Source organism: Simochromis diagramma, unplaced genomic scaffold, assembly GCF_900408965.1.
Source record: "Simochromis diagramma unplaced genomic scaffold, fSimDia1.1 OVJJ01000516.1, whole genome shotgun sequence".
In the NCBI taxonomy this organism is placed as follows: Eukaryota; Metazoa; Chordata; class Actinopteri; order Cichliformes; family Cichlidae; genus Simochromis; species Simochromis diagramma.
Genome location: NW_024386938.1, coordinates 2,246,266 through 2,390,444, shown reverse-complemented (window position 1 = coordinate 2,390,444; position 144,179 = coordinate 2,246,266). Strand labels below are relative to the sequence as shown.

The 144,179-nt window shown below is 41.6% G+C and overlaps 6 protein-coding genes and 1 long non-coding RNA gene across 14 annotated transcripts in view; 3 read left to right on the top strand and 4 right to left on the bottom strand.

Moving 5' to 3' along the window:
• Window positions 1-9,463: 9,463 nt before the first annotated feature.
• Window positions 9,464-20,440, bottom strand: LOC120736893 (homeobox protein Dlx3b-like). The gene is made up of 3 exons (XM_040037256.1): window positions 18,359-20,440; window positions 15,794-15,978; window positions 9,464-13,687 (listed from the first exon to the last, which is right to left on the bottom strand). Exons 1-3 carry the CDS (start codon window positions 18,708-18,710, stop codon window positions 13,241-13,243), a joined length of 984 nt encoding a protein of 327 aa, XP_039893190.1. The 5' UTR covers window positions 18,711-20,440; the 3' UTR covers window positions 9,464-13,240.
• Window positions 20,441-20,548: 108 nt separating this feature from the next.
• Window positions 20,549-32,143, bottom strand: LOC120736892 (26S proteasome non-ATPase regulatory subunit 11A). The gene is made up of 13 exons (XM_040037255.1): window positions 32,010-32,143; window positions 31,193-31,294; window positions 28,934-29,130; window positions 28,294-28,351; window positions 27,892-28,086; window positions 27,658-27,802; window positions 27,481-27,541; window positions 26,487-26,549; window positions 26,216-26,341; window positions 26,059-26,094; window positions 25,888-25,939; window positions 23,747-23,890; window positions 20,549-21,802 (listed from the first exon to the last, which is right to left on the bottom strand). The coding sequence occupies exons 1-12, from the start codon at window positions 32,098-32,100 to the stop codon at window positions 23,748-23,750; spliced, it is 1,269 nt and encodes a 422-aa protein (XP_039893189.1). The 5' UTR covers window positions 32,101-32,143; the 3' UTR covers window positions 20,549-21,802; window position 23,747.
• Window positions 32,144-33,253: 1,110 nt separating this feature from the next.
• rpain (RPA interacting protein) lies at window positions 33,254-35,984 on the bottom strand. 2 transcript variants are annotated; one of them, XM_040037258.1, is made up of 7 exons: window positions 35,797-35,984; window positions 35,506-35,697; window positions 35,191-35,263; window positions 35,000-35,111; window positions 34,671-34,734; window positions 33,502-33,642; window positions 33,254-33,389 (listed from the first exon to the last, which is right to left on the bottom strand). In XM_040037258.1, the coding sequence occupies exons 1-7, from the start codon at window positions 35,866-35,868 to the stop codon at window positions 33,360-33,362; spliced, it is 684 nt and encodes a 227-aa protein (XP_039893192.1). In that variant the 5' UTR covers window positions 35,869-35,984; the 3' UTR covers window positions 33,254-33,359. The 2 variants fall into 2 exon arrangements, with proteins under 2 accessions (XP_039893192.1, XP_039893193.1); XM_040037259.1 differs by having other exon boundaries at window positions 33,502-33,639.
• Window positions 35,985-44,039: 8,055 nt separating this feature from the next.
• On the top strand, window positions 44,040-53,916 carry LOC120736920 (cyclin-dependent kinase 5 activator 1-like). Its single transcript, XM_040037302.1, has 3 exons — window positions 44,040-44,586; window positions 46,980-47,619; window positions 47,708-53,916. The coding sequence occupies exons 2-3, from the start codon at window positions 47,104-47,106 to the stop codon at window positions 48,197-48,199; spliced, it is 1,008 nt and encodes a 335-aa protein (XP_039893236.1). The 5' UTR covers window positions 44,040-44,586; window positions 46,980-47,103; the 3' UTR covers window positions 48,200-53,916.
• Window positions 53,917-59,352: 5,436 nt separating this feature from the next.
• Window positions 59,353-134,379, top strand: LOC120736867 (vesicle-fusing ATPase). 2 transcript variants are annotated; one of them, XM_040037215.1, is made up of 21 exons: window positions 59,355-59,480; window positions 90,067-90,084; window positions 101,164-101,249; window positions 105,204-105,303; window positions 105,391-105,430; window positions 106,449-106,615; window positions 106,722-106,832; window positions 111,585-111,660; window positions 111,916-112,071; window positions 112,660-112,859; window positions 112,943-113,108; window positions 113,368-113,442; window positions 120,963-121,150; window positions 122,112-122,207; window positions 122,327-122,483; window positions 122,590-122,723; window positions 122,861-123,007; window positions 125,181-125,315; window positions 125,676-125,789; window positions 127,249-127,304; window positions 133,197-134,379. In XM_040037215.1, the coding sequence occupies exons 1-21, from the start codon at window positions 59,469-59,471 to the stop codon at window positions 133,216-133,218; spliced, it is 2,256 nt and encodes a 751-aa protein (XP_039893149.1). In that variant the 5' UTR covers window positions 59,355-59,468; the 3' UTR covers window positions 133,219-134,379. The 2 variants fall into 2 exon arrangements, with proteins under 2 accessions (XP_039893150.1, XP_039893149.1); XM_040037216.1 differs by lacking the exon at window positions 90,067-90,084 and having other exon boundaries at window positions 59,353-59,480.
• Window positions 108,096-110,162, bottom strand: LOC120736880. The gene is made up of 3 exons (XR_005696629.1): window positions 110,118-110,162; window positions 108,703-108,760; window positions 108,096-108,200 (listed from the first exon to the last, which is right to left on the bottom strand). It is a non-coding gene; the product is annotated as an uncharacterized LOC120736880 (long non-coding RNA).
• Window positions 134,380-138,602: 4,223 nt separating the features above from the next.
• LOC120736871 (thyroid hormone receptor alpha) overlaps window positions 138,603-144,179 on the top strand; it is a 120,813-nt gene continuing 115,236 nt past the window's right edge. Inside the window, exon 1 of one of the 6 annotated variants that reach the window (XM_040037225.1) lies at window positions 138,603-139,108. The gene's annotated coding sequence lies outside the window, so the exon portion shown is untranslated. Of the gene's footprint in view, window positions 139,109-140,016; window positions 140,135-140,406; window positions 141,000-144,179 lie in introns of those variants that run through there. The other 5 variants (XM_040037227.1, XM_040037228.1, XM_040037223.1 and 2 more) reach the window with 5 other exon arrangements.

Below are 144,179 nucleotides of genomic sequence, written 5' to 3'. Positions count from 1 at the left end.
GATACCTGATTGTTTGCTGGATGCCTTTCCTTGACTTTTTAAGAAAAGTGCAATCATTAAGAGCTCTGAGCATAGCCATGCTTGTCTCATTGCTGGAACTGCAACAATGGACAGTTAGCGTAATACTTCATAGTCATGTTGCTGTTTGTAGTAAAGATCTTTACCATTTGTGGCCAAATAGATGTCCCTGAACTTTGTGTCATTTCTACAAACACTCATTTAATATTTTGGAAGTCACTGGAGGGAGACCTATTCAGCCATTTAGATATGCGGATATGATGGTTGTTGATTAAGAAAACACTTTTGAGGGGATGATGATGAATTTAAGGACTAAGATTGATCTTTATATACACTCTTTGAATTATTTTAATTAAAATGCCCCTTAGTTTCACTTTGGTAATTCTAGTCTATTCCCTGCACTGCATGTGAAGCCTTGCTTCCACATACCTGCAAATATCACTTGGGTCCAGTGAGATGCTGCTGTTTTCCTAACTCTTCAATACCACTAACAACTGCTGTCTGCTCATGACATGTAGGTACAGATCCTGTGTGCTGACTTTGCCTTTTATTCTCCGAGCCTCCAGGCTTAGCCTGCCAGCTGCTGTTGATAAAACACGGATCCCGAAACACAGGAGCATTTCTGATATTTCCTAAAGTCCTTTTCTTATTCCCTTAATAACAGACAAAACTTTGAGGATTATGTTTAAAAAGCATGTTCACATTGTTTTTGAATACAGTCAGTACACAAGAGGATTCGAACCTTCTGTAAAATGACTGAGCACTTTTGTTGATACACTTTCAGCTACAATGTGGTATGTCACATTTATAAGGAAAGGAGGGCTGAGGACGGTAATCTTACACAGGTCCAGACCAACATAAACTCAATACACTCTTCAGGGAGAAAAAAGGGAGGAGGAACACCTAAAGACATTCTTTGTTTCCTCCTTGCTCATTTAGAAAACTGAAAAATACCCACAATAAATACATGCAAACTGGCATTAAACTGAATAAGCAGGGAGAAGTTCATAGTTTGATCCAGGAGTTGAAGTTGTATCACGATCGATTTCATACATATTTCAGGATGTCAGTGAGGCAGTTTGAGCTCTTGTTTGAGCACCTGAGGAGGCAGAGAAATCATTGCAGAGATCCGATTGACCCAAAGCAGCATCTGGCTGTGTGTCTGTCTATCTTATTATTTCCATTTCATTGTATATTCAGTACTGGAGGATGTGTTGAGCTACAAATGCACTTGTTGCCAAATGCGGTTGTCTGACTGGTCAAATCAGTTCATTTGGAACCTCAAAAAATAAACAATTGAACTTGGTTAAAAAAAAAATAATGCTGCAAATTTATCCAGTGAACTGAACTACGTGGTTGTGAACTGAAACAGTAAGAACAAATGAGTCTGAAAAAGAATTTTAGAGCGTCTGGTGTGTAAAGACATTTATACAGAAGGGGATTCGGGGCACTGGAAAAAGAAAAACAGCTTTTTCTTTTATCTTGGAATTCTTGATTTTAAAAAAACAGCATTAATTTTTTTCTAATCCTCTTCTGTACCTTTACACTCTGTTTAGAAGCCGAGCAGAAAGTATGTTTTGGGGGGGAAACGAGAGGAGCCTCTGATATTTTTGATTTTATTTAGAATAATTATTTTCTGTCCCCTGATTGCCAAGACCTGGGAGGACAATTTTTAAAGATGAAAAAAGATACATACTCTGTATACTCTGAGTTATGGTTAAGCTCAGGTTAAATTGAGCTAGAATGATTTGCAATTCTGGCATGAGTAATTAAATCTAATAGGCAGATTACTACATAATATACTTAAGTGAGTTCATTTTTCCATGTATATTGTGGACTTTGATGCAACCTAACTATACAAATATAGAATGCAAATACTTGTAAAGCACAACCTTACAGTGAGTGAACAGAAAACAATCAGTACTGCAAGAACCAATTAAATTCTCAGTATGCTTGTCCTCTCACAAGCTTAAATGTTGGAACTTAAGATATCTACTAATGGATATATATGACTCACCTAGCTAATGACTAGCACCAGCCATTTGTGTGGCTACAAAATATTGTAACCGAGTGAACCATAAATAAGCAGATGGGCCAACAGCAAGTTAGATAAACTGCTACTTCCTAGCTGGATGCTAAAGGCCTAACAAGGCAGTTACATATCTAGCAACTTACTAAGTTATCTGGACTTGTTATCAAGTCTTTTTATCATCAACTTTTTTTTATATTTAAGAAATTTCCCATCCAAATATTCATATACATTCACAACATGGTATTCCACAGTACATTATGTTATAAGAAGACATCAGGCATGTGCAGGATGAATAGGAAATAAAGGGGGGAAATTTTCCTTCTTGCGTGAGGACTAAAAAGTAAAAACTATAAAACTAAAGCCTTCACAACTTGCTACTGGGCAGATGACAGCATGTGACCCCTTAGAGAGTAGAAAGCAAATAAAGAGGGGGATTCATGAATGAGACATATTGAGGGAGCGAGATGAGAAAAAAACACATTAATTAAAACAAGTAATAAGCAGCAGGGGTCACTTTTTATTTGCTTGTTAAAGTTGACCCATGCAGTGCAGAAACACATGCATGCTTAGATTTTAAGTGCAACGGAGATACTGCAGAACCTTGGTTGTTTTTGCCCAAGTGTATGAGAATGTGGCTTCGTGTGTGTGTGTGCACATCTCAAGGTTTCTGTAATGCGCTAATGCATAAGCCTGACACTGATGCACAATGATATCGACCGATACCAGACGATCGCGTCATCCAGGGGTTTCAATCATCTCCTACATTTCCTGTATCAATAATGTAGTGTCAACTGTTCTTTGCCAGACAACCACTAAAAAATTCCTTTCATATACACAAGGATTACATTTCTAAACATAAAATTATTGAAATAATGACCACAAATTCTACTAAATTAAGGTCTGATGGTAACCATTAGTGTTATATACTTTACTTACTATACTGCTCAGGATGTGGCAAAATGTACAGATAAAATAATACAATTACAGACACTAAAATCAGTTACATAAGGACAATGTATTTACAGTGCAGGATACACAATGAAGACAGGTTGGAAGGGGTTAGATGGGAAATTTAATTGTTTAATGTGCTGTGACCTTAAACGGTGACATAACAAAAACAAAAAAATGACGGGAAATGAATAAAGAGAAGACACAGCTCTCGACTTCATTTGTCTGTGCTCACTTTGAGTTACAGTCATTGCTACCAAGTCTACATTTTACTTTCCGCGTCCACTAGAGTCAACTTGGGTCTGAGTGACATTACTTTCATCATTACATGTAACATGAACTAAATAGATCTTTTTAACTTATATATTTTAGCTGACACATTAACTGACTTTTCAAACTGATGAAATTAAGTTCTAAGCACTATAAACCTTTCAATGGCTAATTGGAATGCAAATACTACAGAATAGCTACAACAATATGCTCAGACAAAAGCAACACTAGCTTAGACAGTGACAGGAACTCCCAAGCACAATCCGATTGTTCAGTCTGACGTCACTAGCCGTGTCTGGGTCTAAACTCCGCTGCAGGTCCATATCAAACGATCACTATGGCATTACTGAGAGTTGAAACACTGTCTAAAGTCTTTCATCTTTAATAAAATGATCAGCGTTCTGCTCTACCAGGTGTAACAATTGAGTTTAACATCCAGGCATCCATGAAAACGGAATTTATGACATTTAACGGAGTTAGAAGTTAGCAGGGAGTTAGCTCGCTAGCTTCTATCTAAATACAATATAGCATGTCCTGACTGCGGGGTTTTGGAAACAAATTAAAACGTACAGCTCTGTTATCACTTCCAGCATAAATGAAGACAGAAAACTAAACAGCAGTGACGTTTGTAGGGTTACTGAAGTTGGGCTAGCTGGTATATAATGATGTGCTACGTGACCGCTAGCGACACAGCTATGTTAGCATAATATAAACAAGCTAACTTTTTTTCCACTCGATAAAAGTTAACATGAGTGTTCTCGGTGGTCAGGAACAAATGTAATCGCATGGCAGCATGCTGTAAAAGGACCAAACTTCAGCCAGGAGAACAACTGAGATAATCCATCCACAATACGAGGTTAGTCATTCATATACTGCTGCATGGGCTGGGCTGTAGTTACATCCTAAGGTTTTAAAAACTGAGCTTAAATAAATGATTAGCGGTAATAAAAGCCGAGGGAGGTCAACAGGGATCACTGACTGTTTTAGGAGCTTTTTGAGATCAAATAGAAGAAAATACAAAACATTAAACATGTTAACAACACAAAAGCCATATTAAACGCAGACTACTTTAGGCCCGGAAGTAGGATTCGTCACGTCATCACTGAACAACCGGATAGAGTCAATAATCCGCCTCTTTCTATCACATTGAACAGCCGTGAAGTAACAGTTACGAGTAAAATGTTAAGTGCATAGGAGTTTGTTTATGATAATTACCTTTCCACCGTTTGGAGCAATTACCAATAGGTCAATGCACAATCCACCAATGTAAAACCCTGCACTGGCCATTTCTACTGTTTGCATTCTAAGTGCATATTCATTACAGAAACATAGTAAAAAAAAAAAAAAAGTGAAAATAATAATGCAATTTATGAGATATATCAACAGATATGCAATACTTGGAACTAAGAATCCCTTTTTTTCTGATTTCACTGGTGAAGTACATATCTTTGAATTTATATTAAAATTGTCCCAAAAATAACATAGCACAAAAACTAAGGTAATTCTGTTTGGTTGATATTTTCTTTGTTGTAACAATACTTCTTAGCAATAATTTTTATACTATTGGAATGCCTTTTTATTTCCCCTTAAATGGTGCCACATTTATACAAAAAAAAATGCATTAGTGGGTTGAGTAGCAGAGTTGAGCATGTGGGATAGCGCCAATGAACAACTTGGACCAAACAGCTTATTCTGACTCTTGTTTTGAACTTGTGTCTGCTCAAAGCACACCATAGGGAGTAGGAGACATGCCACGGGTTGACTTCAAGCTGCACAAGTTCCACAAAACCAATAACAACATTCTTTAGAGTGAGCCCTAGTACCATCACCAAATTGAAGGCCAAGTTTCATATAATCGAATGTCAAAGACAAGCTGCAAAGTTAAGATCCCCAGGAGATGACACCACAAGAAGACTGTTTCCTCTCGCTGTCAGTATTCAGGGACTGTAGGCAGTGTTCTACAAGGTTTACAGGACTATACGGCCTTTATCCAGACAATCTGGAACAGGATGCACACAGCAAATCCCTGGCCTGTCATGACTGCCCTTTACCATTAGGCCGAACATGCGCACTACAACCTAAACATGTGGAAGAACTTTATGTTCAGTGATGAGGTCAGATTCAGCCTAAGGCAGTTCTCAGCGCAGAAGATGTGGAGATTGCAGCACCAATAGGGTAACGGCTTTTGGTGGAGGCTACATGATGGTGTGGCAGAGCATCTCCCTCATTAGAAAGACAGGCTTGTCATTATTGTGGGCAATCTCAATGCACAGACATATTAAGATGAGATTCTGCAACCAGTGGCATATTAACACAGTTCGCAACCAAACTCTGATCTCCAAGATAATAATGCTTGCTCCCATAGATCAGAACTTATCGGAGACTACCTCGACAATTTGGACGTGGAGAGGATGGAATTTCCTGCCTACGGTCCCAACCTCAACTCCACTGAACAGTTGCGGGATCAGCTCAGGTTTGCTGTTCGTGCCAGAGTGACTAACACAACCACTTTCCTCATGGTGGTCGCCAGCTTGGTCGCACATTGTTGTCGGATAACGTCCCATATTTTAAAATGTGACCAAGCAGGTGACCAGCATGATGAGGAGGTATCAGGCTGTTGTTTATGATTCTTCCATATCCTGAAGCCCCTGTTTGTTAAATTAATAAATTGTTAAATTGCCAGTATGTCTTGTTTCTTCAGACTTAAATCATCTAATCCAGTAAGCAAAAAACAAACAAGTCAGTAGCAGAATAACCTGTCTGGTACCGAAAGAAAAGATTTGACAAGTTTTTCATGGGCGCAACCCACATAATCAACTCTGCTGCTCAACCCACAAATGCATTTTCGTTACAAATGTGGCAGCAAGTAAGTGTTAAAACAGGCTTTCCAACGGTATAAGCTTTACTGCCAAGAAGCAGTGTTACAACAACACCAAATACAAATATGTTTTTGTTTGAGTGAAATACACTGGAATAAGGCTCGCTTGGATAAAGGTATGGGCAAACTGTCATACAGTGTACACATTTTATTTCAGTCTAAATGCATTTTTTGGATACAAAATAACCAGTATTAGTTTTGGTCATGAAAAATAGGAAACCAAATTGGTTTCCTGTTTTTATAGAACTGTTTTATCCACTTTTTTCCTCCAAATACATTGGCCCATATCAAAATTCCAAAACTTATAGTTATCTGGGCACATGAGCAAGTCAGCCTATCCTATTTCAAGGAATTTCACCCAAGTCCATCAGAAAGCTAGCACAAAGAGGCAACCACACACTCTCACAGTCGCATTCAATTAATACTCATTAACAACACTAACAAACATGTCTTTGCAATGTGGGAGGAAAAACCTGTTGGAAGCCAAACTGGCACGGAGAACATGTATACTCAGGCTGGCTAGCAGATTCAAACCGAGGACTTTCTTGCTGTTGCTGCTGTTCTGTTTGTTTGTATTATTGTAGAGTCTTAACCTTACAATATAAAGTGCCTCGAGGCAACTGTTGTTGTGATTTGCTCCTTGCAAAATCGTGAGCCATTAACCACAAGCAGTTAGTTACTATAGAAATACGCAGATACATGTAGCTTTGATTATTAGGCATTATCTTTAGCACCCATTTGTTTACATTATGTTATTACTGAGAGACATAAATTGCACTTATAGTATGTTCCTTCCTGTTTGTCCTTGCTTATAGGGGATGGTGTGATAGTTCTGTCTATAATATTACTGGATTTGTGCTTATAATATAAAGTACCAACAGATGACTGTTTTGTAAACTGGTGCCATATAAATGAAATTGAATTGGCTTAAACAAATTGATGGGCTCAAATGGTAAATGGCCTGTATTTGTATAGCGCTTTTACTAGTCCCCCCTAGGGACCCCAAAGCGCTTTACACACCCAGTCATCCACCCATTCACACACTGGTGGAGGCAGCTACAGTTGTAGCCACAGCTGCCCTGGGGCAGACTGACAGAAGCGAGGCTGCCATATCGCGCCATCGGCCCTTCTGGCCAACACCAGTAGGCGGTAAGTGAAGTGTCTTGTCCAAGGACACAACGACCGAGACTCCGGGGCTCGAACCGGCAACCTTCCTGTTGGCGAACTCCCAACTCTTGAGCCACGATCGCCCCCCCAAATGGGTCAACTGACTCTTCAGCAAGTGCATTCTTCAGAAAAGAACATCCCTCTGTTATTATTTGGTTTGTCGTGTATTTTATTTTTGTTGTAACATAAAAGGCAATATCTCAAAATGGACACAGATGGAATAAAGATGGTGGCTTTAGTATCAGATTTCAAAATCACATATTTTTCCAAGGTCAGCACACACATTACACCTCGAGGCAGGGAAAGGAAAGTAATGTCAGCTTCCAGTCTGTCAAGAAGCTGTCATAAACCTTTCTTCTGCTGCGGATTTTTTCAACTTGGCTTGCATCAGGTTATGCCGTCACCTCTTCTCACCTCATCTCACCCTTTCAGCCCTCCTGCAAATGTTAAAGAATTTTTTTAACTGCCACCTCGGCTAACCCTCCAAACACACTGCGCAACTTTTTCACATTAATATAATAAGATGTTCATTTTCTCCAAGTGAGTGAACATGCTTGTAAAACTCATTCATGACAAAAAAGAGTCATAACTTGGCATGGTTGTCTTTGGTTGCATGAATATAAGCTGAAGATTATTTGTTAAAACTGTAATCTGTCAGGCAAAAACCCACAATGGAGTACCAGTCACAGGTCGCTACAAGTCTCTGTTTGCCCTTACTGTCTGTCTCCCTGTGATGTTCAGGTACATTCCTACCTGACACCTGGAAGCCGAGGGCTCAGCACAGGAAGGTAAGCACCTCAGCAAACATGGAAGGTGTTTTAGTGGATCTATGGTTTAGGGTCCACACCCTGCACACTTATGGATTCAGGGGAACGTGTCAAGCAAATGTAGACATCTAAGTATAGTTCTCACATTTTCCTCTGCCTTAGCAAGGTATGAGATTTCTTAGATAAAATCTTGAAAACAAACGTTATTGGCCAAAGGAATGCCTGATCCAAGTTTTTGAGCTTTCAGTGTTTACATGAAGATGTGATAAAATGCATGAAAATTTGAACGGTTCACATTAGAGAACAAACAGCAAGTACAGAAGGGCAGATTAGTGGTTTTTGAGCATTGAGAATAACCAGAAACTGCTGACACGAGCCTGTGACTTAGTATCCAGGATTAGCATCCACATAGCAATGACATACAACATACTAGTTGGGATGTGTTAAACATGGCATAATTATGGAAGAGCGTTTCTGCCACACATGAAAAAAAAGTATCCATAACTCGAAATTTCGAGTTAGCGCTTCCAATCAGTGAATGAGATCATTTCCTTGTTACCCGGAAGCTGAAGCCCTCAGCTACAAATGCTACAGCTAAGTTACCAGTATCACAGCCAGTCATGAATGCACAGATTGCTGAGTTTTTTCAGTGTGGCTTCACAAATGATGAAATCCTTGTGTTATTAGCTGAATCACATGGCGTTACTATCAGCCACGTACTCTCGAAAGCGTCACTTTGTTGCAGTCTGGTTTTGAGTGTGCATTCCTCTGCGCCATATCCTTCCGGGTAACAAGAAAATGACGTCATTTACGTAGATTACAGATTGGCAGAGCTAACTCGAAATTTCGAGTTATGTTTTTTTTTTTGTGGCAGAAACGGGCTTCCATACTTAAAAGCACACACACACAAAACTGTAAGTCCACAGATATATTCAGTGTGTTACTTCAGTCAGCACTTTTTGTATTTGGTTAGGTTGGCCTGTATGCAGATGAATGCACTTGGTGCTAGTGATAAATCAGAGTCAGAATACTTTATTAATCCATCCATTTGCTTCCGCTTATCCTTTTCAGGGTCGCGGGGGGCGCTGGAGCCTATCCCAGCTGTCATAGGGCGAGAGGCGGGGTACGCCCTGGACAGGTCGCCAGTCTTGCTTTAATACTTTATTAATCCCAGAGGAAATTATGTAGTCACAGTTGCTCCTAATGTATATGTTGAGGCTTTATGTATACTGAGCTGTTTTAGACTATAGGAATAGTTCTAACATTTTCCTCCATGTGACTTTAGAAGTAGTAAAATCTAAGCATTCGGTAACCAGGAAGGAGCGCAGAAATATGAAGATGCCAATGCTGAGCACAACAGAATGCAAGACAGGCATCATAAAATCTAGAAATGCATTTTAATTAATGGTGTTGAACAATGGAGGAAGATTATTTTATTTCGTGGGAGGTTACATTGCTCTGCATAACTTTCCTTGCCATTTCTTTTAATGTCATGGTATTTCAGACAAGGACACAATGTCATGTTTTCACTCTTCCTAGTAACATTGTTTGAAAGCATGCAAGTCTGTGTTCTTCTTCCTTGTCACACCCTCTTTTTGTTAGCTAACCCATGGGTTTGGTTGGTTAAGTGTAGCTTGTTTGTCACAGACACACACACACACACACACTAACACTGCCACACAAACATTTCTCCTCCCCTTTTCAAGTGTGTGCCACATGAAAGCGGCGTACACCCGTCTCTCTCAGTGTCAGCGGTGTGTTATTAGCATCCAGAGACTCCAGAGTGTCTGCTGCGCTGTCACCTCCCACAGCCTCCTTTACACGCACCCTGCCTGTTTGTGTGTGTAAAATATATAGATGGGCGCAACCTGGATCTGCTGTCTGACTCACTCCGAGAGGCACACCAAGAGCGCACCGTCAGCACTACGCCTTTGTGTGTTTGGTGTATTCACGCGTAAACACGGGTAGAAATGAAAACACCAGCAGCAGATTGAAATACACAAAATAGTACATTTTATTTTCGCTTTGCTTTTTCAACTTTACAGGAAAAAAAGCTCCAAAGGCACAAACTGTTGTGCTACTTCATATCTACACTTGACACTATAAATAAAAAACCTGAGCACAGCACACTTGTTGAAAGATTATAAACAACTTGTTTTTAAAAATATTTTAGCACCAACTTGCTAGGAAGTGAAAGGCCAGGGCATTTTGTTTTGCTTTGTTTTTTAAAATAAAAAAAGTATTACTGAGCTAGCGAAAACACCAAAAGGCTTTAAAAGTGTGAGGAAATAACTAAAGTGATATAATCAGGGTTATCTCGGTTTAAGATTTAAAGAAAGGCCGGGCTATGATGTTTAAAAGATGTGGGAATTTATACTACAATGTGGTGAATTACGGCACTTGTAGGTTGTATTTTAAGCATTAGCATTTTTACAGCTTGGCTCAGGCTCAGCTGCCCTTTAACTTTTTGTAGCTGCGCACCAAACCTCTGTTGGAGGCATTTATTATTAAAAAAAGATTAACTGAATAATATGTCTGTCTTTGGATATGCAACGCATATTCTGTGACCGGGAGTGGAGGATTCCAGCAGAGGAGTCAAACTCCGCTCAAGTATGTGTGTTCACTGTGTAGCAACAGTTAGCAGCTAGTTAGCTTAGCCTATCTTAACTTAGATTAGTTCTACTTATATGCTCTTATAAACTTTTTAAAACCCTACACTGCAATTTACGCCATAATCTGATGTGTGCTTCCTTATAAATACAACTATGTTTCGGATCAGCACCACCTGCACTGACACTTTAGACCAGTATTGCCGATTCCTCCTCTGCGCTTCCAGCTACTTTCTCTTCTGTCTTAATTTTTTAAATTGACTGAAATAAAATTGATAAACTTGAGGAGAGAAACTCTACTTCCAAATAATGTGTTGGCAGTGGTATTGCAGAGCAACAAAGGCTCACTACACACAGTTATAAATGCATAAGCTAGATCACAGACTTTCTATAGAATAAATGCAAAGATCTAAATAAAGCTTAAGGCCCCAGAGCCAAAGAGACTGGTTACTGACCCCCCTGGTAACCACCCTCCACCAACTGGCAGATGGTTGCTGGCACACCTAAGGTGAAATTAATCGCAAAGAAGTATATGGTGCCGCAAAAGTCTCCTTGTAATTGCATTGATTGCTAGCAGATTAGCATGTTCGCCCATAGTTTGTTTGGACGACTTCTCAGCAAACACTCACTAACTACTAGTTTAACAGTAAGGAAAACTGAAAAGGGGTGACGCAAACCACCAAAGTGGTGAACATTTGCCTTCATAGTAAAAACTGTACCTTTTTAAATGTGATGGCTGCAGCACTGACATAACCTTTACTGTGAAGGCAAATATTCTCCATGTGTAGTTTGTATCACCCTTTTTTAAGGTTTGGTAAATGGTAAATGGACTGATTCTTATATAGCGCTTTTCTGCTCTCCCGGAGTACTCAAAGCGCTCTACTTGTCAATTAGTTGACTTGGAAAGTAGTTATCAAGTAAAGAGTATATGCATAAATAGCAAAATAAAATTGACATAGCTTCCAGGTCAGAAAAATAAAGCCAGTGCAGATGTACCTTATTCCTATCTAGGCCACTAGATGGTGATAGCTGTTGTTGCAAAAACGTTTTCTAACTTAGCCTCTGTAAACAATTTCCTGCTGAGTTCATTGTCTTAGTCACTTAGTTTGGGTCATACTGAGTTAGAGCTATTTTGGAAAAAAACAAAATCACGTTTCATCATACCATGTTTCAAAACTGAGAATTTAGCCCTGGTATTTTCCCCTCGCTTGCCCCTTCTTCTCACATTCAGTTTCTTGCCACCAAGACGGCAACGGAAGAAACGTTCACCTCATCTTTTATCCCATGTATGATTTGCAAACAAGTCCACGTCTCCTATGCAAACTACAGGCAGCTGTGGCACTCTGCTTTTGATTGGAGCAATTACAAAGTGTTTTTTGATGCAGCACCCCCTTTGTGACCAATTTCACCCGTTGGCTGCAAGCAACCTCCAGGACTCATTCGCCAACCAGATGGGGATTATATATTTTTCACAACCAATATGGCAGACTGCATCATGACATGCACTGAAATTATGGGGTGGAATTAAATATGAGCCACTTTTTAAAAGAGCATCTTTAAGTGTTTTTAAAACATATTTCAGCTAGTTTAGCTTTGTTTCTAACTAACTATATTGGCTAGAAGCAGCTATTCTGGCTTTTAGCCACTAGCCCCCAGAGGTGAGTTTAATACACTGCTCATACTCATGTTCAGATGCTGACTTTGTAGCTACAACCAGCAGCTGGTTAACCTGCCTAACCCTTGGTGTAAATACTGGAACAAGAAGTGCGGCTCTATCTGAAGGGGGGGGGGGGATCACTTTTAGTCTAAGCCAAACCTCTAAACTGAGAGCACAAGCTTTGCTCTTCACTTCCACACAAACCAAAACCACCTGTTTGCTTGTGTTGCTAAGTCCACTTTGTTGTTCCACAGAGGAAAACAAGTTTCATTCCAGCAAATGTGAAATTACATGCTCGTAATTTTTCTCCTCTGTTTCGCTGTTGTGTTGATATGTTATGCGTGTTTTGGTCATCAAGCTGTCATATTCTTATTCTATATCAATTCCAAGCCCTGCGCTGAAATAGTGTGGCAGGCTTTCTTTTGATGGGCGACTTTCAGTAGTATTACCAGTTTTAGTGGAATAAGTCTGTCTAACTCCCCCTTACAGAAAGACGAAACGTGTGAGGGAAATACTGAGCATTTCTATATTTTTCTGCATAAATATATTCAGAATTCAAATATTTATAAACAAAACATGAACTGTTATCAGTGATATCGAATATAAATGTCAGTCTCTGCACTAAAAACCCATTTGAATCACCCCGGTCTCCCACAGTGTTATGAGTTCACCTTGTGAGCGGTGGAGGGTAAATGAGGCCGACACTTGTTTTCAATCCACATTTGCAGCCTGTGTGACAACATGTGTTTCGGGTTTTTGCAGTTATGACTCGGATTTGATGATCACTGTCAGGTGTTTCTGCACATAGCACAGCTCAGAATCATCCAAAAAAAAAAAAAAAAAGCCCCAGGTGAAGCCCAGGACTCCAGTCAAAATGTTGTCCATTTTTCTACATCAGTAGACGGCTCCCATACTCTGTGTGGCCGACGGAGCAGTTGGTGGTGCGTGGTGCACTTGGCCTGACTGTGAGAGACCTAAGTGTGCACCCTGCTGTTGGTACCAGTTCTGGTGTGTGTACTCCCCCATATAGGCAGGTGAAGAATCCACCGGAGGCTGATAGGGAACCTGCCCCCTACTGGTAGGATCCAGCATTGCACTATTTTTGACGCTACCGTTGCTGACGTTTGGGTTGTTGCCGCTCCCGCTGCTGTGGTTGCTGCTGTTATTGTTACCATTGCTACTGTTGTTGTTTTCCCACACAGCTGGGGATGGAGGAGAGTTGCAGGCCATGGAGTCGCTGGCGTCTGGACTGTGTTCAAGAGGAATATCACCGAGCGGAAACTCTCCGTTCTTGTAGAGCTTCTTAAACTTGGAGCGACGGTTCTGGAACCAGATTTTGACCTGAGGGGAAGAAGATAAAATGTTGAAGCAACTTAAATATTAGGATTTGATTTTTGGCCACTTGTGTGTGACATATTGTAACTATATAGTTTGAGCATAGTTTGTAACTATAAAGTCTGAAATAGTAAAATATCCTTATTTGGCTTCTTGTTTGGAATTTCACTAGGATTGATACCATAAAGGTGTCGCCTTGGTTTGGATTTTTTCCATCTTAGAATTTCGTATATTTTTGCCTTCACATGCAAAATCATCTATTTTATGCTTTTTTAAAAAAGCATTAAAATAACTACGACAGAAACAGAGCTATTGAAGTTTGCCTCAATAGCCGTTTTTGTGTTTGCTGTAGCGGGGAGGTTCAACTTTTGAAGGTGAAACTTTTATTTCCGATCGACTAGCAGTGAGTGTTTGCAGACAAGTCGGCATCTTCCACAAGAACTACAGGCGACTGTGGCAATCTGCTCATGACCAAGGCAATCACAAGGTGGTTTTAAGTGCATGCACCTTGTGACAGTTGTGGAATACACATTGTTCCTCCATGACCGGTTTCCACGTGACTACTGGAAAACTCATGTGAGAAATTTCTATTCATATTTTTCAAAACCAGCTGCCTATATTACGCATAATTGACTGGTAAGATTAGTCAGAGATATGGGTGCATTATAGTGTTAATCTAAGCCACAAGCAGAATGGGGAGAGTTTGAAGATAAACTTATTCTTCCTTCAACTTTCTATGCTAACTCTATAGCTAAAGCCAGCACCTAGTTAGCTTACCGTCAGTTTTTAATGTACCTATTTTCTTCCTTCTTTTTAGCACTGTTTTGCTAATCAAGTAGAATTTCTCTGCATAAATGTGAGTTTTCTCAGGCTTTCTAGCCAAAACATGCAGTAAAAAGCTTAAATAATCTAATTTCAGGCAATTTGTCTTAATTGTATGAATTACAGACAAGTTTAGCAGCTAGCTAGTAAACGCTATGTAGCATTTAGCTGCCGAGGAGGCAAAAACTGAGTTATATCCATTATGTGGCCAAGACAAAGTATTCCAAGTCTATTATAATGTTTGTTATATTTCATTAGCCAGTATTTTAAAGAAATACAGATTTATATAATTTTTTTGAAAACTCACTGGCTTACTTAAATGTCTGTATCATTGCCTTAATCTCATCTCAAAGTCATTTCTAAAACGCACCTATTCAACAGCTGTTACCAAATAAACCTTGATGCAGCTAATTTTTAAACAATAAATAAGGTTTAAAAAAAGAATGAGGCATATGATTCTTGTTTTATGTGGACTTTAAAGAGATTATTAACCCTATTATTCTTTTATTTGTCAGTGAATGCTTCAAATCATATTTCATGCTTTTTCAAGCTGAAGGGAACTGTGCTCATGTCTGTGTTTGCTTAAAGCTTGGGAATGTTACCCGAGCATGACGCAGTGCAATGATTTACAACAGCTGTGATAAAACAACTCACACCTCAAGTTTTGTCTTTTATCACTCAAGCACAGATAATACGTCTGCTAGTAAATCATCAGGGCACGGAGATTACGACAGCAAAAACCAGACTGACACACTGCAACAACTCGCAGCGCTGCCTACAGTCGAGGTCAGACGTTCAGTGTAGTGTATTTGTGTTCTCTATTTTCATCTGGGGGGTTTTAAAGCGTGATTTTTCATACATTTCACATTTTATTTCGGAGTGATTCCAGTTCAGTTTTTTGTAAATTTTATATATTGTAGCATCTTTATCTTCAAGTTTTGAGGCCTCTGAAACTTTAGAGTACACCTCAAACACCTCAGCTTTCTGCGCTGTGAATCTTTGCATTCAGCTGACATAGCTGCTAAAAAGCCAGCGTCACTATCCATTCAGCTGCTTTCATTTCTCACGTCTCTGATAGTTCCACTGCTTTAGGGCCTTTTCAGTTTAGACCCTGGCTTACATATAAAATGACCTTAGGAAGCCAAATTTGAATGTGAAATACTATCAGCGCATCCATTTCACAGGACACTTCACATCCTTTCCGTGCTTCCACTTCGGCCGGTACTTCCGATGCTTTTAAATTCTGCAAGTCATGACTGAACTGCAAAGTTATCACCCATAAAGTCTCACCTGCGTCTGTGTGAGGCCCAGCTGTGCAGCCAGCTCGGCCCGCTCTGGCAGGGCCAGATACTGGGCTGTCTGGAATCTCCTCTGCAGAACTGCCAGCTGGTAGCTGGAGTAGATGGTCCGGGGCTTGCGTACCTTCTTGGGCTTCCCGTTGACCAGCCTAACTTCCACATCTGGTTCTTCTTTCACTGCAGTGGCGGCGAGGGAAAACAAAAAAGAAGTAAAAATACTGCAATATTTTAACTGACGTATTACCCTTTCACACCTACGTTTCTCATACAATGAACTAAACTTGCATTGTTTTACTACAGGGCAGTTGGTGCAGAGAAGTTTTAGCACAAAAATAGCCAGAGCCACTGCAAACCCCGAAATTTCAAAGAAATTCCGCCAGCACTCTGAGCTTATAATTTTGGTCTGAGTGTCTCCCACAGCTGGGGAGGGAGACAGAGATTTATAGGTGCTTTTCATGTAGCCTGGAGGCCTGACTGTATACAACGCCGCTCATTTGTCCTGTTGTTATTCTTGTATCCTTTTTTGGGGGTCTTTCTTTAAATATACAACCCCTCGTTGTTTGTATTGGAAGAACACATTGGGCGGCTCTGGTCCAGGACATAGTGTGAGTTATTTAGTAATAAGAAAGTCAGCGAATTGATCTTCAGCTCCTCCGGTCTGCAGTGTTCGACGAGTGAGTAGTAATAATCAATGCTAAATGAATCCCCATTGCATCATCAGTGTGTGTGATTTGTACAGGTGCATTGAATAAAGCAGCTTTTTAACAATAGTAAAGTACTGCATGCATGCCTGAATCTGAAAGGCAACTATTTACAAAGCAGTCTATATTGACAGTTTTTTCACAAGCTATTTTAATTATAATAGGCTTAAAAACATCATTTTGAAATTGCTTTTCACGTGTAAGAGTTCCAAAAGAGACTCATTACATTCCACTCCAGTGTTTTTCTTGCAGGCATTGTAGCCAAAGTGGGAGTTATTCTATACTAAACTTTTATATTCTATATTAAACCCACACACTGTGGTTGTTTAAAAAGTCATGTGCTAGACTCCGTACTTTTGAAAGAGAATTTAAAGGATTTATAAAGGAGAATAAAATGTATTTAAAGAACCAGTTTATACTTTAAAAAAAGGTCTACATTTCTGGGCTGTGTTCAAATTCATTAATCGTTTGGTTACGGATGATAGGGTTTACATATTTGCACCTTTGTTTATTTATTTATTTTTCTGGGCGTGGCGACAGGCTTTGCGTGATAAGGAACCATGCACGTTGAATGATTCAAAGGCCAAGGCTGACTGACAAGTCGTGACACCTGATGTACGTGGCTGTGGGCCAAAGTCCCCCGGGGCCGTTTCCAGGAGTGAACTCCCAACTGGAATGCCAAAAACAGTACACCAGTCTGTCAAGCTTGTTTTTTCCCTGTAGTTTGCGCCGGCACACCTTCCAAGCTCTAAAAAGGAGCCCAAAGAGAAATCTTTTTTGTTTGTTTGTTTTGCACTCAAAGGGAAGTTACAGAGAACTCGCTTTATGGTTGTTGTTGAAAATGTTGACGTTGCTGTGCTGTAATACCGACACGGGATCAGCACGTTGAGCCCACCGTGAACCGGTTGCGTGTTAACAAATGAGTCGTTCGCTGCTGATACCGGTGAGGTTGAAAAGTCACTGATTAGAGCAGGAACGTGGCTCCCATCCAAAGGCCTTCGGCCTGCTCGTCATTTCCCTATCAAAATACGATCTGAATCAGGTTCAAAGCAGTGATGATAAACAGGAGCGTTTTGCACCGAGGCTCTGCTCGCAGTGACTGAAGCTCACCGGTGATGATCCCCGTTTCTTCGAGGAATATATACCCATCACGTCATCCTGCTTCATAGAAACTACACTGATGCCTTAATTGTTTATGATATCCCAGACAAGCTTCTCATTGATATGTTTATTGACGTTAAAGCTTAGATTTTTATAGACTTGTCTTTCCTTTTTTAAAGCGTTTGGGACTTTTAAAACAAGGTAACACAAACTGTAGCACTCCATCAGCTGCATATGAACATGGTTGTTTTGTTTTGTTTTTTTTACTTTGTAGAAAAACTTACTTTTAGAGTTGAAGAACAGCTACTCTTCATAATATCTTTGTGAGTCTTCTTTCTTTCTTTACACAGACACGTTACAAGGTTATTTCTCAACAAAGTGATAGCCAGCGCCTCTCCCCGGAGCCCAGCACCATTGTGTGTGGGATTTTGCTCCTGCCTAATCATTTTCTCGTGATGAACAATAGAAAGTTATTTGAGAATCCGTTGAATGCTTCCACATATCTATGAAATGTGATGTGTGGAGAGTTGGACGCAGTGGAAAAATGAAAAACAAAAATAACTTCCTTTTTTTTCTCGTGCGTAAAACTCATGCGCAATTATTGGGTTCATGTGGCTAGACATGAGCTCTTGCCATACATCAGCCTCAGGTGGTCAGTGTGGCTTTGACAAAGATGGAGAGCAGCTTACGCAACAGTGCTTATCACATTTATGCTCATATTTTTAAAAAAAACTTTCCGTTACGGGTGAACTTACCGCTGTCCTGCAGACTTGGCTGAACCTCCCTGTTGAATGCTCCGTGCTCCCTGTATGCTGCATGGGGGTAAGAGTACTCTGCCTTCCCAACGGGGTAGGCACCGCCGGGACCCATTCCGTTCAGGCTGTAGTGGTGGTATGCGTACGGGTTCATGTGCTGAGCGGAGTACGGCTGCTGTGCCGGGTAGAAATCCTGCGAGCCGTGGAGCGCGCTCTGGCCGCTATAGAAGCCCATATCTGTGGAGGAGGACTCCGGCATGGTCGGGGAATCCTTGGAAGCCGAGATGGAACCACCGGCCACGGGGATAGAGGGCTTCTTCTCCTCGAAGACAGGTGAGGACTGCCCGTTCATTTTCAGGCGTTTATCTCCCTGTTGTCGTCTCAGATCGGGTTTGCTCTGAGCTCCGAAGCAGCACTGTTTAGAAACTCCTCACACAGTCTGAAGCTTGCGTTCCCAAACTCCCTTGACGCAGCAGCCAGGCTGTCCACCGTGGCGGCGCCCAACCCAACTAGAGCCCCTAATTACAGGGCGCGCCGAACTGAGCCAAGCCGAGCAGGACAGAGAGGAGTGGATGTCTCCTTCTCATTGGCTCGCCTGCTCGTTCCCTGCCTCTGCCCTGAGGCCAAGACAGCGCTGTCGCCTGTCTGGCTCCCTTCTTTTCCCCACATAAACCTCCAGTAAGCCTCTCCTAGGGCCTTCACCAGAGCGCGTAAACAGCTGGCAGGACTTACTCAAAAGTCCTTATTTTATCTACCTCGAAATATATTCAAGTTAACATAGAGAACCGTGAGCAGAGCAGATAAAATATGTAGCTACTAACCAAACTATGCGTAATGGTGTTGCGATAAGGAGTGTTAACGCATTAACGTAATAGTGCTGCCTCCCATTTAAATGCAAATAGAGCCAGGTGCTGTTTAAGAACACGTTGGGAGTTATTTACAGTTAATCAAGGCTTGTCGTTTTCTTCTTTTACATGTGTCAATGTGGGGCCCCGGGCTTCTGCTCTGCCTGGGATGGGGGGAGAGAAACGGCCAGCAACAAACCTACTATAAGTTTTGAGTGTATGTGACATTCCCGAGAGACAATACAGGAGGATAATGGGTAAAGCTTCCTTGCAGTACCTCAGTTTGAAGTGAAACAGTACAAAGTGCTATAGTTTGCAGTAACAGAGGGAGCTTGTTAAAAACTGAATGCTAATTTGGCTTTTTGCATACACAAATTACCATCTCCCTCACAGGCTCTTTGATCGAATAACACTGAATCTCACCACCAGGCGTCGCTGTTGAGGCTACAGGGGTTTTTAATGAAAACGCTTTCATTAACCAGTCGGACAACCGGCCTGATGTAATAGAACTGTTCTTACCTCTAACCAATAATCGCAGGATTTGTTCACAAGTTTAACACTTTTAACTGAGAAGCTCCCTCTTTTAGGAACACATGTAAACCACATACTTGTTTCTTTTTAGCTAACTATGTTAGCAAGTTAGTCTTTACTTTTAGCTAACTATCGCCTTTAGAATGCATGTTTGCCAACCTGAAACTGTTACTGTATCTATTCGTATGTTTCTTGGTTAATCATTCTTTGCTTTAAAGACAACATCTTAACCATTTACTGGTTTTCCTTAGTAACAGAAATATACTTGAGCTTGCATCAAGTTTTCTCTAACTGCTCATAAACACATTCAACCTGAATTGTAGCTACTGTAGCCATTTCCATATTCGTTGCTATTAATGTATCAGCTACCTTTAGCTAATTATACATTTCTTTATTGGAATACATTTAAACACTGCTTTAGCGAAAAGTATTTTGTTGCAAGAAACGTCATTTTTACCCAGTTATTCATCATTATTCTTCAGCCACGTACTCGTTTTAGAAATATTTTATCCATTTCATTTCAGTTTGGTAGCTAATTATTAGTCTTAGTAAAAGCAATTTTTGTAACCACTGCCTTTGATTGTATAGCCTTCTTCACATGCTAGCTTTTACATGGCTCACCCAGAAGATACTCAGCAGACTCCCCTTATAATTAACTGAACAACTGTGTTCTTATCAATATCATTGGTTGACAGTTAGTTTACTACAGGCAAGTAAACAAGTTAAATGTCATTTTCAACATACTACCAAAGTTGCTGGAACAATAAAGAGTGAATGGGTGACTATTCCCAGTGTTGTAAAAGCACACCGCTTGCAGGTTTGACTTTTTTATTAGCATTTTTCTTTCTCTATGTCATATATGGTAAACCTTTGAGTCCTTGCAAAATTAAGTTCCCAGAAATGTACAGCTTTATTTTCTTCAGCAAAGCCTGCCCTTTTCTGCACAACCGACTCATCATATCTCAGAACACAGAGTTCACCATCAAGTCACATCTTAAGCCTCAAAAGCTCTTCATGTGACTGACCGAGCTCTCAGTGGCAAGGTATACTCTGTTCTTATGGATTATAAAAAAAGGGGAACAGTGTGAATACATCATCAGGCCTGGGATGAACAGAGGCGCTTGGCAATGTTATATACAAACAGGAGGTGGGAGTGCAGAGGGGAGGAAAGAGGAGGGGGTATTGGAGACCCCAGCATGGTGTGATGACTGTTCTCCCCTTTTCCTGTGGCATGGTCCCGAGTGGACAGAAGAGCAATTCCCTGTATGGTCCACAAATCCCAGAATGCCTTGTGAGTGAGCGAGTGAGCACACTTAGGGTGAAAACGTTAAAGGGAGAGGGTGGCAAGGAAAGAAGGGCTGTTTGATGTCCTGTGGACAACACGGGGTCCATTTTTCACAACAACAGATAAAATTCAAATGTTCGGTTTCAGGGCCGGCTGGAAAATTAAACAGAGCAGGTAGAATTCAGATCTACCAACCAACCAACCCACCTTCACCCTTTTTTACACTCTGAGAACAGATCAAACATTTTTGTGTGTGTGTGTGTGTGTGTCTGTCTGTTTATAATACATTTATGTATAAGTGCTGTATATGTATTCTTTACTGGTATTTTACAAGATTCCCTGATGGCCAGCGCAGAGAGAAACAGGAACCAAAATAAAAACTAAACAAAAAGGAAAAGGAAAAGAGGCTCATCCAATTTTACATACAGTAAAAATCAGTGGTGGGAGAAAAGAAGAAAGGCGCAGTGCCTGGATTTGTCCATAGGGAGGAGCACTTTGTGTCTGATCAACCCCAATTAGATTGGAAGGAAGAGACAGTGACAGGAGGGGCGGGAGAGCAGAGGGCTGAGGGAGGACCAGGAGGAGCGGGCAGTCCACCCTGTCAGTTTGCTGTTCTGTTGGGTCATCTTCAGTGGGGCAGCTGGTTGTTTTGCTTGCTGGGTTGTTGAGTGTTTTGTGATCTCCTCATCCTTCTCCCCTCGTCCCTCCCGGGTTGAAGTGAAGCAATCGACAAAGGTCAGACTGGCCCACGTCACTCCAGACAGGAGGACAGATGGTGTCACTCTGAGGAGAACCATAAAGACAAACAAGACAGAAAAAATGATCAACAGACACCAGGATGAGGTTAGTTTATGTTTGCCTTACAGGCAGCAGGACACACCACACTCGGGACCAGGCTAGCTGCTTCTGATTTACAGAGCAGACAGAAACCGCTCTTCTTTTTTCTGTGCTACGTTTGTTTGAACATTGGATTGGGCACGTCGGGTGATGGAGGGATCAGACAGCTACCTACAAGGATTGAGGACGTACACACGCTTTTTAACCTGTCACCTACATACTATTGTGCCAATGATAAAGTCATTTATAAAACCTCTGGACCTGTTACAGCAGGGGTTGTGCTCAACCTGTCACACACATGTGACCCAGTACACAAAAACTCAGCTAAAGATACAGAACCAGAATCCTGGCTGCACAAACACACACAAAAAAACACAACCAAGAACAAGCAGACCTTCAAATATTTTGTAATCTTAACTTCATTGTGTGCAAAAGATCTCTCAAAAATATGTCTGAAAAATATAATTTGAACAGCTTCTGATGAATAAACTGCAAATAAACAAAGCACGTTTGTAACCCAGGTCCTTGTTCAGCAAACCTGTACGCCATGAGGAGGAAACCCTGGCTCAGCGCAGCCACACCACCGTGTTCCTTCTTCATATATCTCCCTCCAGGAATTTGCTGACATTTGTTATTCTTTATGAGTGCTAGGATCATTATTCTTCATACTGAGACAGTGATTTTTATTCTCTCTGTGATAAATTAAAAAACTGCAGTGAAAAAGTAGCCGGTAATACACACGAGGAATCAACACAACAATAGTTGTAGTCTGCATCGCTGTGTGTTTTCACAATGAGGCAAAACTTTATTTATATAGCACCAAATCACAACAACAGTAGTCTCAAGGTGCTTGAGGTATAGATTTTCTGCTGAAGCATAAATCTGCAGTTAGTGACACTGGTGACTTTTGCTTTTTCAGCAGTTTTTAATGACAAGTTTAAAAATTTACAATCGTTCTATAAGTGTGTATTCACGTGTTTGTATTATTACTAAACTACAATAACTCAAAGAATGGACTATTTTGACATCGTCGTGTACAAAGTGTTTTGAAAGGCATAAATGAAACCTGTTTTTTTTGTTCATTTTAAAGTTTTTGTAATTTTAGGAAACATAAAAAAAGAAAATCATCAAAAAATATTTGACTTTAGCCGTGTTTTCTCCTGCTGCGTCGCATATCAGTCAATACAAGGGGAAAAACCCACAAAACATTAATTAATTATTCAATCAATTTTCATCAGCTACCAGAATAATTAATGAAATCATTAAATCCTGGAGAACTATTCACTCAAACGATTCCCAATCTTACCTGTCAAAACACATTTTAAAACCTTTAAATCTCATCTCGTCGTCCATCAGTCCAAAACTCCAAAACTCCAAAGAGGCTCAGTTTACAGCGATGAGATGGAGGTGAAGCAGTAAACACTCACACTAAACCGCTAACTACAGGACGTTCAACTCGCTGTGAGTCAATAATGATCATGCTGAAGGCAAACACCACACCCAGACTCACAGTTGGCAGGTGAACACGAGTTATGTGACAGAAAGAGACGGCAGTGGCATCTAACTGAACCCCTGGTTCTGATCTTTAATTCAGTAACAAACAGGCTGACGGAGGTTTTCTATACCTTACAGTAAACAGGTCAGAGTCACCACAAATAAGCTCTGAGGTTTCATTTTTACAGGATTGGTCTTGGCCTCCTGTAAGATCTGCAGAGCCAGACACACATTTTACTGATTCATGGATTCAAAATATTTAGAAATTAAAATAAAATTCATACCTTGGAGAGTAACTCACTTTATTGTGTAGTTACTTCATCACTGCTCAAGACTGCTGGAATGAAGTAAAAGCATCTTTCTACAGTGCATGTGAATGATCTCAATCAGACTCACCTTATGTAAGCTTCTTGGCTTTGTTGTAGAGAGAGTCCACCACTTTGCTCATGTTCTGAATGGTCTCTAGTGCCGCCTCGTACGTCTTATCCACCACCGGCTCATCAAACACAATCAGGACGCCTTCCCCTTGGTCCAAAATACCTGTGGAGTAGGAAGGAGTGAAAGCAGGAAAGAGCCACAAAACATCATTATTTAAAGAGGAAAACACTCGTACACAGTGATGTACAGAAGACCTGCATCAGGACTGGGACTGTGAGTGAACGTTATAAACCATACTGCACAATTAAATTCTATTTTTAAAAAAGACCTTTGATCAGGGACAATTAATGTTTGAACATAAATAGACAGCCGTCAGCTGATCGGAATATTTGCGGGCTTCTTGTTAAACTTTCGTAAAACTCCTTTAGTTGTTATATATTTTTCAAACATATGCAAAAATGTGGAGGTCAACAGTTATTGAGCTACTCTACCTGTAGCTTAAAATATTGTCCCAAGGACTTTGCTTAAGCAAAGAAAACTTAGTGTATCAGATATCCACTTTATATACCTCGCTCAAGAATCAAAGAACACTTGTAGCATCAAGTCAGTTAAACTTGTGGGACATTGATGTGAAGTAGCAGAGTTTCAGCTGATTAACAGCAACAATGAGACAACGTTCAAAACAGGAGTGGTTTTACAGCTTTACATTTTATCCTTTCTCATCTTTCACTAGTTTTGCATTTGGCTAAGGTGACCGTCACCACTGGTAGCATGAGGCGATACCTGAACCCTGCACAGGTAGTCCAACTACTCTAGGACTAGTTCTTATATGGCGCTTTTCTACTCTTCTGAACACTCAAAGCGCTTTACACAACTTGTGCATTCACCCATTTACACCCATTCGCACAAGCACATTGTTCTAAGTGCTTTCTAAGTAGCATTCACACACATTCACACTCCGATGAGTGCATCGGAGAGCAATTTGGGGTTACTATCTTGCCCAAGGATATTTGGCATGCAGACTAGGGGAAGCCAGGAATCGAACCACCAACCTTCCGATCAGTAGATGACTTGCTCTACCGCCTGAGCTACAGCCACCCCCACACAATAGGATGTGTGTCATTGTCAGAAGGTTTGCTGTGTCTCCCAGGACAGTCTCAAGAACATGAGACTGTGGAGGCTGCAGGACACAGACAGTTACTCTGGGAGAGCTGGACAGGGACGTAGAAGATCCTCAACACATCAGCAGGATCAATATCTGCTCCTTTGTGCAAGCAGGAACAGGATGAGCACTGCCAGAGCTTCAACATGAACTCCAGCAGCCACAGGTGTGAATTTGTGTGACCAAACAATCAGAAACAGACTTTGTCAGGGTGACCTGAGGGCCCGATATCCTCTAGTTTTCCCTGTGCTCACTGCCCGACACCCTGGACTCGACTTGCATTTGCTGTAGAACAGCAGAATTGGAAGGTCTGACAACAGCAATCTGTACAGGTGAGAGCAGGTTTACCCTGAACACCTGTGACAGGCGTTAAAGGGTCTGGAGTAGCCGTGGAGACGTCTGTAACATCGTTCAGCATGACCAGTTTGGTGGGTCCGTGATGGTCTGGGGAGGCATATCCATGGAGGGGCACACAGAGTTCTACAGACACCCCGACTGCTGTTAGGCAATAGGATAGAATCCTTGGACCCAGTGTAAGACCCTACTCCCATGCTGGTCCTGGGTTATTTTTGGTGCACGACAATGCCCAGCCTTATATGGTGAGAGGATGCAGGAGGTTCCTGACAGATAAAGGAATTGATACCACTGACTGGCCTCCATCCTGGCCTGACTTAAATCCAACAGAACACCTCTGGGACATTATGTTCTGGTTACATCTCAGACTGTCCAGGAGCTCAGTGATGCCCTGGTCCAGATCTGGGAGGAGATTCTGCTGGACACCATCCATCATCTACAGTACCATTCTGAGCTGCTATTGTGGCAAAATGGACAAGCCCACTCCATCATTTATTACTTGTGTCTTTGAATTCAGCCCTGTGTCGGTTGATCGTTTTTATTTCCATCAAACCATGTGGCATCCTTTCATTCCTAACACATTACACCATCCATATCATGTACACAACCCAAGTATTCATTGACAAACAACGCTCACACCTACCATGAAACTTCGAATCCAAGATCATTTGTGATAATTTCCTCTCCACGTCTCCCTGCAAGACAGACACAGCATGAGTGCAGCGATCACAATATAAACCTTTTGTAAATACTTAAAGCAGGCAACTGGTGCATAATGAAAATGAAATACTAACCAGCAAGAGCAAAACCTTACCTTAGAGAGTTTGATGAGGGAGGAAATGTGTGCTATCTGTCAGAGAAGAGAATACGAGTGCTTATAAACACTAAGCAGTAATCAGCGCACTACACAGGTAGCTGTTATTCTATATGAGCCATGTTCATATCTGTCAGAAGTGACTGGAGAGGATTACCTGGACCCTGGAGAATGGCTCGATGACCCTGATGAGGTTCTGCTCCAGCAGGTTATCATACAGCTTGGTCAGGTGGGTGCTGATGATGGGATCATCCCGCAGCTCTGCTTTGTACTCTGTTAGTGCCTGGGGAGGGGAAGTTGAGGGCATTTTTCATCACAAATGACAGGAGGGGGTTCAAATATTATTACAACTGAAAATGTAACCCACACAAACAAGTCTACTAACCACAATGTCAAGAAAAAAGTCATCAAACTCTACATACACTCACCTTTTCAAAGTCTGCCAGCGACCGGTTCTTGCTGGCTTGTGCCACACATTTCAGCGAGTCTGTCTGTGGGAGAGAAAGAGAGGGATGGATAACAGTAGAGCCAACATGACCGAACAGCTTTTACTGACAGATACTGGACACAAAACAACCAAGTGTTCACAAATATACAGTAAATCCTGCAGAAAGCCGTCCATTTGGGGTAAAATGGTTACTGTTGCCACGGCTGCCCATTCTCACACAGCATATTATGCAGCTCATGGTGCAAAGTGAAGATCACGTCTCTGTAACTCTACTGGAGGGATGGAACATCATGCTTCCAAAACACATTCCCTCATTTGCTGTTGTGCTAACGCATCGGTCCAAAACCTCCAACAAGTGTTCAGCTGGGGTGAGATTAAGCAGCAACATGTGGATGCTACAAATACCAGGCTTATTTACAGCCTGGTTTTTAAAGAGGCTCAAAGTTAGGGGTGCTCCCACTCTGACCTACAGGTGAGCTCACTGTAGCAGACAGCTGTCTGCTTGGCTTCACCTCCACTAAAAGGAGTCACTGAACTGGACCTCTCCAGCATTTTGTTGTGTTGAGGCCTTTTGGAGCATTTTTAATACTATGATCCATTCTAAATAATTTGGCGTGCTGTGTGGAAGAGCCTGTTCAAAGAGTCTGTGCTTCAGTTTTGGTGAGTGCCTTTCTAGTATTCTACACAGTCTTTACTTGGCACTAATGAGTAGGTATGTGTTTGTGCTACAACCACAAACACGGTTAACTGGGTCACTTCTGGCTCCAAAAGAAAGGAATTCATAAGCAGACTTAAGCAATGAAAGCCCATCACTTAGTCCATCTTTATCTGGATTACAGGACCATGCACAGAGCAATCCAAAGCTCCACATCGTTTTTGAAGTCTGGCTAGGATAGAAATAATAGTTCCAGGCAAAGTCTATTGTATTTTTAAAGTTTTTAAGTAAAATAAAAAGTTGAAACAAAGAGTGATACCTGTCTGCCGGCATACCGCAGAGCTAGCTTGCCACTAATGAGGGCCTGGACATCTTCTGGCCTGAGGCAGAGAAGCAGATATGTCAGACACAGCATGGCGACTCCTTTGGAAACAGAGTTTTGTATTTCCAGTAGCTGTATTAACCTCTAAAGGCCCCAGTGATGTAGAGCACTTACGCATTGAGCATGATTTTGCAGAGCAGCATGTATTTGAGGGCTGTGATGGCTCGGGGGCTGTCGATGGAGTCGTAGCCCTCGAAGGCCTCGTAGAAGTAGGAGTAAGCCGTCTTCCAGTCTTTCTCCTCCGCTGCATGAATGATCCCTGGAAACACGTGAGCACACACAAATGTCAAGCTGGCAACGCTGCACAGACGCGCATTTTGATTTGTTTCTTGCTTTTACGAAGGGTACCTGACTGCATGTCTAAAGCTGCTTGTAGTTTGGGCGGGCAGTAGATGGCGTTGGCGGTTGTCCTAGCAGACGTGAGGGCTGCGCGGGCCTTGGGCAGGTTACTGAGGGCGTGGTATGTCTTACTCTCCAGCAGCTGAACCTCCACTAGCAGGGCCTTATCATCCATCTTCTTGAGCTCCTGCAGCAACTGGGAGCCTGGAGAAAGAAGACATGCAGTAGAGTCAGATCTCAGCGTGAGATTCTTCTTTAGACAGGCGGAAAACCTGGAGTCCTTAAATAAGGACTAAAGCTATTTTAAAAAATAGTTTTATAGAACACTAATATGTTTTCTGCAAGTTGTACACACAAGGTTTGTCTTGTCAGGCAAATTAAAAACTGAAATGTGAGTAGATTTTCACCCACCAAGCTGCAGAGCCTCCTGGTAGCACTTTGTGTCGAAGTACAGTGAGATGAGTCGAGCCTGAGGAGAGAGGAGAGGTTATTTCTCCCCCTGAATGTAAACCTGACAAACTGTTAATTTCTGCTGATAAGAACATCCTGGGATATGTAAAGGGTGATGAGCTGGGTTCCTTTGCTGCTCACAATCCAGATTATTGAGATTTAGTTTGTAGCTCTGCTACTCCAGAAGGTATTTTATGTACCTGTGTTTTATTGTATTTTATTGTACAGCACTTTGGTCAGCCTTGGTTGTTTTTAAATTTTTTATAAATAAATAAACTTTATAAATAAACTTGACTTGACTATATGTTATTATTAGGTTCACATGGGTAAAAAAATAAAGTGCTGTACAAATTAAGTTATTATTATTACTCTCTGGGTGTCTTCCAATCCTGATCCTGGTCTTCTTCCTGTTAAAAGGGAGTTTTTCCTTCTCACTTTTTCTTTCCCACAAGAAAAGACTAGACTCCAATAAAAAAGGGAACTAAACACATCCGCCTGTTCACAGAGCGTTACTGCTCGCCCAAATAAACGTGAAAGGTAAAGACCCGGTCACTGAACAAAGTGATCAGTGCAGTTGAGGCATAACAGCAGCACATCTCACCTCTAGCGCCTGTCTGAGGAAGGTCCTCTTCTCAGCCTTGGCCCACTCTATGCATTCAAGGCAGAGCTCTACCTCCTGACCCGTGGCAGCCTCCATGTCCAGGAACAGGTCCAGCAGGGAGCGGACCAGCCGGGCTGCCTTGGCCTTGGAGATGGAGTTGAGGAAGGGCCGGACATATTTTAGCAGCCCCCCGAGCTCTGAGAAGAGGATAAACAGAAAAAAATTATTTATCTAGGGCAAATAAAAACAAACTGCAATTTCAGAAAAAGGCAACTTCAAACTGTTTTCTCAGTAATGGAGGAAAAAGCTAAGTCTGTTACTTTTAGATTTCAATAAAGCCACATGTCTTATGATTCATCTGTAAGTCATGAACCTCAATGTTTTCTGTCTTTGGACTCAACCGACAACTTAAAAGAATGGCCTGTGTCATTCACTGCTGCCAATAAAAACACAAACTCGATCCTTTAAAGTCCTCAGCAGTTGTCAGCAGTCGGGTCTTTCAGGTCTTTCAACATCGGACACCTACACCCAGGCGACCCAGCAAAGGTTGATCAGACCCCAGCCTGTATCCCAGCAGCAGCCACCCATGGATCAGTCCTCTTTATCCACAGCCACCTTGTGGCCTTCTCTGTGGCTTCACATACAGACCAGAAGGCGCTCTTCCTAGCCACTCCTGTTAGGCCCAGTTGGTTTAGGACTTTGCAGAGTGAGCACCCTGCAAAGCCTCTGCAGCCCACCTCTACTGGCTCACTTCTCTACTAGCTCCTGGCACGTTTCCTTTCATTTGCCTCTTCCATATGTTCTTCCCTGGATCAGTCATGGCAGATTTCATGGCAAAAATCAGTCACCTTATGTTGACCTCATTGTGAAAATGTCATGGAGTTAATGACAGATGTGAAGGAGATTTTAGGTTCTCCTTAAAGGCTTTAGGCAAAGAAAGCCTCACAGAATCGACCTGATCTTACAAAAGGGACAGTGAATTTTGATGTTGTGGGTCTGAAGTGTTCAAACTACTTTGTCCCAATGTCGAACTACAAAAAGCACAGTTTCAATGCCCATATTATCATAGTCAGTGTTTTATTCTGGTTACACAAACAAGGAAACTCAAACATACCACTTCATTAGCAGTCAAATCAAACAGCTGTATTAAGAAATGCTGCTCACGTAATCTCTTTTCTGCTACCATTAGCCACATGAACTTTTTTCTTATAAAGGCTTTCATTATCTCAGCAGTCAGTTAATTAATGATCACCCTAAAACATGGCAAAAATTTCACTTTTATCGTTTCAAATGAAGTTTCTTTCAGTTGCTGCGTCAGCAGCAGGTGGATCTACATCCTTGACGTGATTTTCTTCCCACTTCCTGACACAACCCTCGCAGGTATTTATAACTCCTCCTGGTCTCGAACCCAGGACCTGTCATGTGTTAGATGAATGTAAACATTTACACTACAGAGCCCACCACCATCATATTTAATACAATACCAAACAATTTCATAGCAAGCTGATTTCACTAAGGTTCAGAATTCAGCTGTGGGTGTTCAAGACACAGGCCTGTCAGTATACTAGGAAGTGACAGAACTCATTGACACGATCGTCTTCGTCACTTATATATTATACTTCTGCATCAGATCTACATCACAGCTTACATTAAAATTCGAACCCAATTGTTTCCCGCAGAAGCCTAAATCAAGCTTCAGTAGTGTTGCCTATTTGCTTCCCTGAACAGCGAGTTTTATTAAACCTAGCTGTGAACTGTGTGACGCCATTATGTCCAGAGATCTGGCATCTGCACATGTCAGCCTGGAAGCCTGTAAACATGTTGGTCATTCCAGTCCTGCTCACACTGAGAGGGCAAAAATATAATTTTTCATCCAGTCTCTTTGCCTTTCAGTGGTCCAGTGAATCCATAACTAAAGGGGGTAATGAAGGAAGCAATGAAACACCTTTCCTAACTTCTGGTTCACTTCATTCACTCACTTATGAACCTTTCTTAGCAAACCTGATGATTCAACCAAACCCCTAGACCAGAACAAACTCCTAGGACACACAACAATCGTACTTGATCTAGCAGGGACCATAGCCCTAACATTTCATGTGACTCAGGTTTTTCAGGAGTTTGCTCAAAGTTTTCATCAAGACGCCCAAACAAGAGTTGGTTAAAGTTGGTTTCCTATTGGTCTAGCTGCTCAACATTCACAACGTATGTAAACAAATCATAAACAGCGTGTTAAAAATCAGGACACTGCGTTGTGTTTACCTGCGGCCTGTCCCGTCTTCGCCAGCAGCCCCCCCAGCTCCAGGATGCTCTGTTCTTTGACACGCACCGCCTCCTCATCGCTGTCCTGGATGTCCCGCTTCACTACAACACACATAATGATGATGTCATCTGATCCGTGTTAACGTGAATCACCGCGATATACAAACAGTGAAAATGCAGATGTCCCATTACCACTTCCGTCTCTTAACGCTACAAGATATAGCTATCATGAGCGGAATGAGGTGGATGGCGAGCAGCCAAGAGGCTCCAGAAGCTGCGAAATACCGGAGCTGTCACAGTGAAACAATAAACGGCATTGGCGACTAAACCGCTAAGCCTTTACAAACGACAGAAAGAATCACAACCCCGCACTGACATGCGTTATGATTAAGACGGTGATATTAGGCAACAAACTCATTTTCACTTAAGTTTCTTTGTCGGCCTGTCATCTGACCAGACAAGGGATAGCTGCTAACAACGCTGGCTGCTAGCTAACATTAACTAGCCAGCTGTCACCCAAGTCACTGTCAAATGAATGAGCGGGGTAGCTAACATTAGCTTGTCTAATAAGCTAGCCGGTATATTGCTAGCCGGCTAGCCCGCTGCTGCTGACTCACTGTGCAAAGCAGTCGGCAAAAAGACACGGGCAGCACTGAGCTAGCTAGCTAGCTCGCGTTAGCTTAGCCGCTACCTAGCGAGCAAAGAGCAAGCCTGGCTAACTGAGCTGCTCCAGGACTGATGGAGCAAAGTAAAAGGCTCTGTGTCTACTCGTGAAATAACTTTCTCTCTAGCGCCACGTTTTGCGGAATATATTTACCTATTGAATGTAAGATATCAATAGAGGCATTCCGGTCTGTTCCAAGAAGAGACTGTGCTCTCTGAAACTCAGCCACTGCCGCGGCTGCCATCTTTCCTCTGCCTGCCTCCGCTCCACTTTGCTGGTGGTTTTCCGGTCAGGTCGTTCACAGGGTTGGAACAATGTCTCCCTCTACAGGTCGCGCCCAGTACTACGCTGGGAAACGGCGCTTGCAAAAGTTTCACGGCATATTAAGCTCTAACAGCAATGCACAGCATTAACTGTCTCATTTGTTAATTATGTTTTAACAATTTTTAACATACATGTTTCCTCCAGTCATTAATTCCCCCAGTCATTAATGCAGAGCGTTAATGACTGGGGCTGCAGAGCCTCAACGAGGCCATTTCTGTGACAAGTTTTTTTAAAAATGCTGAGGAATGGGTTTTTACGCAGCAAGGGAAAGAATGTATATTAAAGATGGACACATATTCCAGTTCTCAAACCAATGTGAAGGGGCTTTAAACCCCTTTCTCTTATGCAAAAAACACATCACGTGTTACAGTAGAGTAGTGTCCTCAATAAACACTTTGCTGATGGGCTCAATTTTCAGTTTTAACTCATACTGAACACAGCATGGTTTATATGTTCTAAATGATGGTACTGTGCAGTGCAATCATTTACACAAAAAACTACACCACTCAGGTTTTACAAAGGGACTTTGCAAACCAGGGAGTTAGCAGAATGTAGCTACATCCTTTACATACAGTAAAGGTGCAAATATTAACTTTTTCCCCATAAAGACAACATTTAACCGCTTCCACTTTACCCTTAACGGTGAGTTTTGCCATCTGAGTATATCAATAAAGACGTGATTTGACCATTAGAATAGTTTCTGGGTTTTTCCAATGGTAGCCGTATATGCAGAGACCAGTTTGACTAACTTCTGATTTAAAACCAGTCATTTTGTTCTACAAGCATGAAAGAAAAAAAATATTTAAAACTCAAGCACGGTTATTATTTAGAAAACCAACACTGTTTCTGTTTTGCTCCTAGTTTTTGGTGAAGTTTAGCAGTGACAGCTTTGCCATTTCTGATATGTTGTGTAAACTCAGACAAGCGTAATATTGTTAAACTGTCTAAATTGTATATATTGTGTATATTTTTTGTTTTATTCTTGATTTTATTTTCATCATGACTGAGATAAAGTGAGAAAATCAGAGCTCGACTCTACCGAGCTAAAAAAGTAAAGAAAAGAAACATCATCATCCGTTTAATATACAAAATTGCCTTTATTTAATAAAATATACAAAGAGCACAAAAAACTCAAAATCAAATCTCACGAGTGGAGTCACTCATGACAGCCGTCTGCGTTCACAGGACGATGGATAGGTAGTCACAAACCTAAAGTGAGAGTAAACGAGAACATCTGGATGTTTTAGACCGACAGCACCTCAAACTCTGAGACGTTAATGACACTTGACGTGCGAGCTGTGTGGATGAACGGGCACCATACCTTGCAGCTTATCATGAGGTTGGGAGAGCCTTCTATGTTAGGAGCTACAGAGAACACCGGGTTGTGGAGACAGTCTTCCATGTGCTCCGACACCCTGGACTCCAGAAGATGCTGCAGGACATCAGGAGTGATGCTCTGCTTCTAAGGACAATGCAGACATTTCATCATGTTTCCACTTTCTCTCCTCTTCCTTTACCTTCACAGGCTTTCAGCATATTTTAGCCACATACACTATTTTTATTTTATTCAAATCAAGACAGTCCGTACAGTCATTCTAATAAGAAAGTTTTCAAATAAAACATCTGGTCCTCAGCAGGTTTGCCAAGTCTCTAAAAAGAACACAGCAGCTCAGCTTAGGTCTGGGAGGCTGCATATGAAGGAACTACAAGGAAAACCAAAAGAACAAATTCCTTTTAATACTACAAGTGGAGATGTTTGGCCATAACAGCTGTGAAGCACAGTGGAGGAGGGGTCATGATTTGGGCGCCTTGCAGTAACAGAGTCACACATCTGTATCCCGAAGAGTCAAATGTGAGGACATCAGTCCAACAGCTACAGCTGGGCTGAAACTGGATCATGCAACAGGGCAAGGATCCAAGAACAGCAACAACAACAGAAGGGCTCAGAAGAAGAAAAAATACTGAAATGTTGTGGTAGAAACTTGAGAGCAAAATTCTGGTGGTAATACAGGAAATGATGGCTTCAGGTTATTGCAGCTAAAGGTGCTTTTGCAAGGTTCTGTAGTTGTATTTAGATCATTTTAAAAGCTTAGTTTTTATAATGGCCTGTTCTTTTTCATGCAACCATAATTGTTGTGGTTAGGATGAACAGGCTAGGGAATACACTGTGAAGGAATCTCCTCACTAAGGCAATCGAGCTGACACAGCTCTGTGTGCCCGTACACACAGAGAGGAGCAGGTTGTCACTTTTGGGGCATTTTAGCCTAAATCTAAACTCGGGACAGACGGCTGCTGGGATAGGGGAAGAACACACAGGCCTACGAAACTGTGTCAAATTATTAAGGAGGAGAACAAAGACTGAATTTACGATGCAAACTGACAGAAATAAGGCATTCACAATAACAGAGTGCCAACCAGCTATGATTTCTAAAGTTAGTGAAGCCTTCATAATGAGTTTTTTTTTAATAGATTAGAGTTCAGCAGACAAACCTTAGTGTTGATATAAACTCCACAGGGGCAGGAGATAAAGAAGCTGTTGATGTTCAAGTTGTTCCTGTAAGATTAAGAAGCAAGCTCAGGTTGACTGACAGGATGGCATGCCAAAAATTCTGAATTTCATGTCAGTGTTTCATGACGCACTCGGTGTGAAATGGCCTTCAGATTCTATTTGTGACAAAGAAGAAAGTGTGCGTGCGACCGCTCTGACAGAAAACATTTTAAGGCAAGTCGACCGCTTTAAATCCCAGTTAGAAATCGCGAAATGAGAAACAACCAATTGTTGCTGTCACGCGTTTAAAGCGATTGATTTCCAAACTCACGTGTGACATATGGGGCAAATAATACGCATCTCATCCATTCCTTCCACGACAGATGATATGTACTGCTGCTCAAACAGCTGGTTCTTCTCGTACTCTTCAATAATGGACATCTCTGCAGCACAGAGAAACACAGAGGCTCAGAATCAACAGGATCACACAGGCTGGATCTCCACTGAAAATACCTGTGTTACCTTCAGACATGAGCTCCTGTTGGATTTCCTCAAGCACCGCCAGTTCATCGTACTCCCTCATAACACCCAACATCTGTAAGGAAAAGTGTCAGACCAGTTCTCGTTCAGATTACACCAACTAAGCTCTCATCTGCTCTCAGTGATTGTAATCAAGCCTTTACATGCAGCACAGTGTGAACGCCAAAGCAGTTTTCACATTATAAAGATTTTTATCTAAATTAACAGCTAAAAATGACCAAATAATGAGAGACAAACGAAATCCAAACACAGAAGAAATTCCTAATAAGAAATGAGGATATGCTGGGAGAGACAGACCTCTGCCATGCCCGCAGGTCCCCACAGTGAGGGCAGTCTCTGGTCCTCGGACTGCAGCGCGCTCCACTCCTCCTCCATCACCTCCTGGACGATGATGGAGGCCCCGGAGCTGCTACACTGCTGGCTCTCCCCCATTTGCCGGTATTTCTCCAGCAGCCTGGCCCGACTGTTTTTTAGCCTGTCTACACAGCGCTTAAAAGCACAAGAAAATAACGCACTGCAGCGTTAGAGTCATAGCCTGAAAAAGTTAGCAACATGCTAGCTAACTAGCTCTCCGACACCTTGCAATACCTTGCGATATGTTTCTTTCCATGGCGGAGTCGTTCCTTTATAAAGTGAGCGGTGCCTGTGCAGAGCGTCCATCAACCGTCTGTGGAGGCTGTCCGTTTACAATTGCTCTTTGAAACAACCGGCTAAAGTTGGAGAAGACTTCAAAATCAAAACATTCCGGCTTTACGCCCCGCCACCCGGAAGTTGACGTGTACTGGCCCGGATTGCATGACGGGTTATGTCGTTTTTGACTGAAAAATACTAAAACAATAGATAAATAAATAATAAAATAAATAAAATAAAATAAAAGTCCTGTCAGCTTTAAAGAATTGAAATAATATGGGTAATGAATAACTGGATTCCCCACATTACTCATATCAGAGGCAAAATATCGAAGTCTCTGGCAATTCTCTATAAGGTCAAGGATCTCATAAATCAAACATCATTATATACTCTCTATTGTTCTATTATACTGCCGTACATGACATACTGTGTGGAAGTGTGGGGAAACACGTATAAGACACACACTTATCCAATATACATTCTGCAAAAAAGAGCAATAAGGATAATAAATAAAGCTACTTCAAGGGAACCATCAAATCCACTTTTTATCAAATTAAATATTCTCAAATTTAAAGATTTGGTTGACCTCAGAACTGCGCAAACAATGTATAAAGCAGCAAATAAATCTTTGCCCCACAACATTCAGAAATTGTTCCAAATAAGACCAAATACTCATGACCTGAGAGGAATCCTTATGTTCAGCAAGCCAGTAGTAAGGACAAATGTAAAATATCAGAGCATTACAGTCAGAGGAGTTAGTGTGTGGAACACCTGTACAGATGAAATCAAGACAAGTGCATCAATACAAAAATTCACACGATTGTTCAAAAATAATAAATTGCATGAATATAGGAAATCTTCCTCTCAGTGACTGAGTTGTCTCGTTGTGTCCTCATTTTTTTTGTTTTATATAGATCAAGGCCTGAGTAACCCAACCTTAAGTGTTCATTAAGGTGTTTATCACATAGATATAAAACAAGCTCAGAGATTAAGCGGGTGGTATAGACAGGGTGATTAGTTTATGTAAAAATGTAGTTTGTTGTTGTTCTGGTTTACGTGCTGAAAATGGTTTTTATTTGTGTATGTTCAATGTGTTAGACTTGTACATAGTTGACCATATATGATCAAATAATGTTGAATCCTGGATATGGATTTGTAAGCAATGAAATTTGAAATAAGTGGGTAGGAACAAGAAAAGTGTAAACTTCATCCTACTCCTTTTCGAGCATACGCATTCTGTAGACAAAGATATATACATGAAAACTTGATGATTTTTAAGTTTTGTTTTTTGTTTTTTTCTGTTGTTATTTCAATTATATTTGCATGTTCGAAATAAATTATATCTATATCTATATCTATTATATCTATAGATTAGACACGAGTGTATTAAAATTTATGAAAGTCAAACTCATTTTACTTCATGGACCACACAAATCCCACTTTAATCTTCTGTCAGCATAAAGAGGTTTAATTGCATATTTAAGCCCTGAGATACATTAAAATAATAAGAAGTATAATTTCTACAGAGCATCTCAATGTTTCTACATGATAAAGAAACTGTACGGAAATAAACGTGTCAAATTTTAGAAAAACTTCTGGAAGGTGTAGCTCAGTGACTCGCCTCTAAAATTGAAAGTTGGGAGGGGGTGGGGGGGTTAAGTCACTGTGAAAAAGTGAAAAAACAGGAACTTTCCTCTTTCGTGTATTTTTTTTTAATCTATTTCCTGATTACTTTGGTGTAACATTAGTAAAATAAATAAACAAATAAAGCTGTAAAACTTAAACAGTTAAAAGTCCAAAAATGTAATTTTTCCTCCTTCATGTTTTCCAATGCAGCAGGGCCAGAATGGAGCTTTTGCCGGGCCAATTATGGCACCCAGGGCTTATGTTTGACACCCTTGCTTTAAAGATTTCTAAACTGTGTCCAAACCACCATTTATGGAATAGATGTTATGAGAGAAAACACTAAAAAACGAATATAAAGAAATGTTTTTACTGTAGTAAGAAACTGACGATATTTCAGAGGTTTTATTGGAGGGGTGCTTTGACCCTTTAAGATACTATACCACAAACAAAATTAATAAATTACACCTGAAATAATAAATAATAATAACAATAATAAGTTAAATATAATATTTCTAATTCAACAAAGCAAAACAATCAAATGTTAAAATTTTTAAAAGCTTTCCTGATCTGTTATACAGTAATGCATATACTATTATATATTGTACATATATTTATTAGTCTCAGATGTAGCCATTCTTATATTTTACTTGTTTTACGTTTTGCACAACTCTGTTGCTTGTGAAGCTCGCACACAAGAATTTCACTCACATGTACTGTACCAGTGTACCTGCACATGTGATGTGACAATAAAAGTGATTTGATTTATTCAGCTGTTGACACACAGTCTTGTGTCATCCTCAGTCTCCTACACTCATTTAAATCCTAAAATTACTTCTGCTCATTGCCAGGTTAACTACGGGGCCACAGGAAAGGAAAAAAAGATGTCGCTGGGCCAACTGGGAACCAACCAGGATGCAGAAATGTATCTGGCAACAGTTTGGTAATTTAAAAAAAGTTTTGTTCACTGAACAAACTGTAATTAAAGACAATTGTAAGTTGTAACCTTACACTACTTCTACAGTGGAATAAGCTGAGGGTTATACCACAAGACACAGGACAAAGGACCAGGGAGAGTTGACACGATGGTGCAAGAGGTGAGCCTGAATACTGCTTTGTTTCGGCATCCTGAATGCATCATGCCACAAAGCATAAGCTCAACAGCAACGCACTGATTGCTGATCAATACTGTATCCCCACTGTGCTTCATTGTACCTTTAAGAATATTGAAAATCATTAAGCTTCTGGTCCATAAATCTGAATATTGATTTATTTGTCATATATTCATACAGTCACCCATCAGCTGTGCTTTACTGTGTATCTTTCGGCGAGACGGCGAGACGCCGAAAGAGAGGAAAGCGAGCCGGCGCACTCGTGCGTTTGAGGAGACGCGGACTGCGAACGGCTCTTCCTGGGATCTTCCTTTCCAATGTACGCTCACTCGGGAATAAGGTCGACGAACTTGCCCTGATGAGAAGCATGAACAGAGACCTTGCCTCCTCCTGTGTCTTATGTTTTACGGAGACGTGGCTCTGTGAGGACATCCCGGACAGCGCGCTCAAGCTGGAGGGCTTCCATCTGCTGCGCGCGGACCGGCAGGCCTCTCTCTCTGGTAAGACCAAAGGTGGAAGTGTCTGCATCTACATTAATAGTGGCTGGTGCACAGATGTGACAGTGATTGCTCAGCACTGCTCTTCCTCTCTGGAATACCTTTTTATTCACTGCAAACCATTTTATTCTCCGCGGGAGTTTGCTTCATTCATCCTGGCCGCTGTTTACATCCCGCCAGACGCGGATGCGCAGGCAGCTCAGGGCGCACTCGCGGAGCAGATTCTCCACATGGAGCGGACATTCCCGGACTCTCTCATCATTGCTCTTGGGGACTTTAACAAAGCCAATCTGAGCCATGAGCTTCCCAAATACAAGCAGTATATTAAATGCCCGACCAGAGAGGAGAGGACATTAGACCACTGTTACAGCACGATCAGCGGGGCCTATCGTGCGGTGCCCCGCGCTTCACTCGGACTTTCTGACCACGCCATGATCCACCTAATCCCCGTGTACAGACAGAGGCTGAAGCTCTCCAAACCTGTCGTGAGGACAAAAAAACTGTGGAGCAACGAGGCTGTGGAGGAGCTTCGCACGTGTTTGGAGTCTACAGACTGGGACACAATGAAGGCTGCTTCTAACAGCTTGGACGAGTTCACGGACACTGTCACCTCCTATATCCACTTCTGTGAGGACAGCATTGTGCCATCACACACCAGGGTGAGTTATAACAATGACAAACCCTGGTTTACTCCTAAACTCAAAAAGCTGTGGCTGGAAAAGAGAAAGGCGTTCAGAAGCGGAGACAGGGACTGCTACAGAGAGGCCAAGTACAGGTTCACTAAAGAAGTGGACGTTGCTAAACATCAGCACTCTGAGAAGATGCAGCAGCAGATCTCAGACAATGACTCGGCCTCTGTGTGGAAAGGTTTTAGGAATATCACCAACTACAAGCCTAAAACCCCCCCACTCCACTGACGACTTGCTCTTGGCCAACACCCTCAACGACTTCTACTGCCGTTTTGACGAGCCATCAGGCAGCCTTCACACCTCCAACGGCCCCAACAATAGAGACACTTTAGACACTCATTCCCCCACCTCTCCCCCCTCCATAGAGCCATCACCACCTTCAAACCGTTCACCTACAACACCCCCCTCCTCACCCCACACAAAAGAGGATTTCACACCACCTCCTCCCACCACAACTCTTCATATTCATGAAGAAGGTGTGAGGAAGCAGTTTAAGAACCTGAATGCTCGGAAAGCTCCCGGCCCAGACGGCGTGTCTCCTGCCACCCTCAGACACTGTGCAAACGAGCTGGCCCCAGTGTTTTCTGGCATTTTCAACTCCTCACTGCAGGCATGTCATGTGCCTGCCTGCTTCAAGTCCTCTACCATAATCCCTGTCCCCAAGAAACCTAGGATCACTGGACTAAATGACTACAGACCCGTGGCTCTGACATCTGTGGTCATGAAGTCATTTGAGCGCCTAGTTCTCTCCCATCTCAAGACCCTCACAGCCCCCCTCCTGGACCCCCTGCAGTTTGCATATAGAGCCAACAGGTCTGTAGACGACGCCATCAACATGGCCCTACACTTCATCCTTCAGCATCTGGACTCCCCAGGAACCTACGCCAGGATCCTGTTTGTGGACTTCAGCTCTGCCTTCAACACCATCCTTCCAGACCATCTCCGAGGCAAGCTTTCCCAGATGAATGTGCCTGATCCCATCTGCCGGTGGATCACTGACTTCCTGACGGACAGGAAGCAGCATGTGAGGCTGGGAAAGAATGTCTCGGACTCCCGGACCATCAGCTCCGGCTCCCCTCAGGGCTGTGTTCTTTCTCCTCTGCGCTTCTCCCTGTACACCAACTGCTGCACCTCCACCCACCAGTCTGTCAAGCTAATCAAGTTTGCAGATGACACCACCGTTATTGGGCTCATCTCGGACGGGGATGAGTCTGCCTACAGGAGGGAGGTTGAACGTCTGGTGTCCTGGTGCAGCCACAACAACCTGGTGCTGAATGCCCAGAAGACAGTGGAGATTATTGTGGACTTCAGGAAGCACACAGCCCCACTCCCCCCCATCATCCTGACTGACACCCCCATCACCTCTGTGGACTCATTCCGCTTCCTGGGTACCACCATCACCCAGGACCTGAAGTGGGAGCCCACCATCACCTCCGTCATCAAGAAAGCCCAGCAGAGGATGTACTTCCTGAGGCAGCTGAAGAAATTCAACCTGCCAACACGGACGATGATGCAGTTCTACACTGCTATCATCGAGTCCATCCTCACCTCCTCCATCACCGTGTGGTACGCTGGAGCCACTATCAGGGACAAACAGAGACTGCAGCGTGTTGTGCGCTCTGCTGAGAAGGTGATTGGCTGCAGACTCCCATCCCTGCAGGACCTGTACACCTCCAGGACATTGCGGCGTGCAGCTCGGATCTCAGCTGACCCTTCTCACCCTGGACACAGTCTGTTTGACCTGCTCCCCTCAGGCAGGAGGCTCCGGTCCATTCGCACCAGAACCTCTCGCCATAAGAACAGTTTCTTCCCCTCTGCTGTCGGACACATGAACAATAACCACATGACTGTCCCCACCACTAACACATGACCCTACGCTGTGTCACTGCATCATTCCATGTTTGGCACTGATCACCACCTGCACTCATGTATATATCTTTCTACGTAGCACTTTTAATTCTTATTCTTATTTTTATATCTTTATGACACTATGTTTGCACTGAAGCACCGCAGCAATTTCCTAATGTTGTAAACCTGCTCAACATTTGGCAATAAACCCCTTTCTGATTCTGATTCTGATTCTGATTCTGATCTTATTCTTTGCAGGATTTAGATAAAGCTTCCTCTTTAAGAAGCTTTACAAAAGTCCTTCCTCGTGTCCCACTCAGTGGCCTCTGTTGCCCGTGGGTAGAGCTGTATTTGGGAAGAGAGCCATTCAGATAAATCCATTTTCCAGCTCACTGCCTTTTTACGGAGTCTGGATCATGGATGAAAAAGTGTTACTGCTGTTGGAAAACAGCTGTACACGCTGATTTTACACTGACTTTCATCTGGAGAGAGACTGCGGGAAGCATCGGGTTTTGGTGTCTGCTGCAGAGTGTCAGGGAAGTGGCTGCAAAACGGTTTGTGATTTTCCTCCTGATCAGTGCTGGTCGTCATTTTTAAATAACGTCATAACTAAGTACATTTTGGAAATATCTGGGTAGTGATTGGCTGAACTGACAAACTGATTATTGTCTCATTATCTTCTTTCAGAGTTACACTAGTTTTCCTTTTTTTTAAAGCATTTTGCTGTTCACTGACTTCATCAAAATAATGCCTTCTTCTTTGATTAATTGTGCTGACAGACCCTTAAACCTAATTTCACTGAAGTCACTGTTTATTTTCATAATAGTTTCCAATTTTAGATATCGTTTAATGTTACTTAAGTGTTAAATGACATTTTAGGTGAACACTCTCCTTAGCCAAAAAAGAGCAGCGGCGTCAGATCTGTATGTGTAAGTGCAATGTGTGTGTGTGTGGATGGGAAGGGGGGGTATTTCCGGTAATCACTGCTTTGATGAGCAGGAGGGTTGTGATGAAGGCCATAGCTCTAAGGAAGCAATTGTTTTTCAGTCTGTGCGTGTGGGCATTGATTGTTCTGAGCCGTCTGCCAGATTGCTGTGATTCAATCAAGGGGTGGCCAATGTAACACAGTTGGAAAGAGCACGCTCTTCATGGTTTTTATTGCAAAAAATAAGTAAATAAATGTACCAGCAATATCTGTGTGAACCGAGCCAGCTTCAGCTTTCTAACCAGGTTCTGATTGTGAGACGTCATCCCTGCTGTTGTAGTGATGTCAACCAGCTTACGGATAAAAAGGTTCAGAAAGCAGGAATGTAGGAGTCGTGGTTTCAGGATCAGAGTGGAAGTTTCAGCTCTGAGGAAATCATGATCCCAGTAAACAAGGACAAAACACCTAAGGAGTCCTGAGGTCCCTTCCCAGGCGCAGGATGAGGTGGGGGAAGATCTCATCTCTTTATTGGGGTTTCACCCTTAATCCCGGTGATGATAAAGATCCACGCCTTTTTTCCCACCTTGGCTCATGTGATGACTCACATGATTAATAGGGTTAGTGACCCTCGGAACTATGGGAACAATCCCTACTAGGAGTTAAATACCTGGGACTCTCCACCATTTGGTTTTAGAACTGAAGAAACCTCTTGGATGAAGTCCATTTGACTTCCTTTTTTCAACCACTCAAAGAAGCCCTTGACCTGGACAGCCACAACCTGCGCGGACACACTGGGAACATGTATGTAGCTTTCTGTCTCTTTAAGGATGTTAAATAGAAAATATAGTCCCAGGGCGCTACATTTATGTAGATTGTGTATGTAAGGAGAAAATAATTTTTTAACATAGCCCTATTTCTGAGAGAGGAGCTGGTTAAGACTGAGTCAGCTGACTAAATGGTAAACAGACTTGTTCTTATTTAGGACTTTTCTACTCAGCTTGCGCACTTTATACAACCCCTTTCACTCATTTATACAACACAAGTTCTTTCTGTCCAACCTTCACACACATTCATATTTCAGTGAACACATCAGAGAGCAACTAGTACATCCCTCAGTATTAGCCCTGTGATGGAAGGGAAGGTGTGTGTGTGTGTGTGTGTGTGTGTGTGTGTGTGTGTGTGTGTTGGGGGGGGGGGCTTTCTTTGTACCTGTAAGAGGTGGATTCGCCTGTGAATCTGCTATTTTTGTTAGCAAACACGGTGTTAACGGGGCCTCACTCGCTGTGATGAAGTGATTCACAAAAATCACTGCGCTGATCCTCAGCAGCCACCCTCCACCACCTCCACCACCACAGCACAGCAGCAGCAGCTTCGACACGTTTGGCCGGCTGCTTCAGCACCTCGGAGAGCGATAGGCTGAACGACTTCAGCGGCGGCAGCAGCATCCAGGCAGCAGCCAATGAGAGAGCGCCGTTTCTCTCCCACATCCAACCCGAATAAGTGCTGATGCCCGCATCTCTCTCTCTCTCCCTGTCTCGCTCTCTCTTTGCTTTGCTGCTTTACTGAGGGAATAAGCTGCCGTCTATTTTTGGACTTTATCGTGGCCATGTTTTTCTGCCCCCCTCTCTCTCTGTCGCCGCTTTTTTGTGTTAATGTAGGTTTTTAGACCAGCGGGCCGGCGTGCTGTTTGATTCATGTCTGGGCGAGTTGTGAGCATCAAACAGCCTCCACCGTGTAGTTTATTGGGCTTCTCAATGGAAGACATCTCTCCACTCGCTGCGAGCGAAGGAGTGCGGCACATATTCGCTTTGCGTGTGTATTCCCGCAGAGGAGCGAGAGACTCTTTCTGAATGAGGCTCTGAAGGGAAGGGGCGCGGGCAGCAGACCTGTCGGTGTTCGAGCGAGACCCGTTTGGCTGGACGAGCTCGTGCCGGCGGTTGTGGATTCCGTGGGCAGAAAGCCTTTTCACATTTTGATCTTACCCAGCAGCGAGGGTACGGGGGGGGTCAAGGTGGGATACATGGATTTCACAAGAAGAGAAGATTAATTAGAAGGTAGGAAACATGTTTTTCCCTGTAACACCATTCTTGTGAGGTGATGAAATATTAAAGACGCTCAAATAATCCTCAGATAAACGCAGGATCAGTCAGTACACAGCCACCTGCTCAAAAAGAGAGAAAAAAGCATTTTCCCCCTAATGTTCAGGGCTGCCTCTCGGTGTGTGCTTCTGATGCTGCCTGGTGTTGGTGGTGTTCGGGGGTGGGGGGGTGTTCAAGGCTTCCATTTTGAAGCTAAGATGGATGCTTGCGCACATTTCTTTTCCCTGCCTCCGTGGCCTTATCTCGGTTCTTATATAATGCTGGTGAACACTGGTAGGCCCATGCTGGGGCTACCAGTGCCGTCTATATGCAGCTTTATGTGGGGAGGTGCGCCATTTATACATGACTGCTGTGATGGAATGCCAGCTATTTGTGTGGCTGCACGATTTATTATGAAGTTTCTGCACAGACACCTAATGCAGTTGGCTGACTCTTTCTCTCGTTGGTATATTGCTGTAACCATAAGCTCTGGGGTGCTTTTCTTCACTTAATGAACATACAGTACCAACAGCTCAATGTGGACCTTGGAAGCAGAGATTTGCGCAGTAAAAAAAAAAAACCCCAAAAAAACCCACTCCCACCACCTAACCTAAAATCATCTTATTCACGTGTTCTGAAAGGGGAAGCTGGTCTTGTGACCTGCTTTCATCTGCATTTGCAGGCTCTTCCTCCAGGCAGGAGCTTCTTCAGTTGTCATTGTTACAAGTGGACAGCAGATTCACTGTGTAAATATCTATCTGGCCGGTTACAGGTTGTTTCTCATGGTCTAGCAGATAAGAATCCAGGTTTTTCACCAATGATCACCAATGATATATGGGTGGGTGAGGCAGCTAGCAGTGTTGCATCACAACAAAATTTTCCTGTAGCTTGAAAACCATGTTTGTCCACTGGGTTTTCTCCAGGAGCTTGGATTTCTTCCTCCATCAAAAGAAAACAAAAAGTGTCTGAATGCTGTTTGCAAAAGAGATACTGAAATGTCATGAATTTGACTTCCTAGTTAAAAGAAAATTTAGCCAAGCTGAGGGCCTTGGAGGAATAACTAGCAAGAAGACCTTGAGAACTGTTGTTTGGGCCATTTTCATCTGACTTGCTTTTGATTTCACAAAGTAGGAACCAGAGTGTCCTTTCTGGTTTCGAAAACTAACCTCACTTTCTAAAATCATATTCAAGGTCTTTGTTACTTGGAAACCCAAGAGGAACAAATAGAAAGTATATCTTGATAGGTTTTCCCAAACATTTTCCCATGTTTTCCTATTTTCCCTCACTAAAACAAATAGAATATTTTCTGATCTTAAAGATATCAAAATATCTTTGGACTCTCAACCAAATTTGTCACTTTTTATGGTTAAAAGAAGGTAAGGGGTCATTTCTAGACTAGTGTGAAGACCTCGAGCACCAAAGTGTGTGAGGTCCTTTTTGGACTTAAATATTTTTACCTCACACTTAGTTCAAAGTCTGTTTGCTTATATTTTCCAAAGCCTTTCAACCACATTTCATGGTTGACTGGAGCAGACAGTAGTCAAACTCAATGGGACCTTAATGGTTACTCTCTTTACTTTTTTTTTTCAAAAGGAGAAGTAAAAACTCTCCTTAGTCCTGTGTGAGAAAACTGTGAAAAGTCTTATCTGAAAGTCCAGCAGCCATTTGGGGTGTTTCATCTGGATACCTTGTCATGGCTGTAGTCTTCAGTTCATTCTGCTCTTGGAAAACTAGTTTGTGTATAACCCAACCCATTTAACTCAGGGTCCACTTACAGATGTTTTGGGGAGATTTTAACAATATTTCTTGGTTTTCCTTATTCTCTCCTCACCAAAACAAGCCAAAGCTCAGACGTGAGGATTGCAGCATTTGAAATAGTAAAAAGAAAACTTAACTCATACTACGATTACTACGAGCCTTTCTTTCATCCCAGGATCTTTTTCAGAGACTGTAGCTCATTTTTCATGTTTGACAAGGCTGACAGCAGCAACCTCATGAAATTATCTAACTGGATGGTTGAATTCATAGTGAGGAAAGTCTCTTAGCAGAGGAAGGCGATAGACTGAACGCTTTAGGGGAAAGTTCACCATCCCAACGATAAATATTCTCTTTTGAGTCAGTGTCATATGTCACTTCTGGTCTTGCAAACAGGTAAAAAATATTCATCATTCATGTTCAATATTCATCAGCTAGTGGAGTGTTAAGTTGTCATGGTTGTGCAAAACTTTAGCGTCTAGGTCTATTCTTTGCTTTGATAAACCACTCCACATCTACATCTCATTCTCTACTGAGAGAAGACTGATGAAACTTCATCAGTTGAAATGAAATCAAACTAATATTGCTGCTCTTTGTCTGTTGTTTGTTCACAGGTTCAAACTCCTCCAGAAGTGAGACGCTGACCCTTTCCAAGCTTTTTGTCTAGACTAGTCAAAGAGCTTTCCCCCACTACTTTCCACTGTACCCTGTTTCTGCTGCTAACTCTAACCAGACATCATGGGTACAGTGTTATCGCTGTCTCCTAGCTACCGCAAGGCAGCCTTGTTTGAGGATGGGCCGGCCACGGTGGGCCACTACACCGCCGTCCAGAACAGCAAGAATGCCAAGGATGCCGCTGCTGCAGCAGCAAAGTCCCTAAAACGTCCCTCAATCATCAGTGTGCTCCCATGGAAACGTATAGTGGCTGTATCAGCGAAGAGGAAGGGGTCCAAGAAATTACAGTCAGACAGCGGGGATGGGGGGAAAGGAAGCTCTCCGGATGGTCATGCAGCCGCCACCACCAACTCAGCCTCCAATAGCCTGAAGCTCAAGAAGTCTCAGTCCTGTGCTAACCTCTCATCCTATTCATCCAGCCAGGACCCAGCAGCCACCACTACCACTACCTCCTCCCACCTGCCCGCCTCCAAAACCTTGGCTAACGTAGCTACTGTCGTTGCCAAAAAGAATTCCCTCACAGGTTCTGGGATCCAGCCTTCCACTGCAGCTGGAACGCCAAAACGTGTCATTGTTCAGGTAACCTTCACTCTATAGCAAAAGAAAAACTAAAAACTCACGCATGCATAATTTGACCAAGTCTTCTCTCCTTCCCTCCTAAACACAGGCATCCACGAGTGAACTTATGCGCAGCCTGGGCGAGTTCCTGTGCCGTCGGTGTTACAGATTAAAGCGTCTATCCCCGACAGATCCAGTGCTTTGGCTGCGCAGTGTGGACCGCTCCCTCCTTCTTCAGGGCTGGCAGGATCAGGGCTTCATTACTCCAGCCAACGTGGTCTTCCTCTACATGCTGTGCCGCGACGTGGTCTCAGCTGAGGTGGCCTCAGAGCGCGAGCTGCAGGCCTCACTGCTTACCTGCCTCTACCTGTCCTACTCCTACATGGGCAACGAGATCTCCTACCCACTGAAGCCCTTCCTGGTGGAAGCAGAGAAAGAAGCCTTCTGGGACCGCTGCCTGGACATCATCAACCGCATGAGTGGCAAGATGCTCCAGATCAACACCGACCCACACTTCTTTACCCAGGTGTTTGCTGATCTGAAAAATGAGAGCAAGAAAGAGGAAGAGAAGACCAAGCTCCTCATAGGCCTTGACCGATAAGAGGGCGCTGGGAGTGGGGGGGGTGGGGTGGAAGGATAGACAGTGAATAGGTTAAGGACAGGAAGACTAATGTAATCCAGTGTAATGTTACCTTTGAGCTGTAATGTTGTCTGGCGTCTCTACTGGTGATGATTAACCAACTTTTCAAATGTAGAAGATAGAGCTCGTTGTATGAAACAGTGTTGATGATAAATTTACCCGAAGGCTGCAGTTAAACAACAAAGCAGATAAAATCAGGGTTGCTGAGGTGTTTCTCAAACCACCAGTCATGTTGACTGGATCTGATTAGATTCCCAAGATTAACAGGCTACTTGTTGGCATTCAGCATCCAGGTCCCTGAGCTCAGGGGTAACAAGTTTTAAAGCTGAGATACAATTGTTGAGATTCCCAGCAACAATATATCTGACAATGAAGAAAAGGAAAGTCATATTTCATCAAAAGCATGGCTAGCAGAGATCATGATGTGACATGATAGAGAGAGCAAGAGATCCATTGTATTTACCTTTTACCTTGGGTGTAAAGAAATTTGTCAGTCTGGCCTTTATGTTAAGAAATAAAGTCCCAACTAAGTTTTACTGTGAAAGTTAATAGAAACATAAATGGGTTTAGAGACGCCAGACAACACAGATTTAGTTACTGAGGCTGGATATATAAATATATATATATATATACTGTATATGTATACAGTATATATTTAGCATTGAGGCATTTTTATCTATAGACAATTGAACCATTGCATGAGGTCACTTCATATGTCCTTGCACATGACCACTTGCTTATTGCCAACTCCACTTTACCTTATTCCTAAAGTCCTTCCCAAGCTTTATTGCACTCATCAAAAGTGGTTCTGCAAGGTCCATTCGCATAACATAAAGAGTATTAACTTGCATAGCGTGGATGAGATCAAGTCAACAAGATTGTTTAATTGGCACTCCTATTTATTGTACTGAAGTGGATTCATGCATCCGCATATTATATAAAGTACTGTAGTTTTAAAGGAACATTTGGGTTTATCCAGTCAAATATTCTGGGAATTAGGAGACCATTTGTCTATTTTTAAGAGTATGACATGCTAAACCTTTTGGCACAGATGAATAATTATTAAACAAGCCCTTGTGTAAGCTGTTTACAAATACGTGGGAAAATGCAATACTGACCCCTCCAGGGCACATTTTACACAGGGAATGAGCTCATTTATTTCTCTTACCCTGCACTTTCTCCTGCAGTCCATATTGGTGCTGACAACAGAAAGAAAGAAAGAAAGAAAGAAAGAAAGAAAGAAAGAAAGAAAGAAAGAAAGAATACTTTTAAACGACTACACTGGTATTGGGTGCATCACACTGTATGAATGACTGGTGGTGATGGGTCATGGAGGATATGTTCTTATAGCAGATCATGTGATCGCTTTCTCAGCCAATGACTACACACATTAGTAATCAAAAGTAAATGTGAGTATGCTCCAGCTGTGGAAGTGCAGAGCCAGACACAACAATTGTAGATGTGACTTTTCTTCCACAACAACTCTTTGATGTTGCCGTCACCACTTGGTACCAGAGACCTCGGCTGCTGTTTGAAGTCCCAACACCCACCCCTCTTTCCTCTGCTCATGGCTCTCCACAGCAACATGGACAAAATAAATCAACACAGATTCTCTCTCTCTCATTTCGATCGCTCCGGTCTGGTCTGAACCGGTCGTGTCCTGTCTGGTGCAGTTCAGTCCAGTTGTCCCATATTTAGAGACTCTCTGGTCCACTGACCTGATGGCTTACTTATTCACGGAGTTGTTTGACATGCATGTGTGCTTCTATAGGTTTCCTAGCATGCTGCTTTGTGTTGGGCACGCCATGCCTCATGTTACGAAAGAGACTGAGCAGTTGCTATGCTGAACTGCTGAAAGCTAGACTGAGCGATGTGACATCCAGGCGCAAGGACGATCCAATGAGGACAATATGTGAAAGGTTAGAAGTGGACATGCCATTACTATAAATCCATCAGTCAAGGCAAGGTCAAACACTTGCCCTTAAAACAGATTTTTGGTATTCATGTACACAGAGGACTAAAAGAGCCCACCGAGATTAGCCTCTATGTCTCTTTGGTCACTTATTTGGTATGTCCAAAGAGAAATCTGAGAACTAATGAACTGTAAAAGCAAAATGTTTTACATTTTGGATCAAACGTAAATGCGATCTTAGTAAGAATTGATTTAGAAGGTAATTTCATCTCGTTTCTGCAACTATACCTATTGAGCATGTTGCTAAAATGCATCTCATCCCTAATCCTACCCCTATGTGGCTCTACAGCAACCTATTGTACATTAACCATCTGAGATCTAAGCCCCAAACCCTAAGTTTTGTAGACAAGAAAAACAGGGTTTTTTTGGACAAATGTAAACACATTTTGATGTGTCGGTTAGAACCAATATGTTCTTTGTCCCCTTATTGCTAGTCCTTAGAAAAAATGAACAAATATTACATATTCTGATAGTATAGGGTGATTACTTAGGCCTCAGAGGGTAAAGAGTACAATAGTTCTGACTTTTGGTAAGCAGCCACGTTTTCAGGCTGAAAACTTATAAAAGGCAGAATAAAATCTCCCGACTTCCTGTCTAAAAATGCGTGATCAAACAATTTCCATAATGTGCTTAAATCTGGTGCTTTTTTCTTCCTAAATCACCTAAAGTCCACCTTTAAAGACCCCACATCTTCAGATTGTATGGGTCTTTCTTGTTAGAAGTTTCAAGCCCAAAACTGAATTTTATGAAGAAGCTCAAAGGAATTATGATTCGGTTTTGGAAAGCTCCTCCAGAATCACAAGAGAGATTATAGAAGAGTTTTCAGTCTGTGTCACCAATAAATTTATGGAAAACTTTGATGGTCCATTACAGGACCATTGTAAGGGTAGTCCTTCAAAACATTATGATGGATAAATGGATATACTGATCCTATACATGTCCCCCTGAGGTGAGAGTGTTATCCTTGATGATGTCATATCTCTAAGTCTAACAATGGCCAATAAGATGTTTTCAGTTTTTGAAAACCTGCGCCCTGTCGGCAGGGCGGAGATCTTGTGCCATATCATTCTAAGACTCATTATTTCATACAAAAAGAAAAAGAAAACAAAAAAACATGAGCCAAGAAAGACTATAAAGTTGTCATGAGTAAGCTTTTCATAATGTTGCTGCATTGTACATCCGACATGTAGTCCAGAAAAAAAAAAGACTTTCTTTACATGGTAAGGAATACATGCCAAAATGGAAAGCTTGTAAATTCAATATACAGAGAAGTTGTGTGTGTCACTTTGCAAAATGTATGCCAAAATTGGAGTCATCCAACACTGGAGCGTTCAACATTCAGTTTAATTTGTGTATAATAATATTTGGCCTTCCCTTGTAATATGAAAAAAACAAAACAAACACAGAAATGAAGACTTTGCTTTTAAAAATGAGGAAATGGATTTTTAATCAAACAGAATGTCATGCCTCTTTCCAGACTCGTGTCTTCACAAAGCAGGAGATGTTTCATGTTCAGATGATTACCAACTGGGCTGCAGCGCTTTCATGCTCTGAAGAAAAACATGTAGCCTTGTTCCAGAGTCAGACCTCATGAGACAAATATGCACTCTAAGAATGAATCCATGGCAAACATGCTTGTTTACATGTCCTTCCTCCTAGCTGTTTCTGATGGGTTGAATAGTAGACAAGTAGCATATTCCTCAAAGGCATTCACAAGATGACTGTTGAATAATCCTGTTTGTAATTTGTTGTACTTGACGATCCAGAAGGATCTCTCTCTGCAGGCAAAAGGATAAAAGAAAGGTCAAATGGTTACAAATCATCAACTCCATAACTAGATGTATGTGAACTGTAATAAGTTAATGTTATACAAGAATTTGCAATTTTTATTCATGTCAGTACTTTCAGTATCTAACAGATTTAATAGAAGAATGACACAGTTTTCCAATTAAAGGGTAAAGGTTTGCTTAGCCCCACAACACAGGCCAGGCCTTTAGTTGTCTAATCTTACAGTGATAAGGGCAGCAGGTGTGGTGGCAAATCTTAGATTGTAATTGATCCAAAAATAAATAATTAATTCATTACTTAAAAGAATTCCATAAAACAAATTTCTCATTTCTAGCTAACAAAGGTTACTGGCTTAAAGAACAACAAAGGCTAACTAACTTGATGACTATTTGACATAAACATTAGCTAAAATATTCTCTAAATTATTTTTTATTATCTATAGCTGAGTCATGTCAAAATTACTTGCTGGAATGAATTCTGTCTGTAAAATGCACAGGTGAACTGTGAATGCTAACAATAGCATTTGCCTTGTTTGTGTCACTATAATAAACCAGTAGCTGAAGCGAGCTATTGCTTTAGTGGCTAGTATTTTTTTAAAAGAAACCCTATCGCTGACACTTAATGGATAAAGTGTGCACATATGGTTGCTAATAAACAGCTAAATTGAAACTGGGAAAGCAAGACAACAGGTTTCCTAATGAGATGTAATTGTCCAACACCCATTGCCCTGTTAAATGGGGATTAGATGTCACTGTGGTTGCCAGTGTTTGTTCATCACTGGTAGTCTCTTACAAAACAACCTTTAACCAAAGTATGTTCAGCAAAACACACCAAAAGTAAGGGTGAAGTAGATGAACATTTATCAAGAGTTTTAAGAACAGACACACTCAAGCGGATACAAAAAGTTATTGATTTATTAGAGAGATATGAAAAGGCTTTTAATGAAGCAACTGGTTGCTACAAACAACTTCATGCTTGAAGACAAAGGCTACAGCTAACAAGCATAAAGTTAGCTTCTTCACCAAATAAAAACATTGGTCTTATCAACTTAGTCTGTTCAGTTCATACCTTATAGGGAATAATGTCAATAGGACTCTTATTTTTTCTCCTTTTAATGCTAGGACAGTAAGATGTCTGTTAAATGTGACGTTATCTTGGGTGATGCTAGCTAGGGTTGCTACAGTAAATGTTAGTGGATCTAATGGACAACACTGCTAACACTAGCTTAAACTCTGATAGCATCAAAGTCACAGATAGTGTATATACAACTAAGTGGATGTGCTAGTGATAAAAGGGGCACTGCATTATTTAAAAAATTAGCTGCTTGGCCTTTTAGGTAACAACTGTTGGTTAAGCTAATGATTGTATCTTATGTTAGCGATGAGAAACACACCTTAACTCATTTGTCATGGAATGGCACCGATAAGGAACCACCTTAAACTCTGGAAATACGTCTTTCCACATTGTGAACAAACCCAAAGCTTGAAAGACCTTTTGTGCTGCGTTACAGTTGCTAAGCTGTGATTGAACAATCATTAAACAAGCCGTGATTTTTCACAAGCGGTCAGCGCTACTCGTTCTCTGATACACCGAATATTCTATTTTCTGTATTCAGTACCCTTGTAGTGTCAGATTTTGACACTGGTGTTAGGAGTGATGATTCTTAATGTGTAAAATTACCAAAATATTTATGACCACTTTCCACCTGCTCCAGGCCTGTCAGCTGTGCAGGGACAACAAAGAAAGAGAAAACCGAAGGTAAAGGAAAGCTGTCCTCTAAATGAACCTTTTTCTTGCAATGGAGAAGGAAAGTATGAGTTGATAACACCCCCTCCGATTCATGCTCTCATTGATTAACTCATAACCATGTGCCATATTTTATCTTGCGAGACATACAAGACAAAAAAACAACAAAAAACAAAAGAAAAAAAAACTATTGTGTGACATATGCTTCTAATGATGAAGTTGGTTTTCCTTCCTTTTCATTTGTGAATCATATTGTGTAAACAAGAATCTTTGGTGAACAAAGTCAAGGCTACTAGTGTCACTAGAGTGCTGATGCTGCAATCTGTTACTATGTGGATGTATGAATATGTATGTGAGAAATAAGAATACTTTGATCAACTGTTACAGGTACTTTATATAAAAACCTTTACAAGCATGGTGTTCTGTATTTTGTTCAGGTGTTATGACTGACATTGAGACAGTTCTTACTCGGACCACAGAAAGGCAGCAGAGAGTCTCTGAAGCTGCGCATTTGAAGCAGCTGAAGAGGAGCTGGGAAGAAGAGCATCATAATAATTTTGAAAAAATGCAATTACTGCTCACTAGCTCCCTAACCTGACACTTGAGAGTCATTAAGAGCAGGTTTAATTTTTATTGGTGATAAAATTTTTAATACCAAATCCCTCAATTCATTGATTATTCTGCTCTATACATCTGACATAAAGAGAAACGTACTGATAATGCTAAACACTTAAATACTTGAACTTTAATCATAGTTTCTGATGAGTTTATATTCAATTGAAAAACTGATCATACTAACCTCTGTAGTCTGATAAAAAGCAAGAAACAAAACAAAACAAAAAAACAACGGCTGCTAGGCTTCTGAGCATATACAGGGAGTGCAGAATTATTAGGCAAATGAGTATTTTGTCCACATCATCCTCTTCATGCATGTTGTCTTACTCCAAGCTGTATAGGCTCGAAAGCCTACTACCAATTAAGCATATTAGGTGATGTGCATCTCTGTAATGAGAAGGGGTGTGGTCTAATGACATCAACACCCTATATCAGGTGTGCATAATTATTAGGCAACGTCCTTTCCTTTGGCAAAATGGGTCAAAAGAAGGACTTGACAGGCTCAGAAAAGTCAAAAATAGTGAGATATCTTGCAGAGGGATGCAGCAGTCTCAAAATTGCAAAGCTTCTGAAGCGTGATCATCGAACAATCAAGCGTTTCATTCAAAATAGTCAACAGGGTCGCAAGAAGTGTGTGGAAAAACCAAGGCGCAAAATAACTGCCCATGAACTGAGAAAAGTCAAGCGTGCAGCTGCCAAGATGCCACTTGCCACCAGTTTGGCCATATTTCAGAGCTGCAACATCACTGGAGTGCCCAAAAGCACAAGGTGTGCAATACTCAGAGACATGGCCAAGGTAAGAAAGGCTGAAAGACGACCACCACTGAACAAGACACACAAGCTGAAACGTCAAGACTGGGCCAAGAAATATCTCAAGACTGGTTTTTCTAAGGTTTTATGGACTGATGAAATGAGAGTGAGTCTTGATGGGCCAGATGGATGGGCCCGTGGCTGGATTGGTAAAGGGCAGAGAGCTCCAGTCCGACTCAGACGCCAGCAAGGTGGAGGTGGAGTACTGGTTTGGGCTGGTATCATCAAAGATGAGCTTGTGGGGCCTTTTCGGGTTGAGGATGGAGTCAAGCTCAACTCCCAGTCCTACTGCCAGTTTCTGGAAGACACCTTCTTCAAGAAGTGGTACAGGAAGAAGTCTGCATCCTTCAAGAAAAACATGATTTTCATGCAGGACAATGCTCCATCACACGCGTCCAAGTACTCCACAGCGTGGCTGGCAAGAAAGGGTATAAAAGAAGAAAAACTAATGACATGGCCTCCTTGTTCACCTGATCTGGACCCCATTGAGAACCTGTGGTCCATCATCAAATGTGAGATTTACAAGGAGGGAAAACAGTACACCTCTCTGAACAGTGTCTGGGAGGCTGTGGTTGCTGCTGCACGCAATGTTGATGGTGAACAGATCAAAACACTGACAGAATCCATGGATGGCAGGCTTTTGAGTGTCCTTGCAAAGAAAGGTGGCTATATTGGTCGCTGATTTGTTTTTGTTTTTGAATGTCAGAAATGTATATTTGTGAATGTGGAGATGTTATATTGGTTTCACTGGTAAAAATAAATAATTGAAATGGGTATATATTTGTTTTTTGTTAAGTTGCCTAATAATTATGCACAGTAATAGTCACCTGCACACACAGATATCCCCCTAAAATAGCTCAAACTAAAAACAAACTAAAAACTACTTCCAAGAACATTCAGCTTTGATATTAATGAGTTTTTTGGGTTCATTGAGAACATGGTTGTTGTTCAATAATAAAATTATTCCTCAAAAATACAACTTGCCTAATAATTCTGCACTCCCTGTAGTACATACAGTCCTTCTACAGACCTAGTTTTACACTAAACTGAAGGGACAAAAGACCCAAGGTATTACCAGAGACTTGTCTAAGAAAGAGACACAGCACAGCATCCTGATTTCAATCCTGATTTGACACCAGGGACCGTTTGCAACTTTTATTAAAGAGGCTATGAAATTCACAGAAAGAGACCTTTAGGTCTGGTGAGTATAGCAAGTCTATAGATTATTTACAAGAGCCTAAATGGAAATATAGTTTGTTTCTTTAAGGTGGTGATGGTGGGGTAGCATGCAGGCCAAGATAATCAACAGGAAGTGAGAAGAAGGGCGGTGGAGAATGGTCAGGTAGGCGAGATGCAGGTAGGTGCTGGTCGTGAGTGCAGGTGAACTGTTATTCGTGAGAGTTTACTTTTCCTCTGTGCTTACAGGAACCAGAGAGGATAACCATCCAACCATCTTTGAAGAAGAACATTTCACACCACCAGGATGGAGGCCCAAACTGGTCCTTAGATCCTGCATGATGAGAAAATGACTAAGAAACAGACGAAAAGAGAAGGACGGGGCAGACTTACAGAACAGACCTCATATGACACAATATGACTGTACGTGAGTCAGCTGATGTAACCTCTGACCTGCTTCCTTTGAATGCTTGGAAAACAAAGGAACCCAATCAGTTGCTTTTCCCAGTGTAGTTGCCCCACTCTGGCAGGAATAACTTTGTGATTCCATTTTTTTAACAATAAATCACCATAACTAAATAAAGTGTGGAGTTGTCTGAATCTGAATCAAACACTAGTGAATATAGACGAGTCTAATTCTGTACATTTAAACTGAACTTAACTGAACTCTGTCAGCTAACCTTCTACCTCAACAGCTGAAGAAGTTACGCATGTTTGATCAAAGTTAGAGTCAAACTCAAAATTTTGGAAACTTCAAGATTGAAATGAAGTAATTAAAGTGCAGTAACAATCTTCTACTTCTTCCCTTAAAGCAGACCTTCCCAAAGTGTGGGGGCCGCCCCCTAGGTGGGGCGCAGAGCCATTGCAGGGGGGGCGCGGTATGAAAAGGGAAGAAAAACAAAACAAAACAAACAAACGCTTGGACACTGCTAGCACAGGGCGCCCACACTAACGCAAAGCAGGAGATGAAGCATCGCTGAATATGTTTCCAAACCAACTTCATTCTAAGCCAAAGACTAGAAAATATGGTGAAGCATGTCTTCCCTTTGGCTTCACCTGCACAGGTGCGGAGGTAGGTCTCCCTGCAGGATTGGTTTTCCCCTCGTCGGGAGCAGCGCTGGGCTCTCCAGATCACGGACAAACAGTATCCCACATTCTTGATTTTTAGTTCACAAACACTTCTTGTAATGACTAACTACTCCTGACATTTTGGAGATGTTAGCTCTTTATACAGTAAAGCTACAGTGGGATACAAATAATATCAGGCTGATCCTGCCACGATTTGTTCCCTTGGTTCAAATCACCAGACAAACAGTATCCCACAGCTGTTTATGTTTTTAAACCCATTTTGTATTCCTCGTCCACACGTAAACACTAAAAAGGAGTTTTAAAAAATCTCAGTTTTCGGTGATTCGAAACGCCGTTTACATGTGGACAAAACAGCTGCGTTTTAAAAAAATACCCGTGTAGGTGCGGATGCAGCGTAAAAGAGTTAGTAGTTAATTTTCTTACTACCTGTAATTTATTGCAAATTACTTGTATTTGCTTAATTGTTTACTAAATGTTTGAGGTGTTAAATAAACCGCAATGGAGCAAAATATGGGCGTGTGTGGTTGGAGGATGTGTTTGTGCTTGTGTGTGTGTGTGTGTGTGTGTGTGTGTGTGTGTGTGTGTGTGTGTGTGTGTGTGTGTGTGCGTGCGTGCGCGGAGGGGGGGGAAGGGGGTCCAACATTTTTCTTGTAAAACAAAGGGGGGCTTAGCAAAAAAAGTTTGATGCATCAACAACATGTCTCTAAAAGCTGGGAAGGGTCATGTTTACCACTGTGCAGCATCACTTCTTTCAACAACAGCTCATCCACTTCTGGGAACTGAGGAGAGAAGCTGCTGGAGAGGAATGTTGTGCCGTTCTTGTCTGATGGAGGATTCTGGCTGCTCAGCAGTCCTGGCTCTGCTTTCTGTTTTATGACACTTCAAATATTTTGAGTTGGTGAAAAGTCTGCATTGCAGGCAGGCTGTTCCATGCTGCTATAATAGATGCAGTGTGTGGTTTAGCATTGTCTTACTGAAATATTCAAGGCCTTCACTTAAAGAGGCGTCACTGGATGGGAGCAGATGTTGCTATGAAATCTGTAAATAGACCTTTGAGCATCAATGGTCCCTTCCCAGGTGGTTTCTTTGCTTTCTGTCATAAAGATTTGGGGTTTTTGAGATCTGCAAATCATTGTATTCTGTTTTTATTTACATTTTACACAACTTCCCAACTTTTGATAAAATAGAATAGAATAGAATAGAATAGAATAGAATAGAATAGAAGTATGCTTTTAAGTTTTAAGTTTCAATGTGCTGTTGCTAGTTAGCTAAGAGATCTTGCAGGCATAATATTAGAGTAAAAATAATCATTTAAAAACACCCCTACATTAATGTCCAGTTTATGTTGGAGTGTTATCTGTTGTGTCAATATGATTGTTTAATGTAAACACAGAAGTTAGCCGATCATCGTTGCCTGAGACTTTCTTCAGCTTCCTGCTTCTTCCTGCTCTAACTTTGTGCGCTTTAGCAAGTCTCAGCTGCTGTCGGGACCTTTAAGCGATCAAACAAACATACAGCCTGGACGGAGCGCTGCTGTCCGTGGTGCTGAATTAGTTCAGCCGTGGGGTGGTGCAGTTCAGCAGCGTGTGGGGCAGAGCGCTGTCCGTGGTGCTGACATGCAGAAATCTGAGGCTCTGGCTTCATTTACCAAAAAATAAAAAGCCGATAAATGGAGGCAGGATGACACTTACTGCACTGAAAGTCACTTTAGAATTTAGAGAGTTCACATTATTGTTATTAGAAAAAGGGGGGGAAAAACTGTCTAATATCTGTGCACGTGCCAAATATGCAAACGCTATCCACCGGGATGCCACCCTTAACAATGTAGACCCACTTTTGCCTCGTGGAATTGCTCAAAGATCCAGACGAGTAGGGTGACGTCTCCCTCCGCTTCCGCTCGAATCAGCCAATCAGAGCCGAGTGCGCCGCAGCTTATAAGCCCATCTGCTGTCGATCCTTTCGCCCTGACCGTCCCTGCTGTCCTGTGTGCCGCTGACTCAAACTGCGAGCCCCTGATCTACCGCAACCGTGAAGATGGCGACCCGGGTAAGCTCCGTGCGCTGCGTTTATTCCTGTAACAAATCGCTCTCAGTCCGGCTCGTGGCTGGTAATGAAAGAAGCGCACCCGCAGAGCAAAATGTCGGACGAGCCGTATGTGCGGACTGTCAGGGGTCTCGGTACACGGAGCACCTGAATGTCACCGCGACTGCGGACTCTGGTGTTTATTTCACACCGTGTGATAACGCGTAGCTTGTGCAGCAATTTGCTACAGGACGGTGTGTTCGCCACCAGCCCCCCCCCCCCGTTACAGCTGCTTCGGTGCTTAATCCTGGGCTCTGCTTGTCCTTGACGCGATTGCGTGAAAAGCGACCACTGAGAGGCTTCGTGGATACGTGGAAGGGTGCACGGTGTTGTGTGGGACGCGCAGAATGGTGGTTTGGTGACAAGGCTGAAAACAGCCTTACGTGCTCCAGTGTGTGTGTGTGTGTGTGTGTGTGTGTGTGTGTGTGTGTGTGTGTGTGTGTGTGTTTGGCGTTAGGGAGCGCTGGATGGGTGTGAAGCAGCAGAGCAGCGCGGCTGACTGGTGGGCTGTAACCTACCTACATATGCACATGTGGTTTGCGTGCAACCTGTCGAAGCAGAGGGAGGATGATGTCAGGTAACCGGCCTCAGCTTCCCCTAGTGGCCCGGTGTCATTCTCACACAGCCCCAGTTATACAGGTCACACCTGGCAATAACACCAGGAGTGGTACTGCAGTAGGAATTATTGGGTTAAACCCTGATATCCCCAAACTGCTGCCTTTATTATGCAACGCAGTAAATAGCAACCTGGTCACTAGGGTGGCATATACTGAGAAAAGCTAGCACCAACACCTCTGTGTCTGTGTTGTAATTTATTAGCCCTTTGTCCTCAGCCAACAAAGAAATCTTTGTAAACAAACAATACTGTTTGCAGGGCTTCTGAACTTTTAGCCAACACAAAAGATAAATATCGACAGTTGACAGATATTCTCGTTTTTGCGGATGTATATATATATATCATTATTCCAGGCCTCTTTTACCTCCATGACTCCATGTATGACTTTGGAGAAACATATTGACACCTGATATCACTATGATACTACGTCCAGCAGCTGCTCAGCTCAGCTTAGCATAAAACAGGCAAACAGTGGACATGGTTAGTCTGGCAATCAAGTCAGACTAAGCTCTTCTCTAAAGCTTACCAGATAACGTTTTATCACATTTGTTTTCACTGTGTAAAAAGAAAGTGCCAAGACTACACTGTTATAATGGTGAATGTAGGGGTGGGCAATAGATCGAATGTACTCGATGTGTTCGTTTGTCCACGTACAATGGTTAAAATGGCTTTATCGTAACCATCGAGTATAAATTGCGATGGCAATATTAAGCTGTCTGCATGTAATTAACTTTGGGGGATTTTTTTCTCCCACATGCTGCAAATGCATCATTAATTTCCCCCCTCCCAATCGGAAAGTTTTCTACCTGCCCTGAGCAGGCGCCGCACAGTTTCAATTACAAAAAATAATTCAAGTTAATTTCTGTGAAATTAAGATCAGCAGTGTCATAAATAACCCAAACATTGAAATTCATTTAACTGAGTTTCACTCCTTATTCTCAGTGTTCCACAGCTTATTTGCATTGAGTCTGTCCCACCAGCTCTCGAGGGTTAAGATAAATTTCACATCTGGCATCATGTAAGTCAGTTTGTCTCAGAGTGACAGAATTTTATCACTAGATACATGCGTGTCTGTCATTTTTTTGTAACTGCGAAGACTTTTTCACAAGATACTACACTACAATGCTAACTTACACATGTTCACTTCAGGCAAACTTTAAGTGGACTTGAAAAGCCAGTAATGACTATTTGTCCGCACTCTCTTACGCTGCTACGTGTCCATGACCGAGCACAAACCCTACCCTACAGGAAACACTGAACTGAGGAGCAGCATCGCATCCCAGTATAGAGGTTTTCCATGCAACATTATGTGGACTTTACACAAGAGCTTTCCACCATATAGGATGTGATACAACTACTAGTTACAAGGGGAAATGTGTATCTGATTGGAGAGTGGTTCCTGACGGTCACCAGTTGTCGCTGGAGTGTCTGTACCAAAAACCTCCTTATGATTTATATATGATAGCTACCGCTTGACTATTATTGTTTGCAGACAAACAGATGTCTTCCATTCATATGGAAGGTTGCTGGGGCAGCTTTACTTTGGATGGAAGACATGTATTTGTCTGCAAACACTAATAGGCAATCACAGATTCCCAGCGTGTTCCAGTGACTGAACCAGTCTGCTAGCAACCCAAAGCAGTTGCAGAGAGGTGTTTGCCTCACCGACAGTGGTTGCCAGATGGTTGTGGATCAGTCTGTAGGCCTGCATGACTCTGGGACTTTGTGCACTCACCCTACATTGTCACCATGATTGTCACTTATCCAAAATGGCGGGCAAGTTAACGACACAGTTAGCAGTCACATGATTCCTCAGTGAGATAAATAAGCAACTTCTGTAGACACAGATGATAAAATATGGAACTTGAAATTAATATAAGAAGTCCCCTTTATTAGTTATTGCCTGGAGATTCTTAATGTCTCAGTTTCTGCTGTTTTAACATGAAATCTTAGGTAAACAGTGGTGTTACCAACTGCATTAATGAAGGTCCAGCTTTATTTAGGTGCAGAACTTTAATTAGTATGGTTAACACCTATGTTTAATGTCAAATGGATGTTATGAAATAGGTCTTTAGCCTGGCACAAAGTTCTTCTTAAAAGGACAATTCTCATTTTTCCAACTCCGCATCCAGGCTTTGTGCTGAGCTAAGCACATCAGCTGTTGGCTACATACTACACAAATATGAGAAAGGTTTAAACCTTCTCATGTCACCATTGGCCAGAAGGCAAATGGATCAAACCAACAAGTCACTTACAAAGTCTACGACACAATGGCTTTCTGAAAAAAGCCCATCCTACCACGTCACCATGTAAATGGTGCAGTGCAGCTTCATTTCCAGTGCAGAGCTTGTATTAATTTGAGTTGAAGACAGACTCATCAGCACAAAAGTGCAGGTGGTCTGCCGAGTCATGATGCAAGGTGCTCTGATTGAGGGTGTGCCTTGTGCTGGTACATTTACTGTATTTTAACATAACCTCTTGATCACCTCTCTGCATGCTAAAGCTGGAGAGTAGCACAAGCACACACCATTAGCTTAGTGCTGTTATCCAACGAGCCTCAAGCTGCGTGTGCCCGGATTTCATGTGTCAGTGGAAAACATGACTGCTACATCACACTTAAAGTGGAAGCACCTCCTCCGTCAGTGGGACTGTTTTCTGATACTCCAGCAGTCGTTTTACTCTATCAACATGTCTTTACAGTCCAACTGCTGCCTGATTTATGAGGTTCAGCATTCAAGGGAGCTCAGTCAACACTGCATGGAAATGACCACAGGTTTTATTTTTATCATGATTTAGATGAGGAATCTGCCTGCGTGTTATTAATGTGCTTTTGTCATTATATTGCTGTATATAACAACAATTCATAGTACTATATTTTAACAAATTAACATGAGCTAGACCCACGCATCATTTAACAATAATTGTGTGGCCAAAGCTTCCTGTATGCACAGAGACAAAAAGAGCATAAAAGAACAAAAAGACATGGACGATCATCACAAAGAGGCTCATACAAACTATTCAAGCCTACACGACTATGGAGACACAAAATGAGCACAAAGGATCAATAAAACTGCACAAAGACTCAAAACCAACGCAAACTAATACAAATGAAGCTGACAAGCCATGAAGACCATAAAGATTCAAGATGGAAATTTTTCTAAAACATTTTTAGAGGGAGCAGAAATCAAAGCTTCTTAAGATTTTTTTAACATTTAGAGAAACCTTTCCCTGTCAAACAGCTTCTTTGGAGTTTACTCTGACAACAGAGGCTAGTTTAATTTCCATGTTCTTAGCTGTTTTTATGAAGCAATGCTTTTTAAAAAAAAATCTGTTAAGGGAACAAGCAGCTTCTTATTTCACATTAGCTAGCAAGCTAATTGTGCTAACCTCAGTTCCCCAAGTAAACTGACAAAACAAGATTGCATCTGTCTGAGTTTTTGATGTTTCCAGTTAATTTATTTTTAAAAGAAGTGCATAAAGTAAAAGAGTTACATCCTTAAAATTACGGTAAAAGATTGAAACTAGCTCTCTGTCACCAGGAAAAATGTCTTCCTTTCTCGAGCCATGAAGAATTAGCTTACATTTCAGTGTAAAAAAAATAAAATTAAATCTTAAGACCTTCACAGACCTGACACATAAAATTTGTATAAATATTTTGTGCATTAGATTTTTTTCTGCCGACTCACCTGTTCTTTATCAGCCATTTACACTGAACGCATAACTTTAAAGGACCAATTTGCAGTATTTATTTTGTCAGCTCAATAAACAGATCTGACCAATCAGACCACTGCATTTGGCAACAAGTGCACTCTGAGTTGAAAATGGTCACCAGTACTGAATATGCAATAATCTAAGATACTATTGTACCTCACACATACACACAGCTAGATGCTGATAAAGCTTCAACTCCTGGAAACCTTGAAATTCTCCCTGCTGCTGTCTTCTCCTGAGAATTGTTTGAACCCAGAATATTTTCTTTCTTTCTTTTCTTGTTTAGAAGCATCATCATCTTTTTACAGTGCATGTTTTTATTCACAAACATCTAATGCTTCCAGTGTATATATACGCTGGGCCTCAAATTCACATCAGAAAATTTTAAACTTTTCACAATTTTTTGACTTTAGTTTTACAAGATAAAAGGAAATCAATGATCGTGCTCTAATACTGAAAACATTCTGCTGTCTATATTACATTCTAATCATTACTGTGCATTCATTATCTTCTACCTCTTTGTTGTAGCACTGAGCAGTGTCTTTGCATTAGAGCATGTTCCACAAATGAATACAAAGCTTATCATGTTTCCCTTTACCAGACTTAGTAATGTATCACATTTCCCCAAGTCTGCGTGCAGTGTGTGTGTGTGTGTGTGTGTGTGTGTGTGTGTGTGTGTGTGTGTGTGTGTGTGTGTGTGTGTGTGTGTGTGTGTGTTTGTGAGATAGCATGTCCTCCCCCTTGGTCACCCAGCTTGTCAGAAGTGTCCACAGGCATGATTTTTGATGTCCCCAGCTGGCACTCACTCGTATACCCTTCATTCTGAAGTGCCCAGCACAGTTTGTACTGTTTCAGGGCATAAAGTCATCTGTCAGAGGAAATCAGGACAAAGCAAACAGTTCCCCAAACTGAAACGGTCCTGGCATCAACAACGGTCTCAACAAGAGAATCCTGTTCTAAAGCGTATTACCACACAAGCTAGCAAGCATGAAATTATCAAAGAAACTTGCTAGGTCTGCTAAGAGCCTTAACATTTATTTCACTGGTGACCAAGATACAAATAAATACTTCAATATAAGTATATGCAAACTTGAGATATGGATATGATTAGTCAAGAAAAACAAGAACGCTTATGTCCTCTAATATCTCACATGTTTACTATGGTAACCATACACCGGGACCATAATATAGGAAGATCGCACAGTCAACACTGTTATCACTGTTGTCACTGCAACACATCAGCTCATATGTTTTCTTGGTTCAGCTTTTCTCTGATTCTTTGCTGGTAAGGGTAGAAAAATGCTGCCTGTAGCATTTTGGAGTTTCCTGATGGATTGCTGTTCAGGAGTCCATGAATGCCACATCTCCTGTTTATCATCAGCCAGAAACCATTAAAGATTTTGGCTGCGAAACATTCAGAAAGTCTATGAAAGCAGTTTACAGTGTGCACAGTCATCCAGCAAAATGTACACGTTAAGCCCAGAAGGTGGCAAGCTCGTGTGGCTTGTCAGCAAGCAATTTTTATTCAAGTGCATCCAGCTTAGAAGGCAGTAGAGAAAAATCTTTAATGGACCAGATGTCGGCACGAGTTAGCATATTTGTAAAAGCCCAGCATTCATCTCCTGTTTCTGACACTGTGTTGGCTTTGCTCTAGAGGCGGGAATGACAAAAAAAGATACAACTGTGGGTTTCCTGCTGTGATGCTGACCTCTGGCTGGGCTGTTTCTTGCTTTAAGCAGGTTATGGTCATGCACTGATACAGTGTTTACACAGCTGCTAGCCTGACAATACAGATCAGGTGTGTAAAGACTAAAAGAAAGTGTGGCTCAATACCTTTGCCCATATCATACAGGTTTAGTTTATGCATCCACACCAGACCTCCAAAATCACAAAAACCCCACATTATGTTTTCACTTACTGAGTTTGCCCACTTTTTTTTAAACTCTCCATAAAATACAGCTTGTAAACAGAGTCTGTAACAGGTTACAGGAATGAATGAACAGCTGTTCATTGGACATTTCCTCTGGGTTCACTACCGGCAATACCAGTCAGCAGCAGGACCCAGAGTTGTGCATTACACTAATAATAAATAACCACAGTCAAAGTGCTTATAATAAACCTTACATCACCTTTAAGAACAAGATGTGTCGACCCTGGGTAGTATGGTGAGGCAGTAAGTGACTATTGATCTGAGGTTAAATGCTAAACTGAAATCAGAATTCATGCGGGAATATTCTGCCTTTGCCTCGTAATAGCTTTCGTGCCACTTTGCAGCGAGTCAGGTTATGGTTGGAGGGAAGTAAAAGGTTTAGTAAGACACTTGGGTTCCCTTTGCCGATTGAACTAATGACCTTTGGCTCACTATTCAGTCTCACCAGCCATCTGGTCCTCATAAAGCCTTCTGGATTAGAGAGCACGAGCTCAAGACTTAAATCCAAAGTTACTGTAAATGCACCATACTGCTTGATTTACTGTATAAACCGTTTTGGTCTAGCATGTCCCATTTTTGATTTTTAGCTTTTATGTTCCAAGGATTGGACAACTAGGATGACTGGACAGAAATGTCAGTGAGATTCAGAATTTAAGAAATAAGTTCAGTCTTATGAAAAGTGACACCACATCCAAGCGCGGTGTGTTTGTTGGTAAACTGATGCTTGACAAGGAGTTCAGTAAATCAGCACGGGGAATGCATTGGTGCGAGATGTCCAGAATTTTCTTGGCAATCACAGAGCAGAGAATTATGCTGAGCTTGTGGATAAAATCCTGAAACCATATCAGCTAATGAGGGCCAGAATGTCGCTGACGACGCACTTTTTACTTTCTCATCTCGACTTTTTTTAAACTAAATGTAGGCGATTATGAGCATGGGCCAAGAGTTCACCAAGACATAAAAGTGATGGAAAACCGTTATCAGGGAAATTTTAATCCAAACATGATATGTGACTATTGTCAGTTTTACAATACAGTAGCTTAGGTTTTTGATAGTGTTTGCGTGTGCGTCATTCTGTCTATAAACACAATAGCTCGAAAAGTTTTCAATTAATTCTGATAAAACTTTGGAGGTGCGCAGAGTGGAGTCATGCTAACAGCTGATTAAAATTTGGCTTATATCCACCGTGGACTTCAATGTCAACATATTTATTGATTTACTGGTCAAAAACTGACAAAAGGCTTAGACCTTTGACCTCAAGGTCAGCAGATTGATCTGAAGGTCAAAGTGATAATATTGAGATATTTAAACTATGTTTCTTCCCACCATCATTTGAATTGACAACATATAGGCATATAGGGAATGATATATGGGGACTTTGGACCTCTGGCCTCATCTTCAAGGTCAAATAAGGTCAAACTTTCAAAAAATGTCTTTAAAACCTTATAAAACGAGCTGTTATCCATCACTTACCCTTTGTGCAATCAAACGAAATATCTGTCATGCTACTCTTATCTGATTTTCACTGCATCATAAACAATATAGGAATATGAATGTAAACAACATACAGGACTATTACTGTTACAAAATACAATCCTGCTCAGAGAGTGAGCTGCCTTGCACTCTCAGAGTGCTTCGTGATTTGAGCTAGTGTGTGTTAGAATCGTCTGACTGTGTTTTGCTTTTCTTACAGCTGATCCTGAATCAGCCCTGACCTGGACATGTAATGTTCATGCTATGGAAGCTATTTGTCAGGGTGATACTGTAACACTTAGGTTGCACGTATCATCAGGCAGCGCGGCAGTGCAGTGGTTAAAAGAGCACGGATCTTGGGGCCTCTCTGTGTGGAGCTGGCGTGTTCTGTCTGTGCCTGCGTGGGTTTCCTCCAGTGCTTTGGTTTTCTCATCTTTGTTAGCTTAATAGTTGCTTCTAAATTAGCCGTAGGTGTGGATGGGGGTGTATTGTGCCTCTGTTTGCTGGGATATGCTGCAGTTGGAATGGTTAAGAAATTGGACGGATGATTTGTAGCACCAAACTCAATTTAACCCTTCACACATGATTTTGCGTATGTAATTGAAAATCTAGCTGTTGCTGCCAGTGCTGATTCTTGCTTTCCAGCCTGCGCTGAGTAGGTGCTCTCAAGGACTGATTTGATTGTGTCAGAATCAATAGCTGAATTGATTCCAGTCAATGAAGGGAAGAAAGAAACGCACACCTACTAGTGCAGCTGAACAAGTGAGTGGGCTACAGAAGATGACAGCTCATCTATTATGTGCATCTCCTTCCCAGTGGTCTTCTCAACCTAATCAGCTGTTTGTTTCCTTCATAATTTCCCCCACTCATCTTCTGCTTTGAAGACATTTCCCAACAGTCTGTTATTCGTTCCTCTGCTCCCAACTTCTTTTTAAGCACCTACACCCAAGCAGCAGACATCATTAAGGTGGGATCCTCAAAGACTTCCTCTGTCACATTCTGCATAAAATGTCTTCCTCTGGGATTTTTTTAGGTTACTGATCAAACAGTTATGCTTTACAACCTTTGGCCCACTTTAAAGAAAACAGATGCAGCACCCAGTTGATCTCCTTTCTTCTAGTTACAGGGAGCAATGCAAAAGACGCTGCTGTGCAATATCACCGCATCACCTTACAGTAAATGCACTAGTTGCAATTTGAACCTTAAAGTACTAAAATTATAGATTTACCACATTAAAAATGCAGCTCAATATTTTATTCTATTCTATTTTATTTTATTTTTATGCCTGAATCTTCCTCTGTGTCGAGGATAGGAGAAAAGTGTTCTGCTATCCTTCACAGAGATGGGTTTTTGCTGGAGGGGTTGTGTTACTCTGTCTTTTACATAAAATAGGTGCTGAGTTGGTCTGAAGTCTTACTTTTCAACTTGTGTTGTTCTGTAGTAGTTCTTGTATCATTTTGACAGTTTACACTGGAAGGATGTTTTTATTTCAGGATGGTAGAGACTGGGAGTCTTAACATCCGATGTGCCAGCTATCAATAACCTCTATGTCCGGTACTTTTTTACTGTGTGGAGTCCTGGTCAAATTTACACCGGGATTGCTCAGCCAGTCATTTTAAGTGCAAGCCATGCAAGTTCTTCTTCTCATTATAAGCGAGTGTTACATGTAGCCAGCTGTCTCGGTGCCTGCATTTTCCCCCTTTGAAACAAACTCTATTTGCGTATAACTCGCCTGTTTGGCCTTATTACACGCCTTCACTCAGTCCAACAAATACTCTTGCTGCCTCTGATTCAGACCCAGTGGTCTTTTAAAGTAGGCCAGGTTTCTCTCAGAGCAGATGTTTGGCATTAAAAGGACCTTCTTCAGCTTGTTTGCCACAATGTTACAATTTGATGACTTCTTCAGACAGTTATTGGACTTGCTCCTTTAGCTTGTTTGGCAAAAATGTGTCAGGAGGTAGAGCAGGTTATCTTTTAATTGGAATGTTGGTGGTTTGATCTTTGGCTGCTCCAGTCTGCTGCAGCCCAAATTGCTCCCGATGCAGTCATTAGAAGTGCTTTGAGTGCTCAAGTATTTTGGAAAAGCGCAATATAAGAACAAGTCAATTTACCATGTATTGCTTTTTGTGCAGTTGTACACTGAAGTAACAATGCATGGTCCAAACAAAATCACAAGGCACACCCAAACTTTCCTTATGATACATCATTTGGGAGGCACTGTGATAAACAAAGCCAAACAGACAACAAACATATTTTGATCTCATCTCTTAGAGGATTGTGCTCTCTGTAGTCACCAGTTCTTATCTCCTTGGTGGCGCTGTCACTTGGTGTTCGCTTGCTCTGCGGTAGAGTGTCACTTCCTCTTCCTGCTCAAACACAGTGGTGTTTCTGAGTAGCTTATCTGCTTAGCAATTTAATTAAAAACTTTTAAATACATTCTTTTTTCATAGTATAATCTTCACATGCTTCATCCGAAGCACACTTTCTGTGTACTCACTACCTAATTTATACCCAAAGTATTCACTCACTGTCTCTGTACTGTTTCGCTAGCTTAGCTTAGCTCGTAGCCGACTCGTTAGCACCATGGCTACTTCACCTGTCCCTCCTGCACTTTCTTGCTCATTGTGTCAGATGTTTAGTTACTCCTCGGCCTCCTTTAGCAGTAGTGATACTTGTAACAAATGTAGCATATTTGCAGCGCTGGAGGCCAGGATTACTGAATTGGAGACTCGGTTTCGCACCCTTCATTCACCCGTAGCTAGCCAGGCCCCTGTAGCTGGTGCAGCCGAAGATAGCGTGGGCCCCGCTAGCTGTTCCCTGGCAGACCCCAAGCAGCTGGGGAAAGAGAGCGGCTGGGTGACGGTGAGGAGGAAGCATAGTCCTAAACAGAAGCCCCAGGTACACCACCAACCCGTTCATGTGTCTAACCGTTTTTCCCCACTTGGCGACACACCCGCCGGGGGTCAAACTCTGGTAATTGGTGATTCTGTTCTCAGACATGTGAAGCTAGAGACCACAGTCAATTGTCTTCCAGGGGCCAGAGCAGGCGACATTGAGGGAAATGTAAAACTGCTGGCTAAGAGTAAACGTAAATTCAGTAAAATCATTATTCATGTCGGCAGTAATGACACCCGGTTACGCCAATCAGAGGTCACTAAAGTCAATATTGAATCGGTGTGCAACTTTGCCAAAACAATGTGGGACTCTGGGGAGGGGACCAGAGAAAACTACAATCAGACCAGGAGTGACATGTTTAGCCGCATGTTCTCCTTAAATTGCTGGCTGTCTGAGTGGTGTCCCAGAAACGATGTGGGCTTCATAGATAATTGGCAAACCTTCTGGAGGAAACCTGGTCTTGTTAGGAGAGACGGCATCCATCCCACTTTGGATGGAGCAGCTCTCATTTCTAGAAATATGGACAAATTTATTAAACCCCCCAAAATATGACTATCCAGAGTTGGGACCAGGAAGCAGAGTTGCAGTCTTACACGCCTCTCTGCAGCTTCTCTCCTCCTGCTACCCCCCCAAAAACCCATCTCCATAGAGACTGTGTCAGCTCCAAAACAGACAAAAAACAAACTAAAAACCAGCAACAAACAACTTAAACATAAACGATCACAAAGAAAGAACAATACAGTATCCACATCTGAACCAAAGAGTAAAACAGTGAAATGTGGATTATTAAATATTAGGTCTCTCTCCTCCAAGTCTCTGTTAGTACATGACTTAATAATTGATCAACAAATCGATTTACTCTGCCTTACAGAAACCTGGTTGCAGCAGGATGATTATGTTAGTTTAAATGAATCAACACCCCCGAGTCATTCTAACTACCAGAAATCTCGAAGCACAGGCCGAGGGGGCGGTGTGGCAGCAATTTTTCACACCAGCCTATTAATTAATGAAAGACCAAGACAGACTTTTAATTCATTTGAAAGCCTGATGCTTAGCCTCGTCCACCCCAGCTGTGAAACTCAGAAACCAGTCTTACTTGTTATCATCTATCGTCCACCTGGGCCTTACACAGAGTTTCTGTCTGATTTCTCAGACTTTTTATCTGATTTAGTTCTGAGCTCAGATAAAATAATTATTGTGGGTGATTTTAACATCCATGTAGATGCTAAAAATGACAGCCTCAACATGGCATTTAATCTGTTATTAGACTCAATTGGCTTCTCTCAAAATGTAAAAGAACCCACCCACCACTTTAATCACACTCTAGATCTTGTTTTAACATATGGCATAGAAACTGAACATTTAACAGTGTTTCCTGAAAACCCTCTCCTGTCTGATCATTTCCTGATAACATTTACATTTACAATAATTGATTACACAGCGGTGGAGAGTAGACTTTATCACAGTAGATGTCTTTCTGAAAGTGCTGTAACTAAGTTTAAGAATATAATCCACCCACTGTTATCATCTTCAATGCCCTGTACCAACATAGAGCAGAGCAGCTATCTGAACGCTACCCCAACAGAGGTCGATTATCTTGTTAATAATTTCACCTCCTCACTACGTACGACTCTGGATACTGTAGCTCCAGTGAAAACTAAGGTTTCTAATCAGAAGTACCTGACTCCGTGGTATAATTCTCAAACACGTACCCTAAAGCAGATGACTCGTAATCTGGAGAGGAAATGGCGTGTCACAAATTTAGAGGATCATCATTTAGCCTGGAGAAATAGTTTGCTGCTTTATAAGAAAGCCCTCCGCAAAGCCAGAACATCTTACTATTCATCACTGATTGAAGAAAATAAAAACAACCCCAGGTTTCTCTTCAGCACTGTAGCCAGGCTGACAAAAAGTCAGAGCTCTGTTGAGCCAACCATCCCTTTAATGTTAACTAGTAATGACTTCATGAACTTCTTCACAAATAACATTTTAATCATTAGAGAAAAAATTAACAATAATCATCTCACAGATGTAATATTATCTACAGCTACTCTTAGTACCATTGATGTTAAGTTAGACTCTTTTTCTCCAATTGATCTTTCTGAGTTAACTTCAATAATTACTTCCTCCAAACCATCAACGTGTCTTTTAGACCCCATTCCTACAAAACTGCTCAAAGAAGTCCTGTCATTAATTAATGCTTCGATCTTAAATATGATCAACCTATCTCTAATAATCAGCTTTGTACCACAGGCCTTCAAGCTGGCTGTAGTTAAACCTTTACTCAAAAAGCATCTCTAGACCCAGCAGTCTTAGCTAATTATAGGCCAATCTCCAACCTTCCTTTCATCAGACTAGTTGTCAAACAGCTAACTGATCATGTGCAGAGGAATGGCTTATTTGAAGAGTTTCAGTCAGGTTTCAGAGCTCAGCACAGCACAGAAACAGCTTTAGTGAAGGTTACAAATGATCTTCTTATGGCCTCTGACAGTGGACTCATCTCTGTGCTTGTCCTGCTAGACCTCAGTGCAGCGTTCGATACTGTCGACCATAATATCCTATTAGAGCGATTAGAACATGCTGTAGGTATTACAGGTACTGAGCTGCAGTGGTTTGTATCATATCTATCTAATAGACTCCAGTTTGTACATGTAAATGGAGAGTCCTCTTCACACACTGAGGTTAATTATGGAGTTCCACAGGGTTCAGTGCTAGGACCAATTCTGTTTACATTATACATGCTTCCCTTAGGCAGCATCATTAGAAGACATAGCATACATTTACACTGCTATGCAGATGACACCCAGCTCTATCTGTCCATGAAGCCAGATAACACACACCAATTAGTTAAACTGCAGGAATGTCTTAAAGACATAAAGACCTGGATGGCCGCTAACTTTCTGCTTCTTAATTCAGATCAAACTGAGGTTATTGTACTCGGCCCTGAAAATCTTAGAAATATGGTATCTAACCAGATTCTTACTTTGGATGGCATTACCTTGGCCTCCAGTAACGCGGTGAGGAACCTTGGAGTCATTTTTGACCAGATCATGTCCTTCAACGCACATATTAAACAAATATGTAAGACTGCTTTCTTCCATTTGCGCAACATCTCTAAAATTAGAAATATCCTGTCTCAGAGTGACGCTGAAAAACTAGTTCATGCATTTATTACTTCCAGGCTGGACGACTGTAATTCATTATTATCAGGATGTCCTAAAAACTCCCTGAAAAGCCTTCAGCTAATCCAAAATGCTGCAGCAAGAGTCCTGACAGGGACTAGAAAGAGAGAGCAGATTTCTCCTGTTTTGGCTTCCCTTCATTGGCTTCCTGTTAAATCCAGAATTCAAAATCCTGCTCCTCACATACAAGGTCTTAAATAATCAGGCCCCATCTTATCTTAATGACCTTGTAGTACCATATCACCCTATTAGAGCACTTCGCTCTCGCTCTGCAGGCCTACTTGTTGTTCCTAGAGTATTTAAAAGTAGAATGGGAGGGAGAGCCTTCAGTTTTCAGGCCCCTCTTCTGTGGAACCAGCTTCCAGTTTGGATTCAGGAGACAGACACTATCTCTACTTTCAAGATTAGGCTTCAAACTTTCCTTTTTGCTAAAGCATATAGTTAGGGCTGGACCAGGTGACCCTGAATCCTCCCTTAGTTATGCTGCAATAGACGTAGGCTGCCAGGGATTCCCATGATGCATTGAGTTTTTCCTTTCCAGTCACCTTTCTCACTCACTATGTGTTAATAGACCTCTCTGCATTGAATCATATCTGTCATTAACCTCTGTCTCTGTCACAGCATGTCTTTATCCTGTCTTCCTTCTCTCACCTCAACCAATCACAGCAGATGGCCCCGCCCCTCCCTGAGCCTGGTTCTGCCGAAGGTTTCTTCCTGTTAAAAGGGAGTTTTTCCTTCCCACTGTCGCCAAAGTGCTTGCTCATAGGGGGTCATATGATTGTTGGGTTTTTCTCTATATCTATGAAGCGCCTTGAGGCGACTTTTGTTGTGATTTGGTGCTATATGAATAAGATTGAATTGAATTGAATTATCACATTCTTAACAAATTTTAATCTTGACATTTTGTACCAAACAGCAAATGAGGACATCCATCTGGGATGCCATCCATATCCAGATGATCCCGCTGCCAAGGAACTCGCCTTTCAGAGTCTGCAGCGTTAATCTGGGATGGGAACTGCATTTCTGATTGGTAGAACTATGACTGATTTTGCACAGCTTGGTTATTCCTGGGTCTTTCACCATTTTACACCTTGTCAAGTCTTGCAATAAGATTATTCATCCCTGGCCATTCCTCTTGTGGAGCCATGTCATGGAGATTGAGTTAAATGAGCAAATTATGTTGATGGAAGTGGCAATCAATAGGAATGAAAGATACCTTTTCAAAATTAAACTCTCCTTCTGAATGTAATGGCATCGAAAGTAAATTGAGAAACACGGTAAACCTTTCTACAATTGATAAGAAAGCAGCATTTTAATAAGGCCACATTTTTCCCAACCGGATTGCTATAATGATCTATTTTTATTAATGATCACAACTGAATTTCTATATCTAGTCATGATGATAGCATTTCATGCTAATTCAAACAGAAACTCATATTAATGTGGTTTCAGTGAGATTTAGGCCAGACAGTAATGCTTGTTGGGGAACAGCTCGCCTATAACAGTTATGTTTACAGCAGCTTACAGTCTCATTTACAGCACTTACCAAAACACTGCCAGAGATTTAAAACATTTTATGTTACATCATCATATTTACAGTCATAGTAAAACGACGCTACACCTTAATTAAAGTCTAAGATTTTATGTCTCAGGACATAATAATAATCGGGTCATTAGGAGGTTTTAATATTAGGTAAATACAAGCTCAGATGAAGCCTGTAATATTATATATTACACTATGTCATTATTTATTTAACAGTGTGTGTAAAAACTAAGTAAACCTTTACTGTTCTATAGGAATTAGGTTCTGGTTCTGCCAGAGATCTCATCCTGTTTTCCTTCCCACTGTTGCCAAGTGTTTGTTCAAAGGGGGTCATCTGATTATTGGGGTTTTCTCTGTATTATTATTACTATCTTAAGTACCTTGAGGCAACTGTTGTTGTGATTTGGCGCAATATAAATAAAAATTAAATTCAACTGAATTTTTGGCCATAATGTACAGTAGCATGAATTCAAACACCTCATCATAACTGTCAAGCACGATGGAGGGGTGATGATTTGGGCTTGTTTTGCAGTCACAAGACTCCAAAGTATTCTAGAGTCAAATGTGAGCCCATCTGTCTGACATCTAAAGCTTAGCTAAAATTGGGTCATGCAGCTGGACAAGCACAGCAGCAAATGGACAATTGAATTTCTATCAGTGTTTGACTTAGTTTATATTAAATATTAAATTATGAGACTGAGTAATTAGTCATCTGCTGTTTTTCATCTGATGTATCTAAATCATTTTAAGACCAAATTATTTTTATTATGTCCTGATACATACAGTGGGGCAAAAAAGTATTTAGTCAGCCACCGATTGTGCAAGTTCCCCCACCTAAAATGATGACAGAGGTCAGTAATTTGCACCAGAGGTACACTTCAACTGTGAGAGACAGAATGTGAAAATAAAATCCATGAATCCACATGGTAGGATTTGTAGAGAATTTATTCGTAAATTGGGGTGGAAAATAAGTATTTGGTCAATAACAAAAATACAACTCAATACTTTGTAACATAACCTTTGTTGGCAATAACAGAGGTCAAACGTTTACTATAGGTCTTTACCAGGTTTGCACACACAGTAGCTGGTATTTTGGCCCATTCCTCCATGCAGATCTTCTCGAGAGCAGTGATGTTTTGGGGCTGTCGCCGAGCAACACGGACTTTCAACTCCCGCCACAGATTTTCTATGGGGTTGAGGTCTGGAGACTGGCTAGGCCACTCCAGGACTTTCAAATGCTTCTTACGGAGCCACTCCTTTGTTGCCCGGGCGGTGTGTTTTGGATCATTGTCATGTTGGAAGACCCAGCCTCGTTTCATCTTCAAAGTTCTCACTGATGGAAGGAGGTTTTGGCTCAAAATCTCACGATACATGGCCCCATTCATTCTGTCCTTAACACGGATCAGTCGTCCTGTCCCCTTGGCAGAAAAACAGCCCCATAGCATGATGTTTCCACCCCCATGCTTCACAGTAGGTATGGTGTTCTTGGGATGCAACTCAGTATTCTTCTTCCTCCAAACACGACGAGTTGAGTTTATACCAAAAAGTTCTACTTTGGTTTCATCTGACCACATGACATTCTCCCAATCCTCTGCTGTATCATCCATGTGCTCTCTGGCAAACTTCAGACGGGCCTGGACATGCACTGGCTTCAGCAGCGGAACACGTCTGGCACTGCGGGATTTGATTCCCTGCCGTTGTAGTGTGTTACTGATGGTGACCTTTGTTACTTTGGTCCCAGCTCTCTGCAGGTCATTCACCAGGTCCCCCCGTGTGGTTCTGGGATCTTTGCTCACCGTTCTCATGATCATTTTGACCCCACGGGATGAGATCTTGCGTGGAGCCCCAGATCGTGGGAGATTATCAGTGGTCTTGTATGTCTTCCATTTTCTGATGATTGCTCCCACAGTTGATTTTTTCACACCAAGCTGCTTGCCTATTGTAGATTCACTCTTCCCAGTCTGGTGCAGGTCTACAATACTTTTCCTGGTGTCCTTCGAAAGCTCTTTGGTCTTGGCCATGGCGGAGTTTGGAGTCTTTTTTTTTTTTAATTTTTTTAATACTTTTATTTGTCAATTTCTTCAAATGTACTTGCCATACAAAGGAATTGAAATTACGTTTCACACTGTCCCAAAAAAATGCGTAGGCATTGACAACAATAAGGTGCAGATGCACAACAAAAACAAAAACAGCCCTAACAATAAGATAATAAATAGTAATATAATAATATAAATAGTGCTAAAAGAATACTAAAAATATATATATAGCAGCAGGTGTGTGCAATTGCAATGCAAGTCAGGAATGTTTTCAGTTCTTGGTTCAGAGAGTGTTTCCTTGTTGGAGAGTGTGGGGGGGTAGAGTCCAATCTGTCTACTATACTTCTGCCAATCTGGTGATTCTGCTGGCTGGGAGCCGGGAGGGAAGAGAGTTCAGCAGTCTCACAGCCTGGTGGATGAAGCTGTTGGTGAGCCTGGTAGTGCGGGAGCGGAGACTTCTGTATCTCTTTCCAGAGGGCAGGAGGCTGAACAGACAGTGCGCGGGGTGGGTTGCATCGTTGACAATTGTGATGGCTTTGCGGGTGAGGCGAGTGGTGTAAATGTCTTGCAGGGAGGGGAGTGGTACACCAACTATCCTCTCAGCTGTTCTCACAATGCGTTGTAGAGCTTTTCTGTTATAGTCAGTGCAGCTACCGCCCCACACAGTGATGCAGCTGGAGAGGATACTTTCAATAGTTCCTCTGTAGAATGTAGTCAGGATGGGTGGTGGAGCACTTGCCCGCTTGAGTTTGCGCAGGAAGTAGAGGCGCTGTTGTGCTTTCTTGGCCAGTGATGCTGTGTTGGTGGTCCAAGAGAGGTCCTCACTGATGTGCACCCCCAGGAACTTGGTGCTGCTCACCCTCTCCACCGCAGCGCCGTCGATGGTCAATGGGGGGTGACAGGTGTGGCCTCTCTGGAAGTTGACAATAATCTCCTTGGTCTTACTGACATTTAGCAGGAGGTTGTTGTCTCTGCACCACGTGGTCAGGAGCTCAACCTCTTTCCTGTAGTGGGTCTCATCGCCCTTGGTGATGAGCCCCACCAGCGTTGTGTCGTCCGCAAACTTCACAAGGTGGTTGGAGCTGTAGGTTGGTGTGCAGTCATGTGTCAACAGGGTGAAGAGCAGAGGACTGAGCACACAGCCTTGTGGAGCCCCCGTGCTCAGGGTGATGCTGTTTGAGACCTTGTTGCCTACACGCACCGCTTGAGGCCTCTGGCTGAGGAAATCCAGCAGCCAGTTGCAGAGGGAGGTGCTGAGGCCCAGTCTGTCCAGTTTACAGATGAGTTGTTGTGGTATTATGGTGTTGAATGCTGAGCTAAAGTCTATGAACAGCATTCTCACATATGAGTCTTTCTTGTCCAGATGAGTTAGGGCTGGGTGGAGGGCAGAGCAGATTGCATCCTCTGTGGATCGTTTCGCTCTGTATGCGAACTGGTGTGGGTCCAGGGTGGGAGGTAGGGTGGATTTGATGTGTGACATGACTAGTCGTTCAAAGCACTTCATAATAATGGGTGTCAGTGCCACGGGGCGGTAGTCATTGAAACAGGCTGGGGATGGTTTCTTTGGCACAGGTATGATGGTGGCAGTCTTGAAGCATGATGGGACAATGGCTTGCCTCAGGGAGGTGTTATAGATGTCTGTGAAGACATTCTTCAGCTCCTCTGCGCAGTCTTTCAGCACACTACCAGGGATGTTATCTGGACCCGCTGCTTTCCGGGCGTTGATGGTGATGAGTGTCCTCTTCACGCTGGCAGCAGACAGGCACAGAGGCTGGTCATGTGAAGGTGGTGGTGTTTTCTGTGGGCGTGTGTTGTTCTGTGCTTCAAATCGTGCAAAGAAGCTGTTCAGGTTGTTGAGCAGAGTGGTGTCGCTCTCACAGCTACGCGCTACAGGCTTGTAGTCTGTAATAGCCTGGATGCCTTGCCATAGGCTTCTTGCATCCTTGCTATCATTGAAGTGGGAGGTTATCTTGTGTGTGTAGTCCTGTTTCGCTTTCCTGATGCCACGGGACAGGTTGGCTCTCGCTGTTCTCAGGCCTATTTCATCCCCAGCTCTGAAGGCCTTGTCTCTGGCCTTCAGCAGCCTGTGGACATCTCCTGTTAGCCATGGCTTCCGGTTGGCTCGAGTTGTGATACTTTTCACCTGTGTTACATCATCAATGCATTTGGTGATGTATGAGCTCACCGTGTCTGTGTACTCCTCGATGTCTATGATGTTATTGTAAGTGGCTGCTTCCTTGAATATGTCCCAATCAGTTGACCCAAAGCAGTCTTGAAGAGCAGAGGTGGCCTCCTGTGGCCACACTCTTACCTCTTTCATAACAGGTTTGATGACCTTCACTCTCTGTCTGTATGCTGGCATTAGCATAACAGTGAGGTGATCAGAGGTGCCGATGTGGGGGAGGGGGATGGCTTTGTATGCTCCTTTTTCCTGTGTGTAGACCAAGTCCAATATGTTGTCTCCCCTTGTTGGAAAATGTACATGCTGATGAAACTTTGGGAGAACAGTTTTAAGATCAGCATGATTAAAGTCTCCTGCGAGGATGATGAAACCATCTGGGTGTGCTGTTTGTTGCTCACTGATGGCCTGATGCAGTTCGTTCAGCGCCGCATTTCTATCGCTGTTGTTGCTAGATGGAGGTATATAGGTAGCGACCAACAAGATCGAACTTACCTCCCTGGGCAAATAGAAAGGGCGACACTTCACGATCATGAACTCCGCCAGTGATGTAAACACAGACCCCGCCACCTCGGGTCTTACCTCCGTCTTACCTCCGTCTACGAGAGCCCTGTCGGCTCTGTAGCATGCTAGCTGCTCCAGTTGTATGGCCGAGTCCGGAATGTTGTCATTAAGCCATGTCTCGGTGAAAACTAGCACACAACAGTCACTTACTTTGCGATTCGCTGATCTCAGAAGTCGTATGTTGTCCATTTTATTGTCCAGAGATCGTACGTTGGCCAAGAGGATCGATGGTATGGCTGGGCGAGTTGGCTTAGCCTCAAGCCTGACTCGGACACCTCCGCGCTTGCCCCGCTTCCTTGTCCTAGCGCACCGCTTTCGACGCCTCCTTGCCCGGGGAGGGTTAGCAGGCGAGTCCGGTGAGTTGCTAGGCCAGCTAGCAGGCTGTCGCAGAAGTCCTATCTCCCTTAGCATCTCAACGTCGTTAGTGTTCAAAACTTGGCAAATCTTGCTTCTCCGAATGTGTAAGAGAGCCTGATGACTGTACACATATTCCGACGTGGACTGGCGAGAAACACTTGCAGAAAGACACTTACTTGACGAACAAAACATCGCATTTTCGGGAGAGCGTGAGGTCGCTGCGTCTACACGCGCCGCCATTATCGCGTGGTGAGTCTGACTGTTTGAGGCTGTGGACAGGTGTCTTTTATACAGATGATGAGTTCAAACAGGTGCCATTCATACAGGTAACGAGTGGGGGACAGAAAAGCGTCTTACAGAAGACGTTACAGGTCTGTGAGAGCCAGAGATTTTCCTTGTTTGAGGTGACCAAATACTTATTTTCCACCCTGATTTACGAATAAATTCTTTACAAATCCTACCATGTGAATTCATGGATTTTTTTTTCACATTCTGTCTCTCACAGTTGAAGTGTACCTCTGGTGCAAATTACTGACCTCTGTCATCATTTTAAGTGGGGGAACTTGCACAATCGGTGGCTGACTAAATACTTTTTTGCCCCACTGTATGTAAAGCCGAAGAACTGATAGATGTATTTTCCTTCTAGCATTACTAAATATGCCAAGGTGTTGTCCAGATGTTTCTCACTACTACCTGATGTTGCCATTCTTCCTTGCTATTGCCGTACCTTCTAGATCATCAATTTTAAAAACATTAATTTAATATATAGCCCTCGTTTGTTCAAGTTAACCTTGAGTGTAATCTATTACACTGTTGATGTAAAGAGGAAAAGATGGTCTTCTGTTTTTTATAAACCTAATTTTTAACATTCATTTCTGTTAGCACTTTTATTTTGGTCCACGTAGATATTCATTATTGGAATATTTTTCATTTTATCTACATATTAATTAACGAAATTATAAAATTACTTAATGTCAGTCCTTCAGTGTGACAGCCACTTATGTGTATGTCTTCTCTATGCACACTGTGTGTGCATCAAATACTTGTACGTTTGTGTTTAGAGTGGGAGTGTCTAAGTGCGTGTCTTTGTGTGAGTCAGACAGAGTAATGGTTAATCCCTGGATGTGTGAAGGGCCTTCCTCTGTGAGCCCTGAGCTGCAGCTATATTTAGATAGCTGCTTTCTGCTGTTGGGCAGCCAACACAGCAACACACAGATACTCACATTAAAGCACACAGCTGATAAATGGATGCACAACAGTGCAAACAGTGAGAAACACATACATACACTAATAATAATAATAATGGATTGCATTTATATAGCGCTTTTCTAGTCACCCAAATCGCTTTACAATTCCACTATTCATTCACTCTCACATTCACACACTGGTGAAGGCAAGCCACAGTTGTAGCCACAGCTGTCCTGGGGCATACACACCTGGAAATGCGCAGGTGGACAAGTATACCCAGGATGAACTGAAAAAAATAATTGCACTGCAGTAACTGCTGGAATATTTAACTCTTATTATCCATTCTGTGCTCATGCCTTTGTTCTGTTATTCCTTGAAATGTGAGTAGCCATTGTAAAGGTGTGTCCAGACTGAAACTAGTTACCATCATCAGGCATCAAAGGGTAACACTCTCATTTGTCTTATCTGTATATAATAATTTTTAGCACATTCTTTAAACACACTAATGACCCAGACATAAACTGCAGCATTACTAAGGGTTCATTATTATCTGTAATTATCAATATAATTGTTTACCAAAGTGTGATTAAAAATCAATTTAGTCCACGTAGGATGAGTCCAAACCTGTGATGGAATTTACTGAACTTTAGAAACAATGAGTTGTGAGTGTATCTGTAACTGTGTTGAGTTTGTGATGCACCAGTTTGAGGACTGGTTCAGGTGGACCCAGCTCTTTGTACTATAATAAGAGGGATAGGCCCTACACCCCAAACAACCCCAAGTTTGTTACACAGTAAGGAAACGTTTTACAAGGTATAATTTGCTATAACAGTGTATCAAAACTATATCTCTTATAGGTTTTATAAGAGATATAGTTTTAAATTGCTGAAGGAGAGACGTAAATGCTTGAACGGGCAACAACAAATACCATGTTTGAGTATAAGGCTGTACACAAGTCCACTTTTCACCATAACACCCCAGGTCACAGGTTGATGAACAGTCTAGCAATCATCAGACCTGTAGCTGTATGTCTTGGGCACTTGGGTGAAAAGAGGATCAGAGCTGTCAGCTGATCAGCACCTGGTTGTGAGTTGGGTCAGGTAACAAGGCAGGATGCTGAACAGACTTGGTGTATCCAAACATGTGGTTAGGGTGAGTTGGGAGCATCTGGACAAGCCCTGGTCTGCAAGAGTTTCATATTCCACCATCAGCAGAGCTTCAAAGTAGCTTAAGGGTGGCTGGAAACATTGAGTCCAAGTGGACTGTGTTCCAAACCAAGGTGCTGTGGCTGCAAGGTGGTTGGTGCCTGTTGTAGTGCTAATACCTGAAACAGATGGTGGATGCCAGAGATGAAGAGAACTATAAAGCTAAAGGAGCCCTATCAAACTTGGCTGGCTTGTGGGACTCTTGTAGACAGGCCAAGTGAAAGGCAGCCCTAGCACTAGCTAAAGCAGGACTGTGAGCAGGACTTCTGGTTGGCCTTGAGGCAATTCTGGGATATCGTCAGGCGACTCAGAAAGGGGATAAAGCTTTGATGATCTCCTCAATTCCACTAACACATCTTGTGTAGTGGAAGCTGAGTCTAGGGAGAAATGCTTAGACTCACCCATCACTGTGGGTGAGGTCACTGGAATGGTCAAAAACCTCTATGCTGACGGGTCTCTGGGGAGGGAAGGGATTCACTGTTCCCTCACCGGGAAACAGTGCTCTGGATGTTGTAGGGCTGTCTTCAATGACACACCTCTGCAGCACTGTGTGGAATTCGGGAACATTGCCTCTGCACTGGCAGACCGTGTGATTTGGTCCCCATTTTCAAGAATGTTCCAGTTTCAGAGAAATCACACTCCTCGGTCTCTCCAGGAAGCTCTATGCCAGTATAGTCTGTCCACTAGTGGAATCTTGGATCCAGGAAGAGCAAAGCAGTTTCCGTCCTAGTTGTGGGACACTGGACTAATCCTCTCAAGGTTATGAGAAAGTGCATGGGAGTTTACCCAACTACTCTTCATGTGTTTTGTGGACTTGGAAAAGGCAACTGTCCGTGTCCCTCGGAGTATCCTATGGGAGACATGGTGACTGGCCTATACTGGCAATAAAGTCCCTGTAACACTGTAGGGAGATTGGTTTGCATTGCTGGTAGTAAAGTGAGAGCTACACTCCATAGGACTGCCATTTGTCACCAATTCTGTTTATAACTTTTATGGGTACAATTTCTTGGCCCAGTCAAGTAGGAGAACATTTCTGCTTCGGTGGCCTTAGGTTCATGTTCTTCGTACATGTGGACATGTAGTTCTTCTTGCTTCACCAGCTAGTGACCTCCAGCATGCACTAGGGCAATTTAGCAGACGTGTTTTCGAGTCTAAGGTTGTTATCCTCAACCAGAAAAATGTTGAGCCTCACTCTGGGTCAGGAATGAGTTACGGCTCCAAGTGAAGAAGTTTAAGGATGTCAGTAAATTCAGATAAAATTGAGGTTATTGTACCCAGCTCTTATAACCTTAAAAGCATGGTGTCTAATGGCACATACTTGCACATACTTGCACAACACAGTTTTTGTGGCACTTCAACCGGTCGTTTTTGCACCACAGCTGGGTTGAAGACATGAGTGTGTCCGTTTTTAACACCATTTTAATGACAGAGGGAGATGCTAGAAAACCTGAGAGTTTGTGGAAAAAACATTTTTTGACTTCCTTTCCTCCTATATCAGAGTTTATGTGGCAATATTGTGTTAGGAGAACTGCAACGACTTCCTGCACCATAATGATGGGTATGTGGGACAAGTTTTGTTTTATTATTACATTTTTAACATATTCGACTATAACCAGTGTATTGTATTGCTGACAAACCTACGTAAAACCTGAAGCATCTTTTATAAATCGATTACACCAAATGGGAGCAACCTTAAGACTGAGTTCAAGTATAAGAGAACATTTTTATAAATGTATGCAGGAGTGTGGAAGTGAGGACATCTGTCTCTGCCTCTGTCTCTGTTTACTTCAAACAGAGATGATTTTTCAGCATGTTAGTGAGAGCAAAAAGATTAATCAGCACTCTGCAGAGGATGAGTAATTGGTTACTGACTCAACATAGCCCCTAACCTAAACATGGCAGCTACACATGATAGCCATGTAGTCCAATAGTCCTTTGCTGCTAAGATGTATTTTTATTTTACATAACAGTTAAGTTTTATAGCTTTTTAAAACTTTATAACTCTAACCACATACTATGCATAAAGAATATCTAATAATGTTGTGTTTCAAGTTTCTATTGAACTTGCATCTTAAAGTGTCCCCAGACACACCTGTAACAATTTAAATCTGACAGCTAATGAACAATTAAAGCACTGACTGCTACAGCCTTCTTGGGTTAATACCATCTTTAAAGAATTACTTACTTATTTAAATGGGAAAGTGAGCAAGGTTTAAAATGCTTGCAGGACTGATGGAATTAACTGTGGGGCTTCACTGATATTTCTTTCACTTGGATGGAAAGAAATATCCATCTGATTCCCTTACAGGGAAGCAAATATAACAAACTTTTTTTTTTCTGAAGTACTGTTTACTGAACCGACAGGTTTATAGGGATACGCTTAAATGATTAAGACTGAAGATTAAAGATCATAACTAGGGCTAGGTTCTTGTAATGGAAGAACACAGCGTGTATTCCCTCTGGATGCTTCGACATCTCCCACATTACAAAGACAAATTAGACTAGCTGGTAATTCTAAATTGGCCATAAGAGAGAATGGAAGCCTTGCAATAGACTAGCTACCTGTTTTGCACCCTGCCTCTTGCCTTCTGATAGCTGGGATAGACAGTATATATCGTATTATTTGATCATAGAGAACAGACATACATAAATACACTAACTTCTCTAATTAATCAATCTGGATTAAACTTACTATGTAAATTGCTTAGGGTACCAGAATTATCAACATCTGTTCAGCTTTTGGAAATTATTTTTAGATATAATGATATATGTCTCAGACGCATGTGCTATTTGATAAGTACAGAAAAACCCTAAGTGGGAAAGTGTATAGCTTAGCCAAGCTCAACAGGGAACAGCAGATGAGAAACTATCTAATGAGTCACTATCTTGGGCACTGCAGATGCAGCTTCATTACCCATCGACTGCCAGAGAAGACATCTGACTGGATGAATAATTTAATGGGATGCTGGGATTAGAAGAATATTTAGAATGAAAGTGAGATGCAGGGAGTGACCGCATAGTAATTCAGCCACTCCCTGCTTCCACGGCACATTGCCAAAAGAGAAGAACGCTTTCTGAATAAAAAAATCAAGGAACCTGGAGGCAGCCAATTGGCTAGTTGTCTCATGGGAGAGACACAGGCAGATTATTAATTCAAACAAGACAATATGGCTTTATTAAAAACGTGGAGGAAAATCTGGGTTATTAAATAATTAGTCACCAAAGAATTTTTGTCACAGTTGTGATGTATGCTGGAGTTAATGCAGAGTTATTAGATGAGGGAAGTGCAGTGAAATCAAAGTCATTTGTGTCACGGCTGGGGCAGCAGTCGTGTTGTAGATGAATGAGGACCCAAAATGCAAGCAAGCGACTGATGAAGAGTGTGACGTTTATTTACAAGTGGCAGTGGCAGAAAACAGACAACGAAGCATGAGAAATACTAACGGAAAAACTAAATAACAAACCTGAGAACATGCGAAAAGGGCTGCGGGGCACAGAGACACAGAGACGGGAACGAAGCACCATGGAACGCAGAGAAACGCAGAGATACACAGATGAACTCAGACGAGCCGACAACGAACACGGACCGACACCCACTAAATATACAGACACAAGGTAATCGGGTAATCACACACACAGGAGGGGAGAACAGCTGATGACTGGAGGACACAAGCTGAACACAATGACAACAGACACAGACCTTCAGAATAGAACAGGAAATCCAGAACACGAGCCTTCAAAGTAAAGCAGGAAACACACAGACTGATTTACAACACAACACGGGGACATGAACAGAGCACCGAGGACAGACACAGGTAGGACTGATAAAACACTAAACGTCAGGTTCAACCCTAAACTAATACAAAATCAGAATAAACACAAGGCACAACAATGAACTTCAATGAATCACAAAACGCTGGGTCAAAATGACCCAGGACCATGACAATTTGACACTGAATACTTTGGATTACTTAATATATTATCATGCTGTTTACAACTACATGAATGTACTATTGCTGTGTGATTTATTACTATTACTGAAGGTTACCTGCCATACCAACACCAACTAGATTTTTAAATCTTAATATAAATGAGTAACAGTAGGTGGACATTAGGTAAGGCTGCACTTTTTGCAGCGATCTCGTATAGAAAACTATTCCACGCTTATATAAAACAGGTCCGCGGCTCCGAACCGTAGTAAAGGGACCTCTGGCTGATACGTCGGGTTCCGTGTCGGGCTCATAGCTGAAAAGTAGCTTTACTTTGTTGTCTGGGTCAACTTTGCTAGCGAGAGACAGAGAGAGGCGTTGAAAGGCTGCTGCAACGGAACTTATTGTTTCAGAGGAAAACACGAACACAGTGTACAGTCGAGCCTTAATAGCTTACTTACAACTGGGCTCGTCAGGCACTCTGTTTGGCTGCAGTGGTTATTATTATATTTATATGCTTCATGCTTCCGTTTCTGCTCGGTGACAACTCGTACTTTTCGACTGTCCTTTTTCTCCCTTCCTCACACTCACAAACACATAACGTGTATGGCAGTCCATTCTCCCTGCAGCACGGACTACACCGCTCATGAGGCTACATTCTTTAGGGCTATGCCTGTAACTCTCTGCCCATTGCCTTCATATTAAATCATTTTTTGAATAATAATTAAAAAAATATTTCTCCACGTCATTATGCGGGCCACAAGTAGAGGTGACATGGGCTGCGAGACTGAGGCCCAGGCATTAGAACCTCTTAATGCCTGTTTGTTTGGGTTTCCACCGGGGTGGAATTACCACACATAGAGAAGGTATAGCCTAACATAAGAAACAGGAAAGGATCACCGTGTAATCTATTTATTTTAACAAAGTAACTGTATTCTGAATATCACCCTTTTTAATGGTAACTGTAACAGAATACAGTTACTCATATTTTGTATTTTAAATACGTAACACCGGTACATGTATTCCGATACTCCCCGACACTGTAAGTAGCTGAGGTTGAAGTATCACAACAGAGTACTGTGTTAAAGTGTAAAGAAGGGAAGAAACGGGGAGGACAATCATACTGTCAGCAGAACTGCTCACTATCTCTTCTTTTTCACCTGAAAATGTTATGTTCTTGAACTGTGCCAGCGAACCTGCTCATATCAGAAGTCTTCACACTTGATTCTAAGCAGTTGGGGGGATATAAGGGACCTGAGCCAGATCTATGCAATTGAAATTAATATTAATATGAAATTGGAGGGTTTTTGTCCCCAATTATTCGATATGACACAGTCTCAGTGAGTGAAAATAGGATTCTTGAATTCATTTATCTTTCTCCCATGCTAGCGTCTTTGAAGAGACAGTTTAGGTCTTCCTGGCATTTAATATCTATATATATGGTTTCAGGTCGAAATATTGGAAGGTCTCTAGTCTTGTACTAGTACAAACAAGAGATTCCAAGGACAGATTTTACCAAGCTGTTTGATAAGCTTGATTCTAACTGATGGGTCGATTGCACCAACCATACCTACCAACTTAGCCTTGGCTATGGCTGGTAGTGTTCAGGTGAGCCCACGAGTGACTTTGCCTGTTGCCTTGAGGCAAGTCATTGTGTTCTGCCAATTCTTGGTTTGAGCTTTCCATGATCAAAGGAAAATGAAAGGCAATTTAACAGACCGCTACGGTCAGCACAAAAACATTATTTTTCAAGCAGTATAACTGAATAACAATCAACAAGAAGCAGTCATGTAGAAAATACTATATCTTTTTATTTGATTTGGGATCCTTCGCTCATAGAATTATGTGAGCAAAACTGGAAAGAACGGCAGAGTACATCAGCTGCAAAGGCTTGTACCCCCACGCTAAGCATGCCTACCATAAATATGAAGTCATGCCAGCTCAGACTTTGCCCTGATCCAGCAGATACCAGGAACAACATCAGAGATCTCTGTCCAGAAGAGTGCAGTCCTAGGAACAGCTAAGATACTGTGCAGGACCCTCAAACTCCCAGGCCTCTGGTAGAGAACCCAAGCTTGAAGGCTAGACCGCCTTCAGAGGCGAGAGGGGAATTGTACTATAAAAAAAATTATATATAAGTAAAATATACCTGTTATATACTTGACGAGTGACGAATCATGCTTCTCTGTCTGACAATTTGATGGACAAGTCTGGATTTGGTAGTTGCCAGGAGAACGGTTCTTGTTTGATTGAACTGTTCCAAGTGTAAAGTTTGGTTGGGGGGGGGATTATGGTGTGGGTGGTTACGGTTGTTTTTCAGGAGTTGGGTTTGTCCCTTAGTTCCAGTCAAAGGAACTCTTAATGCTTCAGCATACCAAGACATTTTGGACAATTACATGCTCCCAGCTTTGTGGACCACTTTCGGGACTTTGCACAAAGCAAGGTCCATACAAACATGGATTAGTAGAACTTGACTGACCTGCGCAGAAATGTGACTTCAACCTGATAGAACATCTTTGGGATAAATTAGCTTGGAGACTTTGAGTCAAAGATTCACATGAACACACTCCTGAACCTTGTGGTAAACCTTCCCATAAGAGTTGAGTCGCTGTTTCTGATCTTTTAATGATGATAAATCAATCAGATGCAAGGTCCAAAATTCAGCATACTTACTGAGACCAAAGTCAGTCTGTCCGTCTCTGTCTCACAGTGAGAGTTAGAGACTGACAACACAATGAAGCCTTTGTAAGGCTTTTGATAGATAGATAGATGGATAGATGGAGCTGGCATGAAATCAAATGATCTTGTGTATCCTGTGTGCTCTCGCAAGGTTGCTTCCTTTAAAGTTATTCACATGTTTTTTGTGCAGGTTGTATCTCTTTGCTGTTCCTACTGTGTTAAAAGAGCTGTCATAGGAGGGTCAGAGCACTGAGGCAAACACAGGTTTACTGATGACACAGAGCAAAATTGAAGGCAAATGATGCTTGTTAAAGACCTGTTAATCTGTTTTCTTGTGGCTTTGGTACCCTCCCTGTGATATATGTTGTCTGTTTGAGCATGCTGGCTAATGCTAACTGATGCTAACAATGCTAGCAGCCATAACAGAACAAAGCAATTGCTTTGGAGCAATTCTAATCAAATTTTCAGATGTTACATTTTCCAAAATTTTGCCTCGTGATTGACTTGTTTATTGACAAAATTGGATGTGAAGTTGTTGTCATTTCACACACTGCAGTGAAAGTTTTCATTACCAGTATGATTACCTTAATGCCATGTCACAATCCATCCATTATAAATGAATATTCACAAATCAGGGGAAAAAATGGCTGACTTCTTTCTCTGTCCATCATCTCTCACCACAGTGTTGCAGCTGGCACTTTGTCTCCAGTGTGTGGAAGACATATTGTCCTGTGACATGCATAACATTTTGTGCATGAGCCCACCAGACTTGGGGTTTATTTATTGGGAAAAAGTTCCAAGGAACATTACAAACATTTGTAATTTAGTCTAAGCAAACCCCAACTCTGGCTTGTATGCACTTCTAACCCCTCACCACCCCAGGTAATCTGTATATGTACATGCATGAGTCATTCCATACATGTGAATGCAGTTTAAGTGCACCTGTCTGCAGCCACCACAGCTTCGCACCTTAGCTCCAGCAGCTTGCTGCTCTGAATCCCCCTCCTTCTCAAATGCTGTCTTCTGTCCTTCTTCTCTGCTTGCCTCCACTGGCGCCCACAAGGTCGTAATATTTTTCAAGGTATGTATGGGTGTATAACTCTCAAAGAGAGCTGCCATCTTCTTTTATGTGGGATATATCTGCTATTTTCTGCTCACTCTCTGACCGAAGAGTCGGTTCTATAGCTTGCTTGCATCACTGCTGTCAGCCTCCCGCTGCTGCCTGGATATCTGGCTCGAACCTCAAGAGATATGAGGCAACCACCGGCAACCACCGAGTCTTTGGCAGCAAACTCAAGCTGGTGTCACATGTTGATTGGATGGAAATGCTAGCTCCTGAGCATCCATTAATCAACTCCCCTGTGAAACTGCAAGTCTCCAGAACAAAATGGATGTGTTCCATTAGGAACTTACCATTTTGATTCAGCAGGCAGATAGTTTGCAGAAATATATAATACTGTGAGGTGGATCCAAGCTTTACAGCATCTTAGCTAACTTTGCTGACACCAAAAATCCTAAAGTGAACAGTTGGCATTCCTTAACATTTATGAAGAGGTTTTTGGCTTTAGCTATGATTAATGTATCATTTCATCAGAAGATTTTAATGACTATGATCCTAGGCTTAGCATATTGTTGAGCTCAGTAGTTACATATGAACAAGTTCTTCTTACTGTTCCAACTCATAGGTGAAGTTGGAGTCTGTCCATCCGTGGAATGACTGGGTAGCTACCAGTACTACAGGTGATATGGACAGGCCAGGTTGGTTAGAAATGAATGAGTGAGAGGTATGACTTCTACTAAATCAGTTGCTGATTGTGTTGTTCTGTCAGAAGGATGAAAATAAAATATAAACACTGACTTTGGGCCAAAGTACAAAAGCTAGAAAATGTACTTGAAATGCACTGTAGCTGTCAAAAGAGCTAAAAGACAAAGGGTTGTGCTAGAGATGGACATCAAAAGGGGTTCTTTTCAAGGTATTGTGTTTTGTAAAGCTTTATACATCACAATAATTGCTATGCGTTAACCATAATAATAATACATGAACATGGATTATAGCTTGAAAACGCTTTAGACTGGGTGAGTCATCAGAATATGGTAGCTATATATACTCAGGACATCTGTCAGTTTTCTGGGTAGGCCTGAATGTTGTAAAACTGAGAACACTTACAAAGGGAAGCAGGGAAGCACCAGGAGTGGCAGTTTTCTTTTTCCTCTCGAAATTTTGTCTTAAACACATTTTTCTGCTGCGATGTTCATGATACAGAATGTGAACAGAGAGAATAAGGAACCTGCTATCATTAGCTGGTCGTAATTTCCTGGATAACTCCTAATGACTTTGGTGATCCCTGCAGACATTCATGTTCTCCAAAGCAAGAAATAAATTTGCGAATGTGCATCCATGGTCAGTGTTGGGGAGGTTACTTTTAAAATGTATTCCATTACAGAATACAGAATACATGCCCCAAAATGTATTCTGTAACGTATTCTGTTACGTTACTCAATGACAGTAACGTATTCTGAATACTTTGGATTACTTAACATATTATCATGCTTTTTACAACAACGTGAATGTACTATTGCTGTGTGATTTATTACTATTACTGAAGGTCCGCGACTCCGAACTGTAGTAAAGGGACCTCTGACTAATACGGCGGGGTCCCTGTCGGCTCGTAGCCGAAAAATAGCTTTACTTTGTTGTGTGGGTCAACTTTTCTTGCGAGAGACAGAGAGAGGCGTTGAAAGACTGCTCCAACGGAACTTATTGTTTTCGGAGGAAAACACGAACACGGTGTACAGTCGAGTCTTAATAGCTTACTTACAACTGGGCTCGTCAGGCACTCTTCTTGGCTGAAGTGGTTATTATTATATTTACATGCTTCCAGCTCCCGTTTTTGCTGGATGACAACTCGTACCTTTCCACTCCCCTTTTTCTCCCTCCTCGCGCTCACAGACCCATAACGTGTATGGCAGTCCATTCTCCCTGCAACACGGACTACACTGCCCATGATGCTACATTCTTTAGAGCTATGCTTGTAGCATTCTGCCTGTTAGCTTAGCACAACAACAACAACAACGAAAAGGCGCTCTCTCACCCAGGAAACACACAGTCGCAGAGAGAGAGCGAGAGCGTCGCCCTGTAACCATGGCAACCGTAAAGCTGCCGCCTGGATCAACAGAACGTAGCTGTCAAACAAAACCCAAACAGTCCTGACCCGCGACAAAATGAAACAGGAAAGTACCGCAGTGTAATCCATTTATTTCAACAAAGTAACTGTATTCTGAATACCACCTTTTTAAACGGTAACTGTAACGGAATACAGTTACTCATATTTTGTATTTTAAATACGTAACGGCGGTACATGTATTCCGTTACTCCCCAACACTGTCCACGGTCTTCATCAGAGTGATTTAGTGGATTGTGAAAAACAGCCTGCAGTGCAAAATCCAAATGAGGATGGCCTGATATGCCCTGCTTATTATCTGAGTTGTTTTTTCACAGTTGATTCATTTTTACTCATAAATACCCTGGTGAAGTACTGCAGTGACAGCTTAGTACTACCCCTAATGCACCTTAATCATTTGGCCATCAGGTTAAAAATAAAATGGCGAGAATGCATATGCAGACAGACTCTTACACAATGAGGAAATGTGATACATGGACTCATAAATTAACTTTCAGACAATGTTAATGTAATCACAACAGGCTAGCAGTTGCTCTCTCTCTCTCAATGGAAAGTTTTGGACTGTTGCAATGATTTGTATGTCAGCACATTCAGCCACCATGCAGATTTTGCACTAGGAAACTGGCAGGTTAAAGACTGGATAATGTCCAAATATGTGAGGCAGCTGGATATGTGCATGCTCAATTTCTGAATATAAAGATGATCTTTATCTAGTATTATTTGGGCAAAAGACTTGGAAACCCCTGAAGATATGACACCTAAAGCAAGTGGCCAACACATCCCACATTTACCTCCACTTTATATGTTGAAGTATGCATAAGACAACCCACTCACCTCTTCTAATCATAGTGAATTTTATCACAAATGTTTGACAGACAGCCTTTAAAAATTAATTAGATCAGAGGCATGGCCTTTGGTTATAAGTAGTCTGCTTAATATTCACTGTGTATAAGATGTTTTCTAGGTTAGCCTAGATGAGATGCAGCTGGCAAGCTTGTACAGTATTTGTGTTCCAAGTGTTTTTTCTTTTTACGGCATCACACGCATCAATTTCTTTGCCACTGCTAAAAGCATCAGTGTTACCGCAAAGTGTCTGTCATCAATTGTACTCTGCTCCAGAAAGTTAATTCATTTTCATTCCTTCTGACTAGAAAATGGCTTTCTCTGATCCCCCATGGTTAGATGTTGGTCTGTGATGATTTGCAAATGAACTCTAATGCATCATGCTTCCTCTGTGCACATTTGGACTAGTGAGGATAGTCTAGGCTTACTTGTACTTGAAAGAGCAGCTTTTGAAATCTAAGAAAATTTAAGAAATTACAAACAGTATACTATATCATCAAATATATGGCATGTAAAGTGTGCCTGCATTTGAACAAGTTAGGACATCTGAGTTATTGTAGAAATAAATAATAACTGTAAAAAAATGAAATACTCCTTTTTCTTCCCCACCAAAGGTTTTCACTCAGCTACGAGTTTCTCCTCGACACGTTCTCACTCCCAAAGCGTAACATTTTACGCTAGGTGACAAATCGTCAGTATATTACACTTCCGGGCACCCAACGCATATATTACGAGATCGCAAAAATGAGGAAACATGAGAGCCATTTGGAATGAATCTACACATGTACGTTTGTTTTACTCTCTAATGTCATTAAAGTGCTGGTTAAGGTTATGGTTAGGGCTGGAATACAGGGCTGGGACGTGTATTACCGCGGAGCGTCATTCTATGGATTTCATCCATAACCCGGTGCATACCATAAGAAGGCGGAAGGTCACCTTTTGCGTTCCTCAGGAACGGCTCGGGACTTGACAAATGGTCTCTATATTACGCCTCGGGAGTGAGAATGGTCTTTTCTTCTTGGCTTCACAAAATTTACAGTATCTTTGAGCTTAGAGTTTAGTTTTATGTACTACAACTGCAGCTTAATTTTGGCATAATTAAAAAACGAACTTCCCATTGCTTTAGTTGTTGTGTCCACATAGGGTCTGGAAGAAAGCACAGTCGATAAACAAGCTCATAATATACTTAAAACGTTTTGGATAGAACAAAAAATGTTCCACGTGGATTTATAGCAGCGGCATCTTCCACTGGTTGAATCAAAAGGGGAAAAGCCTTTTTTTCCATTGAACTAATGGAATAGATTATATCAACAAGTAGGGCAGTGCTAGGAAGGTTCATCCAGAGCTACCATAATATCATAGCTTTCTTTTTTTATCGAGGCCTTAAACATCATGCATAATTTATATGCCTTAAATATTTGTATTTATTGAATCTATCTATATTATTAACATCAGTAAAGGTGAGAGAGTTTGTGTTTCGTATTTCTTTTGAAATAGTAGTAAATTGAAATGAAGCGTTAAATCGACAGACCACCAGAAATCCTCAAAAATATTCATACATACATTTGATTAGCTTTGATTAAAAACTACAGTCACTATGCACAGTTATGTGTGTTGTGGGTTTTCCTGCATGTACCTCTTTATATTTGAGCACTACAGTGTACAGTATGCGACCAGACTGGTGCTATGTAAGTTTTAAAACATGACGACAAACCATAGAAATGACTAGAAACAAGCAGAGGCCATTTGTTTTGATGATGTGAGATGCCCCTTTAAGGGTCTTGGACACAGCGGTCTTGCTCTGAATCACCTCTGTCTGCTCAGACTTGCTGAGGTGCAGGTGATGTGGGCACTGTGCCAACACTGCAGTGTTTGCCTCTTCTACCAGTATCGTGCTACATCTGATGCATTTCATTCATTGTAGATGCAACAAACAGTTAATATTAAAAGATGTGTTTTCTCTTTATTATGTTGCTGTCATTTAAAGACACAAAGAATGTGCAGTATTGCAGTATTACACACATTCAGATACAGAAAATGACAAACTAAAGAAAAATGCATGCTAATGCATCGTAGTAAGGGTTGAAAAGTCTGTCATGGGATAAAGGTGGCTCTAGACAAGCTCGGATTTGCAGTGACGCTTCCCTCTAAGTGGACTCGGACCATTGTAGCAACATGTCGCCTGTCTATATTTTCTAGTGGACGTGAAAGAGTTGAAATGAGCATGTAAACTTTGTAATCCATATGCGATTAACTGTGAGGTCATATTTCTGCTTGGACCTAAATCCCATTGAGATTAAAGTTGGATTTGGCAGAATTTTGGAGAACAGATTAAAGCAAAGATTGTTTTGTTACTCAGTGATCTGAATATGGAATTTTGCCAGTGCAACAATTTTCTGTTGACAGCTATTTTCCAGATGAGGAGGCTAAACACTTGAGCTGCATGCTGCTCTTTTTTTAATGCCATCTCTTAATTACCAGATGCAAAAAGTGATGAATGTAAAAACAAGTTACAGAAATTTAAGTGAGTCTTACCTGACTCCTAAATCTGCCGTTGCAAGCAGTGGAAGGAATTCCTTCTCTGGAGCATTAATTATAAAGCATTTCAGTGAAATTTAGGGCAGCTGGTAACTCATCACTAAGTGTTCCAGGCTTCATTTACCAGAAAAGACTCACAGCAGTCTCACTTTTTCTCTGTGTTGTGAAACCATCCGCTTTACACTTCCTGCACTATAAATACCAGATGTGGATGCATAAAAGTATAGCTGATGATAAGTCAGGGGTACCTTTTATTTTTATCTATCATTTATGATACTGGAATATAACTAATTATGGACGATGAAGACGCCAGTTTAAGATGTTTTTACTCTGAGGTTGCTTTCAATCTTTCAGATGAGCCAAATTAACAACCCCCTGTCATATTTTGCATGTATATAAATGCTGTATGGACGACTATTATGAATGCCTGATTATTACATCAATTATTGACCACTGACATAGTGGGCCATCAAATCCTCTTGTAGTAGGCTACTGTGGTTAAACCTTTGCTAAAACTTCACTTGATTTTCTCTGGGACACCCCAAGGATCTTTGCTGGGTCCTCTTTTCTTCCTAACATATAAAGTTTCAAAGGTTGGTTGATTGATTTACTCACACACTATGCTGACAATACCCAACTGTATCTGCTTCCCAGCCTGCTGCAAGACAGTTTTAGAGAAGAGAACTTGGGACTATGGAAAGAGAAATGGGAGGTTGGATTTCATCTTTCAGAATTCAGAGAAAAAAGCCAGAATTTTGAGATTAATGTCAGAAATCTGATTTTCCTCACAATTCTGACCCCCCAACACACACACACACACACACACACACTTTTTTTCTATTGGTCCTAATCTTCTTCTGTACAATTCAGAACTGGGGTGTAGCACTACTCTTATGTCCATCCACTGAGACCAAAGTCCTGGTGTACTCACAGACAGCTGTAGGCACTGTGGCCTCAGTCTTTGATTGGTCAAATCTCAAATTTCACATTTTCGCCATCATGTTTTAACATTTTTAAACCAGATGTATTAAGCAAATTATTAAGCTGACCTGTAACCAGTGTTGGTCAAGTTACTCAAAAATAGCAATTAGTTACTAATTACTGATTACGTCTCCAAGAAAGTTATACTTTACTGATTACTTATTTTCAAAATTAGTTACTTAATTATTTAGTTACTTTAAAAAACATGATATACAACCTGAATAGATTAAAAAACAATAGACCTTTCAGCCCAATTTTATTTTCTCTGCATCATATAAAATGTAATCAAATGAAAAAGTCTCTCTTTATGTTTTATTAGTTTTAACCTTTTAACTTTATGCACATTGCATCAAGCAAAAATGAAATTATATGCAGCTGTCTTTGACTTGAAGAAATTTGTTTAACATTTAAACCTATTTTGTGCATATTCCAGCATATAAAATAAAATAATGTTTTTGTGTTTACACTCCCTCTTTGAAATAGATGCAAGTAAAACATAAAATAAATAAATAAAAATAAATAAATAATAAAATAAATAAAATTATAGATTCAGCAGCTCTGAGTCCTGTCACTTTAAATCTATTTTCACCTGTTTAGCAGGAGTGGGGCTGGTGGAGGTTTGCCCGGTGCAGCAGGGGTCATCACAGCGGGGGTTTCTCTGTGAATTTCACCTTCCTGTGGCAGCGTGGAGCTTGCTCAGATTTGAAGTTTCATTTTTCGCTGTAGAAAGAAGTTTTCTTTCCACGCAGAGTGTAAAGCAGACGCTGATGTTTCTGTCACTTTTTACAGAATCCAACTCAAAGTAATGTTGATACATTCTTGATCTGCACACGTCTGTTGCTGCCACGGACATCGCACACTCGTACGTCATTGTCATGAGACACTCTCACAAACAAAATCACGGTTTAGTAATGCAGTGTGGTTACGAGAAAGTAATGTAATCAAATTACTTACTTGCTTTACTCATTACTTGAAAAAAGTAATTGGATCACAGTAAAGTGTTATTTGTAACGTGTTACTGCCCATATCTGCCTGTAACCAGAGGACAGTATTTATGCTCCTATGACAGTAAATTATAAATTCTACTTTTCCCTTTTTAGGAAAATGCTGTTAACCAATCATTCGACTGAAATCGTGGCCAGAGTTTAAGATGTTTGGCAGTACAGTGTACCCGTGTGCATAAATGTGATTTATTTGCCAGTGAAAGTCTTTGAAATTTTGAAATGCTAATATTGCTTATGTTCTTTGTGCCACTTGATTATATCACTTCTTACATTAAAGGAAAAGGGGAATAATGCAATAAAATGCTCTGTCTTAAACCAGCTCACGTCACGCTCGGTGTTTCATTTCTCTCCACTGGGTCCCTGCAGCTGCTCACATTACATTGCTAGCAGCATAGCACCCACCCACCTGAATTTTCTTTTTCAGATTTGTCAGCCTCCTTGTTAACTGCACTTGGCAAAAAGCAACCAAAATTGATCCAAGCGCCAAGAGGTGATGGATGACAAAGGTGTCTCCTTAAATCTTCTGCAGCTTAAAATGTATCAGGTCCACAAAATAAAAACAAAAAGCATGTGTTCACAGTGAGCGCAGATCTGTAGGGATTCACATAGCAGAAAAGTAGGGCTGGGTATCGTCACTGACTTCTAGAATCGATTCGATTCCGATTCACAAGGTCCTGAATCGATTCAATTCAATTCGATTCAATTCGATTTGAATCTGGGAAATTTTGCCTCAGACAGTCAGAAATATTATAATTCAGATCAGTACATTTACATATTTTTGTATCTATAATAAGGAAGCTGACACTTTCCAGACTTTATCAAAGGTGTGAGCATCACAGCAGAGGCCTTTGTGTCAAAGTAGCTGAAGATAAAACACAGAAAAACATGAAGGTGATTTTCCTGTTCTGGGATTTTATAAAAATATTCTGCAGTACATCAAAAACGAAAGAAAATCATTAATCAACTTATGAACATCACCTCTGAAGTTACAGCGGTTTTATTAGAGACACAGCGTTTTGCATTTTGTATAATTTTAAAAAGTTTACATTGTTCAGAAGCCTGTTGAACGGCAGAAATTAGGTTTTCTTTTCGGAAGTAAGTAAAAGGAAAAAAAAACAGCGGCCGACAGCCTGTAAACAACAGGTAGACTTGTGCGTAACAAGCAAGCGAATAATGCAGAAAAGAGATTCTTAGACGGGAAACTGTTCTTGAAGTATACAGAGAGAGAGCTGTGCATGAAGTGCTGGTTGGTCAATATTGTTAGGAGAGAGATCAAACTAACAGCTTTAGAATCAGCGCAAAAAGGGCGTAAACACAAAGCGCGGAGCCGCCGAAACATCAGAATCAGCGAGCTGTCGGCTTTCAGCCCCGACCGTGTCCGTGCCGTCGGGTGAGAAAGGCGACATCTCACTGATTCTGATCCGTCGGCGGCTCCGCGCTTTGTGTTTACGTCTTTGTGCAGAAGCCGTGTACCTGCTCTCATTTACTGTTTTAAATGTTTGGTGGTTGTCAAAATTTTGTGACGTTTCACCTGAGATTCTGGAATTTTGGGCAAAATACATTTATATAAAAAAATCGATTCAGGATTTAATGAAATGATATCACGTTATCCAAGCCAGAATCGATTTTAATCGATGAATCGACTATTAAAACCCACCCCTACAGAAAAGCAAAACTCATTTATCACCAGAGGCTCTCCATCGTCACTTAATGCAGTAACCATGGCTACCACTTCATGTGGTCATGCTGCAGCAATGTGCAATGGAATTTCTCTATCTGCCTACTTTTGTTCAGTGTGGCAGACGTGGTTGTTCTGCAAAGGATTTCAATTTGTGTTCAAATGAGAGTGTGTCAGTGTGTTCGCTGCTGTGTCAGTGGAAAAGTGGATGAACTGAAAGAAGGGATTCATACTCAGAAAATTCCTCTCTTGAGTTGGGAGGTTGGTTGAGATTTGACATGGACTGAATGTAAAGCAGCAGGACACCCTTAGACGATGATGAGACTGGCTGTCATGAATATTGTGAGGAAAAATGAGACAAAAAGAAAAGTGTGTGCTCATTTGTTGGTTACAAATCAAAATTTCTCATTCTTCCACATCCTCAAGGTGTTCTACAGAATATTGGGATTTCATAACTGTAGAGGCTCGAATTCACTGTTTGAGTGAGAACTAGTTTGAGATGATTGGAGCTTTGTGGGAAGGTGTGTTGTCCAGCTGGAAGCATCCATCAGAAAATGGGTATACTGAAGTCAGAAAGAAATCGACACGGTCAGCAACAACACTCAGGTAGGCTGTGACATTTAAATGATGTCTGTGGTGAAATGTGAGAAGTCAGATGCATTGCAACTTAAGACAACACCAGCTATCTCTTCCTACGAAGATGATCATTTGTTGAGGTGAATGCTCATGTATCTGTAGCTCTCCATTAATGCTACGTCTTCTCCCAGAATGGAAATGTGTTCACTTTGTCCTAAAAGTTATCACCATTTCCTTTGTCTCTGCCACATTTTGGAGGAGGTACCACCCCACTGCACAGTGTGGTCCAACAGTTCCCTATACTCTGTCTCCTCCTCACTCCCGTCAGCCAAGAAGATGAAAATGAAGCTGCAGTTCACACAGGCTCACAACTGGACAATAGAAAATGATCTGATGAGTCTCGATTTCTGCTGTTATGTTCAGATGGGGAATTCAGAAACGTAAACATGTGAATACAAGGATCCATCCATCCTGGTTTGCACCAACAGTTCAGGCTGTAATGATGTGGGGGCTTTGGGCCCCTTAGGACCAAATAAGCATCAGTTAAACACTACAGTCTACCCGAGTATTGTTGCTGACCATGTCCACCCCTTTATGAAAAGAGTGGACCCATCGTCTTCCAGCAGGATAATGTCCCACGTCAAAAAGCTCAAATCATCTGAGAATGTTGTTTTTGAACATGTCAATGAGTATACTGCACCGAAATCTCTGAGGGATGTTTGAATTTGTGCCATGAAGAATTAAGGTAGTTCTGAAGGCAAAGGGGGTGTCCGACCTGGTATTAGCACGGTGTCTCAGCAGCTGGATAGTGTAGTGGTAAGACTACACACCTTTTGGAGTGGTAATCGCATGTTCAATTCCCACCTGGTATCCAGTAAGGGTCCTGGCTAGATCCCCCATGCTAAAAAAACCAAGCACCGGAATGGCGCAGCTATGTCTTCAGCTTGGACACAAGCATTTCACTACATGTTGTACTCTGTATGATTGTGTACGTGACAAATAAAGTTTGTTTGTGTATCTAATAGTGGGTATCTCAGGTTGGACCACCTCGTTTCTAACAGGTGGAATGCATCTACTTGAGCTATCATGTCAGTAATGTTACAACTGAATAGAAATATATCATGGCAGTGTCCTATATTTCAAAAATTCAGTTTATAATACATTGTGTTTATTTTTCCTCCTTACATGACATTTCACAGGCTCAGTGCCCGCTAGGAGGAAATTCTTATAACAATCCCATGTTAAAAGAATATAAAAAAGTGTACTGGAATAAAATGTGTGTGGTCATTCCCAGTATCTCTCAAACAATTATGGTTCTTTGCGTCTCTGTCCTTCCTCTGCTGTCTTTCTCTCTGCAGACCATGCAAGCGGCACGATGCCCGACAGACGAGCTGTCGCTGACTAACTGTGCCGTGGTGAGTGAGAAGGATCTGCAGTCAGGACAGTGAGTACTTCCTATTACCTAATCACCGTCGCATTTATCAATCTGAGCACACACCCGGGCATCTCTCCAATCAGTTATCCAAATACCCACCTGACCGCCCACCTTATCACCCATTATTCATCCTGGAGATGACAGCAAGTGACTTGCAGCGGATGATTATCATTTCACTTTATTATGGAACAATGATAAGTAAAGCTGCAGGAATCTGATGAAAATCTGCACTCAGGTCAAACTGAAGATTCTGTTGTCTGCCATGGGCCAAGAGGTGGGTCACATCCTGTACAGGTCTTCACTTTAGGGCTATCCTGGAGCTTCTGAGGTTATCATAGGTGTGAATTCCAACCCTGTGATGACTCAGAACTCAGAAGGTTAAAATCTACACATCTAATACACGATTCATTGTGTTGCTTTTAGAAAGGGTAAAATCTGATGTGATCCTCAATCCATCCATCCATCCATCCATTCGCTTCCCCCTATCCTTTTTCAGGGTCGCTGGGGGCCGGAGCCTATCCCAGTTGTCTTAGGACGAGAAGCAGGCTACACCCTGGACAGGTCGCCAGTCTGTCACAGGGCTTCATAAGTAAAACAATGAAGAATCTGTAGTACACGAAAGACTCTTCCCATTTGTTGGTTGTGTCTGGTGAACCAATAAGGCTGCTCTATCAAGAGATACCTAAAAGTGTGAGAACATGGAAGGTAAAGGCCAGGGCGCTGGAGCTGGTGATGCTCCCTGATTTATGGTCCAACTTCTTCTCTGTCAATGATTGTTGACCACGTGATGAAACTAGGGGAGGTTTTCTTTGTATTTTGGGGTCTGTAATTATTGCCAGTGAAATCCACAACAGTGGGAATGTCGAGTGTCAAACACAGCAGATACAGCTGCATTGTTTCGTGCGTAATTTTGTCTCTCATTGTCACACTCACCTCAGTCTTGTTGGGTGGCATTGTGGCATTCTTCACAGTCCTCTCCCAAGGATCTCTTTATATTCATTTTTTGTGTGTGTTTGCATCATTTTGCACTTGACACACAGTTTTGTAACAGTGGGGAATCTAATTAGTTTTTGCACTTCTTGATAAGCATTTCGACCCTTCGCCTGTCATGTGATTCTTGCTGCATTTGGCATTTTAAAGTGAGAGACAGCAGATCAGTTCAGCAGATGCAATAAATTAAAAAAAAAGAAAATTAAAGAAAAAAAAAAATCACAAACCACATACAGATACCAGTGAATCATACTATGCTTTTTGACATATATAGTGGGATGCAAAAGTTTGGGCAGCCTTGTTCATAGTCATTATTTTCCTGTATAAATCGTTGGTTGTTACAATAAAAATGTCAGTTAAATATGGTAAATGGCCTGTTTTTATATAGCGCTTTACTAGTGCCTAAGGACCCCAAAGCGCTTTACATATCCAGTCATCCACAGACTGGTGATGGCAGCTACATTGTAGCCACAGCCACCCTGGGGCGCACTGACAGGCTGTCGGACACTGGCGCCACCGGGCCCTCTGACCACCACCAGTAGGCAACGGGTGAAGTGTCTTGCCCAAGGACACAACGACCGAGACTGTCCAAGCCGGGGCTCAAACCGGCAACCTTCCGACTACAAGGCGAACTCCCAACTCTTGAGCCACGATCGCCCCTAATATAAAATATATCATATAGGAGACACACACAGTGATATTTAAGAAGTGAAATGAAGTTAATTGGATTTACAGAAAGTGTGCAATAATTGTTTAAACAAAATCGGGCAGGTGCATAAATTTGGGCACCACAAAAAAAGAAATGAAATCAATATTTAGTAGATCCGCCTTTTGCAGAAATTACAGCCTCTAAACGCTTCCTGTAAGTTCCAATGAGAGTCTGGATTGTGGTTGAAGGTATTTTGGACCATTCCTCTTTACAAAACATCTCTAGTTCATTCAGGTTTGATGGCTTCCGAGCATGGACAGCTCTCTTTAACTCACACCACAGATTTTCAATAATATTCAGGTCTGGTCTGAGATGGCCATTCCAGAACGTTGTACTTGTTCCTCTGTATGAAAGCCTTAGTGGATTTTCAGCAGTGTTTCGGGTCGTTGTCTTGTTGAAAGATCCAGCCCCGGCGCAGCTTCAGCTTTGTCACTGATTCCTGGACATTGGTCTCCAGAATCTGCTGATACTGAGTGGAATCCATGTGTCCCTCAACTTTGACAAGATTCCCAGTCCCTGCACTGGCCACACAGCCCCACAGCATGATGGAACCAGCACCATATTTTACTGTAGGTAGCAGGTGTTTTTCTTTTTCCTCCATGCATAACACCCCTTGTTATGCCCAAATAACTTTTCATTTCATCAGCCCACAGCACCTTATTCCAGAATGAAGCTGGTTTGTCCAAATGTGCTTTAGCAAACCTCAAGCAGCCCTGTTTATGCTGTGGGCGGAGAAAAGGCTTCCTCTGCATCACTCTCACATGCAGCATCTCCTTGTGTAAAGTGCGCCGAATGGTTGAACGATGCACAGCGACTCCATCTGCTGCAAGATGATGTTGCAGGTCTTTGGTGCTGGTCTGTGGGTTGATTCTGACTGTTCTCACCATTCGTCGCTTCTGTCTATCCGAGATTTTTCTTGGTCTGCCACTTCCAGCCTTAACTTGAACTGAGCCTGTGGTCTTCCATTTTCTCAATATGTTCCTAACTGTGGAAACAGACGGCTTTCTATATCCTTCCCCTAAACCATGATGGTGAACAATCTTTGTCTTCAGGTCATTTGAGAGTTGTTTTGAGACCCCCATGTTGCTACTCTTCAGAGAAAATTAAAAGAGGAGGGAAACTTACAACTGACTCTGTTCACCTGTATATGTGGGTCAGGGGTCACTGAGGTTACCAAGCCAATTTGAGTTCCAATAATCAGTCCTAAAGGTTTTGGAATCAATAAAATGACAACAGTGCCCAAATTTATGCACCTGCCTGATTTTGTTTAAACAATTATTGCGCACACTTTCTGTAAATCCAATGAACTTCATTTCACTTCTCAAATATCACTGTGTGTGTCTCCTATATGATATATTTAACTGACATTTTTTTTATTGTAACAACCAACGATTTATACAGGAAAATAATGACTATTAACAAGGTTGCCCAAACTTTTGCATCCCACTGTACAATAATTGCATATTTCAGCATCTGCAACCTTTATTTATTTACAATACACGAGAGAAAAGCACTTGGCTGGTTTAGACTGAGAGGGCAGATTGCTCTTAGCGATAGACGGAGTAAAGGGATGCAATGTGTCAGCCAATAGTCATCGTAATAGAGGCTTGCTTGTATAAGTGAGCACCAGGGGCACAGGAGAGGGTTGACTGAAGGTGAGCAGGCTGAGGTTTGAAGGAGTGCGGTGGAGAGTGGGCAGACAGGTATGATCCAAAGGATTCCAAGGTAAGTAGATATCCTGCAGTGGCTCAGTTTTTCCAGAGGGCAGGTGAAGAAAGAATTCACTTGAAGGTGAGAAGTCCAAGAACCATTAAGAAGATCAACTGGGAATAAAAAGGATTAAGTCACACTGAGGTTGGCCAAGTTATCCCTGTAATGGAGACAATGATCTTGTAGAGAACTGCTGCAACAGCCACTACTTAAATATCCGGTAGGGATAAAGGAGAATGACAAACAGGAGTGCGAGAGCAAGCACTGGAAATACAGCTCTGCCCACAGTTCTACCTGCTGCAAGAGAAAAAGAAGCTCCAACCGGCCCACAGTCCTAACAGCACTGTTTAATGTCTGACTGTTAACAAGTTCATGTGAGGTGGCAGAGCTGGGATCCTCCAGGCTTGGAGGCCATGGGCTCCATTCTTTTGCTATCTCAGAGTTGCTATCTCAAAAAATCTAAATAACCTTAAAGACACCTCCAGCTTCAACTTGAGCAATAACTATAAACATGTAATGTAAGATAAAAATTGTAATCCAATCTCTCTCCACAGACATGTGAGTGTGAAGACCACACCCAACCACAAGTATGTGTTTACAGTCAAGACCCACCACACTGTGGCTGCAGGAAGCATCGCCTTCAGCCTGCCACAGGTACACACATGCAAAAACTCACAGACTTGTTAAGTACGTGTTAGCCACATGCTCAGGCTTTTCTTCTTTGTTTTTTCTCTCCTGTAGAGGAAATGGGCTGGTCTCTCCATAGGTCAGGAGGTGGAAGGTATGAAATGCGCTTCTCTGATTGCTGATTTTGATGTTTAAGAATACCAACTCAAAACCTCTGTAGTTACTGTTGTCAAGCTTTCAGCTGCTGCATATAGATGCACTCGTAAATTAAGACAGTTTACTTTCTGTGATAAATACTGACTTTTCAAGACAAACAGGCAGCGAGTCATTAATGTAAAACTCCATTTTATTCAAATATAATATGTTAGGCACGAAGATTACATATTGCATTTTCAAATGAACTAAGTTGGTTTTGCAGACTTTTCTCGGGTAATGTAAGTAATCTCAGGCACACAATAAAGTGCAGGACAGGGTGGTGTCTGCACTGCAGTTCCTTAAGCTGTATTTTATGCTGAAATTAGAAGCATGTGATGTTAAACATCCTTTTTTTAAAAGCTCCTTGAGCTCCCAGAGCTAATAATGTTAGCATAATAGCAGTTGTGCTATTAGATTGTTACAGATATTCTTGCATTTATTATTATTATTATGTAGTTCTAGAAATCACTGAGGCAGTTATATAGTAGCATTGGCCTGTTAGCTTGTTAAAGATAAACAGTTAAGAACTGTGACACATGTTGAAAAAATAAATGAAAAACTTTCATTAACTTCTTGTGCTTTTTTCCCATATTTGAGAATTATAAGACAAATACATTTTTAAATCTTTGCTTTAATTTCTTGTGCAGGCCACTTTGGCTTTAATGCCTAAGCATGTAGCTTAATTGCTACAGTTAAAATTGGACAGTTTACCTTTAGGATGGGGCTTTGCAAACTATTAATAATGTCAAATACTGCAAATTGTTCCTATTTAAAAAATCTATTAGAATCTCTTCTGTAATGGTTTATTATTAGTTGTTCATTTATATCCTCATGTGTTACATACATCTGATGTGTTACCAGTGACAGCTTTTACTTTTAGATTCATTGTTTTTTAAGGTTTATTATAAAAATCCAAAGCAGATTTTGACTCATTAACCTAAATATGATAGTAATTGTAGCCTTGTTTGTCCAATCAGTGGCCAACTACAATTTTGACAAGTCCAAGCAGTGCATTGGCGCCATGACAATCGAAATCGACTTCCTGCAGAAGAAGAGTACTGACTCCTCTCCCTACGACTCAGACAAGATGGCCGCCGAGTTCATCCAGCAGTTCAACAACCAGGCCTTCTCTGTCACCCAGCAGGTTTTTATTTCCATGCCTCAAAGTGTCAGACTCACACACATATCGATATTCAGAGGCATAACATTTGACTTTTGATGTACCATCATCCTGCTTTTCTGTCTTTCAGCTAGTGTTTAGTTTCTGTGACAAGCTGTTTGGCTTGGTGGTAAAGGATATTGAGGCCATGGATGCCAGCATCCTCAAAGGAGAACCAGCGTCTGGAAAGAAACAGCAAAAGGTACTGAGTCACAATAACAAGATCAGCCAAATTATCCCAGGGAAAGTAAAGTAAATCAGGGTTTTGCTGTAGAGGCTCTGAGTTATACAGCTTGGAAATCGCTTATTGGTAAAAACAGGAACTGAGCAGTAACAGCCTGGTTGTTACTGGAAGTGCCTGCAGTTAGGGCTCGTTTAGTGGGGACGGGAGTCTGGATGTGAGTCAGTCCTGGCACCTGCGGGACTTTGTTGTTTGTGCTGGACTAACGCATTACGCTTTCATAATTAAACTCCAGGGAGGAAGCTTGAAATTGATTTGCATTTGAGAAATGAAGCCCTACTCATAATATTACCTCCTCCTCCACAAAGGAGGTTATGTTTTTGGAATGATGATTTTTTTTACGTACTTTTATCTTAATACAGTGTGCACAAATATAGTTAGACAAATAGAATAGACAAATTGAATTGTGCAGAGACTGAAAGCATGAAGAAGTGCAAAGTTTGTTGTTTTAATCAAAAATCTGTGTTGTTTGCAAATTATGCAAAAAAAAATCCCTTTTAACTTTATTTCCAAGAAAGATGTGGGACTTCATCTCGTCAAGCTGTAGTCAAACCCCGCAGTGACAGCGCTGCGAGAATTTATGGATAAGGTGTCTAAATGAATTGTTGAGTTTCCTTTGTAAACACATTAGAGAGAATGTTACACCTCAAAGCTGTATTTCACATATCAAGAGTGTTGATTCACTGTGTTCACTGAGGCCATCACAATCTTCCTGGTCTTGTATTACTACTGCAAAACAAGTCAAAGGTTGAATAACTGTCACAAGCTGCCAGGCTTACACCAAAACGTTCTGAAAAAGCTGTTCTAAAAGCTAAGAAGTAACAACTTGAGCTGGAAACTGTAACAGCAGGACTGGCTATTTAGGGATATAAAGATTTGCATGATATTCCAAACCCTCCATGAAATGAAAGAGGATCTCACTGAGAGAAAACAAAGCGCTAAACAAAGCTTTAAAATTAAAGTGTTTCTGCAGAACAGCAGTTATTGAATTAAATGTAGTGCATTTAAATTCTTTTACTTTTTTTTCTAGACTTTTTGGTTTGAAAATGTCTTAAACTACAAGTCACATTCACTTGTTCACACTCGTGACACACTGGGGCAATATTGGGTCGACTTTCTTCCCCAATAACACTCTGACCCACTGCACCTATTGCCCCACAGCTGCACCTACTGCCCCAAGATAGTGACTAAAGTATATTGCAAAGCCATACAACTCACCCAGATTCTTCTCAGATTCTTGTGGCGATCACAACTGTGTGTTAGAAAAGTAGAAGATGCTGCAGCTCTGGTGTCATATCCTCTCCTGTTTATAGTGTGCAGACCTTTTCCCTGCAATGTGCACAAGACAGTGTGGATTGAATAAATAGAAAAGCATTAAATCATTTTTAACTGGGCATCTTCCTAAATAAGTAGTGGATGAAGGGGAGGAACTGAAACTTGCACACAATTAACACTGTGTGGTAACAATGATTTCAAGTTAAACACCTTGCTCAGTAAAAGCAGAACCATTAACCTTTCAGTAGAGACGATAATAAAGAAGAACAAGTATCTGGACTTTAATGGGGATGCCAGACCTGTTGAAAGATCTCCAGCCATACAATGATATACTGAAAAAAAAACCTGTTTCAATTTAAATTCAATTTAAGAGACAAAACTCTCGCCAGGAGAGTTCACTTTTGATGTGAGCTCCATTTATTATTCATTGTCATCCACATTAAAGCTAATCCCACAAAAACTAACTTGAATGAGGCTTGGATGGGACGCAAAGATCCTTGAAGAGTTAAGCAATTAATAAACTCAAACCTGTGATTATTCCCAAATTGGAACTTACCGCTGCCATAGTAGCTCTGCTCATAGACCAGGTGACTGAGGAGGAAAATGAGCTTCCACTGTTGTTATTTGGAAATGCAAAAAAAAAAGAAAAAAAATGAGACATGGTCATTCCCGACCTTTGTCACCAACAGGGTTTTTGTAATGGGATCTTTTTTGATGTCATAAGACTCTGAGTGAATATACATGACGTTTATATAATACAGTTCAATCCAGTTTTATTTATATATTACCAAATCATAACAGCAGTTATGTCAAGGTGGGTTTTTTACCACAAGGTAAAGACCCTACAGTAATACAGAAGCAACCCTAACAATCAGACGACCCCCTTTGAGCAAGCACTTGGTTAAAGTGGAAAGGAAAATCTCCATTTTAACTGGAAGAAACCTTCAGCAGAACCAGGGTCAAAGAGCAGCAGCCATCTGTCATGACTGGTTGGGAATAAAGGGAGGGAGGCAAAGTAAAACATGCATGAATCCAGCTGATTCTATATCACTTCTCCATGTGTTTGAGATAAAGTGTAGCTACAGGTGCTGGAGAGTCAAAGCTAAAGATTTGACTCTGACAGGAAACAATTAGATATGAAGATATATTGTAATAAATGTTACCACAATGACTCTGAAAGAATGCACCAGTGCAAGCAAGAAGTTGCTGATGACACAAGAGAGCTGCTGTGTGGCTTCTACCTTTAGCACATTTACTACATGTGTTTTTGGAAAGTACATCTTTTAAAAACAAAAGCAATTCTAGAACAAAGTTGTTTTGATAGTGCCCGAAGGTAAAACTATATATACTATATGTAATCACTGGGGCAGGTTTGTGGGAACCTGTAACACAACCACAGAATTGCTAGCAAGTTCAAAAATGAAACTAATAAAGTTCCCTATGATCTGAACTGTTAACGCTGTACTATGTTACTGATAGGCTATGGTCGCTAAGCTAAGCCTGTTAGCTAACGCTTGCGCTGGTACACAAAGCAGGTACATGAATTTACCTTATGGTTAGACCAGGGGTCTGCAACCTTTAACACCCAAAGAGCCATTTGGACCCGGTGTCCACGCAAAAGAAAACACTGAGAGCCGCAAATACTTTCTGACATCTAAAATGAAGATAACACTGTATATTGTTTTTTACTTTTATGCTTTGTGTGAACAACTAAGGTGTGTTGCTTATGAAATCCATGAAGTGCTACAGAGAAAATTTTATTTATGCAATTAACACATTTTGAACTCTTAAAGAAATATAACAAAAGGAAAGATGCTGAACTAAAATGATCCAGCAAACAAAAACTGTTATATCACCTTTGTGCTTTTGGAGCCTTGACCTGACTTTTAAAAACTAACTGGAAAAAAGCACTATGCTGCTAAAAAATGAAAAATAGATATTTGCAAAATTCTGCCTAAATATGTATTTTACCTGGTTAATCTGTGTGGCGGGGCATGGTCTGCAGCGCCGCTGCAGGGGAGTGGGACGCACCTGAGTGGCACCCGCAATCACGCCTCGCCGCCTGAAAGTCTGTGCTCTCTCTGCTGTTGTGTTGGTGTGTGTCGGGCTGTGAGCTGCAAAGCTACAGCCGGCTGTATGCGTACAGCAACCGTGTGTGAAAAGTGGTCAATATAGAGATGCTGAAAAGCATGTTCATGCAAACATCGTTGGGTCTGCCGTGATATGTTTACAATGGGACTTCTGCTCCTGAACCTCTGGAGCTGCTGACATAATGTGGATCCAAAGATCCATAATTGGCCTACCTGGGGTTGAAAGTCTCGATAAATGCACGGCGTTTCGGCGGGTACACCGGCTTCCGCGAGTGTGACGCTTATTTTGAGCGATGAAAAAATAATAGAATATAATTTTATTTTTATATTTCAAAATCACAATAATCTTCCAATTTAGAACTACAAGTTAAAAAGAACTAACATAAATAAAATACACTTGCCGACCCCTGGGTTAGACCTTTATCAAGCATGTAACTCAACATAACAAAGAATAAGGACTTTTTTTCTTTGACTTTGGCTTCCTGTTTGGATTCATGTGAAGCGTAATCCACTTATTGTTTGTATGATCTCTTTTATGTGCTGTAATTGCTGTATTTATCTGTCTGTATTTGTGCTTTTACGCTCTTATGTTGTCTCCACCGGATATCACAGAATGCTGACATTCAGGAGATCTCTCCCAGCTAATGTTTTAATGGGAGGAGAGGCAGGGATGTATTATCAGAAAATGTAAAAGATAAATGGAAGAAGAGTGATCTCTGGGTAATGGATGGCAATTTGTGTCAATAATCACCACAGATTTGAGAAGTAAATAAATACAACACATCAAGATTTTATCCTGGCAGATGTCCTAATACCAATCGAAATATAGCTTTTTAAACTTGTGAGGTCTGCATTGGCATCAGTAACAGCCCCAGCCCTAACGTCCAACTGTAACCCTAAAACTCAGGAGTTTTTAAAAAGAGTTTAAATAATATGTTCTGATAGCATCACTGATGACTACTTAGACCTCAGACAGTTAAGCCACATGCTTTATAGGCAAAATTATTTAAAAACAGTGGACATTAACCCAAGCCCAAGCCCAACTCTAGAGGAGTCAACAATGACCTGTTGGATTTAAATGTTAAGCTAATAGGTAGAGTTGGGGTTACATTCACATTTATATCTTTCTCAGTTCTCACCTACGTGGCATACCCCAGTGAAAAACATTTTATAGAAGAACTAAATGGCTAAAATTTAGTGGCAGCAGTTGATTTGAAAAGCAACATCTTCTAGTTTGTGAAACCATGATTTTATAGCATGTGACTAAAATACAAGTGAATCCTTATGCTACCTATAATGTGCCAATTTTCACATAAGAAGTATTGACCCTAACTCTGATCTCTGACAGATCGACGTCGGTCTGATGGTGGGCAACAGCCAGGTGATTTTTGAGAAGGCTGAGAATTCATCCCTCACACTAGTCGGTACGTTCTGTCTTGTAGTCTGCTCATAGCAAGCATGAACAAAAAAAAAGCTTTGCAAACACAGGCAAATTCAAGCTGTACTAACAATTCATGTCGGTATAAATACAAGTGCTCCACAAGATGGCAGCAAGAACACATTCTCAGAAAAAAGCATTTTCTATGCAGCACCTCTGCCCACAAGAAAAGCTTCAATGCTTTTTTTCCTCACTGACTTTTCCTTATATCTGAGAATTGTTCCCCTTTATGTTTTAACAGGCAAGGCAAAGACCAAGGAGGCACGACAGACAATCATCAACCCAGACTGGAACTTTGAAAAGATGGGAATTGGTGGTCTGGACAAGGAATTCTCAGACATTTTCCGCAGAGCCTTTGCCTCCCGAGTCTTTCCCCCTGACATTGTGGAGCAGATGGGTGAGGAACCATTCTCTCATTTGTACTAAGCTAGAGTGATTGTCTTTCTTGGAGTATTTCTTGCATCTTAACCTCTGTTCCCCATTCCTTAATGGGCTGATGGTGAGAAAATGTATCTGTTTCTATTGTTTTTGCAAGACCTAAAAAATGCAACATAAGCAGCTTGTGACTTGTTATGGATCAAACATTGCTGGGAAAACCTCAGCATGTTGTATGTACTGTGTGTATTCCCCATGCTAATAAAAATAATATATACTGCAATAACAGAGTGAAAGAACAAAGCCACAGCACCTGTACCATACCCTTTATTTTATTCATGATACACACAGAAAATAAGCATTTATATTGATTTTACAGCCCATTTTATGAATCTAGTCTCCTCCCTGTGGCACTGAACACATTGGACAACTTCATAGCATGTCTGGCATCATCTGACATCTTCAGTGTCATTCCCCTTGTCTTTCCTGCCCCATCTCTTTCTTTTATTTTACGTCTGCCTCTTCTTCTTTCTGATTCTTCTTCTTTCCTTCTTCCTCTCTGCCTCTGTCCCTTTAACATTCATCATGCCGTCAACTTTCCTTCTTCCAGGCTGCAAGCACGTGAAGGGCATCTTGCTGTTTGGACCACCAGGATGTGGCAAAACGCTGATGGCCAGGCAGATTGGCAAAATGCTCAACGCCCGCGAGCCGAAGGTCGTCAACGGCCCAGAGATCCTGAACAAGTACGTGGGAGAGTCTGAGGCTAACATCCGCAAACTGTTCGCCGAGGCTGAGGAGGAACAGAAGAGGGTAAGTAAAACTTGGTGTTTTTTTCTGTACTTGTATTAAGCTAAAAATAAATACACAACTTACAAAGTTATTCGGACTTTCAGCTGGGCGCTAACAGTGGCCTTCACATCATTATCTTTGACGAGCTGGACGCCATCTGCAAGCAGAGAGGAACGGGCGCCAGCAGCACAGGCGTGCACGACACTGTTGTCAACCAGCTTCTGTCCAAGATTGACGGCGTGGAGCAGCTTAACAACATCTTGGTCATTGGTAAGTAGCATCAGAGGAAATGACTGAACCCATTGTTAGCTTTAAAATATATGTAATGGTTGGAGAGCAGGAGTCCCTTACGTTCGAACACATAAGAGGCCTATATGAGTCAACAACAATCATTTTTTTATTTCCATGAAAGCTGGGAAAACCATTTTATCCATATTAAACAATAAATTTAGTTAATGCAGTGTAGCATCTTTAACAGCATGAATTCTTCTGGGTTCACAGTTATCTTGCCTTCGCTCCTTCTCTCCAGGTATGACCAACAGGCCTGACTTGATAGATGACGCCCTGATGAGACCCGGCAGGTTTGAGGTGAAAATGGAAATCGGTGAGATTGCATTTTCTCTCTAAATACTTGATCCTCATTTGGGTACAAGTCTCAGGAACACGTGGAATAAAATGTGATGCAGTGTGCTCGTTTGAATGGCTTGCTATAAGGTGGGGCACCATTAATCCAAACCATTAAAATGTCAGCTAAATCCAAATAGCATCATTTCCACAGCAGAACCATGATGATATTTTTCTGGCATATAAACTGGATTACACGTGGATTATTTCAGAGTTTGTAGTTTTGTGGCTGCAGTAGTGGTATTACTGTAAACCCGGGCTTATCCAATCATTGAGGTAAATGGAAAATAAGGCAACCACCTTTAAGCTTCTGAATGACACAAACACATTTTATTATACTCGGCCTATAAGACGTCACAGTACAAAGTACATATTGTGGCAGGAAAATCAGTGTTTCCTGGATGATGAGTCTGAGAGGTCACAATTGGAAAAAATGTTTCTTCTTTAAATAAACGTACTGTCCTGGCTTTCTCCTGATGGTATGTAGAGGCATGCCACGTTAACATAATCTTTTTTTTTTTTCCATTTAATTGAATAACATTTTGAAAATCCAACCACAGCTCCTCTTCCAAAAAACAGCGTCTTTGTTACTCTGAACAATCCACAGAACACAGTGTGCATGCCAAATGGAACAACTTTATCCATAAAAAGTCAGAGCGTTCTCACTCCCGAGGCGTAACATGTCGACGTTTTGTCACGTCCCGCGGCGTTCCTGAGGAACGCGAAAGGAGACCTTCGGCGTTCTTATGGTACGCGGCGGGTTATGGCTGGAGTCCAGTGCAATGACGCTCCCACGGTAATGGACGTTCCAGCCCTGTATTCCAGCCCTAAACCTAACCTTATCCCTAGCCCTGACCATAACCTTATTCCTGACCTTAACCAGGACTTTAATGATGTTAAATAGCATGTTTCTAAGCGATTTGAAGAAAAAGAGCGAGCATGTGTAGATTCATTCCAGACGGTTCTCATATTTCCTCTTTTTTCCGAGGTCGTCATTTAGGAACGTGGTGGGTAGCCGAAAACGTAATATGGTGACGATTTGTCACCTAGCGTAAAATGTTACGCTTTGGGAGTGAGAACGGGTTGAAAAAGTAGTCCCTGTTTCTCCTGTCTATAGCTCATGGCCCTGATCCTACTACACCCCTCTTTATAAATCTAGTTAGCATCAGACATACTACAGTTAGCAGCAGGTCCTTCGGTGAACTCAGTGTTTCCACAGATTAGATGTGTTGCCATGGTCAGCTTTCGTATTTTGCACTACACACTGGGTTTTGAAAAGTGTAACCACACGTGAGACTGCTTTCAGCTTGCCCTGGAGTGATGTCACATGGTCTTCCTTTCTTTCTCCCTTTAACTCAGATGTACTCTGCTGCTAACTTTTTTTCTTTTTTTTTATTGAGCAATAGACTATGTGCGCCTTAGCATGTGCTACTTCCGGTGGGGAAACTCCTGTAGGGCGCTTCGTTTCCGGTGTGATATTCGCAGCTTGTTTACGGTAGGGTTTTCCAAAAAAAGTCAACCAAATGGACGAATCAAGCGGCAATTTACATTTCTCAAGATGTCTTGAGCATTTGCCGAATATATCTGTAGATGATGTTCATCGACTTGTCGATATTTTTCCCTCGCGCCTCAGAGCAAAAGAGAGAAAGGATTGAAATTTCTTGGTATTTTATATATAGAGTTCCCTCGTTTATCGCAGGTGTTATGTTCTAAAAATAACCAGCGACAGGTGAAATCTGCGAAGTAGCCAGCTTTATTTTTTACAATTATTTTAGATGTTTTAAGACTAAAACCCATCACTACACACTTTATACACTTTTCTTAGACATGCATGAACAGTTTCACACTTTTCTCTCTTGTTTAAACTCTCTCAAAGTTCAAACCTTCGTTAAAAAAAAAAAAAGTCCATTACAGAATGAAACCGAAGATCAAAACCTGTTTTCAGTTCCAAACATTTATTTGAGAAATAAACCTACAGTATATTTGTTTTTCTATAAATAATAATGACAGTTTAAGCTTAATTGCACCTTAATGCACCACATATATATATTAGGGGTGCAACGATACACAAAATTCACGGTTCGGTTCGGTTCGATACTTTGGTGTCACGGTTCGATATTTTTTCGATACAAAAAAAATGTTCATGCCTTTTTAATTTGTCATTTATTAAAATTATAAATATATATTTTAACTCAAAAGTACAGTTTTTAAATTTAACCCTAACCCTTGTGCGTGTTTTTTATTTTGACAGCGAATGCGCACCACTTATGTGCAGCCCTGGTTATTTAGCTCATCATATCGCAGCCACAGAAATTCTTTTGTCCATGAAACCATAAAGCTGCACTTTCTTTTTGCCTTATAGTCTGATTTGTCATAACTTCTCCATTTTGTGGTAAGCTTTTCTTTGGCTGTCACTTCTTCACCCTGACCTGTCTTATTTGGCTCAGCAGAACTAAAATATATATCTGTCTGTGAAGGTTCTCAGTCATCCAGGTCATTGTAGTCAAATATATATCCTGCTGCTTTTACACACGCACTCACATAAGCTCAGCGATTCTCTGCGCGATCAACCTCTCACATGTTTAAGCTTGCTACGTGAGATTTCACTTGTCATGTTTGCATAGTAAGCTAACGATTAATAAGACGATGTCAGAGGAATTGGTGGGCAAATTATCATCACTCACAGATCAGTGCTGTCGCTCTCTATACACAGTTCGCGCGATTGCAAAGTGAAAGCAAAAAAACAAGCGCAAATTCAAACGCGACTTCAATATGTCACATATTGACAGTGGCTCACCGATGCCAATGACATAATTACCCAGCTACATTTCTGAAAGAATGCAAAAGCATTGACATATATTTTCCTTCCTACAATAGCCCGACGGGCAGGGAAGAGATAGATTTTGGTAAACCGACTGAAAAAATCGCTAGCCCCGGGACGTCGGGCTAGCAATATTGCGAGCCCTGTATCTGATTGAGGAATCACTCATCTTTGTAAAAGAGAGTTTATTACAGAGAAATGTCTCTTTCCAAAATAAAAGCTATACTATCCGCTTCTTCTGGGCTATATTCTCAGCAGCATATTAAACATATAAGGAGAATCATGTGCTAACAGCTGTCTAAATGACTCGGCTAAAGTTAGTAGCATGCTTGTTGTTTTTGTCTTTGCACTAGGATGATGTCGGCGTAAATGTGCAGTCATATTCGTTGTGTTCCCACTAGTGCTTTCAGGTTAATCTCGTTGAAATGACCTTAACGCCACAACACGGCAAATCTCCGTTAACGAGCTACCGCCGATCGCCCGTGCATGGGGCTAGACGGCCAACACGTTAACGAGCTAACTGCGCTAACACACTAGTTCCCACCCATGTAATTGAGCATTGCATGGCACATCCAACATACTGTTTTACTTTAGTCCATGACTCGCTTACCTTCAGGGTCATACGTCACATGAAAACCAAAATAATTCCAAACACCAGATCTGAATGAGAGTGGGGGAGGTCCATGTTAAAAGGTGAGCTTAACTTCTGTCTCGCTAGCTTGCCCTGCGCTCTTCCTTCTGACGATGCTGTCTGTGTTGAGCGCTCAGTGAATCTGCGTTCGACTACTCCGCCTAGGCTGCACTGTCGAGCCTAGGCGGAGTAGTCGAACGCAGATTCACTGAGCGCTCAACACAGACAGCATCGTCAGAAGGAAAGTTGATAAAATAAATTACAAATTTTGTATTGTTCGATACATATGCGTACCGAACCGAAAGCACTGTATCGAACGGTTCAATATCGATACGAATATCGTTGCACCCCTAATATATATATATATATATTAGGGGTGCAACGATACACAAAATTCACGGTTCGGTTCGGTTCGATACTTTGGTGTCACGGTTCGATATTTTTTCGATACAAAAAAAATGTTCATGCATTTTTAATTTGTCATTTATTAAAATTATAAATATATATTTTAACTCAAAAGTACAGTTTTTAAATTTAACCCTAACCCTTGTGCGTGTTTTTTATTTTGACAGCGAATGCGCACCTGCGGACCGCTTATGTGCAGCCCTGGTTATTTAGCTCATCATATTGCAGCCACAGAAATTCTTTTGTCCATGAAACCATAAAGCTGCACTTTCTTTTTGCCTTATAGTCTGATTTGTCATAACTTCTCCGTTTTGTGGTAAGCTTTTCTTTGGCTGTCACTTCTTCACCCTGACCTGTCTTATTTGGCTCAGCAGAACTAAAATGCTTTTACACGCTCACTCACATAAGCTCAGCGATTCTCTGCGCGATCAACCTCTCACATGTTTAAGCTGCGGGAGATTTCACTTGTCATGTTTGCATAGTAAGCTAACGATTAATAAGACGATGTCAGAGGAATTGGTGCACAAATTATCATCACTCACCAATCAGTGCTGTCGCTCTCTATACACAGTTTGCACGATTGCAAAGTGAAAGCAAAAAAACAAGCGCAAATTCAAACGCGACTTCAATATGTCACATATTGACAGTGGCTCACCGATGCCAATGACATAATTACCCAGCTACATTTCTGAAAGAATGCAAAAGCATTGACATATATTTTTCCTACAATAGCCCGACGGGCAGGGCAGAGATAGATTTTGGTAGCCCGACTGAAAAAATCGCTAGCTCCGGGACGTCGGGCTAGCGATATTGCAAGCCCTGTATCTGATTGAGGAATCACTCATCTTTGTAAAAGAGAGTTTATTACAGAGAAATGTCTCTTTCCAAAATAAAAGCTATACTATCCGCTTCTTCTGGGCTATATTCTCAGCAGCATAAGGAGAATCATGTGCTAACAGCTGTCTAAATGACTCGGCTAAAGTTAGTAGCATGCTTGCTTTTTTTTGTCTGCTTCCACTTGTCTTTGCACTAGGATGATATCGGCGTAAATGTGCAGTCATATTCGTTGTGTTCCCACTAGTGCTTTCAGGTTAATCTCGTTGAAATGACCTTAACGCCACAACACGGCAAATCTCCGTTAACGAGCTACCGCCGATCGCTCTGTGCATGGGGCTAGACGGCAAACACGTTAACGAGCTAACTGCGCTAACACACTAGTTCACACCAATGTAATTGAGCATTGCATGGCACATCCAACATACTGTTTTACTTTAGTCCATGACTCGCTTACCTTCAGGGTCATACGTCACATGAAAACCAAAATAATTCCAAACGCCAGATCTGAATGAGGTTCAATTTGCCTGTTGCAAGTAGAGCTTAACTTCTGTCTCGCTAGCTTGCCCTGCGCTCTTCCTTCTGACTATGCTGTCTGTGTTGAGCGCTCAGTGGATCTGCGCTCGACAGTGCAGCCTAGGCGGAGTAGTCGAACACAGATTCACTGAGCGCTCAACACAGACAGCATTGTCAGAAGGAAAATTGATAAAATAAATTACAAATGTTGTATTGTTCGATACATATGCGTACCGAACCGAAAGCACTGTATCGAACGGTTCAATATCGATACGAATATCGTTGCACCCCTAATATATATATATATATATATATATATATATATATATATATACATATATATACACACACACACATACACACACCTGTGTAGTATGGTAAAAAAAACAAAAAACAAAAACGATAACTTCTACCTTCCTTTAGCATGTCCAGAAGTCCAACTTTTTGTGATGGTTAGCATCTTCCTTTGCCTTTTGGGTGCTACCGCAGGTGCCTTCATCGACATTGTTGTGTTTGTTGGGGAGAAAACTTACAAACGTACAGTACAGCACTTCAGAGTCACACTGCTAGTGATCGATGTAGCGATTCTGTACTGTACAGGAGAGCACGGCACGGCATGGAGGAGATCGACAGTGATCTACAGCCGATCGGGACGCAGAACACAATGCGCTTTAATTTAAAAAAAGCATGCAAAACTGAACTAAAAGAATCCGCGAAACAGCAAGGCTGCAAAAGGTGAACCGCGTTATAGCGAGGGACCACTGTAATTGTGAAGATAAGTCGTAAAATACCCTTCGTGAATGCTAATATATAGAGACCCTTACCCACAATCATTCATGTATTTTTCTTATATCCTGTGGCTTTTTTTCAGTTTGTTGACATGCTGTGTAGGTGTGTACCGATATCGATATAACGGGGAAACATATGGCTTTGACTGTTGTTCACCTGTAGTTTGAATGCTGAACATTTGCCTGTTTAAATCATAAGAACTGTCACTATACAGAGATGTGCTCCTGAATGTGGACGATGTGTCTTCTGCATGCAGTAATGCAGTTCTGCTTGTGTTGAGTGATGTAAACCAGCGGTCCCCAACCCCCGGGCCTCAGACCGGTACCGGTCCGTGAGTCGTTTGGTACCGGGCCGCGAGAGTTGAGGCTCAGGTGTGAAATGTATGGTTTTCAGGGTTTTTATCGGTTTTCAGCGTTATTTTGTTATCGTTTTTATCGTTAACTTGGTTTTCCTGGGTCTTTTCATGTGTGTTATGAATAAATCTTCTTTTTTTCGGTACCGGTAGCCTACTAGTTTTATTTTGTTGTATTTACCCACGACACCTTAAAGGCCGGCCCGTGAAAATATTGTCGGGCATAAACCGGTCCATGGCGCAAAAAAAGGTTGGAGACCGCTGATGTAAACAAACAATCGAGCTACGCTCTTCAAACATCAAAATTGATCATTAGATTTTTTTATGACACAGCAATGGTGAGTGTTCCCACCCTCTGCTCTTTGTAACTTAACGTAATCTTTCCGTTTTCGTATTTTGGACATGATTTTGGAGTCCACCTTCGCAGTAGCGATTGACTGCAAAATAAAGCTACCGGAAATGTACAACCCTACATCCGGTCTTAAAACAGGATGTTAGCATTTTCTCGTGCACAGGGTCTAATGCAAAATACAAACTCTCTCTGCTGCTAAAATTTGATACCAATGGATTTAGTGTGAATTGGTACTCTGTAGCACCCATGTAATTCAGTCAGCACCGTAAAAAATATGAAGTTTGGGGCATAAGCTTCATTAAAGTTTCTCTAATCAGTAGCTAAAGCATTTCTGTTAGCTAGTTAATATTAGCACATAAAGCAAGCTAGTGCCCAGAGACAGTAGCTACTGTGCTTTCACCCACTGGTTTTTGATGACCCTTTCTCAAGCAACGAAATGAGTATTGTTACTGTTGCCATCTTGGATGTAACAAGATTATGACCAAGACTTATAAAACCGACTTAATTTTTAATTCAGTATGAGTGACTGAGACCATGAACTCAGTAGGAAGGTTGTTCTCCCAAAGACTTGCAGTTCTTCTTGTAACCTCAGACATTGCTCCCTGGTGGGAGCAAATAATGCACATTTAAGGGATTTGAATGTTGGCTTCCATTTTAATACCCAGAAGCTATATCCATCTTTTATACTGTCTACGGCTAGTGCTAGTTGGAAGCTCAGCTCGAATGTTTTTGAATAGAAGCCTGTATACTAATGAACTTTCCTACTCTTTTTTTTTTTTAACCCTCATTCTAATCTCTAGGTCTTCCTGATGAAAAGGGACGCGTCCAGATCCTAAACATCCACACCAACAAGATGCGAAGCTTCAACCTTCTCGCTTCCGACGTCAATGTCAAGGAACTGGCAGCGGAAACTAAGAACTACAGCGGTGCAGAGCTGGAGGGTCTGGTCAGGGCTGCGCAGTCAACCGCCATGAACCGGCACATCAAGGTCACTAGGCACTTCCTAATACACAAAGCATACATAGCGCTGTGTCAGTGTAGTGACGAAGCAGAAACACCATCCACGTGAATAGTTTTCGTCTAAAACACAGATCAGATATCAGATTTAAATATCAGTGGCTGTAAAAACCATGGACAACAGCATCTCCCCAAAACTGAAGCAAAGATGTCACTTCAGTTTTGGTGCCTGGCAGCAGTATAGGTCATAAACCCTGCCTCCTCCAAGTTAGTGGATGGCACAAATATGCTTTCTGCCAATTTAGGTAGTTATGATCATGGAGATCAACTTTCTCATTAGTTCATTTTAATTACTGATTTGCTGCTGCACGTCTCTGTTCAAGAAATGCAGTTTACTGCAAACCACAGCAACTGATGCACTTCAGGGCAGGGGTGTTGAACTCCAGGCCTCGAGGGCCGGTGTCCTGCAGGTTTTAGATCTCACCCTGGGTCGACACACCTGAATCAAATGATTAGTGCATTACCAGGCCTCTGGAGAACTTCAAGACATGTTGAAGAGGTAATTTAGCCATTTTAATCAGCTGTGTTGGATCAAGGACACATCTAAAACCTCCAGGACACCGGCCCTCAAGGCCTGGAGTTCGACATCCCTGCTTTAGGGCATCAATGCATTGTTTATATCACCCAATGCATATATATTACTGTCTCTAAGGGAGAGCCCAGACACACTTCAGTGGAGGTTAATTTCAGTGACCTCATTCTTTCGTCTACTACCCACAGCTCAAGGCCATAGATGAGGGTAGAAGCATAGATCAATCAGTAAATCAACAGCTGTACACTAGCTCCTCTGCTTTCCTTAGTCGATTTTATGCTCATCTGAAACTTACTGACTTTTGTTTTTTGTAGATATTTCAGATTAGTAATGACAGGGGATTGAGTTGACATTGCACCATTAATTTGTCATAATTTAAATGTGATGATTTCATCTCCAGGCTACCTCTACAGTTGAGGTGGACATGGAAAGGGCAGAGAAGCTGCAGGTCACCAGAGATGACTTCATGGGATCCCTCAACAATGACATCAAACCAGTATGTCTCTGCTGTTTTCAGAGATGATGTCATGAGCTTAAGTTATGAATACAGTTTAATCCAGTGATATGAAAAAGGCAAAACAATGTTCCTAATACTTCTTCTTTAAATTTTCTAAGGCATTTGGTACCAACCAGGAGGACTACTCCAGCTACATCATGAATGGCATCATCAAATGGGGCGACCCAGTCACTCATGTTCTGGATGATGGAGAGCTGCTGGTACAGCAGACCAAGAACAGTGATCGCACACCACTTGTTGCTGTTTTACTGGAGGGTAAGAAGTCAGAAACACATCCAGCTAGTACCCCTGTGAGGAGTATTAATAGAAAAATGTCCATCCATCAGCAGCAAACTGTACCTTCCCCTTTGCATTCCAACAGGCCCACCCCACAGTGGAAAGACAGCCCTGGCAGCTAAGATTGCAGAGGACTCACAGTTCCCCTTCATTAAGATTTGCTCTCCAGACAAGATGATTGGACACTCAGAGATCTCCAAGTGCCAGGCAATCAAAAAGGTAAATGCAGCAGTGTCTTTTTGACTTTACACAAGTTCATTAAATAATCAGATGTTTACATTTAAAATTGTAGGTTTTCTTGTCGTTTCTCATGCATTAATGCCTTTCTGTCTTCACTCTTCCTCTCTTTGTTTCAGGTCTTTGATGATGCTTATAAGTCTCAGCTGAGCTGTGTTGTGGTGGATGACATTGAGCGTTTGCTGGACTATGTGCCCATCGGTCCACGTTTCTCAAATCTGGTCCTTCAAGCTCTGCTGGTGCTACTCAAGAAAGCTCCACCCAAGGTCAGAGTTCATCTGAAAACTGTATACACACTTTAATGTTGTGAACAAATATATGTTCTATATGTATGTCTATATGTTTCAGCTCTGTGATGGATTAGCTACCATATCCTTCTGTGGATAACTTAAAACCCCCTGAGATTTCAACAAGCCCATTTTTTTCAGCAGCTTTAGTGTAAGGAGATGCAAGCCAAACCCCCCCAGAAAACCCCCCAAACTATTTCACTAAAGCACCAAATGTGCATTATTACTATTATTAGTTTGAAAATAATAGAACAAACAAAATTACTCTTGTTAGTGATTCTTGTCCACTTGTTCTAGCAAAGAAATAAGCTGTGAATCAAATGTCGCAATATTTATTTATTGCAATACTACAATAATGATATCTCTAGTTTTATAAAGAATGGAGTGACATTATCTCTATTGTCTATAGTCTTTGTGGCACCAACATGTATGTTTCCTTATATGTAGTTCTGGTCTTTCTATGATATTCTGGTGATAATAAGAAAAATATAAAGCAAATCCAATGTCAGCGAAATTAGTTAGTTTCGTGCATACAGGTAGAAAAGTTCATCTGTATCTTCAGCTAGCTAGCTAATTTTCTTTGTTTAGCATAAATACTCAAAAACGGGCAGTAAAAATGAGTCCGTCTCTATCCAGTAGGTAGGTTACACCACTTTATGCCACTTATCCTTCTAAAATTCATTGTTTGCCAGTTAGCAAGAGAAGTACTGGCATGTGGATTTGATTAGTTTTCAATAGAAGTGCTAGCTAATTTCCCCCATTATTAGGCTTTGTGCTAAGCTAAGATAGGTTACAGCTTAGCAAAGAACAGATAAATATAGAATATAGAATATGAGTAAAACACGCCGATTGTTGAGTGAAACGGATGAACCAGAATTTGGTTTGTAAAAATGGTGCAAGATCAGTGATGTGGAACTGGTTTGGTGTTTGTCAGATACAAAACAAAGCACATTTTTTGTAGAACATGCAAGCGGCCGTCGTTATTGCCGTATTTGTCGGACTAAGGTGCTCGTAAATCTGGGAGTAATCTGGGTCCTAAACTCCGTCCGCTTCAGGCCCCAAAGTCAAACGAACACACAGCATCACTGAGAGTTAAAAACTATCTAAATTCTTTCATCTTTAATAAAACGATCAGCATTGCTGCTTTACCAGGTGCGACTATGAAGTTTAACAGCCAGGCATCCATGAAAACAGAATTTATTACATTTAACGGAGTTAGAAGTTAGCAGGAAGCTAGCGGAACTTAGCGCGCTAGTTTTGCTAGTTACCTAAACATGATATAGCATGTTCTGACTGAGAGATTTCTGAAAAAATTCAAACGTACAGCTCTGCTATCATTTCCAACATAAATGAAGACAGGAAACTAAACAGCAGTGACGTTTGTAGAGTTATTGAAGGAATAGAGCAGCTGTGATAGAATACAGCATTAATGAATCAATGGTACGGAAGTGGAGGAAGCAAGAAGAATGAGTTGAATAAAGTTTGATTTATCTGACTGCTTTGTTTCGCTTAATGTGCCTTATAATCCCGTGCACTTTATGGTCCGAGAAATACGTATTTGACTTTTTTATTTGGCACACTGCAGTTTAATGTAGCAAAGCACCTCTTTTTAACTTCAGTAGATATTATACATGGTTATACTCAGGATATGTCAGCCCATTTCTACTGGAAATGCCTTTTGGTTAAACTTTCAGCAAGGAATTTACATTTGCACTGTTAAATTGTTATATAGCTTTAATGCTTAAAAAACAGCTGCTTGTTTAAGTGAAAATAAATGGATGTTTTTTTGCGCTAGTAAAGTTGTGGAGTTGAATTTTGTCTCGCATCAATTATATCGTCAGTTATATCGTTATCACAAATTTTCAAATATATATTGTGATAAATATTTTTGGTCATATCGCCCTGCTCTATCTGTAGGTAATGATGGACATAACTGTGTTTGTTTTTCTGCAAAGTTTTGTGACATGAGATATGGTAGTAAATTTACTAATAACAAGAAAAACCTTTTGTAAAAATAAAGTCCCCACAGGGCTTGTAAGACCTTTAATGAAGAAATTAATCATTCATAAGCACAGAAAATAACTGGATAATTTGCTGTAATTTATGTTGTAATCAACAACCCACAGAAACAAGTAATTTAAACCTCCTGCAGGGCCGGAAGCTGCTCATCATCGGCACCACCAGCAGGAAGGACGTCCTACAGGAGATGGAGATGTTAGATGCTTTTAGCACCACCATCCATATCCCCAACATCTCTACTGGGGACCAGCTAATCGATGCCTTAGAGGTAAGATGGCCCCATCGTTTCAGACGCAGAAATGGCCACAACATACAGTACAGACAACAGAAAAAAATCACGTTCATTTTAGAATAGGCCAGCATGCATGTTTTATTGCTTAAAGATAAAAATAATCATAATTGTGCACTTAAACTAGCACTCAGAGATGAAGGTGCTGAATTATACATAACCACCCCATTCCCAAAAGGATAAATGCATGCGCATACAAAAACAAGAAATCTTGTGGTGAAAAACCTATTTAACTGAAAATAAAAGCCTAGCTGCTAAAGCTGAAATAAAAGCATGTTTTTCCATAACTTATACCAGAGACTTTAAGTGCTGCTTGAATTGGCTTTATTGTCTTTGCAGCTACTGGGAAGCTTCACAGACAAAGAGCGGGCCAGCATCGCACATCAACTCAAAGGAAAGCGGGTCTGGATAGGCATTAAGAAACTCCTCGTGCTCATCGAGATGTCAATGCAGGTAGAGAAGCAAGGCGACAGATTGAAAAAGTTTTGTGTGTGAGCTGTAGTGTGACAGACGAGTTGACTGATGGTTTAAAGTTTGCTTGGTGATAGGCAGTAGTTTGGGAACTAGCAATAGAAATTCTAACTGGTCCATTTACAGTGTTGGGAAGGTTACTTTTAAAATGTATTCCATTACAGAATACAGAATACATGCCCCAAAATGTATTCTGTAACGTATTCTGTTACGTTACTCAATGACAGTAACGTATTCTGAATACTTTGGATTACTTAATATATTATTATGCTTTTTACAATGACGTGAATGTACTATTGCTGTGTGATTTATTACTATTACTGAAGGTCCGCGACTCCGAACTGTAGTAAAGGGACCTCTGACTAATACGGCGGGGTCCCTGTCGGCTCGTAGCCGAAAAATAGCTTTACTTTGTTGTGTGGGTCAACTTTTCTTGCGAGAGGCAGAGAGAGGCGTTGAAAGACTGCTCCAACGGAACTTATTGTTTTTGGAGGAAAACACGAACACAGTGTACAGTCGAGTCTTAATAGCTTACTTATAACTGGGCTCGTCAGGCACTCTTCTTGGCTGCAGTGGTTATTATTATATTTACATGCTTCCAGCTCCCGTTTTTCCTCGATGACAACTCGTACCTTTCCACTCCCCTTTTTCTCCCTCCTCGCGCTCACAGACCCATAACGTGTATGGCAGTCCATTCTCCCTGCAACACGGACTACACTGCCCATGAGGCTACATTCTTTAGAGCTATGCTTGTAGCATTCTGCCTGTTAGCTTAGCACAACAACAACAACAATGAAAAGGCGCTCTCTCACCCAGGAAACACACAGTCGCAGAGAGAGAGCGAGAGCGTTGCCCTGTAACCATGGCAACCGTAAAGCTGCCGCCTGGATCAACAGAACGTAGCTGTCAAACAAAACCCAAACAGTCCTGACCCGCGACAAAATGAAACAGGAAAGTACCGCAGTGTAATCCATTTATTTCAACAAAGTAACTGTATTCTGAATACCACCTTTTTAAACGGTAACTGTAACGGAATACAGTTACTCATATTTTGTATTTTAAATACGTAACGGCGGTACATGTATTCCGTTACTCCCCAACACTGTCCATTTACTAGACCTTGAGAGGGCTTGTGTACCCATCTAAATTGTGTTGTTTGCTATATTTTCCAAAAGATGACATTGCTGGAGACAATTTGTGGCCCAAAACTATTTTAACTGTTCAGTATTTATCAGGTTATTACAAATACAATCAAGCTAGAATTGACTAGCATAGTGACTAGAGCCTTAGAAAGAGTTCTAGGGATGTAATGGAGCATCCTAGTGTCACTGCCTAATGTCGTTAGGAAATATGAGATGTGACTGTATGATTCAGTGTGAACCTTTTCCTTCTATTTCTACCACTCTTCAGTTCCTCTCCGTCTTTATTTTGTTGTCTCTAGATGGATCCAGATTACAGAGTGACCAAATTCTTGTCTCTGCTTAGAGACGAGGGGGCGTGAGTACAACTGCTCTGCAACAATTTCATTAACTTTCATTACCTACCATCATCTCTCATCAGCCTAAACCTTCTTATTTTTATCATTATCTCCTTTCCTTTCATATGTTTACCCCTTTTTTAAAATAGAGTATCAGGATGTTGGTAGCATCACTGAAAGAGTACACTTAACACATCTAATTTACAATAGCCAAGAACACAATTTGTTTTAAAAGGTTCAATCTTGTATTCCCAGATATAACAGATATAGTAGATGCTCCTATTGTGCCAGTAGCACAAAAAGGCTAACAATCAGCTACTCCGTTTTCAACACTTACTAACACTAATGGCTTTATTCTGCAATCACCAGGTTGAATGAAGGTGACCAAATCCGAATATAAGCTGTTGGTCGCTCTCGCTGTGTACTGGTAAGGTGAACAACAAAGTGATGAAACTAGAATATGAAGCTGTAGCTTGCTAATAAGGTATTAGCATTTTTACATAGAAATGGTAATTAATGGCCAAATATTACAACATTCACATTAGCATGTATAGTTTATTTTAGCTAAAATTGGCTATATTAAGGTTGTTGTAAAACCAAAAAAAGCATATAGACATAACATACAAAATATATTGAAAGATATAGAAGAGAGCTCCCAGTGATTGTTATTTATAATGTATTAAAGGTTGTAATTTGTAAAAGAAAAGGAATTATTGTTAATTAAATAGTTTAACTTAAAATGTTCCCGATTTTTCATTCATTATATCATCAGCACGTCATTTTTTTTATCCGCATATATAAACATTATCTCATCAGCCTAACATGACATTCTAAATGTCATGCATGAAGTTTTACTACCCCTTTATTTTATTTCACTATCCCATGGTGCCTTAGTTCATGCTTATTAATCTTTTATTCAGAGTTTAAGTTTGTTTGCATGTTTTAGTTTTTATACAGGGTGGGCCATTTATATGGATACACTGTAATAACATGGGAATAGTTGCTGATATTAAAGTCCTGTTTGTGGCACATTAGTATATGTGAGGGGGCAAACTCCTCAAGATGGGTGGTGACCATGGTGGCCATTTAGAAGTCGGCCATCTTGGATACAACTTTGTTTTTTCAATAGGAAGAGGGTCATGTGACACATCAAACTTATTGGTAATGTCACAAGAAAAACAATGGTGTGCTTGGTTTCAACGTAACTTTATTCTTTCATGAGTTATTTACAAGTTTCTGACCACTTATAAAATGTGTTCAATGTGCTGCCCATTGTGTTGGATTGTCAATGCAACCCTCTTCTCCCACTCTTCACACACTGATAGCAACACCGCAGGAGAAATGCCAGCACAGGCATCCAGTATCCGTAGTTTCAGGTGCTGCACATCTTGTATCTTCACACCATAGACAATTGCCTTCAGATGACCCCAAAGATAAAAGTCTAAGGGGGTCAGATCGGGAGACCTTGGGGGCCATTCAACTGGCCCACGACGACCAATCCACTTTCCAGGAAACTGTTCATCTAGGAATGCTCGGACCTGGCACCCATAATGTGGTGGTGCACCATCTTGCTGGAAAAACTCAGGGAACGTGCCAGCTTCAGTGCATAAAGAGGGAAACACATCATCATGTAGCAATTTCAAATATCCAGTGGCCTTGAGGTTTCCATTGAAGAATGGACCCACTATTGTTGTACCCCATATACCACACCAAACCATCACTTTTGTTGTTCCAACAGTCTTGGAGGGATCCATCCAATGTAGGTTAGTGTCAGACTCATACTTCCGGTTGCGCCGTAAGATGGCTGCACCGACGAGAGGTCCCAGTCATCTCAGCAAAAATGTTATTATTTATTTTGTACTGCTTTCAATTTCTGTGCGCACAGCGCGATCATACACTCGGCATGACAGACAGACGCTTCTGGAGCTACATTCGTCAGCCAGTTCGGACTTTACAGCGGGTTTCGATTCCGTGGACGCTCTGCTGCCTGGGATCCTTTGTTTACTCGCGCGACGTCGAGGGAAAACAAAGAGGGGGAAACGCGCCGGAGTTTTGTGCCGAACGTGACAGAGAAACAGCAAGCCACCTCTGCCCAGCATCCTGCTCGCGAATCTCCAGTCTCTGGACAACAAACTTGACGAGCTGCGTGCACGGATTAAACACCAACAAGACATCAGGACCTGCTGCGTTCTGGCCTTCACAGAGACATGGCTGGAGCCCAGCGTCCCCGACTGCGCCATCACGCCGGATGGATTCACTGTTTACCGGGGAGACCGAACAAAGGACTCAGGCAAGAAAAGGGGAGGAGGGGTGTGCTTTATGGTTAACTCGTTGTGGGCTAGAGATGTGTGTATCTTAAAAACTTACTGCTCTCAGAGCCTCGAGCTGCTGACCATTAAAGTCAGGCATTTTTACCTCCCGAGGGAGATCAGCTCAGTTCTCCTCTCAGCTGTTTACATTCCCCCACATGCTGATAAAGCTAAAGCTATGGACGAACTGTATAACATCATTATTGGACTTGAGAACAAAAATCCAGAAGCTGCCTTCATTGTGCTGGGAGACTTCAACAGAGCCAACATGAAGAAAGTTCTCCCCAAATACTATCAGCACATCTCCTTCCCCACAAGAGGTGATCAAACACTGGACCACTGTTACACTCCATTCAAAGAGTGCTACAAACCCCTCCCCCACCCAGCTTTTGGCAAGGCAAACCATTGTTCCATACTGCTGCTGCCTGCATACAGACAAAGACTGAAACAGGAAAAACCAGCTTCCAGGGTTATTTACAAACGGGACAGTGAGGCTGAGGAGGTCCTGCAGGACTGCTTTGACACAACTGACTGGCAGATATTTGTGGATGCAGCTGATGGCAACATCAATGAACTCACAGACTCTGTCATTGGATATATTGGAAAGTGCATGGATGATACCATCACAAAAACCACTGTCCGCATATATCCAAAACAGAAACCCTGGGTAAATAAAGACGTTCGCGCCAAGCTAAAAGTGCGGACCTCTGCCTTTAACTCCGGGGACGCTGATGCATATAAAGCAGCCAGGTACGACCCCGGAAAGTCCATAAAAAAGGCCAGAAAGGACTATAGGGACAAAATGGAGTCCAGCTACCACAGCTTTGACACCAGGCAACTGTGGAATGGACTGCGCTGCATCACTGACTACAATAAGGTCAACACTGTCAGTGTTCAGCCCGCTGCATCTCTTGCAGACGAGCTTAACAACTTCTATGCTCGTTTTGACGCAGACAACAGAGAGCAGATCCTCTACCCTCAGGAGGACAGTGAGGCTGCAACTCTAACTCTGAAAACAGAAGCTGTGAGATGGACTTTTAAAAAGGTCAATCCTCACAAAGCTCCAGGACCGGACGGCATCCCAGGCCGGCTACTCAGAGTGTGTGCAGACGAGCTGGCAGAGGTGTTCACCAACATCTTCAACCTCTCCCTGAGGCAGTCAGTGGTCCCCACATCCCTCAAAGCATCCACCATCATTCCCGTTCCCAAAAAATCAGTGGTCTCCTGTCTGAATGACTACCGTCCTGTTGCACTGACATCCGTCATCATGAAGTGCCTGGAGCGGCTGGTCAAAGGTCATATCTGCTCCTCCCTCCCTGACACACTGGACCCTCTTCAGTTTGCCTATCGGACAAACAGAGCCACAGAGGATGCCATCGCCCTGGCAAACGCACACCACCCTCACTCACCTGGAGAAAGGGAAGACATATGCAAGGATGCTCTTCATCGACTACAGCTCGGCATTTAACACCATCATCCCCTCAAAACTTGCCACGAAGCTCGTCGACCTTGGGCTGGGAACACCGATCTGCAGATGGATTCTAAACTTCCTCACAAACAGGCCCCAGGTGGTGAGAGTTGGTAAGCACACCTCCTCATCACTCATCCTAAACACAGGTACGCCACAGGGTTGTGTGCTTAGCCCCCTCCTATATTCCCTGCTCACACACGACTGTGCTGCTAAACACGAGTCCAACATCATCATCAAGTTTGCGGATGACACAACCATCATAGGCCTCATCACAGACAACGATGAGACGGCCTATAGAGAGGAGGTGATGGTGCTGTACGAGTGGTGCCTGGAAAATAACCTGACTCTCAACATCAGCAAAACTAGAGAGATGATAGTGGACTACCGGAAACGACCAGTCAGAAAACACCAGCCCATCCACATCAACAGTGTCAAGGTCGAAAGGGTCAGCAGCTTCAAGTTCCTTGGAGTCAACATCACCGAGGACTTCTCCTGGACCCTTCACACAGACACTGCTATCAGGAAACTCGCCAGCGGCTTTACTTCCTGAGGAGGCTGAGGAAGTTTGGCATGAACTCCAACATCACCTCAAATTTTTACAGGTGTGCAATTGAGAGCTTGCTGACGAGCTGCATCACAGTTTGGTACGGAAGCTGCTCTGCCAGCAGCCGTAAATCACTACAGAGGGTGGTGAAGGCAGCAGAGCACATCACTGGCACGAGGCTTCCTGCCATTCAGGACATTTATCTCCAGCGATGCCTCCGTAAAGCACACAGCATCATCAAGGACCACAGCCACCCAGCACATCAGCTGTTCTCCTTGTTACCATCTGGCAGACGTTACAGGAGCCTGTCTGCTCGGACTATAAGACTCAAAAACAGTTTTTACCACCAAGCCATACGACACCTCAACCACAACACTTAAACACACACAACACAGCACTCAGAAGCTACCCTGCAGCTTCACAAGTACTCTGTTTAATCTGCACTGGTCACTCCACTTTTAAATATAAATATCAATGACAATAAAGTGCAACACTGTAATTTTCTGCTGCTCATTCCTGTGCAATATCCCATCTGCCCTCCCGTCATATTTCTTTTCAAGATTTTCTTATTTAATCACTAGTGTACATATATTTATATTTATAGATACATATATATTTAGTCATCTTTTCTCTTTTACCATGTTTCTCTAATATTTTGCTCCTTACTATTTTTCTATTTTCTTTATTATTTTATTTTATTTTATTATATTTTCTCCTACTGTATCATGCTGCTGAGTGACTGCTGCTCGTCAAACACATTTCATTGCAATGTTGACCCTGTGCTAACTTGCATATGACAAATAAAACTGAAACTGAAAACTGAAAAACTGAATAGCGGTGGTTTTGTTTGTTAACTTCACCACTCACATAAAAGTTTGCCTCATCACTGAACAAAATCTTCTGCGTGAACTGAGGGTCCTGTTCCAATTTTTGTTTTGCTCATTCTGCAAATTCTGTGAGCCGATCTGGGTCGTCCTCGCTGAGATGCTACAGTAGCTGGAGTTTGTAAGGGTGCCATTTGTGAGTAGCTAATATCCGCTGAAGGGATGTTTGACAGTTTGCTAACTGTAGCATGGGAGATGGGTGGTCTCGTAGGGTGTCTTGCATTGAAATTGCATTGAAATGACCCGGTTACTGCGTTCACCAGATATCAACACAATTTCGATCCGCTCCTCACGTGTTAACCTCTTCGACATGTCAATGGCTGTGCACAAAGAGAAACTTGTAAATAACTCATGAAAGAATAAAGTTACGTTGAAACCAAGTCACTTAATCTATGACCTCAGTAAACACTGTCCTCTTGGGTTTATCAGCTCAGCTTATCGAATACATTATGATGTTTATTTTGTAAATTACAGTCTTTACAAGGAAGCTGAGAAAGAAGATAAAGCAGCGTGTGTGCTACCGCCATCTTTCACTGACAGTTTCTTGTTTACTACCCTGTTAAAGCCTGCTCATACCAAACAAAGACTCTAGTGTTATGGTGGGGGTTGCTAAAACGGTTCAGTCTAAAATGGGAAGTGTGTTGATGGATGCAAACCAACCTGTCAGACAGCTTGCCTTCTTTTCCCACTCTTCCCTTTTGTAGTGATCGGAGCTTCTATGAGTAGAGCCAACCAGAGGAGCAAACCAAACACACGACAATAGACACGCCACCCAGAAATAAGGAAGAAGAGCAGGAAAAGAAGAGATTTTCCTTGAATCCATCGATGCATTTATCTATGTAACTACACACCTGGTCCAAGAGAGGAACAAACAGGTTCCTCTATAACTCGGCATGTATCTGTAGGCAATACCACAGAATCACTTCCCTCCTACTCGGCATTCTCATCATCAAGTACACATATCAGAGTAAAACACTGGAAGTCGTACTGTTAAAAAATGTTATCTGTAAAAAAAACTAAAACCTGAAAAAAACAATAGATCATTGTAACAAAAAAAGTGGTGTTATGTGAATTGTGTGTATAAAAAGAAAAAAAGAAGAGTTAAGAATTTAAGTCATCTATGTTTTTAAGCTATAGTCTTTGTTGTATTTGTTGCATACCTCTCGTCTGGCTGCAGGTAATTATTGTTATTATGTGTATCCTCACAAGCAGTATCAAACGGAGCACATGCAAAAATGCCGAAGCCTTTTGAATATCAAGATGTGATCACAAAGAGGCTTTTAGTGAATATTTAATAGTAGTTAAAAAAAGATGATGTTCCATGTGTAAATGTAATCCCTTTAAATATAAAGTATGTTTATGTTCTGTAAATAGTATACATAGATATAACGAAGATTATCATGAACTTAAGACTACTTCAAAATGTATCAGTATCACTCTTCTTCCCTGTTGCTATGGAGATGTTGACTTTACCAGATTAGTGTAATAGTGAAAGTAAATGTTGGATTGATGGCCGGCCTGTCTGTGTTGTGTACAGTACAGTTCAGTTTAGCTCTTATAGTTCTGGCATCATCAGTGTTAAAAACAAATCTATAAATATATCCTGCACTCTGAACATCCAGACCTTGACTACGTCTCTTGGTGGTCCTTTGTGGGAACTCGTGCGCGTGTGAGTGTGTGCGTGGAGTGTCGAATGGGATTGTGCGTGTGCGTTTCAGTCTGTGCATGTGAAGTGTAGAAAGCTGCTGGTTAATTTGCTACGTTTGTTTTCTCATGTCATGTGTTCAGTGCTTCAAAGTAAAAAGTTCTTGTTCTGTTTGACCATTGGCATCGTGAGCGTATGTGCGTGTGTGAGTGTAAATATATGTCAACATGCAGATATTGCAATAAAAAAAGAGCACATGTGCACAGGAAATGGTGTCATTTCTTTTCTATGTGCCGTCCAGAACAAAAGGCTCTGAGATCCTGTAGATGCATTTTGAATTAACAAAGTGAATATTACATGAAAATTACTATAAAATGTTTATATTTTTATTGAAATGACTGCGTATGAGATAGCGCTACCCTTCTGTGTTCACATATAATTGGACACTAAATATTCCATAGTTTAGAATATTCTGGCTTAAATGTCAACAACAGGATTAGCAGACATCAGTGATTAGTTACTAACTCATTCAACTAATTGGCTTCCTGTAAAGACAAATGATGTTATGAAAGTATTATAATATCTGTAAAACAAACAAAAGAAACATCTTTACAACAATTCCAAATTATTTAGCTGAGCACTATAAATTTTAGGAATTGTTAGACATTTGCTAAGCCAAAGTGTCAAAAAACAAACAAAACTTTAGCTAAATCAATGGGAAGTGAAAAAATACTTAATATAATAGAATTTGGAATATGAAATAAACTAAAATGTGCAAGCTGAGTAAGAAAGAGTCCTCAGCTACACTGTCACAGACTGCGTCTTTCAATCTTGTAATATATGTGAAAACACAGACTGTATATAAAAGATGGACAAAGCCACTATTGCATTATGTATTAGTTTCTCCAGGACGTCACACCTTTTTGCTGGCATGCTTTGTTTGTTATTTAAGCCAGAACCACTTTTATTCCAACGAGTGAAATGCTAGGTTATTAGCTAACAGTAGCTTGCTCGGCTAGTATCTATAAACTTTACAGACGCAGAAACAAAGACACGTGGTGAGTGCGACAGACTGATGGAAGTATACTTTGCTGTGGTCTGTTGGGGAAGCAGCATCAAAGCTGGTAACACCAATAGACTGATTAAACTGATTAGGATGGCTGGTTCTGTGACTGGCTGACAACTGGACACTTGTGAGGTAGTGGAACTGTTATCCATCATGGATAATTCAGTTAACATGCTCCACAAGGTACCAACAGCAACAATTCAGCCCAGTTCAGTAACTCCAGTTAGCAGAGGCCAAGCCCAGCAGTGAACAGCTACAGTGGCCTGTGTTCTCACACCTGTCAGTGAGAGTTCCTCCCCACTGATTTACACTGAAGAGTCTCCAAACTGATGAATTGTAACTAAATGTATCAATAATTTTCTTATATGTGTGTATTTAAAAATGTGGCCTGCTGTTACAGTTGGTGTTATATTTGGTACTCAGTTCAGTTTAAATAGGGTGCAGTCAGATTAGCATATCTTTTTAAGCTACTGGCCGAGACACAAGGGAAGGAAGTTCATGTCAGATAAATCCTTGGTCCTCTTCGGTCTTCAGCACTCTGGTACACTCTCTAAAAGTCTAAAATAAAACAACAGCAAAAGTCTGTTACTGTCAATATTGATACAATCTACAGATTTGTATCATCCAAGGCTAATTATTAAATGGACTGGTTCTTAAATAGCATTTTTCTACTCTGAGCACTCAAAGCCCTTTACACAACTTGCACCTTTACCCACGGACTTCTTTTTTTTCTACGCACTTCCTGTCTAACATTCACACTAGTGATGTGACGTTCTGTATCGAGGCTTCGAAGCTTGTGTCGAGTAATGGAGAGGGCGTTTCCGCGATGCGCATATCGAGGCTTGCTTCATTTATGGGAGGAGCTGAAAATGATGACGTCCGAAGCCTCGCTGCCCGGCTGTACCACGTGACTGGTTCATGAAGTGGTTCGCACTTTGCCGCGAGATATGACAGCGATATAAACCCCTCAGACTTCATTCAAAATGTGGGTGTTTGATGGAGAGTTGCGGTTAGTGAGAGTTTGGAGACAGTTTGGAGGTTTATGAGAGAAAGTCAGGAGAGAATGGAGCCAGCTAAGAAGAGGAGGATGTCCTCCCCTGTGTGGGAGCATTTTGATCTTATTCCTCCCAACAAGGTATGTAAATTTCTACAGAGGATGTATTTTCATAATACTGATGGTGCAATACAATTAATGTTAAGCTGTCTGTACTTTTGTACAAGGTGAAGTGTTTGCTATGTGCCAGGGAGCTGGGATATAACAACAACACCTCATCCATGCTTAGGCACTACAGAGCTTTGCATGTGAATAAGGGGAACAGCGATTGTGGAGCAAGACCAGGTGAGCCATCAAATGCCATGATAATATAACATGCAGTAATGTTACTAAATGATATAACAATATTATACAACTGTAATAAGTTACGTGTGTGATATTTATATTTGTGCTTTGTCTTTATTGTCTTTCCTCAGGAGAACAATCTGAAATAGATGAAGACCTGGTTAGCATGGTGATTGAGGACTCCCAGCCATTTAGCTTTGTGGAGGACAAAGGATGTAAAAGATTTGTTAAACCATTAAATCCTAGCTATGTTCTCCCCACTAAAAAGGTCATAAAAGCAGTGAAAATGTAGTTTTTATAGAATAAAATGTGAACAGGCAGGACTGAGGCTCAGTGTGTAGCTGTCCATACCTCAGCGTTACAAAAGCACAACTACTGTCCACACCTCAACCTCACCTCACAGTAAATGATCATTTCCATTTTAAGCATTTCCAAATAATCATTTTCCATACTGCCAGTATAAATATACACAGTATACTGCCATCACTACAATATACATGTTTTACACACTCCTTTTGTTGTTGACATTTACAGGCTGTGTGCAAAAGGCCACACTCTTCAAATTCTTGCCAACTAATATTTTTACGTCCAGTAGGTGTCCTACTAGAGCACATGAAGCTTCAAGAAGCTTTGCGCTGCAGTGAACCAATTGGATGAAGAGCTTCAGTGCTTCATGAAGCTTCATCTGCCCATTACTAATTCACACACCGATGGATGCATCAGAGAGCAACATGGGGTTAGTATACTAGGCATGCAGACTGGGATCAAACCACCAACCTTCCGGTTAGTAGGTGACCTGCTCTACCATCTGAGCTACAGCCACCACTACCTGCAGATAACTAAGTTCACCTTTTTAAGGTCCATGCACCATGTCTAGCAATCTGTGTTTGGGCAGAACAGGAAATATTTTTCTTGCTTTTATTAAGAAAGTTTTACTGATTCCTTTAAGTTAAATGAGAAATGTATATTTTGCCAAGTTGCCTTGTGTCTTAGCAATGTTACTTCATATGAAAAGGGTTCCTGAGGTCTCCATGATTAGAAGTCGGCTCTATGTACAGATGTGAAATAAGTCAAACCTCAAGTAGGCCAAAAAAAACAACAAAATTAAACCCAAAACTGAAAGTGCTTTAAAAATGCCAGCCCTTTGCCTGTAGGAATGAATAGTAACAATGTATATTAATATCAAACCTTTTTATAAGGTAAGCAAGTGTGTGGATTGTTTAAAAAGAAATTCATTTTAAAGCTTTTTATTTTGCATTGCTGTAAAACAATTTTGTTTTACGCTAAACCTACAAAAAACTGAATTTTCAAGGCCAAGCAGTAATTCAAAACTGAGCTAGTCTGATGCAGCAGATGCACTTCTTAGTTGAATATATCAGCAGTCACTGTCAAGGCTGTGAGGCCAGTCAGCAAAGATGGACCCAAACGCAAAACCAACAGAGACTGGTGTCAAGTTTCACAGCCTTTACATTTACACACAAAACTAAGCATGAAGGTAAGTAACACAGGGACACAGACAATTATTTCTGATTACCACTAGCAGGTGTAGACGTGGACAGAACGATCCAAATATCAATACTTAGGCTACCAGGCGAAAGCGCATCAAATCCGACTTTTTTGACCCTATGCGACCCATCTATCCGATCATGGTAGTGTGAACGGCACAAATCCGATCTGGGTCACTTTCGTATGTGGTACTGAATCCGATACATATCCGATGTTTTAGAAAGCGACTGCTGTTTGATGGTCATGTCGCATTAAATCCATCTTTTACGTCACTGACACGAGACAGACGCCAATTATCAGCGCCGGAGAAGACATCGCGAACGCTTCCTGGACATCCAGTGTAGATGTTGGGAAGACAACGTTGGAGAAAACGTGAACATTTCCTTTGAAGCACCGCTCCTCTCTAAAACAGCAATAAGGATCATTAATAGGCCATATGTAAATAACAAAATAACTTTATAACTTAAAGTAAAATTGGGAAACTTAAAGTCCGAAACAAGTCTTTATATTAAGGCCATCAGTCAAACAATACTGTTTGATCTGGGTCTAAACAGAGCACGTTGTGTGTGACATCTTCTTTTGTGCATGCGGCCGCTTTGAGCGTTCACACTAGAGCGCGTTTGCTGTCACATTTTATTTGTAGTGTGAACAAGAAGACAAGAAAATCGGAACTGAGCATTAAGACCTGCAGTGTGAACGTAGCCTTAGTTTCTATCCTCTCGGCTCAGTATGTAGCTCACTGGTGCAACACTAGCAGCTGGTCTGTATGCACTGAAGTGGATAAACTTGATGGCAAACAGGTGCTACGACTGAAGAGCGGGAAAGTATACAACTCCACCCTAAAGGGGAGGAGAAAGGCAGCATGCGCTGTCAGGTTGGAGGAGAAAGAAACAGAAACTGTGACAGCGATGAAAACATTTTTTGTCTTTCCGTTTGCAGTGCAGATGATCTTTTTGATTTTTGCTTTTTTTTTTAAAAAAAAAACATTTTTTAAAAATTGAAATAAGTGTCAAATTAAAAGAAATACCTTCATCATTCAGCTTTACAGGGAGTGGATCTGGTAAGTTGGTGTTGGTTTTTCAAGCTTTTTGTAAGTTTTGATATATCTTCTTCCTCTCAGTATGACTGTGCCTCCATTGAGCACAAGGGCTGATTTAAACAAAACAGAAATATTGATATTATCGGACGTTTATACTTTATTTAGTGTTAATGAAGTAAAAAACAAAACAGTATTATTGTAAAGAAAACTGGTTAAACTGAGAAAAAAATGTTTAATTGTATTTTTACTCCACATTATAGGTACATATAAGTAGTTTCTAAAGTCAAACAAAATCCACACTTTTTGTGCTGCTTCACTTTTCCCATTAATTGCTTGAGAGGCAAACTTGACTCAGTAGAAGTTCACAAGCAGTCGAGAAGACGGCCTGGTCCGTTTTAGCTTCCCGAGGAAGTACAGCCTTTGTTGGGCTTTCTTCACAAGGTGCGATGTGTTCAGGCTCCAGCTCAGGTCAGACGCTATGTTGACACGCTCTACTCCTGCAATCCACAACGGCCCCCTTGTTCTTGCTGGTGCTCAGGACGAGGATGTTGTCTAAGCAGCGTGTCAGGTGTTGGGTCTCCTCTCTATAGTGAGTCTCATCATTGTCTCTAAAATTCACAACTGTGTTAGTGAAATGAATGGCAGAACAAACGCGAGTGAAGGCAGTGAATAGGACCGGGCTGAGCGCACAGCCCTGTGGCGTGCTCGTGTTCAGGACCAGTGTGGAAGATGTCCAGCTCCTCATTCGCACCACCCGAGGCCTGATGGAGAGGAAGTCTCTGATCCAGTGTCGCGGCGATGTCGACATGTGGGTTATGAAGCTTCAGAGCCAGCTTATCACCGTGTTGAAAACAGAGATGAAGTCAACAAACAGCACCCTGACATAAGAGTTGTGATGTTCCAGGTGGGTCAGGACTTACATCCTGTGTTGAACTTTCCATCTGTATGCAACCTGATGGCTGTCCAGACCAACATAGATGATGTGCTTCTGAACGATCCTCTCAAAGCACTTCATGGAGTCAGGGCCGCAGGACTATAATCACTGAGGTAAGAGACAGCTGATCTTTTGGGTACAGAAGATTTAAGGCAGACAGGTTGAGGATGTCCAGAAAAACTTCTGCCAGTTAGTCAGGGCGCGCCTTCAGAGTCCTGTCTGACAGCTAACATGAGAGTACGTTGAAATGTTGTGTTAATAAAAACATCCCCGTCTGATTTTCCAGGTTCTGTGCATTATATAACCCTCCGCGCTGGATGTTCACATCCGTCCGCTAGAGGGTGCTGCAGACCCTCGGTGTAGAGCCACCCTCGTAGGCTGCTGACCCGCGTTCACCCGTACTGTACAGGCATGGGGGAGGACCGAGCATAGAGAACTAGTAAACGCCGTGGGGTTCCCTGTGCACACCGTGGCCATGACTTTGACAGTACCGGCTAGCGGACGTTGCTCTCCAGGCACCTGAAAGCGGACCGGTAGAGGAGGCTAACACCGGAGGGAGAGGCATTAGCTGACGCCGGCTCGAGTCGGTAAAGCAGCTTTTATTAGATTTTTTTTAACGTGTTTGTTGAGCTTGTTTCTTCACGAGATAACTGCCGCTCCTCGTTCAGCGGTTTTACGTGGACGCTACCGGGAGGCGCTTCTATTTGAGCGGTGGAGTGCTGCTGAGTGAGACAGTTTGACACTTTCAGCGAAAACAGGCTGAAAGCTTCTCCTCGGGGACGCCGGTGCAAGGTGAGCGCTGTCCTCACGTCAACCCCGGCGCTGCGCCGGCCTGCTGTACTCCAGCTACAGGGAAACGCCGTCGTCGTGTGGCCGGTGCACTGCAGCTCTGTGACGTCCCCAGGTTCACCTACACCGGCTTCCTCTTACTGCCACCGCACTGTGTGAAACGAGTTACTCTACATTCTGCAGTCAGAGGTGAACGAGGGAAGATGTGACAACTATGTAGTGTCTGTGTGTGTCTGTAGTGTAATCTCCACCGTCGCTGCTCGCTCCTTTGCTGTGACATGTGTCCATAGGTCGGTCTGTCCGTGGGCGCTTGCGTGCCAAAGTTTGCTTGAAAAGCTGCTGGAGGATTCAGAGTCATACATGTGTCATGTATGAAATGTGGCTCCCAGCCAATAGCTGCTTCTATAGGGAGAGGCCTGGTATATGAGTTTATGCCATTATGCACTGGGCTGCACATATAGGTATTAGCACCAGTCTGTTGTACTTCTCTGCAGTAAGGGTGTGGGTGGGAGTGTAGTTAATGCACGGCCTCACAGTTGTTATTGCCATTCCTATTCATATGACTGAGTGTTTGCTAAGCACTTGGACCAGTCAAGGGGGGCTCAGTCATTCATTTTCTGTCCAGAGTTGTAGTTCCAGACACCTTGGTTTAAGTCAGGGATGTCAAACTCCTTTTCTATCGTTTGCCACTTACAGCCTGCATGATAAAACTGGAGTACTCACAGCTGAAAATAGGAAGGTTTCATAAAATTAAAGAAAATGCCCTTTTCTTTCAAACAAAGTGTGGACTCACTATTAAAAGAAAACAGTTGATTCTATAGCAGATGATGGAAAACAGGAACTTATTTGTTATTTTGTTGTTTATCCATTACTTAATTACTTTTTTTAGGGGGGGGGGGGGGGGCTGTCATACTTATGTAAATGCTGTTAAAAGTGTAAAATCTATGCACTCGTTTACATTTTCCAAAGCTTTTATGGTGGGCTGGAATGGTATGTTTGATACCCCTGGTTTGAGTGCTACAACTAACTAGGGCATATACAGATACATGGCTCTATTTTTTTTTTTTTTTAATAAATTGTAATCCTAATCTTTGAAAAAAGACAGTAAAAGCTGATTTTTGGCTGCTTGCTGATTCATAAGGGGCTTCCACAGCAGGTAGCTCCACATGTGAGAGGTCTTTTTTTTCTTCTTCTTTTTTAGCCAGATGCCGTTCTGGGGATTTGTCTCCTCTTGGATCTTTTACTTGTTTCGCAAATGTATAAACTACTTCACTGTGGTTTACACATTTGCACAGTATTATTCTTCTATCTGTAATTTAACATCCACCTTGAGCTACTCAGTGATTCATAACTTTGTAAAGTTACCTGCTTCACTGACTATTCAGTGCCTAGCAGAAGCTCCTGGCTACAGCTGCCTGTTTTGGCACAACTGTCAATCACAGCAGCCACCTCTGACTTAAAGCCTTAACATAATCCAAATGTGTATGTCTTAGAAGCATCTGAGGTTGTTATAGTGAAAGAATTAAGATGATATTCCTCCACCATAATATCATCATTATAATCATATTACAGTATATTTAATCAACTCACCCATCCAAATCATTGAATTCATGTGTTCCAGTTCCTCGACCACAGGTGTATAAAATCAAGCACCTAGGCATTTATGAAGGAATGTGCTGCTCTAAGGAGCTCAGTGAAATCCAGTGTGGTACTATGATAGGATGCTAACTGTGCAACATGTCCGGTCGGTGCACTCAGTGACAGTCAGTTGCTACAGACCTCCAAAGTTCATGTGGCCTTCAGATTAGGTCAAGAACAGTGTTTAGAGAGCTTCGTGGAATGGGTTTCCACGGCTGAGCAGCTGCATCCAAGCCTTACATCACCAAGCACAACGCAAAGCGTCAGGTGCAGTGGTGTAAAGCACACCACCACTGGACTCTAGAGCAGTGGAGACGTGTTCTCTGGAATAACATATGACACTTCTCCGTCTGGCAGTCTGGGTTTGGCGGTTGCCATGAGAACAATACTTGTGTGACTGCACTAGGCCAAGTGTAAAGTTTGGTAGAGGGGGAATTATGGTGTGGGGTTGTTTTTTTGGTCCCTTTGTTCCAGTGAAAGTAACTCTTAATGCTTCATTTCATCCCCCCAACTTAGTGGGAACAGTTTGGGGATGGCCCATAAAGATGGATGAGTGAGTTTGATGTAGGAGAACTTGACTGGCCTGCACAGACTCCTGACTAGGGATGGGTATCGTTTAGATTTTATCCGATACCAGTGCCAAACCGGTACTTTTGAAACGGTGCCGGTGCTTAAACGGTGCTCAAACCGGTGCTTAAAGAATGGAGAACACAAAATTGGTCCAAAAACCTCTCATGTTCAGCTGGTTTTTTTGTAAAAAGGTAACAATGTTAGCCTTTTCCGCAGCTATGGGGCATATATGGTATCACTCTTGGCTGGAAGCAGTGCTTAAACAATGGAAAAAACACAAAATTGGTCCAAAAACCTCTCATGTTCAGCTGGTTTTTGTAAAAAGATAACAATGTTAGCCTTTTCTGCAGCTATAGGGCATATATGGTATCACTCTTGGCTGGAAGCAGTGCTTAAACAATGGAAAAAACACAAAATTGGTCCAAAAACCTCTCATGTTTAGCTGTTTTCCACTTTTTCTTTGGTCATTTTAGCCTTTTTGGCCAGGGTGAAGGGAGTACCTGCCATCAAACAAGAAGACAGCCGCATGTAGCTATGATGGTGTTTGCTAGTTCACCTTACATGCATTAATGTAATAACGTGGTTAGCCTACTCAACGTAAATTACACACGAACAACATTAAGCTACTCACGCAGAGAAGAACGGCTGCTGCTGCATCATCATCCTCATCATTTCTGCTACACTGGCAGGGCTAGGGGCCAGGACTCTCCTCTTCGGGTTATTGGGGGATGTTGCTAACTCCGCGTCCGATAACAGGCAACCCACCCGCAGTAGATGTGCTCGGTGTGAGGTCTTGCAGCAAGCTATCAAATACGGCGCATTTCTCGGCTTTTAAAAAAAAAAAAAACGCTATGCGTCGCCAGGTGTTTCATCAGATTTGAGGTGTTACCTCCTTTGACAGTATCACAGTATCAGCTTAAAGCACTTGTTGCAGGCTGCTGAGTTTGCATCTTTTGCTGTGAAGTACAGCCAGACTTTTGACCGCTTCGCCTTGGGCATTTTTAATCTAAAAGAACGTACGTACCTGGACTCGCCTACTATCCTCGGAAACGTAAAATAATTGGCTAGAATCTAAAGTGTATCACAGCTCAGGAAAAAAAAGCACCGAAATGTGCGCTGCTTTTCAGTCTGGTTACTACCGTTTATGTCAGAACACCGGTA

What these genes read in the sequence shown, in the direction of transcription:
- LOC120736920 (XM_040037302.1), top strand. Translation starts at nt 47,104, where the DNA reads ATGGGTACAGTGTTATCGCTGTCTCCTAGCTACCGCAAGGCAGCCTTG. An exon ending in CAAAACGTGTCATTGTTCAG is followed by an intron (nt 47,620 to 47,707) that starts GTAACCTTCACT and finishes TCCTAAACACAG; the next exon opens with GCATCCACGAGTGAACTTAT.
- rpain (XM_040037258.1), bottom strand. Translation starts at nt 35,868, where the DNA reads ATGGACGCTCTGCACAGGCACCGCTCACTTTATAAAGGAACGACTCCG. An exon ending in GGAAAGAAACATATCGCAAG is followed by an intron (nt 35,698 to 35,796) that starts GTATTGCAAGGT and finishes TGTGCTTTTAAG; the next exon opens with CGCTGTGTAGACAGGCTAAA. An exon ending in GACCTGCGGGCATGGCAGAG is followed by an intron (nt 35,264 to 35,505) that starts GTCTGTCTCTCC and finishes TTTTCCTTACAG; the next exon opens with ATGTTGGGTGTTATGAGGGA.
- LOC120736892 (XM_040037255.1), bottom strand. Translation starts at nt 32,100, where the DNA reads ATGGCAGCCGCGGCAGTGGCTGAGTTTCAGAGAGCACAGTCTCTTCTT. An exon ending in CCAGGAGGCTCTGCAGCTTG is followed by an intron (nt 28,087 to 28,293) that starts GTGGGTGAAAAT and finishes TTCTTTCTCCAG; the next exon opens with GCTCCCAGTTGCTGCAGGAG. An exon ending in CGCTGGCAGACTTTGAAAAG is followed by an intron (nt 26,342 to 26,486) that starts GTGAGTGTATGT and finishes TCCCCTCCCCAG; the next exon opens with GCACTAACAGAGTACAAAGC.
- LOC120736867 (XM_040037215.1), top strand. An exon ending in AAGGATCTGCAGTCAGGACA is followed by an intron (nt 101,250 to 105,203) that starts GTGAGTACTTCC and finishes CTCTCTCCACAG; the next exon opens with ACATGTGAGTGTGAAGACCA. An exon ending in TCGCCTTCAGCCTGCCACAG is followed by an intron (nt 105,304 to 105,390) that starts GTACACACATGC and finishes TCTCTCCTGTAG; the next exon opens with AGGAAATGGGCTGGTCTCTC.
- LOC120736893 (XM_040037256.1), bottom strand. Translation starts at nt 18,710, where the DNA reads ATGAACGGGCAGTCCTCACCTGTCTTCGAGGAGAAGAAGCCCTCTATC. An exon ending in GCCAAGTCTGCAGGACAGCG is followed by an intron (nt 15,979 to 18,358) that starts GTAAGTTCACCC and finishes CCGCCACTGCAG; the next exon opens with TGAAAGAAGAACCAGATGTG. An exon ending in TGGGCCTCACACAGACGCAG is followed by an intron (nt 13,688 to 15,793) that starts GTGAGACTTTAT and finishes TCTTCCCCTCAG; the next exon opens with GTCAAAATCTGGTTCCAGAA.